This window comes from Panthera tigris, chromosome A2 (assembly GCF_018350195.1).
Source record: "Panthera tigris isolate Pti1 chromosome A2, P.tigris_Pti1_mat1.1, whole genome shotgun sequence".
Taxonomy (NCBI): domain Eukaryota; kingdom Metazoa; phylum Chordata; class Mammalia; order Carnivora; family Felidae; genus Panthera; species Panthera tigris.
The window spans coordinates 120,133,048-120,257,861 of record NC_056661.1 but is presented as its reverse complement, the minus strand read 5'-3'; the positions used below and the strand labels follow the sequence as shown (position 1 = coordinate 120,257,861).

General features: G+C 47.1%; 2 protein-coding genes across 4 annotated transcripts; one reads left to right on the top strand and one right to left on the bottom strand.

Moving 5' to 3' along the window:
* Positions 1-5,269: 5,269 nt before the first annotated feature.
* SCRN1 (secernin 1) lies at positions 5,270-66,672 on the top strand. 3 transcript variants are annotated; one of them, XM_042969116.1, is made up of 8 exons: positions 5,270-5,445; positions 27,929-28,088; positions 41,681-41,862; positions 46,045-46,247; positions 49,401-49,595; positions 52,090-52,255; positions 61,111-61,291; positions 63,649-66,672. In XM_042969116.1, the coding sequence occupies exons 2-8, from the start codon at positions 27,930-27,932 to the stop codon at positions 63,805-63,807; spliced, it is 1,245 nt and encodes a 414-aa protein (XP_042825050.1). In that variant the 5' UTR covers positions 5,270-5,445; position 27,929; the 3' UTR covers positions 63,808-66,672. The 3 variants fall into 3 exon arrangements, with proteins under 3 accessions (XP_042825050.1, XP_042825049.1, XP_042825055.1); XM_042969115.1 differs by lacking the exon at positions 5,270-5,445 and having other exon boundaries at positions 27,223-28,088; XM_042969121.1 differs by lacking the exons at positions 5,270-5,445; positions 27,929-28,088 and adding an exon at positions 29,747-29,764.
* Positions 66,673-71,259: 4,587 nt separating this feature from the next.
* WIPF3 (WAS/WASL interacting protein family member 3) lies at positions 71,260-96,167 on the bottom strand. Its single transcript, XM_042977216.1, is given in 9 exon segments — positions 71,260-73,528; positions 75,559-75,635; positions 84,435-84,536; positions 85,547-85,696; positions 87,158-87,587; positions 87,589-87,914; positions 92,944-93,075; positions 95,145-95,330; positions 96,041-96,167. Coding segments are annotated over 9 exon segments (1,554 nt in total). The 3' UTR covers positions 71,260-73,504.
* Positions 96,168-124,814: the final 28,647 nt, after the last annotated feature.

Sequence of the window (124,814 nt, the reverse complement as noted above, 5' to 3'; positions counted from 1 at the left end):
ATTATTTCCAATTATCTGAGAGCCAGGTAATTAGTCCAATAGGAAACAAAATGATACCAATCTTCTGCTCTTTCATGAAAGTTAGATGCGTGTCCAAAACAACATACTCTTCCTCTGGAGTCAGAAATTTTATACATTCTCTCAATAGGTAGGATGATTGCTTAATCACTGATAGCATGAAATAAATCTTCCTTTAACTGAACCCCAAATTCCTACAGCAATTTAGACAAGACTTTGTTTAGTTCTCGGGAAGATTGGAAAATAATAATAACTTTTTTTTTTTTAAGCTTATTTATTTATTTTGAGAAAGAGAGGGAGAGGGCGCACTAAAGCAGGGGAGGGGCAGAGGGAGACAGAATCCCAAGCAGGCTCTGTGCTGTCAGCGCGAGTCCAGTTTGGAGCTGGACCCCACAAACCGCAAGATCGTGACCTGAGCCGAAACCAAGAGTCGGTCGCTTAGCCAACTGAGCCACCCAGGCGCCCCACTAATAATAGCTTCTGTTGAAAGTCCTGTATTATCTCGAGGGAGCAGTGGTGTTAACATTGCAGATCTAAGAGGCTCAACGTCTACAATTCTGGATAAGCTTTCATCCATTAAAAGGTGGCCTCAGGTATCACCAGGATATTAAAAACAAGTTCTGTTTTAAAACTGTGGGTAGCATGGGGTGGACCTTTTCCACACACGTAAACTAGGAAAACATCAGGAGGACAGGATTAGGTTGAAGCTCCCAGTCTGGTCATAGAATCTTTTAGTCTGTTCTTTGATGATGACAAGACAAGGTCTTAGCGATTCTCCTTTAAATCATCTGTACAGTGGCTAAACCCATGAATGACTCCTAGAGGCACAGAGCGTGTGAAGCATGCATAATTTGTTTTTAAAACCAGATCCAGAACATTTAGGAGCTGTTATTTCAAATTAAATAGAAGACATTCATTGAAATGACACACTTGAGTAATTGAATTTATAAGCCCATCACCTAGTTACAATAAATACAATTGTATACCTTTTGCCAAAAGATAATTTATGGCCGTCCAAATTACATATTCAAAGGGCTCGATGGATCATTTAAATTCTAAAGATAATTTAAAAATAGATTTCAGTACTTAAAATCTCTCAGTGTTGCTTATACTCGATATGGGCAGTAATTCTGTAAATTGATTTAAGGGCATTCTAAAGGTTTGTTTCTATGGTAACCAAATTCAGAAAACTAACCTCCTAAACATGGTTGTCATAGAATTAAGACAGGTGGCTGACTAATCTTCACTAGCTTTCTTTCTCATTTTCTGATGGCTTTGCTCTCAGCACCTCTTTTGATTCTCATAAGATTACATACAAAGCAATTACACGGGCTTTCTTACCCTTATGTGAGTGTCTCGTTCACGTAATACTGTCTGTTGTTCATCCCCATGAGATCTGCCCAGTGACAGATCTTTTTCTTCCTGCTACAATTATACACCAGAAAAAGCACTAAGTGGAAAACACCTCTGTAAGTAATGTGTTAAAGGCATTTCTCAATTACACACGTACTTCAGCTCCTTGAAATCATTGTACGGGGGTTCTTCAGACAGTAACACTGCTTAGAAGAAAAGGCAACGTTGTCATCGATAATTTTTTTAGATGGTCTGTGTTCGGATAACCCTCATTTATGATCATCTTTCATACTTGTTTACATTTCCCAATATGCTAGATCCACATATTTATCTGTGCCTAATTCTTAGGTTACCCTGACGGGAACGTGGAATATATGCATATATTACCTTTCTACTTAATTTCTACTTAATTTCCTTGCCTGCCTCTGACTTCCTGGGAGGAGGGGCTACGATGCCTTTTACGCCTTAGTAGCAGAAGTACAATTCCTGCTACAAGCGTTCCATAAATGTTTCTTGTTAAACTAGACGTGTTGAAGAACTTCTAGAAGTATAAATAAACTATGCATTTATAGTTCATTAAATAATGGGCCTAGCTGATTCTGTATCAGTCCATTTGGTTCCTCAGAGGTATGAAGATTAGTGTTCCTGGCCTTCCACATCTTCCTAGGAAGGAAAATGTGCTATGGCACTTGCTATCCGGTTGTAAGCATCTAGAAAACTGGGCAAAATAGACGAGACAACGTGGGTCAGACATTGGTCAGCAGGCAGAGCGGGATTGTGATTCTCCAGAGAAAGGAAACAAATGAGAAGAGACCTACAATCGCCTTAGCCTTCTGTGTGGAGGCAATTCCTGAACCATACATGGCAAAGACAAGGGGAAACAAAAACAGAGCCCAGTTGTTTTGCGCGGGTGAGGAAAGAGTGATCAGAGTTCAGGAAGGCCAAAGCAGTTGGAATATGTGGGGCAGAGTTCTGCAGAAAACTAAATGGAAAGGAAATTTAGAAATTTGCATTTTAGTCATCGACTGAATACCAGTTTATGCATGCAAATGATGAATCTCCACAAGGCTGAGGAAGAAACAACTACTGGGAGCTGTGCACCAAAAACTTTGCAGAGCTCACACAAAACTGGGAATTGTTCACGTTTCTACCAGCCAGGATCACCTTATTGATTGCGTGGAACATTTATTAGAGACCCTATGTGAGTCATACCTTAGTAGAAGGGCTAAAGTAGCCATAGAGTTAGCCTGGGTGGTTCAGTCGGTTGAGCGTCCGACTTCGGCTCAGGTCATGATCTCACGGTTTGTGAGTTCGAGCCCCACTTCAGTCTCCGTGCTGACAGCTCAGAGCCTGCAGCCTGCTTCAGATTGTCTCTCTCTCTCTCTCCCTCTCTTTCTGCCCCTCCCTCTCCCCCACTCTCTCTCTCTCTCTCTCTCTCTCTCTCTTGCTCTCTCTCAAAAATAAACATTAAAAAAATTGAAAAAAAAAAAGTAAAACACACAGTATGATTAGGAAACCAATAATGGATTTAAAATGGAATACTAAAAAGAATCTCAGTTCTTCAAAAGAAGGCAAGTAAAAAGCAGCTGGCTGGCTCAGTTGAGTGACTGACTCCTGGTTTCAGCCCATGAGCTCATGGTTTCATGAGTTTGAGCCCTGCATCGGGCTCTGCGCTGGCAGCATGGAGCTTGCTTGGGATTCTCTCTCTCTCCCTCTCTCTCTGCCCCTCCCCTACTCACACTGTCTCTGTCTCTCTCAGATAAATAAATAAACTTAAACAAACAAACAAAAAACAGATGGGACAAATGGAAGTATCAAGATGTTACATTTATAACTCACCATACTGATAATTACATTAAATATCGATGGTCTGAATCAGTTTCTCAACCTCAGTACTATTGACATTTAGGGCCAGATAATTCTTAGTTTTGGGAGATCGCGCTCTGCATCCTAGGGTGTTTAATAGCATCCTTGACCTCCATGCACTAGATACCAGTAGAGACCTCCTCCACCTCTGCCATTTTGACAACCAAAAATATCTCCAGACATTGCCAAATGTTAACAGCCGCTGATGGAAACACTCCAATTCAAAGGCAAAGGGTGTCTGAATGAAAAACAAGATCCAACTATATTATGTCTTTGAAAAAAAACAAAACCAAAAACACCTACTCTAATCTAAAGACAGAAATAGGTTAACAGTAAAAGGACAGTTTCCTTGGTTGGCCTAAATGTGCAATAAGGTCCTTTTGTGCTCCAAGAGTATATGACCACTGGTCTATCCTGCAGTGCCTCCACGGATTCCCTCAGCCTTCTCCTACACTCCATTCACTCTTGGGGCAAACCACAAGCATAGGAATAACATTCAAAAGACATGAAAAAAAAATCTCCCTCCCTTCCCTGCATTCTGTCACTCAGTTCTCTTTCCTGATGGCATCTATTATTACAGTTTATGATTTCTTCCAAAGATATTCCATGCAAATTTCAAATATGAGTACAAGCATATTTCTTCCCCACAGATAATAACACATGATATTCTGCACATGGTCCTGACCCCCCACCTCCCTTGGTATAGGTTGCAAATCTTTCATATCAGTACATAGAGATAGACCTTCCCCACTAAAAAAAGAAAAAATTATTTGGGGGGGGGGTGATGAGCAAGCAGGGGAGAGGGGCAGAAGGAGAGAGAGTGAGAGAGACAGAATCTCAAGCAGGCTCCATGCTAGGCATGGAGCCCTATTCGGGGGCTGGATCTCATGACCCTGGGATCATAACCTGAGCCGAAATCAAGAGTCTGTTGCTCGACTGACTGAGTCACCCAGGCGTCCCAGATCCTCCCCATTTAAAAAATTTTTATAGCTGGTTTGCATTCCATTTACTGATGTGCTGTAATATATTTAACAGTCGTTTATTGATGGACATTTGCTTCCAGTCTTTGCTAGCACAAATAATGTAGCAATGGATAACCTTGTACTCCTATCATTTCACACCTGCATCAGTGTATCTATAGGATAAATTACAGAAGTGGAATCCTTCAAGACTATATATATTTTTTTTATTTGAGAAGATATTGCAAAATTGTCCCCCGTTGAGGTTATAAAACTCTATTTTTTTCGAATCTGATGGATGGAAAATTCTGCCTTGTGTATTTGATTTGCAGTTAAGTGAACTTGAATATCTTTTCATGTGCTGAGTGTGCGTTTGTTTTCTTCTCGTGAATTCTCTCTTCGTAGCCTTTGAGTTGGGCTTTTCTCGTCAATTTATAGAAGGTAGAGTCTCTATTCTGGTAACAGACGATGGTCAGGTCCTGACCATCAACACACCTGTCACCTGTCTGTGGATCTATTAACCCTGGGATGGAATCTGGGCTTTACTACTGCCTTGTGACCTTGGGCGAGTTCCTTAACCTCTTTGGGTTTCCATGTCCAAGGACCCAGGGTAGGGTCTCGTTTATCAACATGACGCGGGACGGCACCTTTAAAACCGGGGAGTTGGCTAGGACATGTTTGTCAACAAAGTACAGGGCACGTTTTTCCGCGGGGAAATTTTGCTTAGGCACCGAGGCCCGCACGTAGCAACCCAACCGCCGAGTCCGGGAGTGCGCTGCGAGGGGGGGTGGGGGGACTGGCTCCGTAAAGCCCGAGTTCCCCCTTTCGAGAGAGCCGCAACCCCGGACGTGACCGAGAAATAAAAATCGAGCAAAGAAGGAGCCACTTTCTGCGGCGACAGTCGCCCTCTCGGCCGCTCCCCTGCTCCCAGGCGCCCTCCCCTCTCGGGCCGAGCGCGGCGCTGCAGCCCCGGCGGCCCAGACGCAGCGGGTGCGGCGCGGCCCCGGGGCCCGGGTGGGGGAGGCGGGGGTGGGCCCCGCGGTCACGTGAGCCGGGCCAGCTGTTAGCGGGGGGCGGCGGGCCCAGGCGCCGGGAGTCTGGGGAGGGGGAAGCGCCCGACGGCCGCCTCCGCCACTGCAGCTGCAGCCCCCGATGTCTCCGCAGTAATCGCGGCCGCGGCAGCAGGCGTACCCTCGGCGGCCGCAGCATCCGCGCCGCAGAGCAGAGCCCGGAGCCCGCCGCCCCGCAGGTAAGCCGCGGCGGGCACGGCTGCGAGCGCAGGGCGTCCGCAGCCCCTTCTCCCGGAGCGTTTCGGCCGCGTCCGCCATCGCCGTCCCCTGTGCCTCGTCGCCAGCCCCGGCCCCTCCGGACCTGCGGGAAGCGCTACTCCGGGCGGCATTCCGGCGGGTGGTGGCAAGGGCCGGCTGGAGGCTCGGGGGTGGGGGACGGAATCAGGGGAGAGATGGCCTCTGCCCGGGTGGTGGATGGCTCGGGCTAGTAGGTTGAGGGGGCGCCGGAGAGGGACGCCCCACCCCGGGGCGCGGGCAGTGCCGCTTAGTTTGAGTCCGTCCCCCCGCTCTACACCCCAACCCCATCCTTTGCCCCGACCTCCGGGCGCTTTTCCTGTTTCCATTTCCTGAGAGCCAAGTTGCTGCCCCGCTGGGGTCTGTGCCCGCACCCCCCCCCCCCCCCACACACATACCCCTGTCACCCCTCGGGTTGCTCCCGGGGTTCGCAGCTCGCTCGGTGGTGGAATGGGCCTGGCACCTTCCCGGGAGGTAAGGCACCTGCTACCCGGGTAGCGCGAACATGGCTGCCTGGTGGGGCCCGCTGTCCTTGACCTGGCTCTGCGCCCACATCTACCCGGTTTGTGATCACGAATCAGGTCCCGGGCACTGCCCCCCCATTAAGGGCAAACGCGCAGGCTGTTGCTGTGTGTGCGGGCTGCAGGACTTGCCACAACTCCCCTCCCCCTCCCCAAGCCACCTCGGGGAGGTTCTTGGGGGTGGGGGGTGTCAGGGTAGGTACGCCGCGGCGCCGGGACACTTATTGGTAGAAGGCATCCTTGTATTTCTGCTACGGTTATACACTTCAGCCCTCGCTTCGCTTGTCCGTCCTGGAGCCGTTTACTTGGCGACATCGCTGGTGAGGTCTGAGACGAGGGTGGTTTGTAGAGCAGGAGGGACGCTTGAACTTTAGAGAATTGATGAGAACTCGGATTGAGGGGTTTAAAATGTCCATCAAACCCAAGTGCATCTAGGGAAGCTGTTATTTGCTGTGACTCAAAACCGACTTGGTAAGGGTTCTTTCTGGATTTGCTGTTTAATTCTGACTTGCAGTTGTCTTGAATTACACTTGTGTCCAGCCTCCCGGTGGCCTCCTGTGTTCCCAGCCTGACCAGAAGATGTCATGGGTTGCAGAAGAGACCTATGTTAATTTAAAATGGCAGCATGAAAAATCAGGCCAGGCAGAAGCAGTACAGACAGACCACAGCTAACATCAGCTACCCCTGACTTATGCCTTGGTGGGGAAATGTGCAGCAGGGAAGGCTCTCCGGGGTGTCGCTGTGGCTGGTCCTAAGGGATAGGGACTGATTCTTGCAGCAGGCTAAATTTTAGCGGGCGACGGGGTCCTGGGGAGGTGAAGTGGCAAGTTTAGGGAGCTGTAAGTATCTTCTCTAACATACCAAATGTGGTGCAAAGACCCAATTAAAACTCCGTGATTTTGATCTGATTTTCTCCAGGCTCCACTAAGGACGATTTATGTGGCTGCTTATGTCTGTGTGATGCATAACTTCTGTGTGTTTTGTACCTACAAGTGGCTCTAAAACGAGATAAGTGTCTAGTGTAAACATCACCCAAGAACAGTACATAACAAATGCCAGGTTCTTCAGAGCAAATTTCATTGGAAGTACTGATACAGCTCCATGAGCGAGCACCCAGGCACCAGAGAATGATACATTCTTGAAAGGTGACTCATTTTAAGATTTTTTTTTTTTTTTTTTTTTTTTAAACAGCGTTTCTTTCCGGTTTCACTGCTGTGCCGTCAGCCATCTTCTCATTTAGGAAGGAGGGGATGCCTGAGGAGGCAAGTGTTTTCAGGGGTAACGGAATAGACGAAGATTAGTGCTCAGGTCAGGAATGGCGAGCTGGAAGCAACCTAAGAGAGCACTCTCCTGTCACCCCCCCACCCCCTTTTTACAGCCTGGGAGGCTGATTCCAGCAGGGTGATTGGGCTGTGCCCAAGGTCAGATGGCTGGTTGGCAACTGGCAGTGAGGATCGAACTCCAGGTCTCATAACTGCCCAGGTGGTATTTAAGCACCAAAAAACATAAGTTAGGCATATTTTTTAAGGGGAGAAATGCGTTCTCGGATGAAAAAAAATGAGTGGCTTTGTTTGTGGAGAACGATTAGGTGAATTTCTTTTTAAAAGAAACCAAAGTGGGATATGTGATAGCTTTTGAATACATCTCATTTTAAGTAAAAGGGAAATAACGAGCCTGTTTTAAAAGAATGTTGAAACGGCACTGGGTACAGAGGGTTTTCTAGAATCTGAATTTGAATTCTCTTGGTCATATACCAGTAACCACATTGGGAAGTGTGCATGGGTAAGTATTTGCGCAGAGGTGGTGAGGATATGAAAAATACTTCTGGGCATTCCGTAACGTTAACCCAAAGATCTGCAGAAGGAGAGGGTGCGTGTGTTGGGAACAGGGAGAATAGTTTGGGATGGTGAAGTGGATAGGAGCTAGGTATGGATAGATATGTGGAAGTGAAGACTGATGACGATGCCATGCATGCTGTTTAAAAATGAATAACTTGCATTAGAGCATGGTTGTCAAGATTCATTCACTTAAATTCCCCTGGTGTGTCAAAGATATTTAAAGTCAAGCGTTTCAGAAATACGTAAACATGTGCAGTTTGTGTTTGTTGGAGAACAGTAAGCCAAAGTTATTTTATTTTATTTTTTTAAGTTTACGTATTTATTCTGAGGGGGGGAGGGGCAGGAGAGAGGCAGAGAGAGCATCTCAAGGAGGGTCTGCCCCAACAGCGGGGAGCCAGATGCAGGGCTCGAACCCATAAACTGTGAGATGGTGACCAGAGCCGAAACCAAGAGTCGGACGCTTAACCTACTAAGCCACACAGGCACCCCTGCCAAAGTTATTTTTTAAAAAGTCACTCATGATCTCTTTATCCAGCAATAATCAGTCCTTAGGAAAGTTTGGGGCCATTTTCACTGGAATGAGAGCCTAGGTCTGTGCTGTCCAATTCAATAACCACTAACCACTAGCTACTACCCACATGTGGCTGTTGAGCGCTTGAAATGTGGCTAGTCCAAACTGAGATGTGTGAACTATGCACCAGATTTCAAAATTTATATGAAAAAAAGAATTTAAAATACCTCATTAATAATTTGCATATTGATTATATATTAATTTTTTTTTAAGTTTATTCTTGAGAGGTAGAGATAGAGCGCAAGCAGGGGAGGGGGAGAGGGTGGGGGAGACGCAGAATCCGAACAGGCCCCAGGCTCGGAGCCGTCAGCACAGAGCTGGACACGGGGCTCGAACTCGTGAACTGAGAGATCATGACCTGAGCTGAAGCTGGACGCTTAACCAGCTGAGCCACCCAGGCGCTCCTTGATCGTACATTAAAATACTATTTTAGGTATATTCCAGAGGGACTCTGGAACCATTTTGCCCAATTTTTAAAAAGTTCAACTGAACTTGGGAAACAAATGGATGGAAGAGCCAAGAAATGTAAAGGAGTTATTGGGAATGAGATAGGATCTGTACTTGCTTTACCTCTGAGGTAGATTGGCCACAACCCTGTAGCACTTTGCACCTGCCCTGTGCCAAGGATAGACACGTCCTTTTCCATCATTCTGTGTGTCTCTTCTACCCTCACTGTCATCCTTACCCCCAGTTGGGGCCTTATATGGAACTCTCTTCTCTGCAACTCTTAGGGATGGTTACAAAGCTCTTGTCAGTGGAAGGATGGCTAAGATCAAGTGATCCCATTCCCTTTGTGACAGGGAAGCGACCTGGCATCCAAGACGGCAAGAGTGATGTAGCCATCAGTCACACCCTCCCACAGAAGCTCCCCACCCAGTGGGGAAGTGACCAGAAGTCACCAACCCAGTCTGGGATGGCGGTGCGCCATCCATTCCACTGGATGGAATGTCACATCACTCAGTCAGGGTGGCTGGAAGGGGAGGGAGGTTGAGAGCCTCCCGGCTCGAGCCTTACCTAGAGAGAGGGAGCTTGAGAAGGTCAATGTTCCCTTCTTCTGTTCTTAATAGTTATATGTTTAGCCTAAGTCTATCAGTGCTTGATATCCTCCGCTAAAGTGAACTACACCTGCTTGAAAACTCCCATAAGCATCTGCAGTCATTATTTTAATTTGGGTTGCTGCCCTTCTCTCTCGGTTGTGTTTATGAGCCCCTCTTCTAGGTGATAAAGATCTTGAAAACATCGTTTTAGTTCTGTTTTCCCTTGGGTTGAGCTTAGTGCTTGTAGGTTTGTGGGTGGTTAGGGGCTCAAGATGCCTATTGGTAATTCATCCGACTTCTTAAAAATTCTAATTAAAATAATGTAGCGACCGAGGCTCTTCTGAATATTTTTGTCCTCTCAAAGTAAAATCTTAGTGTATTTTTAAATTGCGCTCAGAAGCGCCCTAGTGACCTGAAAGAATTAAATGAAATGTCTTTGTTAAGCACTAAAGGAATCAGATTTTTTAAATAATGAAAAACCCAATAAAGTAATATGAGCTTGCTATGAATTGAAAATGACATAACTAGATACAGTAAAATTTAAAGCTTCTTACTCTGTATCCCATCTCTATTTTCACTGCCAATTCTTAGGTTAAAAAATTTTTTTTTTAGGGAGAGCAGGAGAGAGGCAGAGGGAGAGAGAGAGTCTTAAGCAGGCTGCATGCTGCGCATAGAGCCTGATGCGGGGCTTGATCCCACGACCCTGGGACCATGACCCGAGTTGAAATCAAGAGTCAGATGCTAAACTGACTGAGCCACCCAGGAGCCCTTGTTAGTGACATATTAATCCATTAACCCTGGTCCTTTCCTTCATTCTTTTTTCCCTCCCTCCCTTCCTTCCTCTCTCCCTCTTTTGTATATGCTTATATTTATATAAATGTATGTGTATACATATACATGTATATACACACCCATGCATATATTCACATATATGAATATAAGTTTCTTTTGGTAATAAAATGGGATACATTCCCTAATGGTAAAACAGAGCAAATGGCTCTAGCATTAATGGGTATTTACAAAGTAGTTTTAATTTTTTTTAATGTTTATTTTATTTTTGAGAGAGAGAGAGCATGAGCAGGGGAGAGGCAAAGAGAGAGGGAGACAGAAAATCCCAAGCAATCTCCGTGCTGTCAGCGCAGAGCCCGGTGTGGGGCTCGAACTCATGAACCATGAGATCATGACTTGAGCCGAAAGCAAGAGTTGGACTCTTAACCAACTGAGCCACCCAGGCGCCCCTACAGAGTAGTTTTTAAATCAAATTTTGCTAGACCTAAAAAAAATGTAATCTCTGGTTACTAGCAAGATTTAACTCTTGTTACTTTATGCCTTCTGTAGAAAAGGAATAGTTAGCTAATTTGTTTTACAGGGACAGAGTGTAAATCACCATTTTAAGAATGACTGAGAAGAGTTTTTAAATCCTAGTTTGCAGAGTTAACAAGTACATATCAAATTACATTAATGGGAAAAGATCAGAAGAGACAATGCATTATTTAGATGGGAGAAGAAAACAGATGGTGGGAATAGGAAGGTCATAATTCAAAGCAACCTTGCCAAATTAGTGGACACAATGGCAGCAATGTTAGAAATGAGAACAGAAGCAAATGAAAGGATCCTAGATGCGGCTTGCTTAGCAGCTTCTAGGTCTTTCCCACGGAGAGTGCTTTTGGCAGCTGACCGGATACCTGCCTATCTCGCACCCATTTTTCTTCCTTCATCTCCCTTATCATTATGTTTCAAGAACACTGTTCTTTAAGAACAAGTTAAAGGACCAAACCTTGAGTGTTTCTCTCTTCTAGATAGGCTGCGTATATTATCTCATTTAATCTCATACCAGCTCATCTACATTTTATAGATGAAGACTTTTATAGACAAGAACTCCACTTTTAAATGGAAGAACTGTACCTGGAATTGGGGGTCTGTCTGATTCTTTCTTAAAAAGCTATAATGTAACCTCTTAGAGAGTTTATCCTAACCGCACAGTCTCACCTGTATTGTTCATGCGATGCAAGCCATTTTCTTTCTTTATGTTACTATGAAAGATGGAAACCTTCTTCCAACCTATCATGTATTGGAAAACATCTTCTTTACCATGAACTCGATCTGACTATCTTTTTTCTAACTTGGCTAGCTTGAGCGGAAAATTAATCTCTCTTGTGCCGCTTATCTACTCTTTCTTGCAATTAAAAAAAAAATTGTTGTATCCATGAGAAATAGATGCCATTCAACTAATCTCTCCTCTTTCCTTCCCTCTAAAATCCCTAAACGGGTTCTTCTTTTTTCTAGCTCAGATTTTCACTTAGTATCCAAGGTAGAGGGGTCATGATAGCCGCCAATCTTGCAGCCTGAGTTTTCTTTTAAGTGGTACCATATTTTAAATGCACCAGAGTGATGGACAGACCACTGGGTGTGGTGCAGTTTTTGAGATGGTCCTTGAATTCACGTGTGTCCCAACCTTGAAGGTACACAGACTAAATAATGAGCCATATATATCTGCACCACTGTTTTTCAAACATGTAAGGATTCTGTTGCCATTTAGCACATACAAATCCATTGGAAGTGTTATTGAATTCATAACATATATTCATTATGTCTTTCCCAGCCAACTGCAATGACTGTTAGGTGAGAGTTTCCGTGAACATTTCTTGACATTGAAAAGTTGGAAAACATCATATTAGAATATTTTCTATTATAGAAAAATTCTGGAAGGATTTGAAGAAAAATTTTGTAAAGTGACCATTTTACCACCTAACTTACCTTATGGATAAATGCAGGTTTTGATGTACAACGTTCTAATTGACTATGGATAGAAAGCTCTACATTTCCTTCGTTATCAGTCTGTCACGTGAATCATTACGTTAGACATTTTGCTTTATTCATATTTCTCATTGTGACCATATATCGCAAATGAAGCAGAATCAGATGTGGCCCAAAGTTAAAATGAGTGTATTGGCCATGACTGAGCTATAGAGTTCTCCCTAATTCCCAAGCCTCAGCCCTATTGTAATATTGTATTTATTAGCTGCAATGAGTTGGATAATAGATTATTCTGATTGCCACTCTTCCTTTTCTTTTAAAAAAAAAGTATTTTCATTAAAAATTCTATACTTTTATAAGAGAAATTTGAAATTTGAAATTGAAAATGCCTGAATATATAGAGGTTAAGAAACTGTGATTCTTGGGGCACCTGGGCGGCTCAGTCAGTTAAGCATCTGACTTCAGCTCAGCTCATGATCTCACAGTTTGTGAGTTCGAGTCCCGCATCGGGCTCACTGCTGTCAGCAAGGGGCCTGTTTTGGATCATGTGTCCCCCTTTCTGTCTACCCCTCCCCAGCTTGCACTCTGTCTCTCCCATAAATAAACAAATAAGCATTAAAAGAAAACGAATTGTGATTCTACAACCCAGAGATACTGCTACTCTTAAAATTTTTGTTACATTTCCTTAACATCTGTCTAGATAATATACGTAACTTGAATGATACCATATGTAATTTGTGTGACCTCTTCTCTTTCACCAGCTTGATTGTGTGTACTTATATGTTTTCCAGCTTTCTGTGATATGTATAGATAGCCATTTACATGTCCTGAATCTGTTTTGTTTTGTTTTTTGATTCTTACGGTCATCTAAGTGGTTGTATTTTGGGGGAGGGGAATGCAGCAGGGGCGGTCCATTAAATTATTAGGGGTTAGGATGAAGTCGAAAATTCATTAATTACCTGAACATTTGGTTTTACAGGTTTTAAAAAATTTTTTTAATACATTTATTTATTTTTGAGAGACAGAGCACAAGTGGAGGAGGGGCAGAGAGAGAGAGGGAGACACAGAATCCGAAGCAGGCTCCAGGCTCCCAGCTGTCAGCACAGATCCCGACATGGGGCTCGAACTCACTAACCTCGAGATCATGACCTGAGCTGAAGTCAGACGCTTAACTGACTGAGCCACCCAGGCGCCCCAGGTTTTACAGTTTTTAAATAGACACTCTTCATTTTTTCTAGCTAGTCGCCTTTATTGCAGTATTTTTGGAACGGATAACAAGTAAGTGTGTTTGGAAAAAATCATCCAGAAGATATTTCTTAGCCATCTTACCGACTTAGAAATATTCCGTTACTTGAAATGACATTTAATTCTTCTTTTTTTTCTGGCTCAGATTCTCACTTTCTGTCCAAGGCAGAGGAGTCCTGATAGTCTCCAATCTTGCACCTATGTTAAATGAAGAACACTTTTTTTTTTTAAAGGCATTTTCATTTTTTAAATTAAAAAATTTTTTTAAGTATTTTATTTTGAGAGGGAAGGTGGAGAGGAGCAGAGAGAGAGGGAGAGAGAGAATCCTCAGCAGGTTCCCCACTGACAGGCTCCACTACCCCCGGGATCATGACCTGAGTGCAAATCAAGAGTCAAACGCCTAACCGGCTGAGCCACTCAGGCGCCCCTAACGGCCTTTTTAAAGAATTGGATGAAACTTTACTTCTTGAAAGTAGTAAAAATTGCAGGGGTGCCCGGGTGGCTCAGTTAGTTGAGTGTCCAACATGGGCTCAGGTCATGATCTCACAGTTGGTGAGTTCGAGCCCCACGTCCAGCTCTGTGCTGACAGCTCCGAGCCTGGAGCCTGCTTCAGATTCTGTGTCTCCCTCTCGCTCTCTGTCCCTTTCCCACTCGTGCTCTGTCTCTCTCAAAAATAAAAAAAATAAGAATGTTAAAAAAATTAAAGTGGTAAAAATTGCAAAACAGAACAGTTAACCATCCAGGTCTTCCTGATGATCATGTATTCTGATTTCTCCATTTTATTATTTATTTATTTACTTTTTATTTTTTAACGTTTTTTTTTATTATTTTTGAGAGACAGAGAGACAAAGCATGAGTGGGAGAGGGGCGGAGAGGGAGACACAGAATCTGAAAGCAGGCTCCAGGCTCTGAGCTGGCAGCACAGAGCCCGACGCGGGGCTCAAACCCATGAACCGAGAGATCATGACCCGAGGTGAAGTTGGACGCTTAACTGACCGAGCCACCCAGGTGCCCCTGATTTCTCCGTTTTAAAGCTAGAGACCAAGAAACATAGCCTCCCACACCTCTGTTTGTCATACTAGGGAAGAGGAAATCCTGCTCTCGCAAGTTAACCAGGGATCGGTTTCACCCGCCTTCTGCCCGAAGGCAGAGCGTATGGCCGCCATTGCTGTGGCTGCATTCAGCAACATGCGATTAAAATTAAGTGGTTTCCTTAAGACTAAAATTGAGAAGCAAGAAGGCAGCAGGCTGATGGCTTTTGAGGCTGGTGGATGCCTTCAGGGGCTTTGCTGCACTGTTCTGTGTGTGCTGAAACACATGGTCAAAGAACCAGGCACAAGAAATGAAGAATCCTTTTGAGGAGCACAGAGGTGAAATAACCTGTACCAGTGTATTGCACACCCGTTCTGGACTGGCTGCACCAGAATCACCGGGGCATTGGTTAGAAATACTCTTCCTGCGATCTCATACAGATGCACTGAACAGAATCTACAAGGAGGGGGGTGTCTAGGAATCTGCCATTTTAACAAACTCCCCAGACGATTTGGATGCGTGGTTAAATATGGATACCATGGATTGAACCACAGCATGGGAGCACCTTGGCCAAATTACGTTTTCCTGCCCTTTTTCTCTCACTGAAGATTAAAATACAGTTATGTCCCTTCCCCTTCGTTCATTCAACAGACATTTATTGAGGTCTTATTAGGTGCCAAAGTGCCAGGGAAATGAGGGCTTATGTAAGAGTCCTTGCCTCATGGGTCTTACAGTCTGGCAGGTATTTTGAAACTTGAGGGAGAGAAATAAAGCAAGGTAGTGGGATCCAGGGGCTCACTCCCCCCACTAATATACCTTGCACGAATTAATATACCATGGCAAACTAAGCTCCCTGCCCAACCCCCTGCTCCAGTAATCCTTCCTCAAAGAGGTATTTGAGCCTCAAACAAGTTACGAGTAATAACTCCAAGAAAATATTCCCTGTCTTTGATCAGTCCAGTGCTATTTCTAACCTTAACAGAATTTTAAACATCTTATCATGTGCTTTACTTTAAAAAGTTATTTATTATATGGGGCGCCTGAGTGGCTCAGTCAATTAAGCGTCTGACTCTTTTTAAAAATAAAAATTTTTTTTTTAACGTTTATTTATTTTTGAGACAGAGAGAGACAGAGAATGAACAGGGGAAGGTCAGAGAGAGGGAGACACAGAATCTGAAACAGGCTCCAGGCTCTGAGCTGTCAGCACAGAGCCCGACGTGGGGCTCGAACTCACGGACCGCGAAATCATGACCTGAGCCGAAGTCGGCCGCTTAACCGACTGAGCCACCCAGGCGCCCCTAAAAAAATTTTTTTAATGTTTATTCATTTTTGAAAGACAGAGAGAGACAGAGCACAAGCAGGGGTGGGGTGGAGAGAGAGGGGGACACAGAATCTGAAGCGGGCTCCAGGCTCTGAGCTGTCAGCACAGAGCTCAACACAGGGCTCAAACTCACGAACCGTGAGATCACGACCTGAGGTAAAGTTAGACGCTCAACTGACTGAGCCACCCAGGCACCCCGTGTCTGACTCTTGATTTCAGCTCAGGTCATGATCTCATGGTTCGTGAGTTTGAGCCCCAAGTTGGGCTCTGCGCTGACAGTGTGGAACCGGCTTGAAATTCTCTGTCTCCCTCCCTGTCAGCCCCTCCCCCACTCATACGTGTGTGTGTGTGTGTGTGTGTGTGTGTGTGTGTGTGTGTGTGTGCGCGCGCGCGCGCTCTCTCAAGATAAATAAACATTTAAAAAGTTACTTATTATACAAAGTTACAAACAGATACAAAAGTAAAGAGAACAGTATAGTAAATCACTGTGTACCCATCACCCCATTTCAGCCATTTTTGTTATATAGCCAAACTTGTGACATCTGAATGTTCACCCTTCCTTCCCACCTTGGATTACTTTCATCCTATCATTTCACAGGGAAATACCCCAGATTGTATCTCTAAAAGATATGGGCTCTTTTTTTCAGACATAACCAGTGTTATACTGTCTAAAACAAGAATTCCTTAATGACATCAAATATCCAGTCAGTATTCACATTTCCCCAATTGTCTTATAAAGTTTTTGTATCATTTATTTACATCAGGATCCAAATAAATTCCAGTCAGTGCAGTTGGCTGATACATCTCTTAAGTAACTTTGTCTCTTAATCTTTTTTTTTTCCCTTGCAGTTTTTGTTGTTGTTATAGAAGTCAGATTTGTCCTGTAATTTCTCATAGTCTAGACTTTCCTGATTGCATCCCTAAGATGTTATCTGCATTCTCTGTAAACTGATGGTTAGATCTGGAGGCTCTATCATCCTAATTTGATTTTTTTTTTATAAGCTTATTTACTTAGAGAAAGAGAGAGAGAATGAGCTGGGGAGGGGCAGAGAGAAAGAGAGAGAATCCCAAGCAGGTTCCACACTGCCAGCATTGAGCCTGATGCGGGGCTTGAACTCATGAACCGTGAGATAGTGATCTGAGCTGAAAGCTAGAGTCGGCTGCCTGTCCGACTGAGCCCCCCAGCCCCCCCGGCCTGATTTGTTAAGCACATTTTAGTCACACCATGGAACGTGTATCTGATGTGCCAGGGTGCAAACCACTGAGGGATTGGCGTAATGGTGGCAGACCATCACCAGTGAGTAAGAGCGAGGAAAGTAAACGTTTATTTGTAAATAAAAGTAAGCTCCGGTGCCTTCTGTATGCTTGCACATAAATTGGAGTGCTGTGTTGTATGTGGGGTATTAGTTCCATTTTCACATGTGGAAACTCTGTTTCAGAGAGCTCATGACCTGCTTGTCTCTTACAGGTAGTGGGTAGATTCAGGATATAAACAAGGGCCTATTTATCTTAAAGTGTATCATTCTCTTGCCTGTGTACACATGGGGCTGCAGGGCCAAGCAGGCATTGTAAAGGAGGACAACTGACCTGACAATGAAAAAAGAAAGAACAAAAAAAGCAATATCCCATGGGGTGATACTAAGTGGCATTTTCATTGGCCTCCGTGTCAGGGAGTAGAGGGGACAGTGGAGAGGACCCCCTCCTCAGCTCCAGTCTTGATGTCACACGGGAATGTGTGCCCAGTGTTGGCAGATCTTTTCTGAGATTTCAGAAGTCAAGTGTCTGAATTTCTATGAAAAATCTCTAGAATTGAAAATGTTCTATTTTTTAGTTGTTTTTTTTTTTTTTTTGAGAGAGAGAGGGCACGAGTGAGTGAGGAGAAGAGAGAGAGAGAGAGAGAGAGAGAGAGAGAGAGAGAGAGAGAGAGAGAGACTTCCACGCAGGCTCCTGACTGTGAGCATAGAGCCCGACGTGGGGCTCAAGCTCACAAACCGCGAGATCATGACCTAAGCCAAAGTCGGATGCTTAGCCGATTGAGCCACCCAGGCGCCCTTAGAATTAAAAATGTTAGCTGCTAATTCAGATTAAACAAACAAACAAAACAAAACACTATCTAGGACAACACCCTGGGCCAAACCAGACAAATGTGCCGCCTGCCGCCCCTGTCCCTCCTCATGCTGCCCTAAGTATGTCGGTTGAAGATTGGTTCTGCAGACCGCAGCAGGCAAGTGTCGCAGGGACGAGTTGCCCCTGAAATTAAAGAAAGGGGATATTAAGTAGCTCTTAAAAGGCATACACTGGCAACGAGGCAAATCTTCAAAAGTTGAAAGAGCATTTAATACTTCAAGGAAAAAGCCAGTTTCTGAAGTCTGAACAGATCAGACATTAACAAAGGAACAGCCCTCCTCATCCGTGTACCTTTTCTCATCCTCGTGAGGCTCGAGCCCTTACGATGACCCACATGGTGTTCTGGGCACTTGGTAAGTATTTGCAAGTCTCTGCTCATTTCAGCCCTCACCATAACCCTGTCGTTACCCCGTCAGAGAAAGGTGACACGGGCCTGAGATTCACACCAAGGTTGGCCCCGAAGCCTGCTTACTTAACACCCTATATGGTCTTTCTTCTCTCATTCAAAGCACAGAGTATTAGAAGCTGGGATTTCCTGGCTGTGGACTCCCAAAGCATATGCCCCACTATCTTGAGCTTTCAACAAAACACTTAGTAGGGTATTTCTTTCAGGCAGAGCTCGATGAGCCTTTCATCAGCTTCTGTTAGCATTTACATCCAATGTCTAGCTAGAGAATTCCTTTCCCGAACACCTTATCTATTCTTTACCATTCCCACAGTAGATACCCGACAGAAAAACCAATTTGTAAGCGATTATTAGCATTTGTCCTGTTTTCAGTTCAGCCAGAATGTCGATCATTTAAAAAATGAATTTATCAGGAAATAAAATAACATCATAAAATAAGGTCTTCTTGGCTTTTCTGGAAGCTGGTAATTCACAGACACCGGATTTAAGCCTACCTGGTCCGTTCAGGAAAGCTGGGAGCTTGGGGAGTAAGGAAGCCTGGCCGGACATTTGGGTTTTGTTTCTATGTGCAAGTAAAGGCACTTTGTTACAGTTACTTGTGAGACAGTTAATAAGCTCCTAGCTTGTAGAGGTAGTCATTTTCTTCCTCTCAGGCAGTTTAAGCCTCTCTTATTACTGGGTAAGGTGACTGATGAGGGACACTCAGGAGCTTCATTGGGACAAAAGGGCAGGGCAGTCTGGCAGTCAGGCGAAGAAAACCCCTACCCGGGCTCAGAGCATTCATGCCCTTCAGTAACAACTCCCTGAACTTGAGGACAAAGACCTCTTCTCGCTTGCGGCTTCCTCCCTCCTTGTCTAGACATTCTGCAAGTGGTCTCCTAGTTACAGGGGTGCGGTGCGCCAGCCCTGCACGCCTGTACCCAGCCTGTGGGCACCAGCCAGAGGGCGAAGGTGCAGATTCCGCCCCCGCCCCCACCCCCTTCCTGTGCAGTGAACTCCAAGGAAGCTCAAATATCTTGTTCCCACGAGGAAGTCAGGACTCCTAAGAAAAGTTTGATAAGGAGGACAATGGTGGTTAGAAATTGAGCTCTGGGGGACCTCACCACAGCTGACAGCAGCAATCTCTAAAGCTGTGCACCTGCAGTACTGTGGCCTCTAGCCACATACGACCGTTTAATTAAATTTTTTGAATTGTGGTAAGATACACAGAGCATGAAGTTATCATCTTAACCATGCTGTTTAAGCGCACAGTTCAGTCGTGTTAAGGATAGTCGCATTGTCGTGCAACCAATCTCCAGAATTTTTTGTCTTGCGGGGCTGAAACCCTGAAACCCTATACCCATTTCCCCTCCCCCCACCCCTGGTAACCACCTTCCTCTATGAATGTGACTACTCTAGGGCCTCATATAAGTGAGATTATATAGTGTGTGTGTGTGTGTGTGTGTGTGTGTGTGTGTGTGTGAGAGAGAGAGAGAGAGAGAGAGAGAGAGAGAGAGAGAGAGACGGGCTTATTTCACTTAGGGTAATATGGGCTATCTTAATTTTAAGTTAATTAAAAATTCAGCTCCTGACTTGCACTGGCCATATTTCAAGTACTCAGTAGCCCCATCTGGCTAGTGGCCACTAGCACACACTAGTGTATTGGACAGCACAAATACAGAACATTTCCATTATCGCAGAAATTTTTTACTGGACAGGGCTCGTCTGAGGGAAGACAAGTGGCTTATACAGAGAAGTGGCTGGAGGCGGGGGCTGGGAGAAGGAAAAGTACCAGCTATTTTTTTTTTTTACCATTCCAGCTGGTGAATAATCCGACTCCTTTTCTCCCCCACAGAAACAATAGCAGCTACCTTCTGTTTTAATAGTTGCAATTTGTATCCTTAGCCCGGCCTCCAGTCTTCCTGTAGCATAGGACATGAAGAATAATCCAGTTTGAGAAAATACACAATACAGACTACAGATAAATGTACTTTAAAACATTCTTAGCAAGTACGTTTTAGGAAGCACCTGTCAGTTTAACTATCCACGGGAGTTAAATTGCAGTGTTTCATTAATCGGAACTATTAGTTTATCGCTTACTTGGCAAGAATCCTAATTGGTATTTACCACAAAGAAGCCTTATTCAGTAGACCTACCCTTTAAGCCTGTTGCTTTTAAAGATTTTTGCTTGAGACCCGCAGTAAGAAAGAGAAATATTGTATCTCCTCCCAGTTTATGCACACACTTACATGTTTACATGTATATACCTGAACTTAAAAGTTTCTTGTAACAACACTTACCCTTATTAAGTGTGATGCATATATTGTTTTATTAAAAAATGTTTGTCTATTAAAAAAACAACAACAAAAAACCACTGATCCTATCCACTGAGTCGATTTCATAACCCTCAAAAGGGCCACAACATGCCGTTTGGAAAACACAGCTTTAGGTACAGCTAGGTTCCATTTCAGGCCTGGGGTGAATGCTGCTCCCCATCTCTCATGGGATGACTCAGAAAGTGGCTAAGAATTGCATCTCAAGGGGCGCCTGGGTGGCTCAGCCTGTTGGGTATCCGGCTTCAGCTCAGGTCATGATCCCACGGCTCGTGAGTTCGAGCCCCGCGTCGGGCTCACTGCAGTCAGCACAGAGCCCACTTAGGATCCTCTGTCCCCCACCCCCCCCCGCCCCTCCCCACTCCTCCCCGCTCATGCTCTCTCTCCCAAAAGTGAAAAAACATTTATAATAATAATAATAAAAAGAATTGCATCTCAAAACAAGCAAGATTTTTTTTTAAAGCCATCAATCAGGCTTTATTTCTGAGGAACCTTTGTCCACTCATTTTAATGCCGGTTTAAGTAGAGAGTAGTTATGATAAAAAAAAAAAAAAACAACCCATTTTCAAATGGTTATACTGTTTTCTAAAGCCAAACATAAACAAATGAACACTTTTTCATGCAGTAAATTTCTATATTAGCATGTGCGATTGGGAGTTCATTGAATTTTAGTTTACTTTTCTTTGTGGAGGGGAATATCACATCATAATACTATATAAGGTTATTGAGGGAAAAGGCAAAAAAAAAAACCTTTAGTTTCTGGTGTCATGCATGAAAAATTGAATAGTTTATAAAAAATCTTGTAAACACAGATGTCAAAACGCATGTTTTATACGGTATGTAGATGAGTTAACTTGTCCGATTTTTTTCTTTCGTCGTGTAACTCTCTGGTATGTTGACTAGTGTTTTTGACAGATAATAGGGACAAAATGGAGTTTCCTTGAATCACGTTCAGAAGCATTTCATCTCAAGGTCGGCAGAGAATTGGCTTCCTGAAGAGCCCGTTTTTCTTTTCGCCTCAACAGAGGGGCAACGCCGCGAGAGGCCTCCCCACTATTTATGTGAATAATAGTAATGAAAATTTGTGTGCTCCTTGAGGAATTCTGAATTAGGCAGGCTGTAGAAAAAAGTAAAAGAAAGTATCAGAGAATAATTATGATAATGCCGAATAAAAGGTATCATTCTTAGGGAATGAGGGATGGGCAAAATGGGTGAAGGGGGTCAAAAGCATGAACTTCCAGTTATAAAATAGATAACTCCTGGGAATATAAGATACGTCATAGCAACTATAGTTAACAATATATATTATACAGTATTGCATATTTGAAACTTGCTAAGAGAGTAGATCTTAAAAGTCCTCATCACAAGCAAAAAAAAATCTATGTATGGTGACAGATGTCACCGAGATTTATTGTGGTGATCGTTTTATAATGTGTCCACATACTGAATCATTGTCGTATACCTGAAGCTAATATAATGAACGTCAATTGCACCTCAATAAAAAAATGTCGTCCTGGGGTGCTTGGGTGGCTTAGTCGGTTGACCATTCGACTTTGGCTCAGGTCATGGTCTCATGGTTTGTGAGTTCGAGCCCCACACTGGACTGACTGCTGTCAGCCCAGAGCCTGCTTCAGATCCTCTGTCCTCCTCTCTCACTTCCCCTCCCCTGCTTGTGCTCTCTATCTCTCAAAAATAAATAATAAACATTTCTTAAAAATGTCATCCTGATAAGAATGTCATAACTGATAAGAATTTGCCGGTTTTGAAATTTTAGATGTGTCAGGACACAGAAGTAGAGACAAAGTGTTTTCTTTAAAATAAAATTCTAAAATCGGTACTGTCCCTTGGATTTATTTTTTAAAAACTCATTTTTGTGTGTGTGTATAAGTGTAAATACTTGTAGGAAAATTAGAAATTAAGGGAAAATATGAAAAAATTAGAAAGAATTCAGTGGTCAGGCTCCTACTATTAATATTTTGGGCACATTTCCTTTTAGTCTTTCCTATGCATAGTTTTACATAATTAAAATAATTTATTTTGGATCTCCCTCCCCAGCCATTTCTCCATGCAGTTAAAAATTCTTCGGGGCGCCTGGGTGGCTCAGTCGGTTAAGTGTCCTACTTTGGCTCAGGTCATGATCCCGCCGTCTGTGAGTTTAAGCCCCATGTCAAGCTCTGTGCTGACAGCTCGAAGCCTGGAGCCTGCTTTGGATTCTGTGTCTCCCTCGCTCTCTGCCCTGCTTGTGCTCTCTCTGTCTCTCTCTCTCTTAAAAATCAATGAACATTGAAAAACTTCACAAACATTTGTAATGGCATTGATGTAGCATGAGTTTTCAGCTACTGTGATGCTGGACACTTAAGTTTCAGTTTTACACCTGTATAAGTACTGCTGTGTTGAACATTTTTGTGCATAAACCTTGTCCGTGTTCCTGATCATTCCTTAGGGTGAATATATGGAAATAGAATTACTTGTCAACCCCTTCATTTACATCTAAGGAGCTCTTTCTGTCACAGCCAACTTCTTTGAAAAATTGCCAATGTGCACTGGCTCCACCTTCTACCTAAAACTCGGCTTAAAAGCCTCCAGTGGGAAAAGAGGTTAGAGTGGGAGAAAGCCAAAGCATAAGAGACTGTTAAAAACTGAGAACAAACTGAGGGTTGATGGGGGGTGGGAGGGAGGGGAGGGTGGGTGATGGGTACTGAGGAGGGTACCTTTTGGGATGAGCACTGGGTGTTGTATGGAAACCAATTTGACAATAAACTTCATATATTAAAAAAAAAAAAAAAAAAAAAAAGCCTCCAGTGGGTTAGACATCCGTGTCTATCATGGGATAGACACTGAAATCCTTGCCGTGGTCTTCACGGCTTAACATGGACTGGCCTGTCTCCCTGCTTCTCCAGCCTCTTCCCCATTCTCTCTGGCCTCAGCTCTGGCTTTTTGACTGATTAGCTCCTTGCCCTTTCTCCAGCCATAGGACCTTAAAAGCTGCTTATCCTATATCTGACACCGTCTTCCTCCCCCAGCCATCTCTTCTTTGTGGAGGAGGAGGTGAGATGTCTGCTCAGAGGAGGTAGTTGGAGGTTTGAAAAGAAGTGAAAGTCTCAAAAGTTCATTTAGGAGATAAAAAGTGGAATTGTTCATTTAGTTCATTTGGCGGATAAAAAATGGAATTGACCAGAGAAGTATCCATAAGATTGGGAACACACACATGGTGTTTTCAGGGTTAGGAATATGAGACTCACATCAAGGGAAATGAATTGGTACGCAGGGCTTTGATCACCCTCAGCTTCTTGAGAACAAGTTTGCTTAAACTCAGTCCGCCAGGTGAGTTTGGTAGCTACTTCCTAACGTTTGTTTTCTGGGGTCTTCTCGAAGCGTGCTATCTCCTCTTTGGTAATTCAGTTAATATGGATGAGAGCATATTTTGTCATTAGAATATGTGGAGCGCTTCCCAAGGAAGCACTTAAGGGATTATTGGAAGGCTTAATATGAAAATCTTCATTTCTGGGTTTATTGCGAGGTTATGGTGACGCTCTGTCCAATAGCATTCCTATTACTTGGTAATGAGATGTGTGGCTAATTACATTTAAACTAATTAAGGTTGTTAATAAAAATTCATTTCCTTAATCACACTAACTGTGAGGCTAATGGCCACCATATTGGACACTGGAGGTAGAACATTTCCATCAATGTAGAACGTTCTTCCGGACAGCATTGATCTAGAGAGTGGAAAAGGATCCAGCTAAGTCATCTCTGGGGCTAGTAAGTGTCTCGAATGGTGATCCAGGAAAAATAAATGGACAATTACCCTTGGCTGGTTTGCTACTGGGTGTGTTACACAGTTTGCTGGTTCATTTAGCATTAAAAAAAAAAAATAGGCATTGCAATTCTGCTCCCTTCTGGCATTCCCAGGCTTTCACAAGATTCAGTGGAAAAGCCAGCCTCTCTGGGCCCACATACCCCTGGGCTTGTGTTGCCTACATCCAGGTCATGGTCACGTGACCCATACATCTCGCTGACCAAGCAGATGTCCTGACAGAAGAATAGAATAGGTGCTTGTCAAAGCCCTGTTTTATTTATTTTCTACAGATACAGCTTCATAAATGCAAGACCAGTGCATTGCTACCATTTTTAAGGACCCCTGCTCATAGGGGAGACACCAGCACTTTTGAAATGACCCAATGATAGGGGAGGAAGGGGAGTCGTGTCACATAGGAGAGGCATTACAAACACAGGTAAATGCACCCCTTCTCCATCTTATCTTCCGGATTTGTTTCACTTTATCTGGCTCAGCCAGCAATTCTTCCCACCCTCAAATTCTAGCAACCCGCTATTAAAGCATTTTGTCTTCTAATTATTCTAGGTCTTTCTTACACATACGGAGTTTTGGTTAACTTCTCCCTGCTTCTCAAGTCTGAAGATAATGCAGTTCTTGTGAAAATAGAAAAGGATAATTGGAGAAGGAACTGGAATTTTTTTTTTTTTTTAATCTCCCTGCCGGTTCTTTCTCACAGTGTGAGTGGGGTAGTGTTCTGAGCTCGGAGGGGATTATTTTAGAGCTCTGGGCTCCTCCACTTGTCGGTGCCCTCAGGTGCCCAGTGCAGGGAAGGACTTTGGACAGCCCAGGGTGTGCACGTACAGACGAATCTGAAGCAGCCTGGATGCAGACATAGCAATACGGTCCCTCACAGAGATGTTGCCGACTCTGCGACTGGGTAACTGCCCCAGTTATGAGTGAGGTGGATTTGACTGGCTTGACTTGTAGAAATTTTGAGATGCCGCTCTGTTTGAACAGTCAAAACCCAAAGAAAATAGCTTATGCTCGCCTAGCTTTCACAGCTTGTGAAGTATGTTCTCAAGCATCACGTCATTTGATACTCACGATAACCTTATGGCCTGGGGCAAAACAGTTGCCTAAGGGAAAACCTAGGCCCAGAGAGGGAAAGTGACTTGCTCAAGCTCACACAGTAGTAGGTGGTGCGGTTGAGTTTTGAATCCCAGTGGCTTTGCTGGGATCATTGCTTAACTTCTCACTTGCATTTGGAATCATTAAATAAAACACATTGACGACACACATATGACAGTTGGCTTAATAGATAATGTTTGTCGAGGGCCTATAGTAGGGGTTTGGGAAAGGGGCTGCTGTGGTTGGGTGGCCTGCATCCTGCCCTCAGGCATCTTTATTTGAAACATTTGAAGCAGTACATTTACAGACAAATGCACATCATCTTAGAACAGACTGGAGGCCTTATGGATGCTGAGAAAATGAGAGTCCTTTGTGGAAGGCATCCTGAAAGGAAGGGATTTTGAATCAGATCCTGAAGGAAAGGCGCAGACCCGGGCAGGGAATTCCAGCCAGGTGCAGAGGCATGGTGGTGAGAAAGAGCTGTAGAGAGTTGGCTTCGGTTTTAAGAAAGATGAAAAGAGCACTTGTTTCTTATTTTTTGAAAACCTACCCTGCAGAAGACATTGCGCACAGCTGGGTTTACGGCGCTGCAAGAGAGACGTGGTTTCCCTGCCTTCATATTGCTTAGCCTTTGGGTGGAAAGACCAAGTGTTGATTGTTGGTAGTAAAATCATTACATAAAGATTTCAGGTGGAGATTTGCTATAAAGGAAAAGGAGGGGATTCTGGGAGAGCATACAATACAGCGATGTAAATTCGACTGATGTTTGGTGCGTGAAGGAGTAGGAGTTCACTAGGCAAATGGTTTTGGTATAAGGAACAGAGAGAGGAGTGCTCAGGAACAGGGGTGAAGCATGTGCAAAGGCCGTGGGAGGATCGGAGGGGCTGGAAAAAGGTCTGTGTGCTGGAGTTGAGAGAACAGAGTGGCGAGTGGCATGAGACGGGGCTGGGGAGGAGGCACGAGCTTGATCAGATTTTGGTTCTTTATTCTAAGAACCATGGGAAATCACTGAAGGATTTTAAGCAGGGTGACACAACTGACATGATCAAATCTTCCTTTTAAAAAACCACTTTGGGAGCGCCCGGGTGGCTCGGTCGGCTAAGCATCCGACTTCGGCTCAGGTCATGATCTCGCGGTCTGTGAGTTCGAGCCCCGTGTCGGGCTCTGTGCTGACAGCTCGGAGCCTGGAGCCTGTTTCAGATTCTGTGTCTCCCTCCGTCTCTGACCCTCCCCCACTCCCACTCTGTCTCTCTCTCTCTCTCTCTCAAAAATAAACATTAAAAAAAATAATAAAAAGATCACTTTGGCTGGCATGTGCCAGTGTTTTGGAGGGGGAATAATGGTGGCTATGCAATAATTTCTTACTACTGGTGGGGATCCAGGCTAGTATTGGAGGCTTGGCGCAGAGTGGTGGTAGTGGAGATGGGGAGAAGTGGATACTTTCCAAAGAGATTTACAAGATCGAATCTACAGGTGGAATTTAGTGGTATGTTAGATAACAGAGAAGCAGATGATAAGGATAGTTCTTGAGCTCCAGATGTTCCAGTGACATGGATAGTTCATTGGATGGCCAATGAAATAGAGATCTGTGGGAAGGGACCCAGTTTAGGGAAGAAGAGGATGAAGTCAGCTTTGGGTATCAGGGAGGCATTGGGCCTATGGGTCGGGAGCTCAAGGAGAGAACTTGGCTGGAATCAGATGTGCAGGTCATGGGCACCTAAGTGACCAATGGTCATGGGTGAGTTTTTCCAGGAAGAAAAGAGCATTAAATGAGGAAGGAAGAATCAAGCAGTGAGGACGCTCAGTGGCCAGGTAGAAGTGCACAAGCCAGCCCAGAAACACTGGAGAGGTTGGAGGAAAACCAAGAGATCCTGGAGTGTTATGTCATGGAGGTAGAGTAAAAATATATAAAATAGGGGGAATATCTTTCACTTTATCTCTAGACCCATTTCCCCATCACCACCCCAAAATCCGTTACATCCCGAGAAGCCACACATCTCGAGCTCCAAGACAGTTGGGGAGGACACTGTTACGAGTACATTTAATGATTTTTCTATTACTGGGACAGATTGCCATGTGTATTTTCTGCCGGGAACAATAGCCTCCTTTCCGTTCTCTTACATCATTGCCCTTTGGCTGCCACTGCAGATTGTTGCAAAACTGAGCTAGTTTAATCCCACGGAGTACCAACCACTATCTGGTCTCCGCAGTTCTGCTCCAGGCGCCCTACCTTCCTGTGCCAGCTGGGATCTCTTAATGAACTAGCCGCACACAGCTCGACACTAACACCGCTTTCACTGGTGAAACTGTTGGAATGTTCCACCTTAGGGCTGTTTCCATTCTCTCTCTTTGCAGGATGGCTGTCGCTCCTCCAAGTTACTGTTTTGTGGCCTTCCCACCACGTGCTAAGGACGGTCTGGTGGTATTTGGGAAAAATTCAGCTCGGCCCAGGGATGAAGTACAGGAGGTTGTGTATTTCTCGGCTGCTGATCATGAACCCGAGAGCAAGGTTGAGGTAAGTCCTGTGCTACAGTCTCTCGTTACCACTCACTCTTGCCTCTGGCTTTGCCCAGCACACTTTCCTTAAGCCTGCTCACCGGTCAGGACTGTCCTGTTAGTTCTGTTGATTCCTGTTCCCACGTGGCTTTGTTCATAGCCTTAGAAACAGGATCGCGTGGAGAATACCACGTTCATTGCTGTGACCCTTGTTCAGTAAAATATTTACATGGCTCCAAAGTCGAATGTACAAAATAAGGTATATTCGTAGAAGTCTAGTATCTATCTTTGTCTCATTTACTCTACTTCCTTTTTCTCCTATAGATGTTCCACGTTTTGAAAAATATTTTAGTTGTCTGCGCACCTAAAAAACTACATATGGGGGCACCTTGGTGGCTCAGTCAAGTCCCACTCTTTGATTTCTGCTCAGGTCATGATCTCCTGGTTTGTGGGGTGGAGCCCATGTCGGGCTCTGCGTTGACCGCACAGAGCCTGCTTGGGATTCTCTCCCTCTCCTTCCTCTCTCCCCCTCCCTCACTTGTGCATGCTCTCTCTCTTGAAATAAGTAAATAAATTTTTAAAAATTTAAAAGAAATTATCTATGTACACAATTGTGCACGCGTGCGTGCGCCTGCGCGCGCGCGCACACACACACACACACACACACACACACACACACAATTATCCCAGTTCCTCTCCTTTCTTGAATGGGTAGCATGCCCTGTACACTTTTCCCCACTTTGCTTTTTTTAACTTCAATCATATCTTGGAGATCACTCCATACGGTAACTAGGGGTAGTATTTATTACTCACTTAGAGCTGTGGAGTGTTGGAGTCTATGGATGTATCATAGTTTAATCAGTCCCATGTTGCCGGACACTTGGGTTGCTTTCCAGCCTTTTGTTATTGCAAATATTTTCTTGTATTTTGAAGTGAATAATAGCCCGGTGTATCTGTCACAGTATCTGGTCTTGGTTTGTGTATGTGTATCATGTTAAAAAAATGATCTATCCGTTCCTGTCTTGAGTGCTGAAAAATCAGTTTTTGTCAGTCCTTCTTTGGGATATGTGCCTAGAGATGGGACTGTTGGATCACATAGTAGATAAGTCTGTAGTTGTTTGGTTATTATGACGTTGCCTTGCCTAGGTGGAGTACTTGCATTTCTACTAGGAGGGTGACAGTGCCCTTCTCCATATGCTCAGGGTGCATCGTCAAACTTTCGTGATGGCTATTTTAGTCTGCTGTTTCACTACATTCTTTCACTGGTTGTCTCAGCTTTTTATCGTGCATTCTCTTGGGTGTTCCAGGTTGATTGTTATCAGCACCTGCGAATAGAGTCTGAGTGTTCTTACATCTCTGCTTTCTTGTCTGATGGATTGGCTGAGCTTGGATCCAACGTTAATATTTAGTGGAGATAGTGGGTATCTTTGTCTTTGTTCGTGACCTGAGTGAGGCAGCGTCTCTCCAGTCACTAAGGGGCTGGCTTTAGGACAGAGATTTACACAGTTTTATTTTAAGTATTTTAGAAAGTATACATCAGTTTCTGTTTTTAGTGGTTAGAAAGAACCCCTCAGGAGCAGGTGTTGAATTTTGTTAAAGGTTTTTTGTTTTTTTCCAGTAACATGGATTTTTTTCTTTCAACTTACATGACAAATGGAACCATCTTGTGTTCACGGAATAAACTTCTTGGTTATGGTATGTTTATTTGCGTGTGTGTGTGTGTGTTTTAATGCTAGGTTTTTTTAAATTTTTTTTTTGAGAGAGAGAGGGAGAGGAGAGAGGGAGAGAGAGAGAGAGAGAGAGAGAGAGAGAGAGAGAGAGAGAGAGAATCTTAATCAGGCTCCATGCTTAGCATGGAGCCCAGTGCAGGGCTGTATCTCACAACTCAAGAGATCATGACTTGAGCCGAAATCACGAGTCAGAGGCTTAACTGACTGAGCCACCCAGGTCCCCCAAGGATGAAGAATTTAGAGAAAAAACTTTGGGCGAGTAAATTAATAAGCTGTTTCCACTCACACAACTTCTGCTCTTTGATGTTCTGTGTCTTGGAAAATAAGCTGATTTTTCTGCTAACTGTGCTGGGTTTTAAACGGGCATCCGTCAATGCGTATTTTATTTTCTTACCTGAATTTTTGTCTGTTTCAGTCCTTTATTTTTTTTTTTAATTTTTTTTTTAACGTTTATTTATTTTTGAGACAGAGAGAGACAGAGCATGAACGGGGGAGGGGCAGAGAGAGAGGGAGACACAGAATCAGAAGCAGGCGCCAGGCTCTGAGCCATTAGCCCAGAGCCCGATGCGGGGCTTGAACTCACGGACCACGAGATCGTGACCTGAGCTGAAGTCGGACGCTTAACCGACTGCGCCACCCAGGCGCCCCTGTTTCAGTCCTTTAAAAACAGCTAAGCAGCACCGGAGAGCAACAGAACTTTACAAGGAGCTGCTTATGTTGGGTGAATGGAAGAGGGGCGAGGAAGCGGCCGGGCAGCATGGGGCATGACTTGGCATGGGTTGTGTGCCGTGGGGGAGGTGCAGACTGTGTTCCCAGGACATTCACCAGAACCACTCGCCTCTCCTCTCGCGCCACTAACTGGGTCCAAGCATCTAAGCTTCAGTAGGACATTTCTTTTATATAGGCGGAGAAAAACACTGGGTTCTCTGGCGACCATGCTAGGTTTCGATTCCTGAATGTTTGACTGTCCGTGTCATTTGGATTTGAATGTTTCTCTCTTCCTGGAACAGAGTGGACTCTGCGTGGATGAAGTTTGCAGGTTTGAGTTGTGACAGGTTTGACTTATCAGTGACCCTCCCTGCCTGTCCTCCCTAAATGTTTCTTTTTTTCCGAAGAGTCATACAGACTGAAACAATGCTTGGATTTTCACGTGGGCAGATTTAATTTCCCAGAGATAGCTGCACCAAATCCCATCCTACATGCACTTCTTACGGTGTCATGAACACTCCTCCGTGGAGAGGTGAGGCTGATGCCCCCCTCCCCTGCCATGAGTCTGGGTGAGGGCTTGTGTTTGCTCTGACCTGTGTGGCGTGCTGGAAGTGAGTCTTTGTGACCTCCAGGGCTGGGTCACGAAAGGATTTGGCGCCTACACGTGTCTCTGTCTCTTGGGATCTGGCCCTGAGAATCCAGGCACCAGACTGGAAGGAACCCAAAACCAGCCCACACACAGAGAGCACAGGGAGGGGCCCACATGGAGAGGAACCGGAGTCCTTCAGCCAGCGACCAGCGTCAGCTGCCAGATGTGCGAGTGAATGGCCCTTCAGACGGGTCCAGCCTCAGACAGTGTGGAGTGGAGAGTGTCGTCTCTGTCGTGCCCTGTCCGATCTCCTGACCCATCGAGTTCGTGAGCATAATAAATGCTTGTTTTACACCACTGCATTTGGGGATCACTTGTCAGTAGCCATAGTAACCACAGCATCACACAAAAGCCACTTATAAATATGTCTGAAATAGAGGTTTTAGAAAAATTTGTTTTCTTTTGGGAGGGATAGGCTAAATAACGCAATATTTTCCTTTCACGGGCACCATCAAGTTTAGAAAATAGACTAGATTTCTTTCCCTTGTTGACTCAGAGTATATTGTCACTCCCATGTGCTGGAGGTTACGTGATGTGGTTCGACACACATCAGAATCAGTTTCGAAGGCAGCCTGACCTCTTTTCTGTGCTGCCTACCTGTGTCTGGAGCTGCCTCTGTGCGTTTCCACATCCGTATCCTGTGAGAAATAAAATAACGTCACGGTCAAAAACCAAGCTCATCTTCCCCATCTCTTCTGTTCTTCTTCCTCTGTCAGCACCACCACTGTCTGCCCCATAGTTTAATGTAGAAACCAGAGGGAAACGTTGACCCTCATTTTCCCACACACGTCTGGATGCATGGGGACGGCTGTCGCCAAGTCCTGTGGCTTCCTCTGCTGTGTCCCCATCCCCTCCCCACGGCCCCTAGCTCATTCGGACCCACCCCCACCTCCCTGCTGCTATAATCTGCTTCTTCGTCCCTGGCTCTCTTTTTCCTAGATTCTTCAGCCTGCAGGGTCACCAGAATTTTCTTTTCAGAGCAAAACTCTGTCACTGCCTTGTTTCAAAAACGGTTGTGTTTACAGGATGAGAGTCCAGGCTGATTTGTATGCATTTCAGAACTCTCCCTGACTGGCACCCGGCTCACTTTCCCTTTGTGTTCTTTTCTTTTAAATTGGTAGACTTAATTTTTTTTTCTTTTTTTTACTGCAGTTCGCAGAAAAATGAACAGAAAGGACAGAGAGTTCCCATATAACCCTTCACCCTTTCACCTCCCAGTTTTCCTTATTATTAAATGTTGCATCAGTGTGGTCCAGTGTTATAATCCATGAGCCAAGACTGATACATTATTACTAACCAACGTCTATCATTTGCCTTAGGGTTGGCTTTTCGTGTTGTGTATTTCCATGGGTTTTGACAGATGTAGACAATGACATGTATCCACCATTATAGCCGGCGTAAGGTATAGAAAATATTGTCTACAGAATACTTTCTCAGCCCCAAACATCCTCTGCGCTCCCCCGATTCATTCCTCTCTTCCTGACCCCTGGCAACCACTGATGTATTCACTGTCTCCAGAGTCTTTGCCCTACCTGGAATGTCATATATTTGGAATCCTACAGTCTGTGGCCTTGCAGATTCTTTTGCTTAGTCGTACGCATTTAAGGTTCATCCATACCATTTCCAGGCTTGATAGTGCAAGTTTAGTTCTGAAAAGTATCCCCCTGTCTGGATGCACAAAAGCTTAGCCTTCCGCTCATCTGGTGAAGGACATTTTGGCTGCTTCCAAGACTGGGCAGTTATGAACAAAGGTGCTATAAACATTTATATGCACGTTGTGCTTTATTTTGCCTTTTAGCCCTGCTCCCCTCCTATGTGCGGGTTTTTATACGGACATAAGGCTTTTAACTCCTTTGGGATACTTTTAACAAGTAAAGATGCTTTTTAATGTAATTTTACATTTTGAATAGGTAATGTATCCGTGTGGTATTAAAAAGGTTTACCCTCCCGTATTGCTACTCAGTCTGATTCCCATCCCGCATCACCCTTTTTAGTAATTACTTGCACATCCTTCCACTGTTTCATGCAAATGCAAACAAGTGTGAATACTTAGCCTTATTTTCTTACTTTTTGCCACAAAAGTAGCGCATTATATATACTCTTCTGAAACTTGATTTAAAAAAAATTTTTGTAATGTTTATTTATTTTTGAGAGAGAGAGAGTGTGAGTGGGGGCAGAGCAGAGAGGCAGACACAGAATCCGAAGCAGGCTCCGGGCTCCGAGCTGTCGGCACAGAGCCCGATGCGGGGCTTGAACTCACAAACTGTGAGATCATGACCTGAACCGAAGTCGGATGCTTAACCGACTGAGCCACCCAGGCGCCCCTGAAACTTGATTTCTAAATAGAAAATTTCAAATGCACAAAAAAGGTCTACATTTTTTAAAATTTAGTAACATTTTCTAAAGATTCTTCTACATTTGTACACAGAGATCATCTTATTATTATTTGTTAAGGATGCATAGTGTCCATTGTGGAGATATTCCGTAATTTTTCAATCAGTCCTCTATTGGTGGACACTGGGCCTGTTTTCTAGTCCAGAAGTCAGTCATGAAGAACCTTGTATGTAAGTCATTCTGTACATGTGCGGGTATAGTCTCTAGATACACCTGGCAGATGTAGGATCGCTGGGTCGTGGGGTAAAGTTTTTGTACTAATTGCCCTCCAGAAGGGTTGTACAATTTCCTGCTTGCTTTTCTGCCCTCCTTCTTAGTCTTCCTCTCCCAGCTTGCACCATAGGCTCCAGCTACATTGAGCTGCTCGTCATTTCTTGAACAAGTAACACATTTGCATTTCTTTGTGCTTTTGTTAAGAATGCTCTTCCTGTCCTCTCCTCTCCTTGGTAGATGCATCCTTCAGGGCCCACATACCAATATCCTCACCTCCCTCTGGCCTGCCCTCCTTCTGTGAACATGTACTTTGTGCCTGTTCTGCCATTATAAATCAATGGAAATTTACAATTGCCTGAAACCGGTGGGATGAGTCTGGCCTCAGGTACAAGGGTCTTGGCTTCCAGGCTTGTCTTCCTCATTTCCTGCATCTTGGGTCTTTGAGTCTCTTTGAGACTCAGTTTACTCATTTGCCAGATGGAGATCATAACACCCACTGTGTCTGCCTTACAGATTTTTTGGTGAAACACATGGGAGCTGATATTTGAAAGTACTTTATAGACTCTAAGGAGAACATTGTAAAAAGAGATTTTTTTTTTTAAAGAATTGACTAGTGTTGAGAGCTTCTGTGACTCCAGGTCTCAGTTCCCAGACTATCTTTAGCATTTGGTTCTGAATCTGCTTTTCAATTTGACTCTTGCCTTCTCTCTGCCCCCTTTTTAAAGTAAGCTCTAAGCCCAACATGGAGCCCAACATGGGGCTTGAACTCAAGACCCTGAGATCGAGACCTAAGCTGAGATCAAGAGTCGATCGCCTAACCAACTGAGCCACTGAGGTGCCCCTACTCTTACCCCTTTAATTCCTTTTGTTACTTTCCCAAGTACAGAATGGTGGGCTCTCTTCCATAGGTGAGCCCACCAAATATCATGTAACTTTCATAAAGTTGTATGAGCCCAACAACTATCATGTAACTTTCATAAAAGCTCTCATTAGCATACAGAAATTATTTCTCTAAACTGTGAAGAGTGAGAACTTCCTATAAACTCCCATCTATTTCTTAGCCATTTCACAACATTTTCAACGTATATATTCTGCAGTTTCCCTAGAAACCTCATACTTGAGTTTTGAGGTTCCAGGAATTCATTTTCTGAGAATAACCGTGCACTAAAAGTCATCCTGATTACTCATCCACTGACCCACCTACCCTTCCAGCTGGCCTGTCCTTCCAGGCGGTCCTCCCGTCCAAGTTGTCCACTCACGCACCCGTCCTCCTTCCTTCTGTCTGTCCATCAGTGTACTCAGCCACCATCTACTCTCCGTCACATTCTCTTTGCTTGAGACAACGGATAAAAGAATACAGAACAGGATCCTTTAACAGAGTTCCTCCATTTCTAAAATTACACTGCATGTTTTGTTTAGCTCCACAGTTGGAAGATTGGAGCATTTTTTAAATGTTCTTTAGTTTCTCTCTCTCTCTCTTTTTTTTTTTTTTAACAATTTCACTTTGGATGCAGAGTGGCATGGATCCGTTTATATCCATTTGTGCTCTCTGAGGATGCTATACCACTACACATCACAGAGCACATCTCGACTTTTCCTCAAGCCCTGCTCCTTTCTGTAGATAGGAGTGTTGAGGAAGCAGATGAGTAATTTCCTGGATCATGATGTTCTCTGTGTGTGTGTGTGTGTGTGTGTGTGTGTGTGTGTGTGCGCGTGCCTGTAGGTGGGTATGTATGCCTATTTTCATATGGTTGGATTTTCTATTTAGGAAAAAATGGATCCAACATTAGAATACTGCTCCCAAAACCAATGCATTTCTTTGTTTTAAAAAATGTTTATTTTATTTTTCAGAGAGAGAGAGAGAGAGAGAGAGCGCCAGCGTAAGTGGGGGAGAGGCAGAGAGAGAGGTGGACAGAAGCTCTGAAGCAGTCTCTGTGCTGACAGCAGAGAGCCTGATGCAGGGCTCCAGTTTGCGAACCGCGAGATCATGACCTGAGCCTAAGTTGGACGCTTCAGTGACTGAGCCACCTAGGTGCCCCATACAAAAACCAGTGAATTTCAATTAAAGTTGACCTGATTTATATTTGGTGCCCAGAGAATAATTATGTCACCATTTGTGGAGACAGAATTCTTGATAGCCAAGTCAGATTTAACACATCATGCTTTTTAAAAGAGTCTCTTATTATTATTATTATTATAATATAATAACCCTCTTCTCCATTTTCCCCCTTCCTTTAAAGTTTAAAGTCTTCATTGTTTCTTTCTCTCTTTTTTTAAGTTAGGTTTAATTTATTTATGTTTTCCTCTATATAAAGTTCTGTTTGGGTTCAGGACCCCCAGTGAGATTATACAACTTCCACAGTTTGGGGCAGGTTTTTGGTAGATCACTTCCTTTTTTTCTTGCCCAATGAAAATACTTTCAAGAAGAATAGAAAATTACCCATTAATGATAGCTGGTGACAATGTTAGTAACATTGTCCAGATGGCAGCTATATTTGTGGTTCGTGGGATGTGTGTGTGTTTTGCGGGGGAGAGTGTCTGAATTTCATTTCCGAAGATTCCCTCTTACGGTGGGAAAGCACGAGTTATTCTGGAATCAAAGAGAGCTGAACAAAGCTCCATGTGGCCACCGGGGGGACTGGGTGCCGGTCTTCCTATCTGCTCTTTGTCCCCAGAGCAGGAGCCTCCAGCCTCGGGTAGAGCAGGCACGTCCCCCTCACCTCAGGGGAGCGTGGCTTAGCAGGGAACTTCCTTCCACCAGTCCCCTGTCCCAAGCCTGTTTCCGACCCCAGGCCTTTGCATTTGCCCATTCTCAAAGATCTTACGTCCTCAAGGGAGTATAAGGCCCTGCTTCTAAAATGTGGCTGACGCTCTTTTTTTGGTCATTATTTAGAGTCATCTGAACCTTAAGGGCACATTTTCAAAAACCGGTCAAGTAGCCGGCAAGACACTGGGCTAAAGAAGATAAAAACAAACCCCAAGAACCTCAGTGATCATGAGCAGTGCTGCTTTAGAGTTGCACATTTTTTAAACCTAAAAATATTCCTCCAAAGCATCCCATTTTCCCTGCTTCCCGCCCCCCCCCCCGCCCCCCCAACCCTGGGAAGTCTGGCTGAGTCATCAGCTCATTTCAGAGTGCTTTTTCACTGGTGGTGCCAGGGCTGTGTTCACCATCTGAGTACAGTAGGAAAGCACAATGGTTGCATTTCATTAATTGAAACGTCTATTGTGTGAGTGTCTCCGTTCCCCTTTCACTGGGTGATATCCAGGAAGGGTGTGCACCGGAATGTGCAAGGGGTAGGCACCAGCGTGAAGCTGATTTTGCTTTTTCGTTTTTGACACAATCACAGAAAATAATAAAGGGCTTGCCCTGCAGGGGAATTGTCTTTTGTCGCCGTCCCCAGGGCTTTGTCAGGCAAGGCTCATCTTTTCTATCCTCCAACCTGGCACGTGTCCCCTGGAGCCACCTGAAAGAGTGACAGGCTCAGTGCAGGCAGTACCTTTAAAACCTCAGTGATCAGCAGCAGACAGTGCCGACATTTACAAGCCTGCCTCACCGTGCTCCCCACTCCAGGCAGCCTTATACTGTTATGTGGCCTTGGCACCCAGAAGTCACACAGCTGACAGATTTGTTTTATGAGAGGCTGGTTGGGAGTGGCCGTGGGCAGCAAGACAATTTGCTCATCTCTGTCTCTCTCTCTGCAAACCTCTTGAGCGGCTTAATCACCGAAGCTGAGACCAGAACCATCCCTGTAAAGATTGAGCTTTTGCGTGGTGAACGTGTTCTTTCCCCTTTTTGTTTTGGGTAGGAATTCTGGCCAGGAATTTTGACTTGAGGAGCGAAACTGCTTTTGTCACGCTGAAAGAACATGTCAGGTGCATTTTGGATTTGCTTTTTTTTTTTTTTGGTGAGACCTTCCCTGCTGCCTGAGATCCCACTCCCACTTACCGTCTGCCTCCTCAATAGTGATGTGGCTGTTGTGAAGATGAGTGAATTTTATTAAAAAAAAAAGAAAAACGGTGACGGGGGCACCTGGGTGGCTCAGTCGGTTAAGCGTCTGAGTCTTGGTTTTGGCTCAGACCATGAACTTGCAGTTTGTGAGTTCAAGCCCTGCGTCAGGCTCTGTGCGGACAGTGCAGAGCCTGCTTGGAATTCTCTCTCTCCCTCTCTTTCTGCCCCTCCCTGCTCTCTCTCTCTCTCTCTCTCAAAATAAATAAACTTAAAAATAAAAAAGAAATGACTGCCTGCAGAGTTCATGTTCTAGATGGCTGACTTTACACAGTTTAGCTAATTACATCTTGTGTTAACGTTCCCTATTTACGAGGTTTGCTCCCAGACGAGGATTTTGGATAAGCAGTCGTGACCATCCTCTTTAATCTGGGTGTGATTCGTCAGATTTCAAACACAATGGAGTGTGTGTGAATTGTAGCCACAGAAGGGTCCTTATTAGGCCCAGGCTGCTGCAGTCCGTGACAGAGATGCCCTAAGGGTGTGTGTGTTACAGGCTCCGAAGGGCTTGGGTGCACCGCCCCCCCCCCCCATCTCCATAACCCCTTTGCTCTGTAGCATATGAGGGGGATCTGTCTGGTGCATTGGCTTTCCGCCTGGTGTTTAGGAGGGGCCGATGTGGCCCATCTGGCTACTTGGGCATCTCTTTTCTTCCTCCTCCTTCCGAGTTTGGCTAAAAAGTGTCAAGTTGGCTGCAAATATTTTGAACTCCCACGAAGACCATATGGTCTTTTGGATTCAGTTTTCAACATTTTTATCAGTCAATGCTTACTGAGCTCTTGCAGTGCTGTTACTCAATGCCTTCGCAATAGCTTCTGTGAGTGGCACAGAGGGGGGAATGTTCCTGGCCCCGTCTCTGTCTCTCTCTTCTCTGGCTCTTACCTCTCTGTCAGGAGCGCCTCGATGTCTGGCCCGTTTTTTCAAGATCAACTCAAATGACACTCATTTGATAAATCCTCTGGCCACTTAGATAATTTCCCTCTTTCTGTTGAACCTGTATTATGTCCCTCTGTTCTTTGTTATTCACTTATTCCTTCCTTCCTTCCTTCCTTCCTTCCTTCCTTCCTTCCTTCCTTCCCTCCCTTGAAAAAAGATCTGTTGATGCCTAGTGTGTACCAGATTTGGGATATATCACTGAACTAAACCACAAATATATCTCCTTGCCCCTATGGAGCTTACCTTGTGGCTGGGGGAGATAACATATATAAACGGTATATGCAGTACATAAGCCAATTATACAGTATTTGGAAGGGGATAAATGGAATGGAATGTGGAAGAAAAAAGCAGGAATGGATTGCTCAGATGTACAAGATTGAGGAGGGGGAAAGATGGATTACACATTAACTTGACAGGCCTCAGTGATACCTGCTGAGGTTGGCCTGGTGGTCATGGTAATTTGCATGTGTGCTTTCCCTTGTTTCCCAACTGAAAGAACAGGGATTAGGCATCCTTCCTGATTTATCTGCAAACAGTGCTTAGCACAAAATGCCTTCTGTGTGGTTGGTGCTCTGTAAATAATTGGCAAAATGGAAACGAATGTGTAAAAATGAATTTGAGAACAGATAAATAAACCCATTCTTCTTTTTGCTTCCTTCTTGCCCATAAAAATAACTTTATGATACATCTGCGCTTAAGAATCTTAAATTCCTGGGGCGCCTGGGTGGCTCAGTCGGTTAAGCAACTGACTTCGGCTCAGGTCATGATCTCGCGGTCCATGGGTTCAAGCCCCACGTCGGGTTCTGTGCTGACAGCTCAGAGCCTGGAGCCTGCTTCGGATTCTGCATCTTCCTCTCTCTGTTCCTCCCCTGCCCGTTCTCTGTCTCTCAAAAATAAACGTTAAAAAAAAATTTTTTTTTTTAAAGAATCTTAAATTCCTTCCATATTTACTCATTCTTTTCAAGACAGAATTTATCACTGGAACTGACTCAGTGTACACAGAGGGGTTTGGAAAACGTTGGTCGATGCCTGAACTGCTTTTTACATGAAGAATACAATTTTAAGATATAAACTGCTATCACATTTAGAAGAGCACAGAGGACCGTAGTTTGTTCATGGCTCTGGCTAGGTTTTTGCTGTAAAAGAAGCGTTTTTCAAAGTAAACAACGTTCAGGAACTAGGGAAGACATTTCAAGAGTGCATTTCATTATCAATTTGCCGTGAAAAACTCAAGAGCCTCTTGACAGCCTCTGGATTTAATTAGCTTTCAGTCTTACCAGTATTTATCCAGTGAAATAACATCATCCCAGTGCAGAGCAGCACCTTCCATGGATTATGAAGATACATATGTCACCTGACCAATGAGTGTGCATGCCGCCCGCGTTTTAGCTCTTACCCGAGGCTTAGACGTTATGGAAAATCAATGCAGAATAACGTCCCGGATTGTGTTCAGTCGATACAACTGGGTCGCGAGTCAGAAAAAGATCCGAGGCCACAGTTGAGCCGATGCTTTCAGTGCCCAATTTAAAATGTAAATGGTTGCTGCAGGTGACGAATTTCTCCCTTGAGAGCCAAATAGCGCTGTGCAGCTTGAGCCCTGGATTCCATGCCAGAGTCAGCAGGCGCCTTATGGGCCACCCAGGTTAACGTTTTTTCTCATTTCTCCAAGGGAGCTGTCTGTGCCGTGGGCCCATCGTGGGGAGGGAAAGGGTAGAACCAGCAGGCCGGGCTTTGAGTTAGCTCGTCCCCCCACCCAACTTCCATTTGCCTCAACGCACCGTGACCGCTTTTACTGTCTTCATGCTTCTACGTAAGAGTTCGTGCGAAGGCAGGGTTCTAAGGCTAAAAATATTTCGAAAAACAAAATCGCTTGTTCTCGATTAGCTCACTCATTTTCCAGGTAAAGACACAGCAGCCTGGAGAAGGTAAGATATACAACACCACATGGTGTGGGTCTTGCTGTCCTGATCGTAGTTAGAAACATGCCCTTCTGGGACTCTCTTCCCCTGTGTCCGCTGCATAGGCTTAGTGTGAGAATCAGATGGGACAGACGGGGAAGCACAGTGTATAAGAGAGCATTTAATGCATTAGTTAAATGTAAAGCTTTATCATCACGTTCCCTTTTCTACCACTAGAGCAAACGTGAAGGTTATGAAACTAGGTTCCAGGGAGCCCTAGGGATCATTGCCAGGAGCATAGGGACCCCCCCGGCCCCACCCCCATCTTCGTCAGACAACACATTTTCCTTTCATCTGCTTTCTATGTTAGGCCTCCGAGTAAAGTTTCTTCTGTAGTAAGGTTCAATAACTTTAAAGAAGTTTGAAAGCCACTGATCTGGAAGGAATTTTAGAGATGGGAATAAATGGTTATGTTTGTTTAAAATGCTTGTGCCCTGAAGCATCTGTGCCTGCTGAAATGACCAGACAGCGTATTCAGGGCACAGATGGGCTGCATACCTGGTTCAAGAAGCTGATTGCTGGGGCACCTGGGTGGCTCGGTCAGTTAAGCGTCCGACTTCGGCTCAGGTCATGATCTCACGGTCCGTGAGTTCGAGCTCCTCGTCGGGCTCTGTGCTGACAGCTCAGAGCCTGGAGCCTGTTTCAGATTCTGTGTCTCCCTCTCTCTCTGCTCCTCCCCTGTTCATGCTCTGTCTCTCTCTGTCTCAAAAATAAATAAACGTTAAAAAAAAATTAAAAAAAAAAAAAGAAGCTGATTGCTATAAATGCGAGAGCACTGTGGATAAACTGGGCTTGAACCGGAGACTGAAACCTGATTGGCACAACTGCACCTCACTCTAGAGACCTCTGAGCTTGCGTTGAGACCTGGGGTATCTTTTAAGTCTTGTGTTCCCAAGGCCTTTCATTTTCCGGCTCTGTTTGCAACTGATGTAGTGGTTCCGGTTAAGTACCAAGATGGAAACTGAGTGGTTCCTGACGGGTGATGGTCCTTTCTTTCCTGTCTTTGTTTTCTAGTGCACGTACATTTCAATCGACCAAGTTCCCAGGACCCATGCTATTGTGCTAAGCAGACCTGCCTGGCTTTGGGGGGCAGAAATGGGAGCCAATGAGCATGGAGTGTGCATAGCCAATGAAGCCATCAATGCCAGAGAACCAGCAGCTGAGACCGAAGCCTTATTGGGGATGGATCTGGTCAGGTACCACACAGTCATTCTTTGAAACAACTGCTCAGAACAGGTGGGGGAATGGGAACGGGATTTATTTCCCTCCAAACCTCATTTTTGTAACACGGTCCTCCCAAAGGAGACATCTGTCTTTTGATAAGTTTGAGGTGATAGGAAAAAACAAAAAAGGTGGATTACAGTGGAATATTATTGAGCAATAAAAAATAATTGAGTGCTTACACATGCTTCAACATGGTGGGTTTTGAAAACATCGTGCTAGGGGCGCCTGGGTGGCTCAGTCGGTTGAGCGACCGACTTCGGCTCAGGTCATGATCTCTCGGTTTGTGAGTTCGAGCCCCGCGTCGGGCTCGGTGCTGACAGCTCAGAGCCTGGAGCCTGCTTCGGATTCTGTGTCTCCTTCTCTCTCTGCCCCTCCCCCACTCATGCTCTATCTCTCTCTGTCTCAGAAATAAATAAATATTAAAAAAAAAAAAAAAAAAGAAAGAAAGAAAGAAAGAAAAAGAAAACATCGTGCTAAGTAACAAAGCCAGACACCGGAGGTCGCATGTTGTATGATTGCATTTACATGAAATGTCCAGAACAGGCAAATCCATAGTAGCAGAAAATAGATTAGTGATTGCCTGTGGCGGGGGTGGGAAAATGGGGAGTGATTCCTTATGGATATGGGGCTTCTTTTTGGGGTGTTGAAAATGTCCCAGTTAGGTTGTGGTGGTAGATGTGTGAATGTACTAAAAATCACTGAACGGTGTATTTTAAGTGGGTGGTTCATGGTTTGAAATGTAGCTAAAATATACAAAAGAGGGAAGGCTGCATATAAAATACATAACATATCAAGGAAGAAAGAAGAGATATATGCCCCTCCTGTCCTTCTTCATCTCACTTGTCCTTTTCCCTTTTCCTTCTCTACCGGCCACTACATAACAGGAGGCAGCAGACGCGTCGTGGGCTCGGTGGGATGGGGGCCTCTCCTTGGTCACCACCGTGCCGTGAGCACCGGGACTTGTGTGCCTGGCCTGCGGTGGCTGATCAATGACCGAGTTTGGAGTGAACCACCAAAGGCGAGGGTGGGTGGGACCGAAACGACACTCTGAACTGGCTTTCTTTTTTTCGGAGATGGTGAAATGCAACAGACTCATGGCCTCGTTGAAAGAATATTGGGCTGGGAGCCAGGGGCCTTGGTTTTCCGTGTGAGTACACCCAAGTTACAGCACCCCTCGGGACCACAGTCTCCGCATTTATTCGAGGGGAGGCCTTAGATCGGATGACCTCTAAAGAACCTCCCAGAGCCAACATCTTACACCAAGCATTCGCGGTTTTGACACTTTGTAGGACTTCCAGGGAGAAAGTGTGCATTTACACAGAGACCTCTGTGGTCCATAGCTTCCGCCAACCGATGGATAGGTCTATTGACCTTCCAGGAATGGGCACACTGGGCTTGACATACCTGTGTGAGAGTCATGGACTGCAAGTAGGGATCCTTACAAGTAGTTTTCATAAAACAAGAATTTGAACTTGGGTGCATCTAACTCCAAGATCCAGAAAAACGTGGACTGAGCTCATATGTTCAAAGGATCTGAACTGCACTGAAGGTAGATGTCAGAGTGAGACTCTAACCTTGGCCCAGCGAATTCCATCCCTTTTCCTGCCCCGGTCATGCCCATAGTGAGGTGACATAGCCAAAAGGAAAGTAGGCATGGGACCAGAAAGATGGTGTTCTCATTTTGAGTCACGTGAATTTGCCCCATCTATGGGGCCAGAGCACTGTGAAAGGCTTTGGAACGGGTCTCTTGATATCGGGTAACTTGTGGCCCTAGACTACTGTAGCCCGGGTGCACCTGTCCCCTCAGCCTTGCTGTTGTTTTCGTCCTGATACAGTGGAGCAGGCTGTCCTGTCCTTGGCCCATGGCACAGAGGCTAAGTGGGAGTGGCCAGGTGTATCGTTTTCCTTGGTCCTGGCACAGAGGGTAGGAGGGTCTGATCAGAGTGGTGTCTGTGGATGAGTGCTGAGGTCCCGCTGCCGACGCCATACGCAGAGGGCACTAAGGAACCTCCCGGAGCCAAGGTTCTTGGCTTGTGGGAGGGCAAGTGCGCGTACTGGCGCCTCAGTGTGGAATGCAGCGGGCAGAACGACAGGAGAATGAGCTAGAAGCTGCAAAAGAGAAGTCACGGCTTCCAAAGGTGGTGTGGCCCTGGCTAGGTATTCCCATGCTCCTAGCACATGTTTGCCTGGGCAGATTGGAGCCCTGTGAAGGCCTCGGGACAAGGCTTCTGCCTGGAATGCATGCATGAGGCAATGTGACCAGAGGCTGCTAGGCATCTGTGAAAGGAAGAAGGGGGCCCTCCTCGGGGCACAGCTCGGGCAGATCAGAGAGGTGCTCATATAGCATGCTTGTTTCCTCTGGATCCTCAAGAACAGATGAGTGCTTGCTTCTGTCGGTCCTCTTTGGAGAAGATGACACCCACCAACAGAAAAGTCTGCTTAAGCCAACCGTCTCCTAAGTTTATTTTGTATCACTCTGCTAAGGTCTTAGGGTTCAGCTTTGCAAATCAGTGCCTTTTCACCAAGTCTTCCTAAATAAGCTAAAATTGAGAAATGCCCAATAAATGGATATATAATTATCTGACTACGAAGATAAGCCTGTCGCGAGAGCAAGTCTGTCGGGGCGCCTGGGTGGCTCAGTCAGTGAAGCGACCGACTCTTGATTTTGGCTCAGGTCAGGATGTCAGGGTTTCGCGAGTTCAAGCCCCACGTCGGGCTCTGCGCTGACGGCCTGGATTCTCCCTCTCTCTCTGCCCCTCCCCTGTTTGCATTCTCCCTGCCTCTCCCAAAATAAATACATAAACTTAAAAAAAAAGATAGAGAGAAAGAGAAATAAGTCTGTAGCATTATCTTTTCCTCTCCCTGGCAGGACAGTGGAGGTTCCTTCAGCAAGAATCAGGCTGGGTGAGTTTTAGAGACCATTGCTCGCATGATGAAAATTCCTACAGAGCTGGCTTATGCTGCCATTTTAGCAGGCACCGTCGTCTCTGTTCTGAGGCGCTTGTGTTCCTGCCACCAGAATTATGATTGGAAGCAAGAGATGAGTCAGTGGACATTTACTGAGTACATTTCAAGTGCCATCCTCTTTCACATCAGCCCGAGAGGGGCGTAGTCCCGTTTTGACATTACAAATGAGAAAATCACGTTCCCGAAAGGTTATGTTACTTAAGGTCACACTGCCAGTGGGTGGCACACGTAGAATTGGGAGCCAGGTCCCCGTATCTCTGAGCCATTGTTTTTCGGCCACAGCGTGCTGCCTCTCAGACCTACTGACCCCCTTGGTCCTGGGCAGTTGTGTTTGTATTTTCACAGTCAGTATCTCATACACCTGTCTTCATAGAGCCCAGGGATTAGGTACCTGTTTTATAGGTGACATAACGCGGAGTTCAGACATATTATGGGACTTGCCCGAGGTCACGCAGAGGGCCGTATCTGTGCCCTCTGTAGGGGGCCGATTACTTGGAAGGGCTGGGAGCAGACTGCTGTTTCATTTCAGAAGAAATAGGTACTTTTTGATAAGTGACGCTCTAAGCCACACCAGGAGAAGCAGGCTGATAGGTAGGAGGAGAGATACGCGGAAAAGGATGGATCACGTCCCACCAGGCACCCATTCCCTGTGAGATGACGGAGTAAAACATATGTACTGAGGACAAGGGCTGGCAATGGAACCCTTTGTTACCAACCAAAATGCCTGGTGTAGAGTAACAGAGATCAAGGCTGCCCTGCGCACAGGTGTCCTTTTGCCCGGAGGCAGGAGGGAGAATAAGCCACAGAAAGGGGGTCTTGACACGGCTAGAGCTGAGCTGGCCGGCATCATGGGAGTCAGAGTCAGAAAAGAAACAGCGTTGGCTGAGCTGCCTTTCACGAGGGAGAAGCCACTGGGTTCCTGAGTCTTCTGTTTGTGTGTGTGTGTGTGGGGGGGGGGGGACGGGGGGTGCCCAAAGACAGAAAACACCCCCACGATTTGGAACCGAATGCGTGAGAGACGCATCCTGAGCTCAAGTGCCGTGAATCTGTGTATCGGCCTGCATACTTCATACATTTACACGTGACGGCGTGCTTCATAACTCAGCTGCACCCCAGGCTTTGGTTACTGTGGTGAGAACCATAGCGTACGAAGGGACTGAGGGAGACTTCCGGTCTTCTTACTTCAGGCTTGGTTTGGAAAGAGGGACAACAGCCAAAGAAGCCTTGGATGTCATCGTCGCCTTGCTGGAGGAACACGGACAGGGTGGCAATTATTACGAAGATGCACACGCCTGCCACAGCTTCCAAAGCGCGTATCTGATTGTGGATCGCGAGGAAGCCTGGGTGCTGGAGACCGTGGGGAAGTACTGGGCTGCTGAGCAGATCACAGGTGAGCGGTGTGGACGGGCGGGGGTGGGGGGGAGCTTCGAGGGCAAGAGAGGCTCGGGCGGATGCTGCCTGGACGCGTAGGAGTCACCCTGGTGCGGCAGACCCCCTCTGTGCCGTATCCTCACTTCTGGGCTCTGCTTCTAGAAAGAACCTGGGCTGCAGAGGTGTCAACACTTGGGAGACACGCTCGTGACATTTCTTATTTTCCGCTTGCTTTCTGGGCAGGACCCGGCTGTGGCTACCGGCCGTTTCGTGACCCAAATGGTTACTCTGTGACTTGGCCAAAGGAATGGTGATTATCCCATTCCATTCAGTGAGTGAACCCCTACAACAGGGAGCTGCCCCTCATCACCCGTAGCCCTGTGGCTCCTCGCACTTGGAATGTTCCTCTAAAAGAGGCGTTTGGATCTGTGTGAGGACCGTGGACTGCCTCTGGGACAAGCTCATTTCTCTGTGAGACAGTGTTTCTAGAAGCGCAGAGGCCTAGGGGATCCATTCGGAAGGATTTTGTGCCCACACAGTTGTGGCTCTGTGCTCCCTGCAGCACTTTGTTCTGAGACAGTTCTGAGGAAGGAGATGTTAGAGGGGGGTGTGGTTGTCCTGTCTCATCACTTAGCAGCCTCATATTGGAGACAGGATGAGGTCCCAGCGTGGGTTAAAGGGTTTCCGAGAGGACGAAGGAATTCTAGGAGAGAATCGGCCAGTGAAGCCCCCCTGACGCTCCTCAGGACTGGATGACAAGTACCTAGACGGTGTGCCGCCATTTCTCCCCTCCTGTGCTCACGGCACACGCGGCTAGTGGCTCGCCACCCTCTTCTCGTGTTGAACCTAAACTTGGGCTTCAGTTTCTCAACTGAATTTGTCAGGAAGTCTCTTCCAGTTCCTCAGAATTGATGATAGGGATGAAACCTGTTTTCCAGACCTACCCAAGGGGTGATTGGAACCAAAGCTGACCTGAGTTAGAAGCAGAAGATCTACTGCGATAGTTGAGAGTCAAGGTTTTCTGTGGCCTGAGTCAGTGCAGTGATGAGGGTTTCTGTGGACGAGGGGTGTGTTGGATGCTCTACGTGCTTGCGGCGCTTGCCTGGAGGAGGGTGGCTTCTTCGCATTCTCACAAGGGCACCGAATGGGCTGGTGGCACCCTTGCAACAGTCCCAGAGAGTTTCTTCACCCCCACGTGCCCAGCATATACCTCCTGGTGCCTGTGCCCCATCCCTATGGCACTTACAGGACTGAGACAGCTGGTGTGGCTGCTGGATCACTGAGCCTGCTGCAGTGCAGGAACTTTAAACTGTTTTATCAAAAAAGTTCTAAGCTGAAGCCTTACTCTCCAACGTTTCCGGCAGGAGGGCTAGTGGTCCATGCTGAAAAAGCAGTCATATATTGCTTTTAAATAGAACTTAAAACTTTTTGATCTATACCTGCATTTCAGAAGCTTAGTTTCTCTTCAAGATGCAGCTTAAAAAACCCATCTCCTCAAAATGCATGCTTTCACGAAACATTGAAGTAAAAGCTCAGCCATTCATTCCTTGGACTCATTGATCTCATGTCCTCTGATCCCAGCAGCAGTGTGAGTGCAACAGGACTTGATGAAACTAGGCCCTGAATGCTAACGTTCTTGGGAGCAAACATATATTATTTTTAATGTTTTTTCCGTACTTTTGAGAGAGAGACAGCGAGTTGCGGGGCGGGGGGGGGGGGTGGGGAGTGGAGAGAGGGAGAGAGAGAATCCCAAGCGGGGTCTGCACAGTCAGCACAGAGCCTGACTCAGAGCTTGATCATGAAGCGTGAGATCATGACCTGGGCCGAAATCAAGAGTCAGACGCTTAACCTACTGAGCCACCTGGGCGCCCCGAAAGCAAACATACATTATAAATCAGCCCTTTAGGAAAATAATATCTGTGGCGTTGCTCACAGGATTTTTTTGGATAGCTTAGCATGAAGAATGCCAAAAGCCCCTTTTTAGGCCAAAGCTCCTTTTTATTTTTAATTTTTTTAAGTAGTTTTATTCTTGTGTTGTCCTCTGAAAAGATGAGCGGCAGAAGGCCAATGCCCATCAGCTAGGAATACTTATTTTGGAAGAACAAATCAGTGGAGCAGAACATACTGGAAGAACCCTGTCCAGCACTGACCTTGTCTCTAGAAACTGGTTTTTAGGCAGTAACGGCTTGCGGCTTGTGGTTTGATCTCTCTCTCTACTTGATTCTCCCAAGAATTTAAAAGATCAGCACGCTCTCTGGAAGCAGCAAGTACGGATGGCCTCTTTTGAGCTACAACTCATAACTTCTTAGTGTTCTAGACAGCATCTTGAAGAATGAAGTCATCCTCAGTGGATTTGCAGCTGAGGCTTTGGAAGAAGCCACAGGAAGCCTGCCAGCCGATAGGGGAGTTTCATCAAGCTGGAGTGCACTCAGCATTCATGCGCTCCCGACTCTAGACTCTTTTAGCTGCACTTATATTTTTATGAGAAAAAAATTCCCATAGAATTTCTGCACTCATATACACGTACACACGTGGACACACACACACACACACACACACACACACGCTCATACTGATATCCTCAGAGACGTATATTTGCAGGTACATTCTGTTCTTTTAAAACAATTCAGTATCAGTGCCACTGTGTTTTTCTAAATGTTGCGACCTGAAAAAAAAAAAGTTGAATGAAGAGGTGCCATCTTTGTGTTTTCCAAAAGTGATGTTACTTGGGCAGAGGGTGGAGGTGTAAAGTGTTCCTTCAAGTGGAGGAAGCCTAAATTGGGGAAGAAGCATGGCTATAATTGTGATGTTCATAAGTCTTGTAAGTCGCGTCATGTCTCTTTCAAGAAACCTTTCATTTTTCCTATCGTTAATAGATGCCTGGGGTTTATTTAGCCCTAATGAGAGCTGCACAGGTTTCCTTCCGAGTGTGAATTTTAGATCCAGCGACCATTGCTCCTTTAAAATGTGGTAGTGCCCGATCAGGACTGGTCAAACCTTCTGGGAGGTCTTCTTACAAGAGGACCAAGGATTGTGTTTCTCTCTTCAAAAATAGAGTCATTTCCTCTCTCTAAAGTCGAATCGCAGAGAAGGGATTCGCTGTAAATTTCCATTTCTTGATTAAGTCCTTCTAAGTATCTTTCCAGCTAACCGGACTTTGCACTCTCTACAGAGGGAGTGAAGTGTATTTGCAATCAGCTTTCGCTCACCACTAAGATAGACGCGCAGCATCCTGAGCTCAGGAGTTATGCTCAGAGTCAAGGCTGGTGGACGGGAGAGGACGAGTTCAATTTTTCCGAAGTTTTTTCTCCGGCTGATGACCACCTAGACTGCTGTGCAGGCAAAGACAGCTTAGAAAAGAAAGAAGGTGAGTTAGTATATCCCTTACGATTCTCCCTCTCATGCCTGTTGTCTTGCAGCTGTGTTTCAGAGAACTTGTCTGAACTTCGGGGGGTGAGCAAGGAGGTGGAAATGAGAACGGACCTTGTACATAGAGACGAACTTGTGTTGATGTCCCTGATGTGCAGGCAGGATGACGTATATCTATTGTTACAGGATGCTTCCTCATCCACGAGGGTTTTTCCTCCTTCTGATTCAAGTCATTGTGCTTGTCTTCGTGATAACTTACTGTAGCCTTCCTTCTACCTCAGCATTTGTGTATTTCACTCATTGCCTTGTCTTCCTGTATTTTCCTTTCTCAGTGGCCTGCTGAGCCTGGAGGGCAGGGCGCTGTCTTTCACTCATACTGGGATCCCCTCGTGGTGTCCATTATAGTCTTTTGCTCCGTGAACATTTGTTGAGTTGGAACTGTTGTTCTGAATTCTCTTCCCGAACCCTCTATCTCACACCTAGCTGTTGACTTAATCAGAATCCATGTTGAGGCAAACATGGTGACTGGATAGCTTATTACTTCTGTGCCTGAGCGGAAACCCTTCCAAGTAAACCACTGAGGCCACATTTTATAGTTGCCAGTGATACATGCGTTTTGTAAGTTAGACCTGTGATCATTTAGAACAGGGGTCAACAGACTGGGACCTGTTGGCAATCCCCTATTTTGCAAATAAAATTTTACTGGAACACAGCTGTGCGCATTTATCTAGGTGCTGGTTATGACTGCTTCCATGCCATATTGGCACGGTTGCAGAGTTGCAACAGGTAAGTTACAGCAAGGTGGTGGGGCCCATAAGCCTGAAATATTTACTGTCTGGTTCTTTAAGAAAAAGCTTGCCGATGCTTAACGTAGAAGAACACGTCACGACTTTGGCTGTAGAACTTAATGTATTAAGGGTAGGAAGGTAGGACAGTGATCCATTTTAAAATGGGAACTTCATGGGGCGCCTGGGTGGCTCAGTCGGTTAAGCGTCCGACTTCAGCTCAGGTCACGATCTCGTGGTCCGTGAGTTCGATCCCCGCGTTGGGCTCTGGGCTGATGGCTCAGAGCCTGGAGCCTGCTTCTGATTCTGTGTCTCCCTCTCTCTTTGCCCCTCCCCCATTCATGCTCTGTCTCTCTCTGTCTCAAAAATAAATAAACGTTAAAAAAAATTTTTTTTTAAAAATAAAAAATAAAATGGGAACTTCAAAAAAAACTCCAAAAGTTAAAAAAAAAAAACAAAAAAACCCAGCTTGATAAAAGTATACAATACCACGTATGAAGCAGTCTTGCCAGAACATCAAATCTAAATCTGATGAAGCCTCTGGACCTAGCTACGGGTTTACAGGAAATGCAGAGGATGGAAGGACATACTAAGTAACACCAGGGGCTGCTGTCTGCAAAGTGCAGACTGTGGGAAACTCTATAGGAGAAATGGCCCCACAAATAAAATGCAAGGGGATAAAGTGAGAGGCAGAGGTCAAAAGAGATTTCAGCTGTTATCAACCGACTGGGTCCTGATTTAAATCAATAAACTCATTCGTAAGACAATGAAAAATGTTTAACACCGGGTAGTTGAAGAAATCAAGGCTTTATTAATTCTTTTAGGTATGGCATATTACAATTGGAAATGTACAAAGAGGACGTGAGTTGTGTTAGTGAAGTTTAAGGCACCTCTTCTTTATGTGACGCTTTGATTCCATCTATGTGAACATAGACGGAAAGAATAGTGTTTTAACGAATCATGATCAGAGGGAGAAAATGTAAAACCGGGGTCCTTTGTAGCCAAGGAGTTGTTTACGCATTTATCTGAAGTCAGAGCCAGTAGTCAAAATGGCTGTGAATGTTCTGAATATTTCTCTGTGTGTCTCTTTCCCACTGCAGAGAGGTCATTCTCCAAATACAGTGCTGGCTGTAACCAGCAAGTGTGTATGAGAGAACTTGCTTAGTGGATTGTGCATAGACTGCAAATACTTTCCTATGGATATCGTTCTATTGCATACTGTACTGGTTGAGAAATTGCTAAGTGCTACTTAGCGCAAGGAGACTCCAAAATAATATGGCTTCGAGAAAACGGAAGCTTATTTTTCTCCCGTGTTATGGTCTAGATGTATACGGCCAGTCCAGGGCTGGTGGGTTACCCGGCACCAGAGGACAGCCATACGTGACGTTTGACTTCCGCCTGTGGTCCGACTTGCGGGCATGTCCTGGGCAGCAGAAAGAGGGGCAAACAAAGTGAAGGGCGAACCATCCTTTGTATGGAGGTGACGAGGAAGTTGCACGTAGCATTTCTTCTCCCACTGGTCGGGATTTATCATGTGACCCCGCCCGAGCCACAAGGGAAGCTGGGAAACATAGTCTGTAGCTGGCCAGTTATAGTCCAGGGTTCTGTAACTAAGAAGAAAAGGAACAAATGGGTTTTGGTTAACAACTTGCCGCTATTAAAGCTTCTCTCTCTCTCTCTTTCTCTTTTTTTTTTTTTTCTTTACAGAAAGCATTACTGTGCAGACTATGATTGACATCTTACGGGACAAAGCCAGTGGAGTCTGTATAGATTCTGAGTCCTTCCTTACCACAGCCAGTGTAGTGTCTGTTCTGCCTCAGAATAGAAGCTCGCCGTGCATTCACTACTTCACTGGGACCCCAGATCCTTCCAGGTTTGTTTGAGACACAGTCGTGCTGGCAGGAAGTATGTGCTCCTCGAAAGCTCATCCAATGCGCACGCGCTGCGTCCCTGTACCTCTCTTTCTATAGCCGAGTCACATTTTTCAGTCGGCCCCAACGTGGCCAATGCAGCACAAAGAGCTTTGACAAAGGGGAGTTCTTGGCTGGAGTCATATCATTTTTATGACATCCGTGGAATCAAATTGGTTTAAATTCAACCGATATTTATTGAGTTGATATCATGGGCCAGGCGTTGTGCAAACATGCATGAGGGATGCAAACATACATAACACACAGTGAGACAGATGCAGGAATGCCCAAGATTGATCAAAACAATCAGTTCCTGTAAGTTAGAGGACCAAATAGCCCGGAGGCAATGCAGATTGAGGCAACGTCAAGGGCACTGACCACTTTTTTTTTTTTTTAATTTTTTTTAATGTTTTATTTATTTTTGAGACAGAGAGAGACAGAGCGTGAGCAGGGGAGGGGCAGAGAGAGAGGGAGACACAGAATCCGAAGCAGGCTCCAGGCTCCAAGCTGTCAGCACAGAGCCCAACGCGGGGCTCGAACTCATGAACCGCGAGGTCATGGCCTGAGCCAAAGTCGGACGCTTAACCGACTGAGCCACCAGGCGCCTCCGGGCACTGACCACTTTGTAAGACATTGTGTTTTAGGGAGTTGCTTTCTGCCTACGTTCAGCAAAGGCATTGTACTGCCCAGTGTTTAAGAACACAGCCTCTAGAATCACCTGTCAGGATTTTGAGTTCCATCTCTCTCACTGAGTGGCTGGTAAGTTACTTAACCTCTGTAAGCTTCAGTGTGCTGTACAGACCGGGGGTCCTGGGGATAATGTCAGCTCCTACTTCGTATGCTTGTGGGGAGGATTAAATGAGATAATCCAAGTAAATAGACAGTAGGCTTAACTTTTCTTTTATTAAGACTATCTCTGATTTGCCAGGCAGACAGCAGCCCCACTCCCTGGTAACGTTCGGTCACATACACTGCAAGTCATGGCATCAGTGGCTTAGACACAGCTTTCCAGCGGTTTCTAATTCAGTTCATTATCAGAAGCACTTGGGGGAGTTTTTGAAAAATACAGGTGCCTTGACCCAAACCTGTTGTATCAGAATCTTTAAGGTGGGCTTACGAATGTGTCAGGTTAAGACTGACCCTCAGCCTGGAAAACCATGAAGATGTCCTATTCTGATAGTTTCAGTGGTATTTTTTAGGGGTTCTCTTGGCTGAAAACACTCATCATTGTTTGTATATCCGGTGTCAGATCTTTGACTGCTATCAGGAAATCTGCAGCTGTTCAATTTCATTCCCTTTTCAGCTAAACATATTTATTCTCCTCTTACTGTTTCAGGAATAGAAGACAATGATGGTGTCTAGCTAGGGATGGTTTCTTAGATGACTCAGGGGAAAAGCCGAGTACCTCTCTTGACCTGTCGGACTTACTTGTAAATTACTGCCAATATCAGTAGATCCTTCTAGCAGGGCCTGACTATTAAATTCAGTATAAGCTATTCCTAGTTTTTCGTCCACTCATTTATTCATTCAACAAGCATGTATGAAGCACCTACTGTGTACCAGATATCATGCTGATTGGGTATTAGGGATGAAGTGTATGCAAGGTAACAGGTGGCTTGGAGGAGATGATGAAGGAGCACGCTTCACTGAGGAAGGATCTCTTGCGCGCCGGGCATTGTGGGAAGAGGAAGAGTTTGTTAGGAATGAAAAGCAGGAATGACTTTTTGGGTAGAGAGACAGCATGGACGCATGCAGAGAGCCATGAAACGGTACTCTGTTGTAGATTATGTTTCCATCTCTCCTCTCCCCGCCAGCCCCCACCCCCCACTCTTCCAGTAAACAAGCCTGGCCACCCTCTCATGGCCTCCCACGGTGAACCTCCTCTCCATGGTATTCCAGTCGGCCTCCCAGGGTGCACTCCTGGTTGACCCCGGCTGCTTCCTTTTGACCTTATCTCGAAGCTCTGGATGCTTGCTCTCATGGATGGCCCTGCTCCCGCCCTCTTGTCCGTCCACCAGCTCTGGGGCGCGTCCTTCCTCTCCCTGTTGTCTGGACCTCCCTTCATGGACTCCGACTTAGCTTGCCCCGAACGCTGGTGGCTCAGCTGCCTCTTGGGAGCACTCTGTGCCGCACCACAGGGGTACACGTGGGCACTTAGAGCCCTTCTGTAGAGTGACTAGAATGCCCTGCCGTGTTCTTTAGTGGGCAGGAGCCTTTGAAGGAGTGGGTTGAGCTGAGGAAGGCCTGAAGTACCCGCCTTGCTCCTGATGTCTCAGGCACCGGCCCCAGCTGTGCTTAGAAGATGGGGCTGTGTGAGGCCAGGACACTAACGGAAAGGAATGCCATTTCCTAGACTGAAGTATAGGGCCCAGTACGGTTCTAAAAATGGGCTGGGAAATAGCCTGCTTATATTTAATCTGGAAGATTTCAAGTAATTTTAAAAGAAAGTTATTCATGGTTAAATTAATTGAAAAGAACTTAAAGAAGATTAAGGCATTCATTTTTTATCTTTCAGGGCTAAGGGAGCTGCGTTTCCTACTGTGACTGTTAGAACTGTCACAGAGTCTTTTCTCCTATTCACCATTTCAGTGTTTCTCTGTAATTGGGCATGTTTAACATTTTCTATTTTGTCAGCAGGAAGCATAATTACCTCCTCTTGGGTTTGTAGGTAGTAAATGGGGGAAATTTTAGCTGGCTTCTGCTGACGCTGGAAACAGTAGAGAGATGTTTTCAGGAAATCATTTCAAAGCAGGGGGCTCGCGAAAGATTATGATTTAAGAGCGGGACTGTGTTCTTTATCCCTCCCAATTAATGTTCGGAACCAAAGGACACCATCTGACTGTTGCTCTGTCTGCTTCGACACATTTCTGCCCTTTGCTCGGTGGACTCATTACAGATCCTTCTCTGGAAATAACTTGTTCTCGCGCTCTTTTCCTCTTTCTCCGCCCCTTCCAGGATGGACCAGGTTCTGTGCAAGTTTGAGGGCTGGATGGAGGTGCAAAAGTCAGAGTTTGAGAGCTAAAGAGGGAGATGCAAAAGACCTTTAATTAATTTTATTGAGGAGGCAGATTCTGTCCTATTAATATTCCGTTGAGTCAGCTGGTGCCTCAGTTATCCACTTGGTGACAGCGACTGACTTCAGTGCTCTGGTTCTGACCTTTGGAAGCCGTTTCCTTCGTGGAAGCTGGCACTTGCCAAAGCCTCACTGATGTGAAGAATTGGAGAGGGAAAGGGGAGAGAGGTACCTTAGCACATTGAGACTGTGAAATTCGGGGTCCTGGAGCCCGTGAGAGCCGAGCAGGTGCGTCTCTTCCCAACCCTGTGTTCAGTGACGTCACACTGGTAACGTGACACGGGTCACAGTGGGCATGTTCACACCACAGAAGCCGGCAGACGCCATGGATCGGGGCTTATTTTTTTCAGATACGGTTGCCAAGCCGGCACATCGCCAAGAGGCCTCCACATCTGAGAAAGCCCACAGAAAGTCCACTCGGGGTACAGGATGGAGAAACCAAGAGGGGGAGAAAATTAAAAAATTTTTCCATTTTAAATATCAGAAGGCTGTGTCCCAACCCATTTCTCTCATTGTATGAGGCTGTGGACTTCGGCTCAGGAAACAGAAAATAGGGAAGAAATTCTAGGAAAATGGGATGTTGGGCCTAATTTAACTAGCGGCAAATAGCTGGGGAGTTGCAGGGGACCTGGTGTGTGTGTGTGTGTGTCCTTCTCTTCTCCCAGTGTGCTAAGTTTGAGAGGCTAAGCTGAGTCAACTGAGACTGTTTCATCTGGTTAATTCAAATGTAGTGACGAGCGGCCTGTCTGTTGGTGGAGATAACACTTAACAAACCTTAGACGCGGCCGCGTAGGTAAATACGATCCCTGGTACTGTTCAGGGAACAGCCAGCAGAGACGTACCCAGAGGTGAGGGCCCCGTGTGAAATAGCACCCCCGTCAATTTCACTCTGAATGCGTACAGCACCAGATTCCTCCTCTCTTCTGCCCTTTGACCTCACAACCTTCCAGAGCATCTGGATCCAGCCCGAAGCTCATCCCATGCCCCAAATGTACGAGTTCTCTTTCCCTTTAAAATAGAAAGGCCCTTCACTGATAGGTCCTGCCCTCAGCCAGATGCAGCTGAGATCGTGTGATTAAAGTGACCGACAGTGAAGCTGGAGCGACCCATTCAAGAGACACCTGCAATTGAGAGAAAACTGGTTATTTTGGGTTATTTTGAGCTTGGTTGAACGTTTAGAAGATTCACCCACGCAGGAGCCTTGTGCTGCCCCGCTCTGTGCCAGACTCCCCTCAGTGGATCTGGGGGACTCCAGGGCACGGGATAAGCCTGGCTGAGTGGCTTGGGGAGTTTCTGCACCTTCCTAAGGATAGAGCCATATTTGAGGTCAGAAGTGCCGGCTGGCCACTGATGATAAAATCCCAAAGCACCAAAAGGGTTTTATTTTTCTGCACAGTGTGTATGAAGAACCAACAGAAGGTTAATATAATGGTGTGAGGTCGTGGGCGGAAAACTGACCTCAGTTTAGAAGACCTGAATTTAGTTCTCCATCTGCCACTTACTAAGAATATGCCTTTGGACCCAACACTTAGCTGCTGTGAGCCTCAGTCTTCTCATCTGTAAAATGGGATGGAAATGTTTTCCCTGCCTTGTTCATTGCTGTGTCCCTAGTACCTAGAATGGTGACGGGTACTCAATCATTACTCAACACGTATTTGCGTGTTGAATGGATACAATAGAAAAGTGAACGAATAGAAAATGGGGGTACTAGGAGAACTGAATGCAAGCGCTTTGAAAGTTATGACATGCTATAAAACGTCAGGGGTTTCCACGGTAATTATGCTCTCTTGCCAAATGAGAAAACAAATGACAGGGAAACATTTTTTACACTGGGTCGGCCCGTGGGTCACAAGATTCTGGAAGACAAAAGGGACAGATGAGGCCAGGATGCCTCCCAGGGAGCAGGTCTCTGGGCTCGAAGGCTAAGATTCTGCAGGCTTCTGAGACAGAGCGTGGGAGAGCACGCTCTGGTCCCTGTCATCAGACTGTGCCTTAGATTTGTCTCAGGGAGAGCTGAGGGTCGTGGTCATACGGTTTCCTTTATGTCGCTCATGGCTTCCTTTAATTGTCCCTCCTGACGGTGGATTGTCCCTGTAGAGTCGCTCAGCCGGCCTTAAACCTCCTCACTAACCAGCTGATGGGAGACTCTTTGCCGCTGGAAGCACTTTCCCCTTTTGGGCCTATTAGCCTGTGTTCGTGTCACGGCACACAATGCAGGGACCGGGTGACCCGGGGTGAATTACGGGTTAGGTGGCTTCTTTGAACCAGCTTTCTGGAGCCCTCTCAGCTGTGCCTCACGTCAGGGCCCTCCCTGGGACACTCTGGGAGGGTTCCACAAGTGTGACAAAGTGTGCCCTGCCCTGTCCCGGTGGCCTGGGAGGGGTGTGCCTTGTGACTCAGATGACAGTTTCAGCTTTGCCGCTGGCTGGATATGTGACCTTGGTCAAGTCATTTAATGTCCGGGTCGTTACTTAGCATACATTTGATGAAGTGGCATTTAAGAAGCTACCATCTGGGCTTTAAAAAAAAAAGTTTATTTTTGAGAGAGAGAGAGAGAGTAAGTGGAGAAGGGGAAGAGAGAGAGAGACGGAGAGAGAGAGAATCTCAAGCAAGCGCCGAACCACCAGTACAGAGCCCGATGCAGGGCTCAAACTCACGAACTGTAAAACATGACCTGAAACGAAGTTGGACGCTTAACCGCCTGAGCCACCCAGGCACCCCCCTTGATCTGAACTTCAAGTGTGGGAAAATGTCAGAAATTCTCCTCACCTATTTGTATCGTTCGTGTGATTTTTTTATAAGGCTTGGCAAGAAATCAGAAGGTTTGGGAACCACTGAGTTATGCACATTCTGCTTTTTTTGGATACATAGGCACAAATAAACCCCGAATTATAATTCCCACATTCAGGTTTAAATAATTATTAGTGTTATTGCAATTTGTTATCAGCAGTAGTTTTTTATTTATTCAGTCTCAAAAACTCTCCCTTTAACCACTCGACAAATCTGTGCTTCATGTTTATAGCAGTTGAGGGTGCTGACTTCCTTACAGACTTTGGGGGAAAAATCCTTGGAGGGCTTTGGCTGCATTAGAGTATTATGGGAATCCCATTGTATTTGTTATTTATTTTGAGAAAGAAAACTGATAGATGGGATAACTAGTAAACATACGGTACTTTCTTGCTTTAGAAAAGCCACTGGGCACCTTTATTGAGGTGGAATGGGTTGGCAGTTCCATCAACTGGAATGTTCTGATTTTTACTACACTGTTATCCTATGTATTGGATGCAAAAGACCATGACTGTGCTTAGCATGAACTTCTTGTTTTTAATGTTTATTTTTGAGAGAGAGAGAGAGCGTGCAGGGGAGGGCCAGAGAGGGAGAGGTGGACAGAGGATCCGAGAGAGAGAGAGAGAGAGACCGAGAGAGAGCGCAGGGGAGGGGCAGAGAGAGAGAGAAGTGGACAAGGGATCTGAAGCAGGCTCTGTGTTGACAGCAACGAGCCCAATGCGGGGCTCGAACTCACGAACCGTAAGATCGTGACCTGAGCCAAGGTCAGATGCTCAACCGACTGAGCCACCCAAGTGCCCCAGCATGAACGTCTTGAAGTCAGAGTCACAAGTTCATGAACTGCATGACATACAAATAGAAATTTATAGGTTTGGAAGCTGGAAGGGAACTTCGAGATCATTTTAGTCCCAATCAGAGACAGGGAGCACGAGTGCCCCCACAGCTGGTCAGAGTAGAGAGGAGTCACGTACCCTTATTCTGAGGCCCAGCCCAGTGCCCCGCCGCTGCTGTCATGAGTCAGGCAGATCTGGGATCCGTGCTCAGCCCGACGAGTGATACCAGACTGTGTCCCTCCTGGCCCCCCAGAACCGTGGCTCTCGCCCACGGGGCCACCGTGTCAGAATGGTCCTGAGATGTAAAGTAACGCCCTCCCAGTGACTGAGCCTGGCCACCTCATTGCCCAGCGTAAGCCTGTGGAGGTCACGACTCTGACCCTTTCTGGCCACGGCACAGACCCTGCGGCCCAGAAGACGTGAACTGTGTGGGCTTGGGGCTGCACAGCAGGAGCCTCAGAGCCAGGGTCCCACAGAAGGGTCTCTGCGCCGGGCCAGGAGGCTGCAGATTAACGTCTGCTGGCAGGCGGCACGATGGGCGCCGACTTTTCAGGAACCCCTTGTGCTATCGGGTCCTGAAGGATGGGATGCTTGCCTCCTGTGAGGCCGCTGTGTTGTAAGAGACCAGAAGGCCCCAGAAGCCATGTCTGTGCCGGACTCTTTGCTCCCCCCCGTTTTCCTCCCGCTTCCCCACCCTTCCCCGTCTGTTACCCTTTTCCTGGGACCCCTCACCCTGCAGCCCTTTTGCAGAATCAACTGAATGACTAATTGGATAATGCAGCATTGTATTGAGCATTCAGTAGAAGGGCCAACGACCCGTGGATGTTCAGGAGGCTGTAGGAGGTGGCACTTCGTGGTCCCTCTATGAAAGGCAGTCCCCCCATGTCCTGGGGAGGGAGGGTCCATGAACAGGGTACCTGGTGCCCATCCTTAACCAGGCCCACCCCACTTCCCCAGCTTGGAGTATGAAGGTCTCGCTGCTTGTAATAATCAAATCAACTTAGCCTGAGCCCGGTCTTGCAGAGTGAGTTCTGTGTCTTGACTCTCTTGAGCCCTCTTTCCCGTGACCTCCTCAGGGAACTAACCTAAGAGGTTACTTCTCATGACAGATCTCCCCCGCTATCCGCAAGTTCTTTTTCTGCCACGTCCCTTTTACGAAAGACGTGCGTTAGTACAGTACCTGTTTTCACTAACCGAAAGAAATCCCAAGAGGCTTCTCGCTCTTATGAAATGGTAACTGCTTCTTTGCTCTGTACCATTTTGGCTTACGAGAAGTTTCACAGAACATTCTACCTCCAGATAGCGGGCGTGGGGCGGTTGGGGGGGGGGCGCTTCAGATGGGGGAAGAGCCCGTCCTGTTGTCCCTGTAGCCCTGCTCCTCAGACTTGGTCTATCGCCAATCCCCTGGGGACCTTGTTGACGCGCACCACCTGATTCAGCAGGATGGGGGCGGGGCCTGAGGGTGATGCCGAAGCCCCGGGTCCAAGGACACAATTCGGGGAGCCAGGGTCCCCGGTTCCCAGTTCTTTTCAGACTGTGGCACACCTGAACGTGTTTGTGTGGCACACTGGCAGGGCTTCCCTGGCCGCCTCGAGCCCCGCCACCTCAGGGCTGAAGGAGTCAATATCCCAGCTCACTGCTGACCCACTTGAAGCATGGTGGCCAGGGCACCGGCGTAGAGGAGAGAAAATAACCCGGATCCGACCCGTACACCTGGGGGCGTGTTTGTAGCCCTCTCTCTCCTATTGTTATTGCAGGTGCTGCCCCAGGGTAGAGAAAGGCAGACGCCTTTCAGCCTAGATGGATGGCCCGTTGCACCCTTTTCTCCAAACGCCACGCGTCTGTTCGCCTTACTTTGTACAGCCGAAAGGGGCCTCCCAAACGTTCTTCCAGGAACAAAGCAAGTCTGTTTTGATGTCTCCTTGCTGCTCATAGAAGAACTTGCAGCTGTCAAATGACAGCTTTACTAAAATATTTACTAAAATACGCAGTTGTGTCTGTCTCGGCCCCCACCCGCCAGCCGCCAGGAGCTGGCTCAGGAAGCGATGGCCTAATGAAAGGACAGCCTCTGATGTCCTCACGCCTCAAGCTCAGTTGGGCTGAAGCACCTCTCCTTTCCCTCCAGGTCCATATTCAAGCCCTTCATCTTTGTGGATGATGTGAAACTTGTCCCCAAAGCACAATCTCCCTGTTTTGGGGACGACGACCCTGCCAAAAAGGAGCCTCGGTTCCAGGAGAAGCCAGATCGCCGGCACGAGCTCTACAAGGCCCACCAGTGGGCACGCGCTGTCATCGAAAGTGACCAGGTGAGCCTAGGGGTGGGCTGGCGGAGGGGGGTGCGGTCTGCGCTCGAGGAGGCAGGAAGGCGTTAATCCCGCACATCGTTTCCCTCCTCGCCAGTACGCCTCCGTCCAGAAACCCGGGGACCTGAGGCCTTCCGAGAAGGCTGCTGTTCACTTTTCCGGCCAGTCCCCTGAAACCTAACGAAATGAAGCCTCCACGTCTAATGTTGTCCTAGAACTCAGTGGGCTGGGAATATCCCTCTTTCATTTACTGTTTCCCTGGGGATGGTCCCTGGGAATAATAGATGTGTGCAGTTCTGGTGGGGGTAACTGCTTTCCTGCTGTCTAAAATTCTTTGTGTACTTTTGGGGGTAAAACGTTGGTACGAGATGGCAATACCTTAAAGACGCAATCATGTGTTGTTTAAAAAAAAAAGTAATCCTTCAAAAAAGTTCTGTAGACAGACGGGGGGGGGGGGGGCGTGCACAGTAGTGCAAATGTGCTTATGCCACTGACCTTGTACACCTAAAAATGGCTGCAATGGCAAACGTTGTGTTATGCATATGTTACTATAATTTTAAAAGAGTTTTTCAAAAAAGATTCTCAAAGTCCTAGTTTTTTAAATTGAATTCAATTTTTATCTGAGAGAGTGTGTACACGAGCAGGGGAGAGGGAGAAAGGGAGAGAGAACCTCAAGCAGACTCCACACTCAGCTTGGAGCCCTCCACAGGACTTGATCCCACGACCCTGGGATCATGAGCCAAAATCAAGAGTCGGACGCTCAACCGACTGAGCCACCCAGACGCCCCAGGTTCCTAGCTTTTAAAAAAAGTTATTCTCCAAGGTGCAGCTCACCCGCCCCTCCCCGCAAAGCTTTGGCAAATAAAGTTACAAGACATCAATTCAAACGAGACCTACACCCAGTATATGCCCACAGCAGCCACTAGTGATGGGTTGCGTATAAAATCCAAGACTCCGTTTTGCTAAAGGGAAGGGGAAGGAACGTGGCAGTTAGACGCCCATCTGCTTCCCAAGCATGTATTTGCCAACTTGCAACGAGTCTAGTTTGTCCTGAAGAAAGGGACACCTTGTAGGGAAATTGGCGTTTGCATTTGCGTGGACCGGGTGAGCTTTTTTTCTTGTGCTTGGCATGGTGGACTATATAAAAAGCATAGAAAGAAGGGCGCCATCAGCAGTAAACCCAAGGGATTTCAGAAAGCATCTCAGAGAAGGGCAGTCTCACCATCCAAAGGCTTTGCACTTCCGTGCCACAGAAATGTCCATTTTGACATGTCAGAGTCACCTGGTGTTTTCACCTCCGTCTTCCCTGCCGGATGTTTCCGTGGAACCGTGAGTGCTTCCGCTCCACCGCACTGACTTTTGTCCGGGGCTGTCTATTGCGGTTCCCAGCAGTGCCTGTCTTCCAGGTGGATGACAGTAAGCCCGGAGTGAAAATGCCACTCGGTGCGTCGTTTCGGGCTCTCTGGCAACTAGAAGGCGGAGGGAGAGAGGGGCGTGTGTTTGAGCCCTTCTGCACAAAATGCCACGGAGATGAGATGGACGAGGGTGGGTGGGCTCTGACATTGAGACATGACCGTTGCTTTGCGTCAAGGCTGTGTTAGGAAGTGGGGGACGGCTGCTGACGGCGGCTTCTCCATTCTGGGACTAACTGGGCAAATGGAAGCTTTTCACTGTCACACACTCTAAGCGAGTGGAAGAAGCAATCTCAGCAGCTCAGAAGAAAGTACGTCGGGCGACGGACACGGCACGTGTTTATTCACTGATCGTTTGTCCATTCAGCAAACATTTACTGGGGGTGCCTCCTGTGTCCCATGCCTCTTGTGTCCCAGGCGTTGAAGCCTGGTGATGAGCCCAGTTCTCACTCCCGGGAGATCATGGTCTAATGGGGGACACGGGCAAATAGACAGACCCTTACAGGACAGGAAGAGAACAACCACGGCAGAAGTAAAGGCACGGACAGGGAGCCCAGAGGAAAGGTTCAAAGAGGCCCGGAGATGGGTGCCTGTTGACCAAGTGCCGAGGAAGGGCAAGGTGGAGTATCATGGGTTGGAAGAATGCAATTAATTCAGTTTGGCTAAAGAGAAAGGGAGACTCTGGGGGGCCTGGCGGGAGGTGAGGCAAGCAAGAGCCTCGTACTCAGGTTACAAAAGGCCTTTCCTGAATATCACTCAAGAGTCTAGATTTTATCCTAAAGGCAGTGAGGAGGTAGGTATGCCAAGCAGAGCAGTACCATAACCGCACTGGCATTCTAGAATGATCCCTGCGGCAGCCCTGGGGAAACAGATCGAATGGGGTGGGTAGGCCCCTGAGAGGCTTTCTTGTCCATCGTAGTGACTCTCGCTGTTCCCGCCCTTCCTCAGGAGCAAGGTCGCAAGCTGAGGAAGACCATGCTGGAACTAGAGAAGCAAGGCCTGGAAGCCATGGAAGAAATTCTGACCAGCTCTGACCCTCTGGACCCCACTGAAGTGGGGGATCTTTTCTATGACTGTGTTGACACTGAGATTAAGTTCTTTAAGTGAAGTAAGCATTCCCTCTCCCCTTCTTATTTAAACGTTTCCACCTTACTAAATTACCAGCAAAACAAACCACTCTCCTGTTTGAGTAAAACGAGAAAGTTCAGACGTGTGAAAGTCACACTCTTGTGTTCTGCCCTCAATCCCAGCAACGTCCCCTTCTTCTACAACGTAGCTCCCCCTTTGCAGTGTAACGTGTATCCATTTGCCTGTCTTTCGATTGTGTGACTACTTGTGGATGTTCAGCTGCTATCGTTGTATTTCAGTGACCGTGGACACACTAGCCTTCTCACGGAGGACGAGCATTTGTCAGGCCTTCACGGGGGCTCCACAGTGCTGGGTGTGCAAGAAAAGCAAAATCTATTGAAGTCTTAGTCTTTCTTTCAGTAATGGTTCCTTTCAGGTTACCAAAAGGCCCGGGGCTTTTGTGTGTGAACTTGAGGGGGAAGCTTCCCGGCCTCCCCTTCACACGAGTGCAAGCCCGTCGTGCAGAACGTCTGCAGATGTGTCTGCTGAAGGACACAACCAATGGGAAGGAACAAAGGGGGCTCCTCTCTAGTCGCAGCTCATCCTGATTCTCGTGGTTCTAAGGGGCCTGTCCTCTGCTGCGCTTGTGCGCAGTGGACCCACAGACGGCTCCTGAGCACGGGAGAGCTGGTTAGCGGAGTTAGCTAGAACTGCCCGTGTTGGAGATTCCAAGGCAGCCATGCGCGTGGCCTCCCCACATCCCCACGTGGCTCTCCCCAAAGGCCCGAGGCTCTCGCTGTACAGCAGCACGCCCACCCCTTGGCCTTGCGTAGAAACGATTTCGGGCCTGGTTATGGCCATCTACTCCGGGATTAATTAAATGGCCCTGTGGCATGGTTCTCCCCCCCCCCCCCCCCCACAAAGCTGCGTATCTCTCCAGCTAATGAGGGAGAGAAAAGGAGAGACCGTTGGCTGTTCAGATGCTAGCTAAAGTAGCTGGAATCCGAGCAGCGACTACATTATCTCAGCGGAGACTTTAAACTGATTTGTTTCCAGTGTCGCGTTCACACGAAGTATTTGACTTACCACAAGAGCACAGAAGAGCATGTGAGGAAGACCAGATGGGCCGGGCATCGGGGAGACAGAGGGCAAGGAGGTGGCAGATGGAGGCAGAAGCAGGTCGCCGCAGGGTAGCGATCCAACCCCCAGCCTTCCTGCCCGGCTTGTTATATCCCACAAGGCTGTGTACGATGCACCTGGCTCTCCCTGGCCCTCCCTTTGTTCCTCGTGCCCCGTGACCTGGTAGCTGCCCTCACGGCGAAGGCAGCCGCGGGGGCAAAGGTAGGGGGTACTCCCCTCCAGCTAGCGAAACTCTCACCCACTCCGGAGAAGGACAGGGGGCAGAGATGACGAAGGGACATATATGCGGGTCAGCAGCTCCTGGAAGAACGGCAGCCCCACTATTCCAGCCTCACCCCCGCTGCTGGGGCCCCGTCGTGCTCCATCACTGGTAGGAATTTGCAAGTGGAAATACTGGGAGTGTCAGTAATCTTCGAAGTGACCTTGGGTTCGCGGTGCACGACAGGCAATAAGGGCCGGAGGGGACGTGGGTCTCACACACAGATGCGGACACGGAGGGTCACGGGTTTTATCGGGACACAGCTGGTTTCTCTACCAGCTCCCCTCCAAGGGTGTAGGTATAAAGGCACCACGAGCTTTTGGTCCGGCAGTTTTGTGAGTTCTGTACGTAAAATCACAGACGACAAGCGGTGGGAGATGGGAGGGACGTTTGAGAGCTGACAGGGTCAACACGGCCATTCGTGGCGGCTCGTAGCTGCCGTGACCCAATCAGGGCTTTCACGGGTGACGAACTCAGGGTCTTCTGGTAGATGGAACAGCCATTCTCAGAGCATCTGTCTACAGGTGCTAAGTTGGGGGAGGGGGAGGTTTGGAGGTGACGTTTTCGGTGCCTCACCCCGCCCAAGTCCACCTGCTAGGTGGTTACTTAAAACAAGGGGATGTGTTAAGCCACCCCAAGATTTCACCAGGTGGTTTCACCTCTACCTATTATAGAAACATCTCATCGGACCTGACGTGCCTGAGATACCCAAGGTGATTTGGGGTTTACCAAAAGAAGTCTGGTGAGAATAAATTACACGGGGGTCTGCTTTCATTATTATGGGCCAAACATTATTGTGGGCCAGCCAGTCTATGTGATTTCCTAACCACCATGAAGTGGGAAATACAATGGCTACTTCTCTTAGGGGACACTGACCTTTGTCCAGCGTCTCAAAGAAGGGCCAACCCTAAATGAGAATTGTCTGGGCTAATGGTGTGCATCACAATTGTGGTGCCCCAGTCTTGGGCCACCATGGGCCATGGCAGCCCTCCATGGCTAGGCCGGGCAAGAAGTTCAACGGAGGCTGGGACACTTCTGTCAGGCACAGAGGGGGGTCTATGTACAGTCAAACCCCCAATAATAGCGTGGGTGAATTCTTTGCGCATTTGGGCGGTGTGGAGAAAGACGAGAAGAGAGTAGAGAATCTGTTGATGTGGCTGGACCCCCTTCTAGTGACTTCTTTCTACTTACGTCCACCGCTTGAAATTCGTTCTTGGATTTTGAACAGGCTGTTGGGGGAAGGTATGTGTCTTTTTAAATTCTCTAAACAGACCCCGCTTTTGAAAAATGCTTATCATTACATGGATGAATTCTTGACCAGGGATTGCTTTTCTAAAGGCAATATGGAGAAAATGAATATTCAAGAGGAACTAAGAAAACAATGGTTAAAGGTCAGTGTGTAAATAGCTTCCTGAAAGAACCATTTGTGTGTCCCTTAAGACTTGGACGGGGGAGGTGTGCGTGCTTTGTGCAGCAAGAAGACATGGCTGTAAAGGATGGAATTTCTCCCCCAATCCCATGCCCCGTAACCAACCATAAGCCGCTTAGTCTTGTCTAGTAGATGGCATTGCCGTAGATGAAGACAGCCCTCATCCTCTAAGGGAGCAGAGGCTCCAGTAAAAGTAAATTAGTGAAGCAGAGGTAGTACTCTTCCTTCTTGGAGGTGGTTTGGAACTTTCAGTAGAATAAGCATATACTTGAAATTCTGGTGATTCTTTAGTGCCCAATAACATAAGACACAGTGTTCTTATTAGACGGTCTTCCTTACAAGCTAACAGAGCAGGTGTGTGCCTAGTAGATACTAGCAGTGAAGTTCCTTCACTATTGGGTGAATTGCTAGGTATAAAAAAAAGAATTGCCAACCAGGCAAACTACTTTGCTCCCTAACTTATGTCATCCCGCACTGGTACAGGTGTCACACAGCTCTGGCCGGCCCCAGCAGGGAAGCCGGGTGGGACCAATGTGTCTGCGATGAAACCACTCACTGCATCCTTGACTAAAGAACAGTCAAGTCATTTGTCGGGGAGGTCTTCAGCTGAGCTCGCAGGTTTAGGAAGGAAGCACACGGAGGAAGGAGGGAGGGAGGGAGCCCCCCTGGCTGGCCGTTCCCGTACGGAGGGGGTGGGGTGGCAGGTCACATGCATCTGCTGTCCCAGGACCACCCTGTGCCTCCCTGTGGCTGTGGCGTTTCATTCTGCACGGTCCCAAGCCCCAGCTCTCCTCCTACGGTTTGTGCCAAACGTGCCGTATCTGACCGACTCCCAACATTCCGAGATGTCACCTGCAGATTTCTCATGGGAATGCATTACATATGTGTTTGCAATCGTGCTGTGAGAAGTTCCATGTGTGAGCTGGAAAATGCTATTGGCAGGGAATACTAACAAAGAAAATCTTTCTGTTTCCTGCAGTGGGAACCGACCGTGTAGTCTTAACAGCCTTTTGTACAAATATCAACAAACCAGATAACTTCCCTATCCAGTGCTTGCCCTTGGAATTGTCTCTAAATACATCAAGCATACAATAAAAAAAAAATACTGAAATTAATGTCCTTGTGTTTCATGAATAAACGTGGGCATCGGTCACAAAAGAGAAAAATGTATGAAGGGGGATGTGTTTTTCTGACCGGACTCGTCATCAAACCCAGTCAGCTCAGTGTTTCCAACATGGTATACCGTTTGGTGAGTAACTTCACTCTTTGCAAATAAACACAAAAGCACAACCAATTGGGTTGGCTACCATCAAAAAGCAGAAAATAAGTGTCGGTGAGGATGCTCAGACATCGGAACCCTGTATGGTACTGGTGGCCGTAAAAAATGGTGCAACCGCTGTGGAAAGCAGTATGGCAGTTCCTCAAAGAATCGGAAAAATGGGATTAACATATAACCAAGCAATTCTGCTTCTGGGCATATGCCCCAAAGAACTGAAATCCAGGTCTGAGGTACTCTTACTCCCGTGTTCACAGCAGCAACATTACGCCCAGTAGCCACGGTGTGGAAGCAATGTGAGTATCCACTGAGATTATTCTGAGTAAAACAAGCCAGTGTCAAAAAGGCAAACATTGGGGCGCCTGGGTGGCTCAGTCAGTTGAGCGGCCGACTTCGGCTCAGGTCGTGATCTCGCGGTCCGTGAGTTCGAGCCCCGCGTCAGGCTCTGTGCTGACAGCTCGGAGCCTGGAGCCTGTTTCGGATTCTGTGTCTCCCTCTCTCTGCCCCTCCCCCGTTCATGCTCTGTCTCTCTCTGTCTCAAAAATAAATAAACGTTAAAAAAAAAAAAAAAAAAGAAGGCAAATATCGTATGATTCCACTTACGTGAGGTCCCAAGAGCAGTTAACTCACAGAGCCAGGAAGTAGAAGGGCGGCTGCCAGGGGCTGGGGGGGCTGGGGAATGAGGATTGTTGTCTGAGAGATAGAGTGTTTTAGTGTAATTTAGTTTAGTTTTTTTTTTTAAGGTTATTTATTTATTTTGAGAGACAATATGAACAGGGGAGGGGCAGAGAGAGAGGGAGAGAGAGAATCCCAAGCTCTCTCAGTGCCGAGCCCGCTGCAGGGCACGGTCTCACGAACCGTGAGATCATGACCTGAGCTGAGATCAAAAGCTGGACGCTTAACTGACTGAGCACCCCCCCCCCCCAAGGCGTCCCTGAGCTGTGCACTTAAACATGGTTATGGCGGTAAGTTTCCCGGACAGATATTTTACCACAATTCAACAAAACCACACTAGAAACAGGAGTCGAGCTCGTTAGAACGGCTGCCGCCTTCTGTGCCGAGCATCTTCAAGGCTAAAGCCAGAGCAGCCCCGAAAGAGGAAACGATGCCACGTAAGAGGAAGGCCAGCTCTCTCCACTCTTGCGACCTAGAAATGCCAGGTTGCTTCCATGATTTGGTCTCCGCCGTGACAGGCAAAAAGCAACTGAGTGTCTTGTTTGCGAAAATAGGACTTAGTCACGGTCACAAGGTGACCTGTGTCAAGGTCAGAGTAGATGACTGCCTCGTTGATACAAGGGACTGCTGGCTCTTTAACCTGTATCTCCAACTCTCGTCTTCCCCACAAACGCGACATTGTCCTGCGAAGCTCCAAGGTGACAGAGCACGTATTAGTTTGCTACGGCTGCTGTAACAAAGCCACCATGAACCGGGTGGCTTAAACAACGGAAGTTTATTGTCCCACAGTTCTGGAGGTGAGACACCCAAAACCCGGGTGTCGGTGAGGGTGGGGTTCCCTCGGAGGGCTGTGAGGGGGAATCTGTCCTGTGCCTCCGCCCTGGCTTCTGGGGGTTTGCTGGGGGTCATTTGGCATTTCTTGGCCTGCAGCATCGCCCCAGTCTCCGTCTTCGTCTTCACACAGCGTTCTCCCAGTGTATGTGTCTGTGTCCACGTTGCTGTTATTACAAGGACACCGGTCATACTGGATTAGGGCCCGCCCTGCTTCGGTACCCCCTTATCTTCAGTAGCTACATCTGCTACCTGATTCCCCCATCAATACCAGAGATGAGGGAGCGAGGACTCCTCCATATGGATTTCTGGAAGACATCATTCAACCTATAACAGAACAGGTTGATGAAGGACGCCCAAAACTCTGGGACGCGGTGTTAAGAATTCAGATCTTGCTTCTGGAGTCCACAGCCCTTCCTATGAAGCTGCTTCCCTCACCCTTCTAGGTACCACCTTTCCCACCCTTAAGTCTATCAGAGGTGCCTAAAACGACAGCTTCTTCACCTCTGCAGCCCATGGCTTTGAAGTTCATCATCCCCTTTGTCAAGTCTCTTCGGCCACTGCTTTCCTTCTCTACTCACCCTGGCCCTTTGGGTCATTAAAGGGCTTATCTCTACCTCTGCTAATAAGAGGGCAGATAAAACAAGTCAGGTCCTTAACTAATTCGGATGCAAAGTGTGTGTAGCCGCTAGCTTTGAAATTCGCTTCCAGATGAGATTTATTCCGGGAACGTCTATGACTTCTAACGACTGCGCTCTCCTTGTTATCCAACGGCAGAGCCAGTGGAGTGTGGTCTTTGAGCTTCTTTGCTACCATCTAAGCCGAAGGGCTGGGGTGTGGGTAGCCAGTGACGGCTCTGTTTGTGACTCGGCATGTAATGAGCCCACTGCTTGTACCCTAGAGCTGGGCTGTGCCGGTACCTGGGTCTCTTGGGACCCAGGGGTTAAGGGCTTGTCTAGGTCTAACTTCACCACTGTATGCTTAGGTACCTATTTGTGCCCCCATTTTACAGGTGAGGAAACTAAGGGGCAGACGGGGTCACATAACTTACATCCTCCAACTCGTAACAGGCAAAATAGAGACTCAGATCTCTGGCCCCAGGCCAGCTTACCTAGCAGGTGAACCGCATCTCCTCTGTGCCACAGGCCTCCCGAAAACACCACAGGGCACATCAAGGTGACACTGCCTCGTAAAGATTCTGCGAGGGGTTTGTGAAGTTGGGGGCAGGCACGAAGTGCACTTAAGAGCAAAAGTGGTTTCGTTTTGACACGAATCAGAGGAATTCCATAAGCAACGGTCTCTGCCCATTTTACATTAATAAAACAATACAGCGTTACCGATTTTTTAGGGCAATGTATTTGAAGGGCACCTCGTGGCTCAATTAAGCGTCCGACTCTTGATTTCGGCTCAGGTCACCATCTCACGGTTCGTGAGACCAGTCGAGCCCTGTGTTGGGCTCTGTGCTGTCAGCTCAGAGCCTGCTTGTTATTCTCTCTCTCTCTGCCGCTCCCCTTGCTCATGCTTGCTCTCTCTACTTCAAAATAAATAAATAAATAAGCAGTGTTTTTTTTTTTTTTTTTTTAAAGGGAAAATACATTTGCGAAAGATTTTCCCTTGGTTGCTTTTCCCAAATACCCATCCGTTCCATTGAGCCACAAAAGCTAGGAAAACACCATGTCGCAGGTTAGTGAAAAGCATCAGCTCAGAACAGAAACGCCCCATTTCGGACACAACATGTTGCAGCAGGTGTTGGTTCCCGTGTGAGTATCTCCCGTTCCCTGCCATTCTTAGAATAGAAGCCCTTCTAACCCTTAAAAATGGTTGGCCTAGATTGGTACTGGTGTCCCTCAACGGGTTTTAACTAGGACACGAGCAGAAGCATTTCCACTTATTAAAGTTTATTAGGTACAAAGAAAGGAGTCTGCGGAGGGCACATCAATAAATACAAAATACATATGAAACACGGGGTGGGGGTGGGGCACAGGCGACAGTGTTAGCGAGACGCTTGAGAGCAGTGAGGGTGCTGTGATTCGTCGTCGCCTCTGCAAAAGTTTACGGTCAAGGGGCTTAACCTGTCCTGCCAGAGGCAGGCACCACGTGAGTTCGAAGGGTGTGAAATTCAGTGATAGGTCTCGAGGAGAGGTGTGATGCCAGATTCCTGAGATTTCTCCCTAATTGCAATTTTTGGTTTCTGCTCATCCCTTCCCTCTGTCCTTGATGGCTTTATTTTCCATTTCTGTCCCAGTGGCGTGGAACATGAGTGTATAAACACCTCATCAGGGCAGTCAGTCTACTCTGAAGGTGGAATTGTCTTTGTCTTTGGCCTTCTTAATCGTGATCATTAAAACCCTTGTAATTATTTTACGCAACCGGGAGGGAGACGGAGGGGATGCCGTTATAATAAAGAAATTCTGACCTTTTGGAAAGCTTCCGGAGCCAGTAAAACAAATCGGCTATGCCCAGAGCCAATGACCTGCAAAAGCTGCTTTTCCATTGATTTAGCAGTTACAGTTTGGCATGATTGATTCCCCAGAGAAGGGCACTTGACCTTGCTCACTTGTAGGACGCCATCTTACTCTTTACTCTGGACAACAGCTGAGCGTATGCACTCACGTCTGCCAAAACCCTCCTCACCGGAAACCTCTTTTGGATGGCTTGGTCTGGGCACGCTGTCCTTCAGGTGTGAGCACCTGAGAGGGTTGTTCTAAAGGACATTAATTTTTCCACTGCTCTGCCCGCCTCTCCCTCTCGATTTCCTTTCATCTCCACCTGTTTTGAGCACGGACCCCGGGGTCAGTCTGTTTCCTTCTATGTTCTGTTCTTCTTCTGGTATAGCTTCCCCTCCAAGGACAGGGGGCATTTGGGGGTCAGGTGCAAGCAAAAACACACTTCTGTTCTCTTCCCAGCTCAAGAAAAAGGGTGCGAGAACAGCAGTCAGAGCCCGTCCAGACCAGTTCCATATTCGGGGGCCGCTGTACTTCCACCCTTCTCCCCCACAGAGAAGTGCCTGCGGCAGGGAAGGGGGGATTTGCTCTCAGACCAGTCAGGTCCTCTTTAGCTCAGAAGGGAGCTGAAGAAGGGAAGGGAAGCCTGGCGGGTGCTTCCAGGGTCCCTAAGGGTGGGGGTGAGGCACCAGGTATGTGAGGCAGATATTTGCTAATATGCTTCGGTCTATACTTTCTCGTGTCATATTTTCCGTGGAAATCCTGCTCCCGGGGCGAAAGATAAAAAAACAAAAACATCTCTGAGATAGACTTTGTAACTGACTATAATAAGGAGTCACGTTTGTTTCCAACTTGCAGAAAAAAATACCAAAATCTCATAAATCTCGCCTTACCCTGGCTGCCAGGACTGGGGCTAGGGGCTTCGTGGGACAGGAGGAATGGGAACGTGGGTGGGGAGGGGCACTGTAAACGGTAAAGAGCACTGGCTACTTGTAGGGTCATTCAGTTACAAAAGGGCCCTGTGGTTGGCATTGGAGGGGCCACGCCCACTCTTGCCTTAATTTTGCGTTATATTTACATTAGGCAGAAAAAAAAAAAATCCCTGTACTGCAAAACGAAGCGAGACATGGCATCTCGTTCACTGGAGGCCGTGTGGCATTGTCTGGGTGAGGGGATACACTACTCTCTCTGAGCTGCATCATTTATAAGGCATTATTTGGTTTGATTTTGCGGTTTGTACGATGAGAATAAAGAATCATGCCAATAAGAAGCTGTCATGGATACTGCGACTTCGGGACTACTTGCAAACTAAGGAATCTTCTAGAAACGGTTCAGAATCTAGGAAGGGCCAGCCTGCACGCATATGTACAGTCATGGAATGGACACCACGGGGTGGGGACAGGGCTCTGTCTGTACCGACAGATGGAGGACAAGATGCGTCTTAAAAAGACTGGAGAAACATAATGTGTGTGTGTGTTTAAATTACTCAAAAGTCGACTACCATACTGACTTAAAGCCTGTGCAAACTACGTATTTACAATAAATAAATGCTCCACTCTGAGCTTGTGTGTCAACTGAATTACAACTCGAGTGTGGTGAGGACAGACACGTTCTCCTGGGGATGCCCATCTGGCAGTATGGAACCCCAGGTGGCTCACAGGACATGGGCTTCATCTGCCTTCTCACCGGAGGGTCTTTAGAGATAACTGCGGAAAGACAAGAACATTACCAGGTGGACCGAAAAGACGCCTCACACACAAACAGCCCACCCTGGGACTGGGCACCAAAGCCTTTCTGCATCCACGTAAGGCTGCCAGGGCCTGATACATCATATGCAAGGGGCTGATTTTTACCAAGGGGGTTGTGGGTGGACGCGGGATGAAATGGGACATGTAATTGATGGCAAATGAAGGCTTAATGCCATCTTACAGACATTTATGGGACCAAACACCAGTACCTGGCAGAAACTCAAGAAAAGCAAAGAACTTCTGGGAGATCCCAACACAAGGCAATGGGAAAGAGAGAGGGCCCCAGGCCTTCAGGTTTCCAGCCCAGGTCTCCCACCCTTGCATGGATCACTCAGGCCTCCTAGCTGGAAAAGAAGAGTGCCCACTGGGACAGTTTGCTTTGTCTACAACCCTGTGATCCCTCCGTGTGATAGCTTTTTGTCTCACTGAAGTGAAAAGGAATTCACACGGTGTCCAGCTAGACGTAAAAGAAGATCATCTTGACTATGGGATGCCCAAGAGAGACTTCACAATCCATCCTGGACTAGACTTTCATGGGCTCTGGTGAGTTAAGTGTGTGCCTGCCATGAGGCCAGAGACGGGACGCTGCACCATGGTTAATCATTCTGGCTGTGCCTGAGGGTGAGGATAACTCCTATCCTGGTGATTTGAACACACCAGGAAAAGCAGAGAGGTATTGTGGGAGGAGCACCGCACAAGGAGTCAGAAGTCTGGGCATGTGACCTCAGGAAAGTTCCTTAGCCCCTTGGGGCTCAGTTTCCTTGCCTGAAAAAAAAATGTCATTAAAGGCATCTCTCCAGCTTACATCAGAAGGTACCTAAAAGGATCAAAGGAGATCACATATGCAAGTGATCTGAAAAAATGTAAAGAACTGTATAATGTGGGGGCTTTTATTTTGATTATTACTATATTTTTTCTGACCACAAGAGTAATGTATTCTCTGCAGAAACTTCAGAAATTCCAGAAATGCACTAGGAAGAAAGTAAAAAATCAACTCTCATCTCCCAGAGTGCCTGCCTGTTAATTCTGTGTCTATTCCCTCTGTCTTTTGTCCTATGCATATACGCTTCTCCCTTAACTGCAACCATACACCCAGTTTTGAGCCTGTGATCATTTGAGTGGTTATCACAATTCTTAGACGAGCCGTGGTTGGTTAGAAAAGGGGGTGTTCGTCCTCCTGCAAGGAAATCATCCTGGCATCCAGGACCTTGTTCCCCTTCTCACGTCCCTTGCCATGCTGTCCCATGTGGCTGCAGAAGGGGCCAGTTTAACAGGAGGCCACCCCCTTTGCCACACAGAACTGTGAAACAGGAGGAGGCCAACGCAGGACTAAATGCTTGTTTGCAAAGTGATAAAGGGCCTTTAATGATGAGACCCTGTTGTGGGCAGTGAGAGATGTCACTTCCGCCCAGGAGCAGGAGATAGTCTGTCCAAGCTGCCTTGCGTGAGAAGGAGGACATTTTGTCAAAGACTCTTATCCCACAAGAACCTGTCTGGTTCTCTTCCCAGCTTTCCTCTAGCCACCAGGACTTGAACTGTAACTAAATTTGGCCAAAAGAAGCTATTTTGTCAATGGGAGAAAAACCCCGATGGGTGCGCTAAGATACCCTGCGTTCTGTGGACAATACAGAATCTGAATTCAATTGGATACATGTCACAGGGTTTTGTCTCCAGGCTTCTCAAGCCATTGGAACCAGGGAAGAATGAACTGGGGGGGGGGGGGGGGTGAATGGGGGCACTGTTGCAGAATGACTCGCAGGGGGTTCTGAGTTGTCAACCTTGCTTCTGGATGTGATGGGGATTCCCCCTTTCGCTCTTCAGAGCTTGAAACTGTAAGCGTTTCATTCTAGCTGCAAAGGTGCACCAAATGGTCTTCCCTGAGGAAAAAAGAGTCTGTGCAAAGATGTCAAGTTTCAAGGAGAAAGCACACGCTCAGCATTTCTGGGGGCTCCCGGTTTTTACATTCAGAGACCCGAGGGACGCGTTACCTGAGAATTTCTGCCTTTGATGTCATCCGAGCTCTGCCCTGCCGCCTCGGCATGGAGCCAGGGACCAGGTGTCCGGCCTGAAAGAAGAACGATCTCACCGTCTCTTGGCCCGGGGACCGCCGTGCGCTACACGGAGGAAACGCAGACTACACGGGCGCTTAGAGCAACAGCAAAGGAATCAAGGGTAACATGAGCCCGTCAACCTGAAACCTTCGGGCTCCTGGCCCTAGACTGCGTTTCCACCCACTGCTTCCATGTCACAGACCGGATGCCCAGGCATCTCGACCAGTCTGCTGGAAGGAGAAGCGGTTATTAAGGCCTGTCGTCTAAATGCACGTGAGCGCTTCTTAGCTCCAAACGAGCCACCCCCTCCAGACTCGCTCATTTGTCTGGTAGCCCAAATGTGCCAAGCACCGTGCTGGGGTTGGTTAAAAAAAAAAAAAAAGGAGTAAAAGGTAAGTATATGCTGAATAAATCAGGCTCCATTCCGTGAGGATCCAACTTGTTCTCTAAAATACACTTTGTTTAAATAGTACACGAGTTACACATAAATATATTCTCATTAAAGTTTCAAAGAATATAGGGAAATAGGAAATAAAAACGCAAAACAACCTCAAGTGCGTCTTTGCCTGCCCTCCTTCTCATCCCATTTTCTATCCTGAAGTCACCACTATTTAACGCTTGGTGTTTATCCCGCTAGCTTTTTTTTTTTTTTGGCATTGACTTACATATATGTGTGTATGTGCATATATATGGGTTGGTTTTAAATCCACATTCCCAGGCCTTCCGGGACTTTTCCTGTGAGTCACGTGTTCCAAATGGTGTCCCTGATGCCTCTTTGCTGCATGAAGTACGAGGCTTTTCTGTCCTGCCTCTGTCACAGACTCCGAATTAAACAGGCATTGTCCCTCCAAACAATCCAGGCTGCTGTGCTACTTACAAAGCAACTGAAAAGCAGAACTACTCATCACAGATCATTTATGGTAGTGAAATACTGATAACACCCTGTGTTCAACGAAACTATTTAGGAAATCCAGGGTTCACAATTTCGGACAGGGTATGAAGGAGCCATTTGAATGTTTACAAAGGCCCAAGTAATTTGGGGTGATGTTTGAAACTTGGGAGAAAAAAAGCAGGCTAGAAATTGTTTAAATAGGATGACCGGAACTATTTTAAAAATGGAAATGATATATTGATTCCTCCTGGATGTACTATTTTTTTTGAATCTCTTGAAAATACTTTAAAGTTTTTTACAATGAACATGTAAGTCATTTTAAGAATCTGTTAAGACACAGGTTTTTTGGGGGGCGCCTGGGTGGTTCAGTCGGTTAAGTGTCCAACTCTTGGTTTCGGCTCAGGTCATGATCTCACGGTTTGTAAGTTTGAGCCCCACGTCGGGCTCCTGCGCTGACAGTACAGGGCCTGCTTGGGGTTCTCTCTCCCTCTCTCTCTGCCCCACCCCCGCTCATGCTCTGTCTGTCTCAAAAATAAACAAACATTAAAAAGATTTTTTAAAAAATAAAATAAAAAAAAAGAACTAGTTTATATCCCTACCCGATCCCATGCGTCTAGGGCCCGAGAGCAGCCTGAGTGACCACTGCTGAGGCCTCCTAGCAAAGAGATGGCCCCCAAGTTACTGACAAAGCGTTGTTTATTTCATAAACCAAGCCAGCCTGTGCCTTTTTGCAGGCATAGAGATACTTTCTTTGTTTTTTTTTGGGGGGGGGATGGTGGTTCCTGGTTTATTGTATACTAAAGGATAAAGATGAACAGTGAAATGAAGAGGTATGTATATAGGATGAAGTCAGGAAGGGCCCAGGGAGCAAGAGTTTCTGTCTTCATGAAGTTGGGTGCACCATGGATGCACCATTTTCCAAACACATGGATGTGTTCACCAACCTAGAGGCTCTCCGAACCCCCTACGTTTGGGATTTTTATTGGTGGCTTCACCTTGTAGGTAGACGTGATCGTTCATTAACACAACCTCCAGTCCCTCTCCCCTTCCAGGAAGAAGGGGGTTGGGGCTCAAAGTTCCAAGCTTCTAATGATGGCTTCATCTTTCTGACGACCCACCCCCACCCAGGATCCCACCAGGCATTGCCTCATTAGAACAAAACATGTTCCTATCACCCAGGATATTCCAAGGGATTCAGAAGCTCTGTGTCAGGAACCGGGGTCAAAGACCAAATATTTGAACAAAAGGTGCTGGTAGTATTCTTATCCCTTAGGAAATGACAAGGGTTCTAGGAGCTTTGTGCTGGAAACTGAGGGCACAGGTGAAATATACATTTTCTATTATTTCACAAAATACAATTCAATCCATCACATTCTCCTTTCGAGAGCGGGCTCCCGGAGCTGTATTTACCCCAGTATAGCTCGGGAGGCCCAGGAAAGTCACATTTTTCAGGAAGGATGCCTTCGGCACAGAAATACTTTCACGCCAGAGGGGGGAAAAAAGTCATTCTGTAGCTAACGGGAGGCTGGACTCTGCAAGACCTGGAGAAGGGCCAGGGAGGATTTACAGACGGAGCTGGCCGTTCAAGCTGGGTCTCTCTGAGAGCCTTCCAGAACTCCGGCCAGCCTTGCAGCGACTCAGCATGCTGAGGGGGGTGGGTTAGCACAAGGGTGGACTCCTAGGAGAAGCACAACTAACTGGCAGCCTGGGGCCAGGATGGGCTCTCCAAGCTGAGGTCCACGTGGCACCAGGGGGAGAGGTAGGAAGGTGTGCAGAACACTGGACACGGAGCAGAGACCTTGGTGCGAGCCCCAGCTGTGACCAGGGGCAGGGCACTCGATTTCTGCCCGGGTTTCTTCAGCTGTACGTGAAGGAGTTGGTCTGAATGACCTCAAAGGGCCCTTTCGTTCCGATGCTGGAGGCCTCTCACAGTCTCCAACCAAAGCAAATGACAGGTTTCGCTGGAAATGACAATTCTAGTATTTGCCAGATTTAAACCTTAGAAAGTGCATATCTGGCCTTTCCTCTCCTTCCCCGCCATGACGTCATGGTTGAGGTTGGTGTGAACCCCGCCACTCCTTCCTGGACCACATCCGCTTGTACAGAACTTAGTGGGGTCACCCTGTGTACCGTGGGGCCACACTTCCCCTCCACAGGTGCTCAGGCCAGGGACCGGCCAATCAGATTCTCTCCCCCAGTAACCTGGAGTTCTTTTTTAAGTTTATTTATTTATTTATTTATTAAAAATTTTTTTTAATGTTTTTATTTCTTTTTCAGACAGAGACAAAGCGTGAGCAGGGGAGGAGCAGAGAGGGGGGAGACACAGAATCGGAAGCGGGCTCCAGGCTCCGAGCCGTCAGCACAGAGCCCGACGCGGGGCTCGAACCCACGGACCGTGAGATCGTGACCTGAGCTGAAGTCGGACGCCCAACCGACTGAGCCACCCAGGAGCCCCTATTTATTTTGAAAGAAAGAGAGAGTGCACGAGTGCAGGAGGGGCAGAGAGAGAGAGAGAGGGAGAGAGAGAATCCCAAGCAGGCTCTGCGTTGACAGCGCAGATCCCGTGGGGCTCCAACTCAAGAACTGTGAGATCAGGACCAGAGCGAAACTAAGAGTCAGACACTCAACCGACTGAGCCACCCAAGCGTCCCTCCCAATAAACTGGAATTTTAAAATTAGCGTTAATGATCAAAAAGTAATAAGTATTTGTTACAGGAAACTTGGACAAAACAGTGAGGCAAAAGGACAATAAACACCACCCAGCATTCTACCTCTGAGTGCTAACCACTCTCAACACTTAGTGTATATGCTTCTGGCCCCTTCTCTCTTCTGTTGATTTGGTCAACAACTTATTCTCCCTCTCCATATAGATTCACAAAATGATTTCTATTTAAAAAAATTTTTTTTAATGTTTATTCATTTTTTTTTTTTTTGAGAGACAGAGAGAGTGAGCAGGGGAGGGCAGAGAGAGAGACACACACACACACAGAATCTGAAGCAGGCTCCAGGCTCTGAGCTGTCAGCACAGAGCCCAATGTGGGGCTGGAACCCACGAACGTGAGATCATGACCTGAGCCAAAGTTGGACGCTTAACCGACTAAGCCACCCAGGCGCCCCCACAAAATCATTTCTTAATTGAAGAAGATGATAAGGCAGAAGGAACAAAAGTGACGGGGCAGGGAGGGCTATCAAATAAAGAGTGGTCAGGGAAGAAGCGTCTGATAAAGCACCATTAGATCAAAGACCCAAAGGAGGCAGGGAGGAAGTCTCATGGATATCAGGGGACAGCGTCCCGCAGAAAGAACAGCAAGTACAAAGAACCCAGAGCCCAGAGGTGGGAGTGCGCTTGGAGTTTTCTACAAGCTCCAAGTTGTCTGTGCTGTTGGAGCGAAAGGAGGTTCTGTGGGGAGTGCGGCTGGTTGTGTGGGCACTTCACGTAGGTCTGATGAGCCAGGTGGGAATTTCTAATGGATACAGAACGAGACAGGAATTCAGTGGAGGATTTGAAGCAGACGGTGGCCTGACTAGACTTGGGCTCTAGACAAATCATGGGGCCTGCAGTACAGGGCAGGGAAGCCTGTTGGTAGGTCGCCTGCAGTCTCCAGATGAGAAATGACAGTGGTTTCAGCCGGGCTGAGGCCGAAGACGAGGCCACAGAGATCAGATCGAAGATATACTTCAGAGGAGGAGCCCCAAGATTTTTCTGGTAAGTTGGATGTGGAGCAGGAGAGAAAGAAAGAAGCCAGAGAGGACTCCAAAGTATTTGGTGTGCCAAAAAATGGGGAGGCAGCAAGCACAAAGTGGAAGGAGGGAAGAAAGCAAGGGATGCCAGAAAATCTAAGTGAAGATGTGCTTCAGAAGGAGGGTGTGACGGACTGCGGCTAATACATCTGACCACTGGCTTTGGTGACATGGAGGTCCCCTGGAGGCCTTGCTAAGGTCTCTTTCCATGGGGTAGGGGTGGGGGAAAATGCCTGAAAGGGCAGAAGGGGAGGAAGAAGGCATGGCACTGTCTGTGAGCGGAGACATAGCCCAACGACCAGAGTAGGCCAAGGGAGACACTTTATAGGCACGGTAACACCTTTGCCGGTTCAGAGGAATAAAGGAATAATCTAGAAGGACAGGAGTAGTGGTAACAGAGTGGGATGTTGGAAGATAGCTTATGAACGAGTGAGGTCAACAGTGATGATCAGGCACGGCTAAGATTAAGCCCAGGGCAGACTCCTCACCACCCTGCAGCCCTCCGCAAAGGCAGTAATAGATGCTCAGCTTCTGGCAGAGTCTACGGATTCTCTCAGTCTTGGGACATCTAATCCTTTGATTTCATGACATGAACCACCCAGTACTGTTAGGGTAGCACTTGGTGGAGAAGTTCCTTTGCTAATGGAAATCGTGGTGGCTAGTTTTGCCATAAATGTAAAGTAACTCTTTTATGTATTATTCTTTAAAATTTTTTAATGTTTATTTTTAAGAGAGAGAGAGAGACATCGTGAGCAGGGGAGGGGTAGAGAGAGAGGGAGACACAGAATCCAAAGCGGGTTCCAGTCTCTGAGCTGTCAGCACAGAGCCCAACGTGGGTTCAAACTCACGAACTGTGTAATCATGACCCGAGCCAAAGTTGGACACTCAACCGACTGAGCCACCCGGGGACCCCAGTAACTCTTTTAAAATAGGAACTGGATCATAACAAGGTACCACTTCACGATTGTTAGGATGGCTACTATCAAAAAAAAAAAAAGAATAAATAAGTAGAACAAAACAAAACCCAGAAACTAACAAGCGTTAGCGAGGATGTGCTGGAGCCCTTGTGTGCTGTTGATGGGGATGTAAGATGGAAATCAATATGGTGGTTCCTCAGAAAATTAAAAAATAGAGTTACCATATGATCCAGCAATTCTGGGCATACACACAAAAGAATTGAAAGCAGGGACACAAAGAGGTATTTGTACATCCATGTTGACAGCAGCGTTATTCACAATAGCCAAAGGTGGAATCCACCCAAGTGTCCGTGGACGGATGAATGGGTGAACACATGCCATACGTACATACAATGGGATATTATTCAACCTTAGAAAGGCAGGGAATTCCGACAGATGGTACAAAGTGACTAACCTTGAGGACATGGTGCTAAATGAAAGAAGCCAGTCTCAAAAAGTCAAATATTAGAGGATGCCACTTATATGAGGAACCGAGTAGTAGTCCAACTCTTGGAGCCGGAAAGCAGAACGGAGGTTGCGATTTTAATGGGTTTACTGGGTACGAAGCTTCAGTTTTGTAGGATGAAAGGGGAGGATGAAAGGGGAGGGGCAGAGAGAGAGAGAGAGAGAGAGAGAGACAGAGTCCCAAGCAGGCTCCACCCTAACAGCGTGGAGCCCAGTGTGGGGCTCGAACTCACAAACCACGAGATCATGACCTGAGCCGCAACCAAGAGTCAGACGCTTAACTGACTGAACCACCCAGGGGCCCACTAATGCATTTTGAGAATATTAAAAAATTAGGTAAAATCACCCTGTCAAAGGAAGAAAACAGCTAACACCTGCAGGGTGGAGACAGTGAAGAGAACAGGTAGAAAAGCTAAGCATTAGGGGATCTGTGGGCTGTGTGTGTGTGTCAGGAGCAGAGAGAGAAAGCGAGCAAGCGGGAGGAGACAAAGCCAGAATTGCTACAAAAGAGTGTGAAACAGAACCAACACCGTCCCCCAGACATGAAGAACGCGAATCTCGGGGAACCAGGTCAATGGGGAGAAGGAAGAAAGCTGTAAGGAGAGATGTAACCAGACAGGCATGAACTGTATCAGACTCACACTGATAGAATTAACAAGGTTCTACCCTAACCGCTCACAGGGATGGCAGGAACATGCTAATTTAATTGTGCCAGGAAGCCACGGGAGTATTTTATGCCCGTCAATGCCTCATCAACCTAAAACCATATTTTATTTTTGAAATTGCAAATACCCTTTCCGGTCTGTGGGATGTCAGTTCGCTTTCTTTCTCGTTTCCTCTTTTTTTTTTTTCTTTTTTAACTGCATCTTCCTGAGCCTCAGATTATCTTTTTTGTGCGTGGGCACTGATTTGACCCTCTCTCTGAGATGAGAGGAACACAGTGCAGACTGCTAGCTGTGTCCTCCTGTGGTGGCTTCTCTTCCGTTCTCAGGGAGGAGACTGGGCACCCAGGGCTCAAAGTACGGCTAACTTTAGAACTTGCTGAGTCTGAAGGTCGAAGGACTGCACAGCACGCTACTGAGAAAGGCCGCATAAAAGAAGGAGATTGCGAAGAATCCGCTTTTCTGGAACAATTTAGTGCAGCGATCAGCAAAGTATGGCCGGCAGACCAAATCCAGCCAGCACCTGTTTTTGTTAATAAAGTTTTATTGGGAGACGGCCGTGCCCATCCATTTATGTGTGGTCCGTGGCTCTTTTCAGGTCAAAATAGCAGAATCGAGTCGTTGTGACCAAGAACGTGTGGCCTGCAGAGCCTCAAATATGTCGTTTCTGGCCCTTTAGAGAAAATGTTTGCTGACCTCTGGTCTAGGGTAGGGGCCACGTGTCACATTCACGTGTTATAGTCCGCGTATAACAAAGAACGGTGGGATTTGGGGCATGAAGGTGGCCGGTGAGCAAACCCTTGCTTAGGGAAAGGAAATGAGCCTTGTACTGACTTTGTCTTTGGCCCTCCATTCTGTCTTGCTCTTCTCTTCCTCCTCTTTCTCTTTAAGTTCACAGCAGTAGTCTTTACATATTATTTAAAAAGCACACAAGGCCACTTCTGTCTAAATGTGCAATCCCACAGGCCAGCAGAAAAAGACCTGCCCAGGCTGATTCCAAGGGCACCTGTGACCTGAGCAGGGCACAGGCTCGAGCTCCCTGGTCTGCCTGCAGGAAGATGAACGCTGGAGAAGAGCCCTTGCCAAAAGTTCCTCTGAAGGAAGAGGTCAAAGAGCCCAGTTCATGGTCTTGGGCTAACCCAGGACACTGACGGTTTTCCGTGCTAGTCTACAGATGTCTGGGATTGGGGGCCTCACCCATGCTGTGGGGTGGGAAACATATGACCCTTACCCCATGTTGCCGTCTCTGTCCCCTCTTACCAGCTCCTGCCCAATCGGATTGGCTCAGCACTGGACCAGGACCGGCTCATATTAACTGACAGGCAGCATCACTGTGTGGTTCACAACCCATCTTGCTTTTCTTGGCTTCCTGTTTTCCTAAAGTACTTGCCTCCCTGCCTTTTTGGCCCTGAGGGGCAGGCCAGACTCTTTCTCTTCCACCCTTCGGGCTAAACAGGTAAGCAGAGTGCAGGCTTCTCCTTGGAGGCTGTCCACACGATGAAATTGGGAGAAGGCAGTTTCTCCCCAGGCTGAGATTTTTCAGCCTTGGCTGGACATTGGAATCACCTGGCAACTTTCAAAAATATGGACACCTGGATCCCACCCTGCATATTTTGATTTAGTTGGTGTGGGTGCAGTCTGGCCGTTGGGATTTTTAAAAGCTCTCTGGGTTGTTCTAATGTGTATTCAAGGTTGAGAATCATTGACCTAAGGACATTCCCCATTTCACAGTCTGCTAGAGTTCTGAATTGGGGTTTTTAAGAATCTTCTCTAGTTATTAATACAAAGCTCCTGTGTCCCATTTTGCTGTCGTCTCGGGGTGTTCAGCTCCCTTGTCAAAAGCCCTAAGGCAGGGAGGGACAAATGGTGAATCTAGGCACTCAAATCCGAAGCCAAACAATCAATGCTGGAAAAAAAACTTCTAAATGAATCCTTGGGGGGGCAAGAAATGTTCTGACACTTCCAGAAGCACGGATAGCACTGTACCCTTGAGTAGTGAAATCATGACGTCATCCTTTAGGCAGCCTGTAGCCCATCAGTCACACTAAGCACTTAATTCTGGGTGTAAACCAAGAGGCCTCCCAAGGTGGTACTTACTTCTGGGGATCTTGCTGGGGTAAATCTTCTGGCATGGTTTATACTCATCTGGAGGAGGAAAGTCTTCCACAGTATGAAACGTGAATTTCGACTCAAAGTCATCTGCCCACGTGGAAAACAGCAAAATTACTCTAGTTATTGTGATGACCCAAGTTTTGAAAATTTCCAGGAGCACACAGGTGTGCCTGCCCAGTGCAAGGGTTTTAATGGCTGGGCGATTGCCCCCTAAGACACCCATCTACCTCTCCGTGTTTGCTCTTTAGCTCGGACAAGGGGAATCAGGAAAAGCGAGGTCAACAGACTCTCCCTGATCACCCACTCCGGTTTGCTTTGACCAACATCTTAAGGAAGCTTCTAAAGGCAGAAGTGCCACAGGGCTATCGAGGGTCCAGAGTCAGAGGTGGGGAACGTGACAGCAACACGGCACCAGCAGAGTCCCTGTGGCCTGAAGCTACCCCTGAGCCCCTGGGGAGGCCTTTGTTTGGGAGGGGTGAGCAGAGCAGGAGTCCGCAGCCCGGCTGGTGGGAAGGAGCACGGCCTGTGTCTAGTCGGGGACGCGGGCTCCCCAGGCGGGGACGCGGGCTCCCCAAAGCGAATAGGATTTTCCCTGAGCTCCTGACTGCAAGAGGACAGGTGGCGTTCAGCCCTTTCATGAGCTGAGTCCCTGCTTTGTGATCTAGGCTTTGTATCTGAGCCCAGAGAACCTTCCTTCCTATGTCCAAATTTTTGCCCTACCTCTCCCTCTGTCTAGTGGGCCTTCTATTCGTTCTTTCACCGTTTCCAGATCACTCTATTCTTTTTTAATCCAATATGCCTGGATTTCTCTGTGGAGACAGACACATACACGCAGACATGCGCAGTTTAAATGTCGGTATTCTTCCCTCTTTCTCATCTCAGATAGATGGTTAGAGGAATGGGTTCTGGAACCTCCCAGAAAGCCTTGTGAGAAACCCTATTTCACCCAACTTGTGGGCTGTTTTGTGCTAGAGTGAGCTCCTGCTTGCACCCTGAAGCATGCACCCTGAAATGGTGGGCTGGCAAACTCCCTCCAGGGGCCAGGGAAGCCCCTTCCTTGCTGGCAGCCAGCACGGGCCGAGGGCGGGCCCACTTACCGATGATATGCAGGCTTCCGTTCCGCAGCTGACCTCCCGGCTGCTGTGTCGGGGTCCAGGCTGGGGCCTGCTGGCTTCTGCTGGAAAGCTCCGTGGTGGGTGACCTCGCAGGCGGTGCTGGGGGTGGATTTAGCTTTCCCCCACTGGTCCCTTATAGAAAAGATGCCAGAGTATTCAGAGACAGGAATGGCAGAGGCTATAACTTTCGGTGAGAGGTGCCAAACTGCTCGGGACCGAATTCCAGTTCTCTTGCAGGGATAATGACACAGCATCCTTGCGCCTCAGTTTCCTCAACCGTGAAATGGGGATAACAGTACACCCACCTTATAGGGTTGATGTGAGGGTTGAATGAGTGAAGTCAACTGGCGTGTAGTAAGGGCTCAATAAATGTTAGCTGCTGTGGCAATGTTAATGGTGACAACAACCTTCAGTATCAGACGGCACCGTTCAAAGAAGGGGAAACCATTGCCCAGTCCAAAGAAAGGGAGGGACTGTCTGTGGGTGAGGTGCAGAGGGAGGTGGGACGAACAAGCTGTCGGGGCTTGCTCCTATCCCCGGGGTTCTGCTCACGGGGGTTCCCCTGCACGGCAGACACTCTTTCTCCTTCTAGTCAATACCTAAATCCACCCCACCCACCAGGGCCCGACTCAAGTCCCACCTCCGTCACCAGGCCCTGATGATGCCTGTGGGAGGCTCGCTCTCCCTTGTCAGTACTCTGTTGAATGACTCATTGGCAATTAAGGAGCACGTCAGTGTGGGTGTTCTACTCTTCACCTATTGAAATGATGACCACCACACCGCTATTACCTGTGACAAAATGCCCATGATTACAACCTCCTTCTCTGCCCCCCAGTTGGCCTGAGGCAGAAATTGCCCTCATGTTGTTCGTGGAAAACTAAGTTCCACATCCAAAGACACAAGGAGACGGGCCAGAACAGCATCTGCTCCTGGCCTTGAGCTTACCACCCCAGTCTTCCCTTTCTCAGAATCAGGACCCACTAGGATTTACTGGCTCCCGTAAGCAGACTAAAGGGGTGAAGGGGTTACGGTGGCTGCTGACTCCTCTTCTGGAGGAAAAACTGTCCCTTCCTATGGTAAGGAGGTGACACAGTGAGCCCCTGCTCTACACAATGCACTTCAGGCACATTCTCTCACTGAATATGCATAACGATCCTCCATGAAAGGTGTTATCTCCATTTGCCGCCTCCCCCCCACACCCCCCCACATAAAAGCAAGGTTCCAAACATTTAAAAACTGGCAAGAGGTTACACAGGAGTGGATGGGGAGGCCAGGTTGAATTCAGATGTCTCTGAATCTAAGGCATTATTGTTTTCACCATCCCATGAGTGAATCATGGGTGGCTGTCTCACTACTAGGAATGCTGGCCTTATGGTGACCACTCAGTTGAAAACAGAATGCCTCAAACCTTCTCTCTCATGACCAAGAGCCTTACACATACACTTGCCCTGGGGCGAGTTAAGACATCTCAGGGTGTCCCCAAGTGGCTCCTAGAAGCAGGCCTCTGGCTGTGTCCCTAGCACCTCCATAATTACTGGCAGGGCTGGGTGATCCTCTGATATGGCCACCCTGGACCGGGACAGTGGTGCTCACCTGGGCCTCGTCCGGGCCTCTTCTTCTGCACGAACGTCTGGGATCCCGGAGGGGCTGGAGGTGTAGGCAAGGCTTGAACGCTGGACTTGGGTGGCTGGGCCTGGAAGCTGGGAGACTTGGGGGGCAGCGGGGGTGGGGCTTCACTGCTGTTGTTAGCTCCTGGCAAAGGAGGCGCAGGCACAGAGGACCTCGGGGTACAGGAGGCATAAAGAGGGGGTGGGGGTGGTGGGGGCGGTGGGGCGGGAGGCTCCCGCGCATCTTGGGCGGGGCTGGTAGCATCTGCACTGAGCCCTGGATACCCACAAGGTGGGAGGAGAGGGAGTGGGGGTGGGATGGGTGGTAGGTGCAAGGGGGTTAGTTGAGGCTTCACTGCCTTGTCACTGAGAACGGAGGCCAGGGGAAGGGGGGGTGGAGTTGGGGGAGGGGGGGGGAGGGGGAGGGGGAGGTACGGAGGGGAGAGGGGGTACAGCCACTGGGGGGTTCCCTTTGGTGGGTGGGCCAGGTGGGGACACCAGCGGAGTTTTGGTGGGGGAGGAAGGGGGCAGGGGTGGGGGCAGGGGCGGAGGAGGTGGGGGTGGGGTAGGAGGCGGTGGGGCGGGCATGCTGGGGCGAGGAGGGACTGTCCTGGCAGCGCCGTGCACCTCAGAGGCATTGCCTAGCCTGGGAGATGCAGGGGGGTTAAGCGGGCCACTGATAGTTTTGATAGGAAGCCGGGGAGAAGGCGCCCGGGAGCCAGGGGCCTGCCCTGTCTTGCCACCTGGAAGTAAACAAGCTCTGAGTTAGGTCAGCCACAGAGGACGGAGGAACCCGAGTATGTGGGCGGCTGTGACAGATGCCATCCAGCGTGATGTCAGCCAAATGCATGGTGGACGCTCTCTTCCTGCACGCTCACGGGGAGACCTCAGGTGCGGCAGCTGTCCCACGAGAGGGCTGGCTGGACCGACCCCAAGGTCCTTGCAAGTGCCAGCCTTCCTGTTCCAGCCCATCTCTGCCCGCACCTGCCAAGGGCCCACGAGTCTCCCAGCCCAGGGCACAGGGCTGCTCTGACCCTCTCTGCCTTTCCTTACCTCAAGGCCACCCTCACACTCATTCACCGTTACCGACTGGGTCAATCCAGCCGGGTACCCAGCCTTTACATCCTAGTTTGGATCCTCAGCCATACCAACCAGAAGCTCCTTGCTAGGGAGGTTTTCCTCATTTCCAGCATTTTGTGAACAAGGACTTCGGTTTTGCATCAAGACCAGAAGATCCATCATCCCTCGAATATATAAGTAACTCAGAAGTCAGTGGGAAGACACACAGCCTTGGGGATCCAGGTCCGACGACCTTGAACCTCCCAGTCCCACGGCTCTGGAATTTCAAAGCCTCTTTTTCCGAAGACATGTCCATTTCCAGTGGGCTCTCGGTCTCCTGATCTCCTGGCTTCCTCACCGCACAGATCCACGAACCCCAACTTGAAACCCAATGCCTCTTTGGAAGTCAACAAATCTGGAGTAGCATGCTGCTCCCAGTGACGTGTCTTTGGCATACTTCATGCAAGACTGGGGTGGAGGCGCTCCCTAGGAGGGGCCTTGTCGCTCTCTGTGCGCCCTTTTGCTGTGCTTCTTACCCTTTTGTCCCTCCCCGAGGACAAAAATGTTCCTCTCCTTGTTTAGTGCATGGAAATTCTGCAGCCACTGCTCTAATGTGTCTTTGGAGCATCACTGTCCCCTCAGGAGGCTTGTTAAAATACTCCTTCTAAGTAAATATAGTGGTCTCCCTAATGGAATTCCAGGGAAGCCATATTTTCCTATTCTTGCACCCCTGTAATTTACAACCCCCTTGAAAACACGTGGCGAACACCTGAAAAGATGGTTGCTTCTCAGACAGCTTCCTGGGTGTTGCAGAATAGGAAACACAGCTGCCGACTCAGATTATAAACCCCAGCATCTGGCAGCGGTTCGGAGCTTTCCTGCTGGTGCGTCCCCGGGTGTGTTCACCCAACCAGGTGCAAGATGGTACCCCAACGCACTTGACCCCAAAAGCCAGGCCATTCAAAGCAAGGTGTGGTGGCGGCGACGCTGGGGCTGAAACTCGGTGGGCAGGATGACAGTATCGGGCTTTCCAAAAGGATGGTGACCCTCCTCTGGCTATGATGTGACAGTTACCTGGGCAGCACTGCTTTTTACAAGTCTCAGCTACAGGATGGCTGCTCTGAAGGCAGGGTGGTGGTGACATTATTCCTCTGCTGAGGATTTCCTTTGGGGGTGGTTCTGGAAGAGACAATGTCTTCGCACGGAGGCATCCACCCTGGCTGACTGGATCCCCTCGGGGCCTGAGGCAGGCACCGCCATGACACCCGGCTGACCGTGGCCAGGAGTGAAGGCCTCCACCTGGCCTTTCCAAGGACGGGACCTACCGCCCCCTGCGATTCTAACATTAGACATTTCATGTGAGGTCTAGGGCAGGTGTCAGGCTCAGGGATTCCTGCCTTCAAGGTCTTAAGCCTGTTCCCATAGCACACAGAGATGAAGACAGAGGACCAAGGCAGGTCCCTAACCAGGCCGAGGCCTCCCTATAGGTCTGCTTGCTCCCTGAACTTTAAAGGAATAACAAGTTTGAGGAGGAGCAGATTCAGCCACTGGGTAACTAATCCTGACTTTCTAAGTGACTAAGGACACCATGTCTCCGAGATTCAAAAACGCTCAGAATGAGTCATTTAAAAGCACAGGAACCTCTGCTGATTAAGCGGCCAGGCGAATGAGACGTGGGCAAACCTATTTTTATTGTGACATGAACAGCAGAGGCAAGGAAGGCACAAATCCTCATTCGGCTTATGCTCATGCCCACTCCAGGATGAAGCAGACAGCTGGCAGCACATGTGTAAGGTGAGGCCCCCAGGAGAGAGGAATTAGCCTGCGTGCAGGCCAGGAAGCCAGGTAGCAGGAGGCCCGTGGAGAGAGCCAAGGGGAGTAAGTGCCAAGGGAAGGAAGAAGGAGGTTTTCCTTCATAACACAGACGTTAACCCTGGAAATCCAAACAGAAACACAAAAGGAGGCCACAAAGCAGGTGGGGAAAGGCCAGCTTGAGTGCATCTAGAGCCTGGGGGGGTTATCAAAAGATGAAATATGTTTTGGGGCACCCGGGCGGCTCAGTCGGTTGAGCTTCCGACTTCGGCTCAGGTCATGATCTCACGGTCTGTGAGTTCGAGCCCCGCGTCGGGCTCCGTGCTGACCGCTCGGAGCCTGGAACCTGCTTCAGATTCTGTGTCTCCCTCTCTCTCTGTCCCTTGCCTGCTCATCCTCTGTCTCTCTCTGTCTCAAAAATAAATAAACATTAAAAAGCATAAATTTTAAACAGATGAAATACGTTTTCCTTCTTCAATCTGTGGGTGTTTCCAGAAGATCTCGGACTGCGTGGAAGTCTCATTACACATTCCATAGTACCCAGTTTACTCATCCTATCTTATTTTAACGGCCACTCCTTCAGAGCGCTAAGCCAAGGCCACATTATGACTTCGGAAGACATTTTAGGGACGTGTTGCTATAAAGACAAATAGAATCTTTGACCCTGAAAGTGATTTTAAAAGAAATCCAAACATTTTCACGGACTCCCAAAAGTACTGTGAGCTCTAGACTCTGTGCTTTCTGGGCCTCATGGCTCTCTGCAACCATGCTACCTACTTATACGTTCCACTCAACAAATATTTACTGAACACCTACCATACATCAGGCATTTTTAAGGCAGTGAAAAGAAACACAGTTCCTGCCTTCACAGAGTTTATATTTAGAGGGAGACGACAGAAATAAACTAACGAGTAAATATATATCAGATGGTGAAAACTAATACAAGAAAATTAAATCAGTGTAGAGGGGATATGGAGTCAGGGGGTGGGACTGATATTTTTTGTGGGCTGGATGCATAAAGCCTCACTGATAGGTTGATCAGGTGCCACATGAGCAGAGACCTGAAGGATGGGAGAAAATGAGCCATGTGGACACCTGAGGAAGAGTGTTTCCGGTCAAGAGAGCAGTCAGTGCAAGGGCCCTGTGGCAACAGCATGCCTGGTGTGTGCAAGAAAGCAAGGAGGACAATGTGGCTGAAATGGAGGGCGTGTGCTAGCAAGAGCAGGAGGCAAGAACATGGAGAGGTAGCAAAGACTAGAGCCCTTCTCTCTGAATGGCCAGGAAGCTGATGGAAGTGTTTTGAGAGAGGAGAGCCATGGTCGGTCTTACTCTGACATGGCACCCAGCCCATGCATCTGTTTATTGTCTCTGTCTTTGAGATTCCATCCTGTAGCATGCATCATCGGTCACTTCATTATGGATTTCCATCTCCTCTACAGAAATCAATGCTTGTCTTCACAGAGTGGCTCAAACCCCACTCACTTGTGTCCTACAGGAGACAGGTAGGAATGGAGACGACCTGGCTTCCTTTGGCCGGTCCCTGTTAAACCTGACTGGGTATTTCTCCTATCTTTTCTTCTGTGAAGAGAAACTAATGGACATTTTTTACCCTACAGGATGTTTATTTGCTACCACTCAGGAATTTGGGAAAAGAAAGCGGCCTTGAGAAATGTCAACTCTCTTTGCCAAGCCCTTAGCAGAAAAGAGGAAATGAAATGGCTTCTGAGAGGGTTTCAACTGGACCTCAAAGCACCCTAGTGCCCTTATCTTTGCTGGACTTTATCAGTAGGTGACAGCAGCAAATGCACCTCCTTATGTCAAACAGCCACGGAGCCCCCCCCTCCCCGCCCCCCACCACCAGCCAAAGGTTATTAGCAAAGCCACATGGTAGAAGATTCTATACCAGCAATGCTTGGGGCTTGATATTCCCTGATTAATGAAATTCTTGGAGTTTATTTCAGCTTGCTGGCTAAAGAGAACAATAATAGGAAAAATATTCCCATTACCCACAATAAGTATATATTTGCCCAATTTTAATGCAATGCTTTCAAAACATCTGATATCCACTAACACACAAATGGCTGCAGTAGACTGGTTGCAGAAATGGCCTTGCTTGTCCACTCCCTCCTGATTCTGTATCTTTGAAATGTGATTTTACAGATCCTGTCATCAAGAGGCGAAGTGTCTTTCTACACCCTCGTTTCCGGGCTGGCCCTGTGGCTTGCTTTGGGTAAGAGGATGTGGTAGGAAGAGACAGTGTGCCAATTCTCAGACTAAGTCTTAAGAGACTTTATATACTTCCGTCCTCTTTATTGGAACCCTGCCACCGACACGCACAAAATCCCAAATAGTCTGCTAGATACTGAGAGACTGTATGGATCAGTCAGTTCTGTCATTTCAGCTGAGGCACCAAAGATACAAGAACTGTAAGATTAGCCAAAGCCAATTACCCAAGCTGAGATGACCCTAAATGGCCAACCACAGAATTAACTATAAGCGAAATAAGTGGCTATTTAAAGCCCATAAGTGTTAGGCTATTTTGTTATACAGCAATGCCTAACTGATACAATGACTCACATTACAGTGATGTCACTGTGATTTTCCAACGCGATTTATACCCTTCATCAGTACTTTGCCGTCTGAGCCCCAATCACAGCTTTGCGAAACACTACACACAATGGCAAATCATTCTTCAGTAATTACAAAGGGATGACTTCCAAGACCCCTTGAGCATGATGCTTTGGATACTTTCAGTACGTGCTCCCCAATCCATGATCTACTGCTAGACAACTTTTCACTAAAAACACATCACCACCCTCCTGGCACGTGAGGATCGCCCCGTTGGTTCCACACGTTAAGGAGGGAAAGACCACGAGGCAGCCAGTCTGAATTGTCCCTTACCTGCTGCATCCCTCTGGCCTGCTGGACGCAACACTGGAAAGCCACCGGCAAACAGATCTCCCAGGGCTGGGGGTGTGCTTCCGCCTCGAGAGTTTGCAGAACCTCCTCCTTCTTTGTTGCCTCCCTTAGAACCTTGGCAGAGAAGAGGCAGGTGGGTGAGGACTTGTGAGCAGAGCTGAGCCGCCAGTTCTCATCCCAGGACCGTGATCCAGCACCGCCTGGGGCAGCCTTCCCGTTCGTTCCCCCACCTCCAGCCTTCCCCTTCTAGTGGGCATCATTCCCAAACGCCCTCTGCCCGGATGCCCCACAGACTCCTGCAGCTCGTGCTGTCTGCTGTTCCCTCTGGACCTAACCACGCAACTGACCATCAGCAGCCGAGTACCCTGAAGAGTGGCCGAAACGAAGGGGCCTAAACGCTGCCATTCCGTAGGTGCCGGCAGGGGAACCGGCAGCACCTTTCGAATGAGAACGCTCACACACTGCAGGTGTGGCGCCGGCCCTATTTTCAACTCGACGGTTGTTGTGGGAGGACCAGACAGAGAAAACCCAGAGATTCAGTTCAGCCGGTAATTTTAACTTCTTGTCCACAGAGTCTGGCCCAGAATGGCAAGCAGGAAGTGAAAGTCTGCAATGATTTGTGCTTTGGCATTTTCCTCTTCTGTCTCCCTGGCTCTCACTCCCTGATCCCCCTACCCTTCCCTGAATCTTTTCTTCTACAGGAGAGAAAGCTCGTGAAACCCTGGGGGACGAGAGTCACTAATTCCAGCCTCCCAGACGTGTGTGATGACCAACTGTGTACGATGAGAAGACGTTCGGCTTAGGGAAGAGCTCCTAGCAAGAAATGTTCAGAGCCTGCAGCTAACTTGCACAGAGAAATCAGGGCACAGTGCCCACTGGTGGATGAACGGGTTTAGATTATTCTGAGTATTAATATACATTTACCTATTCACTGGCATGATTAGGAAACGAGTGTTCCGATCAAATGGGTTTGTCTGGTAACTGGGCTTAACCAATTAGATAGCGGGTCCAACTGGAAACTAATTTTTATTGCAACTGCTGAAAATACTCTAAAATAATTTGTCTATCCTTGTGTATTAACATATATAGTTACAGATACTAGATACAATTATACTTTTAGGACTATCCTTGGGAATTACCATCACGTGCATCATTGAAAACTACATGAAGACATAATAAGAGACGACATTGGTGAATAGTTCCGCAAGTATTATTTCTACCTTCAGCAATCTTGATGAAAAAAAGCAAAAAAGCAGGTATGATCATCTTCCCCCATCTTGTAGATAAGCAGACTGAACCTCAGAGAAACCCCCAGATTTGCCGGGTAGCAGAATCAGGCCTCAGCCTGGATCATCTCTACTCTATACATAGAAAGCTGCAGTCATCTGACCCTATGAGAGAATTCTGAGCACATCTTTTTCCTCGTGAAAACAAAAACGTGGCATATTTTAATGATGACACTTTAATTTTTCTCTCACTGAGTTTGAGGGCTATGAGGATGCAGGGTAGGTGATCTTTAGAGGTTATCTCACGGTCAATAAACGCAAAGTGAAATCGCCAGACAGTGGAATATTAGTCAACAGTAAAGCATTGGCACGTGCTATATATGGATGAACTTTGAAGACAGTGTGCTAAGTGAAGGAGACAGTCACAAAAGGCCACAGGGTGTATGATTCCATTTATATGAATAGCCCAAAGAGGCAAATCCATAGAGACCGAAAGTGGATTTAGTAGCTGCCAGGGATGGGGGGAGAGGCAGAATGGAAAGTGACTGCTAACGGGTGTGGGGTTTCCTTGTGGAGTGATGAAAACGTTCCGAAAGGAGACAGGGGTGATGGCTGCAACCACATTGTGAATGGGTAAATGCCACGGAATTGGACGCTTTGGTGCTTAAAACGGTGAATTTTATATTATGTGGATTTTGTCACGGTTCAAAAGAAGCTATCCCACCACGTTTTTGTTTGTTTAGCGTTTGAACAGGGGTAGAAGATACACCGTGGATCATCTGCCGACCTGAAAAGGAAGCTCCGATTCTCTCACCCACGTGGCCTGTGCATTGAGCAAGTCTGCTATGGCCCAAAGTTGGCGCTGGGTAACTTCCCTGAGCAGGCCAGCGGTGCCTGGCTGAGCCTCCCGTGGCCTGCCCTTGCCTCACAGCAGGCCTAGCCCCGCCGCTCACTTACTCTCAATTTGTGGGGCACTGCGGTCATTGATCTGTGTGACTTTCCGTAGGCGAGTTCCCTGCTGGATATCAGCCAACAGAGCGCTCCGACCTTTGGGGTCTGCCTTTCTCAAGCTGGAAGCGTCTGTACCCACCTGTAAGGGAATAAGAGGGATCTGATTAGAACCACATGTAATAACACAATCCGCTGTTTGCTAGTATAACTTCCTGAGTCGGCTCCTTTCTGCCTGTAAACATCTTTCGATTTGCACAGCTTCTTGGGGCTCTCTTCTCTCTGCTGGATGGGATGCAGCCCAATTCATGGATTGCTGGATAAAATAAGATCTTTAACATTTACTCTGTTGAATCTCGTTGTTTTGTTTTTTGTTTTTTTTTTAAACACTTCCATTTTCGCGTGAGCTGACATGGTAGGGGTCTCCATGGACTTGTAGAACCAGGGAGCACCAGAAAGAACATATGTAGGCTGGTGGCAAATAAGAGGAGGGGTTGGGTTGTGCTGGAAGATAGAGTCCGGAGGAAACACAGTTAGAAGGTTTATACCATGTGAACCGAGACCTAGTTAAACATTTCTCAAAGCCAGAAATACTTCTTAGCTCTTGCTATTTGGGGGAGACCATGTGTCTTCGGTGTTTGGCTTAAATAGCACCACTTCAGAGGCCTTTTCTGACCCCCCCCCCCCAATCAAGGCAAGGCCACCCGGTGTTCTCTCTAAGGGTACCCTATTCCTTTTTCCTCTGCTAACTTCTATTGCCTGACGTAAACTTGTATCTGTCTCTCCTTGCGGAAAATTTCCATCTGTGGTTACGAGTTGAGGGTTCACCACCCCCAGAGGACTCTGTCAGGAAAAAGACCTTGTTCGTTTTGTTCACAAATTATTTCCAGAGGGTATAACAGGACCTGGCCACAGGTAGGCGCAGCGACTACCAGACAAATGAATGAGCGCGTGAACTAGACCCAGGACGTAGAGTACATTGACCTTGCTTTCAAGGGCATTGTGGGCGTGCCAGGGAGACAGGGCACACATGCATGGAATTAAGCCATGACATCGTAAACATATGATGCAAGTCCCACAGAGAGGAAGGTCACCGAGAGTTCAGAAGTGGCCATATTTGCCAGGCTGCAAAGGAAGATAAGAGACCTTGAGATGGTCCTCGAAGTAGAGACAGGATTTACAAATCCTTGCAGTAGCCATTTTCCGTTCAGAAAAGGACAATCCAGCTTTGTTGGCTATTTAGTCAGAGACTCTCCAGTGTCACAGACTAGAAACAAAGGCAATTGTGGTTTTAGCTAAAATGTGCTGAGGGTGTGTTTTCACTGGCTGCCTCTACTGCCCTGGTGATGTATCTTCCATGGGCTTTGAAGGACATAAGCTTCAAAGCTGGGTTCTTGCTGCCCGGAAACAAGCTTTTTGAACCCTTGAAGGGCGGGGGCCCATGGACAATAGTCAGTAACAGAGCTGAGCAAGGGGCCCCAGCCCTGATGATACACGTTTTTAGAAAGCATTATTAATGCACACGTACAGCAGGGCATTTCTCACACAACATGCTTTTAAAGTCTATCAATAGAAACCATTAATATCCATAAATCCTTTTAAAATGCCAAGTTTTGAAATCTTTTAAAGTTTCCTCTCATTTTATTTACAAGTAGTTCATGGCAGGAATAAAAGGCCAAGGGAAATATCATGACCCAGTCAAGAGGGTATGAAAACTTTTGCAAAAATCTAGCATCACAATCTCAGACATGTATTATTTTCAGAGGTTAGGGAGAGAAAGTGCTTTGGAGCTTTCTTCCTAGTTACAAGATAAATAACACAGTGCATTATAATGATAATCATGGCTCAACTCAGGTGACAGCCTTGGGGACGGCAAGGGTTAGAACGGTGTGTTCTTCTGTTCAAAGAAGTAGCTGGACCCAGGAACAAACCTTGTCGCTAATAATCCCACCGCGGGCAAGTGGGTCATCTTATATAATTTTTTTTCAAATATTTATCTTTGGGAGAGCTCAAGCTGGGGAGGGGCAGAGCGAGGGGGACAGAGGATCTGAAGTGGGCTCTGCCCTGACAAGCTGACAGCAGCTAGCCCGATGTGGGGCTCGAACTCATGAACCACGAGATCGTGACCTGAGCCGAAGTGGGATGCTCAACCAACTGAGCCACCCAGGTGCCCCCGATCATCTCATCTAATTTAAACTTGATTTTTTAATGTATCACCAAAATGTATCCCCTACCCCCTGATCTTGCCCATCCCAAACTTTTTAGGTGAGGGCTATGAAGAACATTAAGAGCCCTTGGGATAATGACTTTGAGTACCTACTTAGCACAGGCCTCAATATATTCTTGATGATTCCACATGCCAAGATTTTTTGATAAACATTTTCCAAGTCAGCAGGAGGACATGGCGAGTCACATCATGTTTACATGCTGCAGTTCAACTTGCGGGACTAAATGGAACATTCCTTCTTTGACTTCTTGGCTTTCTTTCCTGCTGTACTGTCTATCCTGATGATTTTCCACTAGAGGGCTCTCCCTCCCCTGATATGGATATGGCATCAGTCTGTCCTCTCTGGTGAGGTCCAGAATGAATAACTTCAGGGCTAAGGGGACCACGTAGATTTAGTCTTAATGGGTTTTGCACAAAAGGACATCTAAGGACATATTCATTTGCACACTGAAAACTGTGTTACTCAGTGGCAGTCGTTTCTACGCCATCTGCAATATTTATTAGCAATTCAATCATAATTTGCTTCTTAAAAAACCCTATGAAGTCTTGTTACTGTGGTTACAGGGCACAGAAACAGAAGAGGGAAGATTTCCAAATATTCACTGGTTCTTTTATTCTATGCAAATCCTGGTTATTAGCAACTCACTAAAAATATAATCAACAGAGAGAAAGCCACTCCTGGACACTTGTCCTGTGACAAATATAGCCACCAAACATGTCCCCCTCGCCCCACGTGCATGTGCAAGGGTGCATGTGTGTGTACACACACACACACACACACACATACACACACACCCGAAACCAAAACATTCCTTTGATGTTTGCTCTTGTTCTTTCTTAACCTTGTTATTGAGTGTGGCAATTTGTTGAGTTCCACATAAACCTTTTGTGGACTCAGTTCCCCAGTAGTGAGCTCCAAATGCAATAGCGTGAACCCCAAAAAGATGCCACGTAGCAGAACAGCAATGCAAATTAGCCCATCCCGAGCCGTGCAAAGGCTGAAGGACCCAAGTGAGCCAGTAAGATCACAAAGACAAAAACAAAGACAGTTCTGACCAGGCCAAGGTGGTGAAGTGTCTGTCCTCCCATCCTGATAAATTAGAAAAGCTTTTGCATGTCCCTTTGTCATCTCAGCAAATGAGTCCATCAGGTTCCAGTGGGTTTTGGACGGGGGTGGAGGGATGGGGTGGGGGATGGCAGTCCAGCCCAGATCAAAACCTTGAGCTGCATGTCCTGCTGTCTGTCGCTTTGCTGCCATATGCCATTACTGCATCTGTCTGATTCATGCCGATTTCTGTGAGAAACACCAATTAAAAAAACCCCAGCCAGTTAATCCAAATCTGGCAGGCTGTCTATCTCAAGGATGCTCTAAACCCTATCGTATTCGCACAATGTCAGCCTCGCAGTTTCCTAAAGGTACATTCTCCAATGTGGCTGCTAAACCTAAAATTAGTTCTCAGGTGTCCAGGCACACAGCCTGCCCATTACCTCGGCCCTCAGCCCACTCCCGCCTTCTCCAAACTTGGGGGCAGCCAGCGTCCTGGGATCCCGTTACCAAACCTGAATCCCCAGGACAGCCCGCACTGCCTCCCGCCTGCCATTACTGTCTTTATGTGGGAGAACACAGAGAGCCTGGGATCCCAAAGAGAGACACAAAATATTTTCACAGAAAATTAACTGACACAATGTTCCTGACACCCCAAATGTGCATAAGTCAGGCTGTTCCAGAAGGAGGTGTACTGGGATCCAACAGCGGTAGGTCTCGTTTTCAGAAATCCAAATAGGCAATTAAAATCCACAAGCAAGAAGAATGGACCCTCTAACCTCCTTTGCTAAAGCCTGGTTTCCTGAACCACTGCATGCAGACCGTGACTGGTCCCTAGAGGACAGAGCTACCTCGCGCAGGGCTACCTCCTTTAAAGGGAGGGCTAAAACAGCACAACAGGTCCCAAACGGAGCCACTTGTCCCCAAGAGAGCAGACCAAGACAAAACTGCAGTCTCAGCCCTTCCCGGGAATGTGAACTTTCCCCAGTCGATCTGGAATTATCCTACCAGCACCCATAAGGTAATTTGTGTGATTGATCCCTGCCCTTCCCTTCGCCCTTTGCTTGCTTGAAACATTCCTTTCCTTTGTTTATGACTTCCCTGTCCCACCCTCTTTCTGCCTTTACCACTTGGTATAGCTCTGCCGATCTCCTTTCTATTTGCTCTAAGGGATGCTCCTTGATTCCTGAACCACTGAATAAAGCGTATTAGATCTTTATGTTTACTCAGTTGAGTTTTGTGTTTTAACAGGCGGGAAAGCAGAATTAAAGGCCCTTTTGTTGGGGCTCTAGGCGTATCTGTTCCTATTCTCAACGCCCTCAGTGAAGGACATCCCCTACAGTCATCTCCTCCCCAGGATGACTGGCTGCTGTAGGCTGGCCCAGGGGCCTGGGCCCAGGGGCCTGGAGGCCATCTCAGACCCTTCCCTTTTCCTCATTCCCAACAGCTACTCAAGTCCCAAGCTCCTACGGATTCTTCCTGAGTGATCTCTCTGGAACCTGGTTCCTTTTCTGCATCCCTGCAATGCTGACTTAATGCAGGTGATGGCATTCCTCCCAGGCTGCTCCAAAATATACCACTTTGGCATATTGATTATTTTGAATTAAAGGGATATAGGAAATCGCCAATGCAAGGACACTGACCGTCCTTTGTTCCCCTGTTAGCAGGAGATAAATTTCCCATGTGAATAGTATCCTCCTTGTACCAGGAGGAAAGGAGGCATCCTTATCGTCATCGATAGGGAATTCAAGACTGAGAGGGCTGTGTAAACAAACCTTGTTACTTCTTTTCCAATTAACTACCCCAAGCCTAAACTTCCTTGTCTTGTTGATTCTTTACAAACGTACTGTTTCTTCGTCTAAAAGGCTACAAGCTGCCTACCTACCCTATGACCCAGCAATAGCACTGCTAGGAATTTACCCAAGGGATACAGGAGTACTGATGCATAGGGGCACTTGTACCCCAATGTTTACAGCAGCACTCTCAACAATAGCCAAATTATGGAAAGAGCCTAAATGTCCATCAACTGATGAATGGATAAAGAAGTGGTGGTTTATATACACAATGGAGTACTACGTGGCAATGAGAAAGAATGAAATATGGCCCTTTGTAGCAATGTGGATGGAACTGGAGAGTGTGATGCTAAGTGAAATAAGCCATACAGAGAAAGACAGATACCATATGTTTTCACTCTTATGTGGATTCTGAGAAACTAACAGAAACCCATGGGGGAGGGGAAGGAAAAAAAAAAAAAAGAGGTTAGAGTGGGAGAGAGCCAAAGCATAAGAGACTCTTAAAAACTGAGAACAAACTGAGGGTTGATGGGGGGTGGGAGGGAGGGGAGGGTGGGTGAGGGGTATTGAGGAGGGCACCTTTTGGGATGAGCACTGGGTGTTGTATGGAAACCAGTTTGACAATAAATTTCATACGTTGAAAAAAAATAAAATAAAAGGTCTACAAGCTGCCTGCTTTGGCCACTTTCTTGAATTTCCTATTTCTATGAGCTTCTGTACGTTCAAAATAAGCTTGTTTCTCTCCCGTTAGTCTGTCTCACGTCAACTTAATTAGTACACCAGCCAAAGAACCTAGAGGGGGGAAAAAAGGAAAACTTTCCCACCCCTACACAGGCCACCATCACCTTGGGATTCCATCATCTGGTCTTCATGTCTCCTGTTTTCTTGCTTTCCTCCACTTAGCTCTCCGAATGAACTGTATAAGGGACATGTCACTTGTCATGGCCTTCCCCACCACAAAACTTTCTGCTGGCTCCCCACGGCCCTCAGGATCAAGTTCAAATACCTTCACACTGTGCGAGGCCCTCCACTTCTCCAGCATTCCCTGCTGGAGCTCACCCCTGGGCCTTTGCTTGAGCTAATCTCTCTGCTCTTTTTACACTTGTCTCTTGGCTATATTCCAGGAGGACTTCTGATCCTGGAAGGCCAGGTGAAGAGTCCTTTTTTTGTTCCTAGAGCAACATGCTCACCCTTAGAGCACCTGCCACCCGGATTATGTCACTCTGCTCAAAACTTGCAGTGTTTTTCCATCTCACTTGGGACAAAAAATTCAAAGCCTCCATTAATATGCTCTGCTGGGCTTAACTGCATTTCTGTAAGCTGAGTTTACCTATAAATGCCAGCATTTTCCTACCCACACCAGCTAAGCAGTTCCACTATATGGCAGTCCCTCCCTAATTATAAGCTTTACCTCTGGTGCTTGTTTTGGCAACACTGATAAGTTTGATTGTAATATGAATTCCAAGTTCCTTCAGTAGGGAATAATCGGAAGAAAACAGAAGAATACAGGTTGGGAAAGGAAAGAGTAGCAATAAAGAAATATGGAGAAAGAGGGATCTGAGGCGTGTATCAGCAGGGCCCGTGGGATGGGTTTCAGAGGCAGGGAGTAGATATTGAACTACACGGGAGCCATACATTTAAAAAGGCAGCCGACAGACGGATTGTGGATTGGACGTTGGGCAAAAACACAGCTTTAAATTATAAAATAAAATAAAAAGCTATTTTATCCACATCACAGCAAAATGAATCTGTGAGTAGTTTACAGAAGTTGCTGGAGAGAGGGACCCTGAAAAGAGGGCAAACAGAAATAATAGAGCAAACCTGTTGGTTATTAATGTGACTCAATAATATTTAAGATCTGAGTGCCGACTCTGTGCCATTAGATTAGGAGTTGGGGACGCAGTATGGGTGAGACCGCCAGGATCCTGTTGTCAGGGAGTGTGTCTATGTGTGTGTGTTTACGTGTGTGTGTATATATATGGTTGTATACGTATGTACACACGTATTGCATACACACATGTACACATACACATACAGGTATCTCCACTGTTTGAAAGTCCCCACTACATCACTTTTACAAAAGACCTACATTAGCGCCTACTTTGACTAAATGAAAGAAATCGGAAAAGGATTTTTGCTTCCACGAAGCAAGGTGAAAAGCGAAAACAGCGTGCAGTGTTGGTTTTGCAACAAGCCTTACAGAGGCGGCGCGCACCCCGAGCGGCGAGAACCGCCCCGCCAAGCTCCGTCCTGAGAAGCACACTCAGCATCTCAGCAGCCAGCCGCCACAGCTTTGAACTGTGCCTGTGAGCACCTGTGCTTTGTCTTGATTTATTTTGTGTGCCCGTTAGTCAGACGTGTCCTAAGGTATCAGAAAAGCCTAAGAGAGGTTGTATTTGGGGTCTGGGAATGCTCAAAAGTGGCCCTATTTACGTGAATGGTAATTGGTGCCTCAGTTTACAACATTTTGGCTTACAAAATGTTTCGAAGGAACTCCACCTTCGGATAGCGGGGTAAAACTGCATTCCTTGTTATTTATTTTCTGGATGTGATCCTCTGGTCTCCACAACTCAGATCCCAGTCTATTCAAGGCTGCCCTCAGATAATTGCATTTAAGGCACCCGTTGTCTGACTCTCCTCAAAATGCTTCAGTGACTCTCCATTCTGCCCCAAATCAAGGAATCCAGCCACATTCCTCCAAGGAATCTTTCAACCTTCTTTTGTATTTCTCGAGGAATTAAAACGGCTCCGGATTTCTCCCGCGTTCCTTTTCTACTTCCAAGGCTCTGCTCACGTTTCTGCCTCTTCTGGGCATGCACCCCTGGCCCCAGCCCTGCCCTACCTCCCAACCTTGTGTTTCTCTTTTAAACTCTATATCAAAACCACATTTACTTTACAAAATCTTTTTTCTTGTAAGCTTCTCCAAATCAATCTTTTCCTTATATGATCCACACATCCTCTCCAAAGCACACTGTAATTCTCTATGGCACTATTCAGGTCTTTCACATATTAAAGGTTTAAACAATTTTTTTTTTTAAGTTTTATCTTTTTATTTTGAGAGAGAGAGAGAGAGAGAGAGAGAACATGAACAGGGGAAGGGCAGAGAGAGGGAGAGAGAGAACACCAAGTGGCCTCCATGTTGTCAGCATGCGGCCTGATGTGGGGCTCAAACCCACGAACTGGGAGATCATGACCTGAGCCCAAATCAAGAGTTAGACGCTTAACCTGAGTTACCCAGGTGCCCCTCAAATATTAAAGTTTTTGTGTACTGTTCTTTCCCCTCATTTATTTATTTACCTTTACTCTGGGATTCCATTCATATGACGTTCTAGAAAAGGCAAAACTAGAGACAAGGTCAAGGTAAACATATCAGGCATTCTTGGGAGCAGGGAGGCCCAATCGGTGACACATTTCCCAGATACTTTGATGACAGACAACTGCCTTTACGCATCTGTCAAAACCCACAAACTCTTATGGCGTAAACAGTAAACCATACGGACACAAATAAAAATAGTCATTTAAGAAGTTGGGATATCCCAGGAAAGAATGCAGAATGTGACAAAATTATCCAAGAGTATTACAAATGAATGAAATAATCTCACCGTGCATCATACGAAAAAAAAAAAAAAGACAGTGATACAAGTAAATGTGTAAATGAATCAAAACTTTTAAGAATTAAGGTCAATGAATTGTATAGAAATCCCGGACTCTATATGATAGTGTTATTTCCCACAGAGGGAGTGGCTAGCCATTTTGAAACTGCTATCCATGCATACTGGTGTCCTGGAATTGGACAGTTTGTCGGTGACAAATGGTGGCTGTAGGCCAACTGGTCGTTGGAGTAGGAGGTTAAGGATAAGCGAGAAGAAAATGTCTGAAGGTCCAGATGAACACCCAGCAATGAGGAGGTGCAGGACGTAGTTCACTTTGGACAGAGCATTGCCAGAATTTGCACGGAGGGTCTGGCAGAAGCTTGGGTCTCCGAATTCCCAGGAACAGTGCTGATGGCGGTGCTTGCCAGCTGTTGTTTCTTTTCTCCAACAAGGTCAGCGGTACCCAAATTAAAACAATAAAAATATCCGGCGCCAGAGTTCCCGTCACATCCTACTAAACTCTTCAGGTCCCAGGTACAGTTCTTGGAAATCTGTGTATCTGGAAACCCATGTCGTGGCTACACTGATAAGATATCTGTCCCAGCTGCTGTAGAACATGGTCATAAAACTCATCCAACCTCCTAATCTGGACATCTCACGTTTTGTCATAGAACTTTGCGTTTTGAGTTCCAGGTGCTCGGCTCCCCACCCTTTCCCCTGAGGAAAGCATCTTACCACCACAGTCTTAAGGTTTGTTTAAGGTGCATCTGGATTTAATTACAGAAGAGCTAAAAGACCAACCGTCACTTCTCTGGAAATGAGATCATTTGTTTCTGCATTTCCCCTTATTTTTGAGTGGAAACTGTTTGTGTGCAAAAACCAAGCCGTTCCCCTTTTAGTACGGGCACATCCAGCTTTTTTTTTTTTTTTTTAATTTAAATTTTATTTTTTAAAGTTTACTCATTTATTATTTCTGAGAAAGAGAGAGAGAGAGAGAAAGAGAGGAGTGTGAGTGAGCGCACCGTGGGGGAGAGGCAAAGGGAGAGGGGGAGACACAGAATCCGAAGCAGGCTCCAGGCTCTGAACTGTCAGCACAAAGCCTGATGCAGGGCTCGAACTCACAAACTGCGAGATCATGACCAGAGCCGAAGTGGAATGCTCAACCGACTGAGCCACCCGGGCGCCCCACCAGCTCTTTTATTTTTTTTTAAACCGTGTGAGTAATCTATCAGTACTTTATTCAAATGAACTTCGTATAAACCTTAGCCCCTTGCTCTCTGACATCTGTCTGCTCATGCAGGGGCAGGAAGGGAAGTTGCTGCCTTTATGCTGAAGCCCCTATTCCTCAAGCTGTCTTCACCCCTTTTAACCTTTGGTTACTCTGTCCTGAGAGATGGGAATTGAATTCAGCACCCATCTCCCTTTTTCAATGATGCCCATATTCCCAGGCTTTTAAGACTAAAATTTAAATGATGAGAAAACCTGATTTTAAAACCATGGCCGGACCCGGAAACAACAACCGTGAAACTAAAAAAAAAAAAAAAAAAAAAAGAAAAAGAAAAAGAAAAAAACAAAGAGGCCAGCATTAGGAGTCCAGGGCTTGGCACCAGGAATTGCTAATAAATAAATCATAGTTTGAACAGTGTCTCAAAAACAGGTTGAGGTTTCATACCTTCCTTTTTTTTTTTTTCCAGACAAAAAGAACCACCAAAAAGAAACATGCTCTCGTCCCACCAGATTATCTGCAAACTAATAAATTAACACCACTGTCAAAGGGAGCACATCACTCCGGCATCCCTGTTTCCGTTAAAGGCTTTCTCTCATTCACCCCAGCTGAAACCTAGGATTCCTTCCTCTCTTCCTTTTGAAACAGACAACTTTCGCTGAGACCTGGTTCCTTCTTTTTACTCTGCTATGCACACGGGTCACTCTGGAGTCTGGGTACAGAGGCCGCAGCATGCATAGGGTGACAACAATGACAACGGCAATGAGGAAAAGAAACGGGAAGGCATTTGCACGCGCCAGGCATCGTTCCGAGGGCTTGACATGTATTAACTCATGTAAAAGGCACTGACCCGCCCACCCCATGATGTAAGTACTTGTTAAGGGTATTATGTCCACTTTACAGATGAGGTGCACTGTTTACTGCTAGTGAGGGCAGAGTGGAAAGGTGAGGCCAGGCCAAGTCAGGGTCCCTTGGCCACCAGGCCCTACAGTCTCTTAGTAATGACACCACCCGGGCAAATAGCGAAGGTGAAAACCCAGGAACGCATGGTAAGCCCGCAGCTGGGTGGGGGAGTGGTCCGATTATCCTCTGGCCTGTGACCGCGGTAGATGTTGCTTCACAAGGAGTGTGACAGCCAGCGCAGGAAGAAGGGGGCAGGGAGGGGGTATCGGAAGGAAAAGGAAGGGCAGGTGTTGCTGCGTAGAAGGCTGGGGCCCGAAGAGCTAAGTGCTAGGCCTTTGCCAGGGCTGAGTGATGGACTCAGAGCAGTCTGATTGGTGCCTCAAACGTGAGCCAGCGGCAGTCTTGGCAGGAGTACGACGGAGGGCACTTAAAATGGAAACTGCACAGGGTAACCCTAGCTCCGAGGCTGATACCCGCAACCGTAAACAGCCTGTACCTGAAACTCCCTCGTCAGGTAACATGGAACCTCCTGTGGGTGGACCATACTGGCCCACCTCTTTCTTTCTAAGAGTCAGCCCCCTACTCTCCTTTTCCATGCCCCTGCTGGCTACAGGGCAAAAGGCAGGGGTTTTCAGCTTCTGGCCTCCCTCTGCTGACTCTGAAACGGATAAAGATTTTGAACACTGCTCAAATATGAAAGGGCACGAATAACAACCAAGGGGTGGGGGGAATTCTGAAATTTCTGGAAAGCTCAAGATGTTCTCAAAGCTTTGTACCTGTCATAGATGATAATGTAAATGGATCTAGACCAACACCGAGAGGGTCTTACGTCAGGATCTGGTGATATTCTCATCCATTCCAGAACCTGCTTCCCCGCCTCTCTGGTTGGCCCCTAGGACACCAGACCGGAGCTGCTCTGGGTATGTGCTTCTATAGCTCTGTCATCACCCTAGGACCGCACTCTACTTCTGGGCCCTGTCGATGAAGAGGGGCAACCAAGGAATCCTTCTTTGTCCAATAGGTGATTCTCTACACCCTGCCTGATAGCTCTGTGGTCCATGCTGCTCACATCCTTTGTTTCCCTTGGGCCACTTCTTTTAACGCTGTTGGGCCGCTAAGAGCATCGTCACCGGCATGTTGGCAAGAAGGTAGTATGGCATAGTGGAAAAGGCTGGGCTCGATGGCAGGTTCTACAAGCTACTGTTCTCTTCTGGCCAAGTTAACACTTCAGGAAGCATCTGAGTTCAGTTTGCCAGTGGCTAAGTGATCTTGGTAGAGTGAGTCATCCAAGGAGGAAGCCATCAGACTTGCATGAGCGGGAGCCAGCCTTTCCTTACAGTTAAAAATAAGGATTCCAGAGGATTCCCTCCATTCAACTCAACACATCCCAACAGATTTATCATCTCTCCTACTTCCCCCACCAAAAAGTGAGCACTAAACTCGGGACTCATGCTGCCGCTCTTCTGTTATCATTGCCTTTCTGCACTGGTTCCTTTCTAAACCACAGGCATGTATTAATTTGATGTGCCCACTGGGCTCCTCACCAAGTTCTGATTTCTGTTCATCTGCAGAACAGAGATAACATATCCTGAGGGCAACAAGTGACCAGGTCCTTCTCAGCCCTAGTGGCCACGCTTGTCTACCCCCCGAGGGACTCTCTGACCCTTCATCACTTCATGGCCCTAGAGCGACTCTTTTACAATACGAGTAAATTTGAACACCCAGAAACAACCATGTCTCATGTTCCTCCTAAGAAGAAAGGCTGACATCCCCCCCCGCCACCCTTGCCGCCTCATCTTGAACTTAAGTTTAGTTCTGAACCGTCTAGCTTGGATGTGTGTGACACCTTCATGGAATCAGGTGAGTCGGCCAGGAGGTACTGCGTGCAAAGCAGCCAACAGGAACACGTCCTGGGAAGAATAAAGCACTCCGAATGACAACCCCCAGGGGGCCTGTGGAAACCACGGAGTGCCAGAATAACATCCCCTCCCATTTGGGCAACCATGCCGGGCTCTCCCCACTACTGCATGGCTGAATCAATCCCTACAAAACACTCTGGGTATTCCCTGTCCCATCCCACCACCCCCTACCCTACAGCCAGAAAATCTTTCCCAGACGCCATTTTTACCAGTCCCTCCTCTGGGTGAGAATGTTCAGTGGCTCCGCTGGTTTCAATACACCTTCTCCATGAAGTACTTTCTGAAAACCCCAGTGGGTCTTTCTCTCACCTGCCTGCTCTGTGCCTAATGTAGTCCTATAATTACGAATATTTACAGTGTACTGGTCTGTCTATACCTATTCTGACATGTGTGCCTTCCCAGCAACCCTGAGGGGTAAGTGTGAATGCCTTCATTTTTCACCACTTCAACCCAGTGGCTGCTGCATGCCAGGAATTCAATTTGTATTTGTTTGACTTTTGGTCTAAAATTTTCGACAAACACAGCCTCAGGGGGCGCCTGGGTGGCTCAGTTGGTTGAGCGTCTGATTCTTGGTTTTGGCTCAGATTATGATCTCACGGTCATGGGGATGAAGCCCTGTGTCGGACTCTGCACTGAGCGTGGAGCCTGCTTGGGATTCTCTCTTTCTCCCTTTCCCTCTCCCCCACTTGTGCTCTCTCTCTCTCTCTCTAAAAAAAGAAAATAAAAAAAAAAAAAGAAAAAACAGACAGTTTCAGGTTGCTGCTCTTTAGGGGGACAATATCCAGAATGAATAAATGATAAACAAACAATATCTAAAATAAATGACAATCAGAAAGTGGCATAAAATATTATGCTAACAGGTCAAAACAAAGGAAAAAAGGAAATAAGCAGGATGGCAGAATTAAGACTCTATATATTTCGTATATAGTTAAAAATTTTTTTAACGTTTTATTTTTTAAGAGACAGAGAGGGACAGAGCATGAGCAGGGGAGGCGCAGAGAGAGAGGGAGATCCAGAATCCGAAGCAGGTCCAGGCTCTGAGCTGTCAGCACAGAGCCTTATCTGGGGCTCGAACCCACAAACCATGAGATCATGACCTGAGCCAAAGGTGGATGCTCAACTGACTGAGCTATCCAGGTGCCCCTATATTTTTTAAACCTCTTTTGTAAAGTTATATTTCTTTCATCAGGAAAACATTTGACACATTTATATGTATACGGACAAAGAGCCAAATAGAAGTAAATACAGGAAGTTATCTCCGTGCCATAATCCACAAGAAAAATATAAACTCTTGTTCTCACTCTTCTAGCTTTGTCAACATGAGGCTTAGTACTCTCACTCATTCAACAACACACAGTCCCTGAGCATCTCTTATGGGCAGGAACAGAGCAGCAGCAGCAGGAAAGCCAGATACTTCCACATATTACTGGCTGGATAAGACTCAGAAAGGTGCCAGCAGAGCAGAAACACCTGGAATCTACTCGAGCCACCTTGCTGGCATTTATGCAACATAGACAGGTCACTTCAGAATGTGCTGAGTGTGTAGCTCCAGGCATATGCTTCCAGCTGGCTGCTGAACATCTCCACGCAAGGGCTCCATTGACATCTTAAATCAACACATCCCCCCAAAACTCATTCTGTCCCATCCACCCCCCAAAGACGTGTGTGCACGTGTAGACACACACACACACACACACACACACACACACACACACACACCTGCCCTCCTTACACCTCTTGTGATACGGATCTCAGCACTCTCCTTGGAGTCCCATAGGCTCAAAGCCAAGACTCCCTATTTCACACTCTTGACATTCTATAGCTGGTCAGTTTCACTTTCTGTCAACTTCTCTTGCAAAACATATCTAATTCCTACCGCCCTTTCTAGTTCCACCACCACATTTTGAGCTTACTCTTCACTTCTCACCCACACCACTTAAACCACGGCGATGGGAGGACGTCATTCTTAGCGATGGGAGGACGTCAACCTTCAGGTGTGTAGGAGGAGGTGGGAAGTCTGAGAGTCATGAATTTATTTATTGTTTATTTCAGTGATATGCATTTTTAAAGTTTATTTATTTATTTTGAAAGAGAGAGAGACAGAGACAGAGAATGAACAGGGGAGGGTAAAGAAAAAGAGAGAGAGAGAGAGAGAGAGAGAATCCCAAGCAGGCCCCAAGCTTGACGTGGGGCTCTAACTCACAAACTGTTGAGATCATGACCTGAGCTGAAACCAAGAGTTGGACGCTTAACCAACTGAGCCACCCGGGTGCCCCGAGAGTCATGAATTTAAATGGTCTCCTAATGGGCCTCTTGCTTTCAGAATCTTCATTCTTTAGTTAAACTTTCACATTGATTGTCCAATTTTCTTTCGATCTAGATGAGACACCCACAGGATGAGGATAAAACTCATTAGGCCTGGTGTTCAAGGCTGTCCAGAATCTGACCACATTCCATGTTTTCACCTCCCCCACCCCCAACACTTTATATGCTGCCCACTGCCTGTGCCTGCCTTGTTCCCCATTCCCTATACGGGTCTTGCACTTGGTATCTCATTGTTAATACTCATGCATTCTCTTTGCAGGACATACTCTTCTCCTCCTATTCTGCCAACTAAAATCAGACTATCTTCCAAGGGCTAGCTATGAAGCCTCTCACAGAGAAGCCTAAGTTACTCCAAGAGTCAGAGTTGACTGTATTTCAACTCTCATCCACTTACCGTATAATAGCCACGCATTTTAGAAGTTTAACCTAGATAAGCAGATATCAACTGGGGGTTCCTGAGCCCTGGAGATCTACAGGAGACTGGCTCAGAGCCCTTCTTGATGCCCTTGGGAAGCCCAAAGCCTCCCAAAGATTTCTGCAGTTTCAGGGGAATTTATGTCTTGTGGGCACATTTGCTTCCAGGTTCCTTCTTTCACACATCATGTCTCTGCTCTACTCCTTATGGTCTCAGAAACACAGGTCAAAGCCTTCTATGAGCCTTTCCCTTCTTCTTCCACCCCACCCCCCCCGCACCCCCTCAGGGAAACCCCTAAACACGCACATCATTCAAGAACCTAGCAGACTTACTTGAAATGTGGGTGGAGAACAGGAGGGTTTTTCAATCCAAGAATCAACAACCCCACATCGAGCCCTGGGCATCCCTGGCCCTCAAATGGCCTTTGCTCATCACAACACAGAAGGGTTTCATCTGGCCCAGCATCTCCGTAGCCACCTACCTCAAGTCAGTGTTCTGGCCTCTTCCCCCCATCCCGCTTCTTAACTATCTTTTCCTTCTGCCCAACTACTTATGAATGAAGCACATTCTTCCTCTGGCTTTGTGTGGTGCGGTATAGCCATTCTTATTAATTTATTTTTTGCCTCATTCCTGCTTTCAAGTTCCACCCGCCCCCACAACCCGTCCAGGGTTTATCAAGATGTGTTCCCAACACAGGTCCTTCCTTAAGAAGAATTCTGACTCCAGTTGCTGAGATCACATATTTCACATCTTGACATACCTCTGTCTTCCCCAAGTTCCCCAAGTTCCTTGAGGCAGAAGTTGTGTCTTCATCAACGCTTCCAGTGCTCAGCACAATGTCTTCCATACAATAAACACTCCGAATATTCACTAAAATAAAATTAGGTTCTTTAACATGAAAATACAGCGTCCACTTTTTTTTGCAAAAAGTATTTTTGTCATGAGAATCACAGAAGGGGCCCACCTGAGCCTCACACAACGTACTCTTATTAATGACGCTCCCTGCGTATTTTTAATAAAATGGGGCCACCTCAAATGCTCCCTTAAAAATACAGTAGCATCTGTTGAACAGAATGCCAGCAATTCCAGAGGACGGCAGAAATAAATTGAAGGTCATGACAGCTGCAGTGAATCAAAACGAGATGGAGGTTTGCGTTGTGCTTAATAACTGTCAAAAGTCTTCATGCAATTATGACAGGGGGAAGAATTTTGCATAAACTGAACAGACTTATCAGCTGAGGGAGTGAATTGTAGCAGAATAAAGGGGGGGCTATTTTTAGTTCACTCCTCTCAACTGTATTTTCGTCTTACACCTCCTAAAATTAGGCCTACTGATGAGGCTCTATGTAACCAGAGTGAGGTAGGCTGTTGCAACAATTCCTTCTGCAAATTTAGATACATCCCAGCCACCGTCCTTCCTTTGCACTGATGGAGCTCTGCCCCCCTTGGCAACTCGGTGAAGTCACCTTTGCACCCTAAGGAAGGGGCTGCACCCCAGCTCCAGGAAAACCCATTTAAAGACCACCAACCTACTGGCTCCCAGGCCAAAGACTGTTCAGATGGCGAAGCATCTGGAAGTCACAAGCTTCGTCAAGGAATAGAATGTCAATACAGTCAACAAACGTCAACCGCCTTCGATGTGCCAGCTACCACTTGATCTCCGGTACATTTAATCCCATTTTAGGAACCAATAATTCTTCTACAGGCAGAAAGTATGTAAGACACTGTAAAACATTAATACACAAACATTTTTTTAAACGAGCACTTAAAAACTTCTACTAATCTTTGGTTATTCTCTTCGTTTTGGGTAACCATGCCCTCAAAGAGATAGTTTCAAAGATGCTGAATCTTTAACAAAACACGGAATGGAAGTCTTGATGAAAAATCTGATGTTGATAGCGGGGGGGCGGAGGGGGGCTGTACATGTGCAGGGGCAGGAGGTATAAGGAAATTCTCCATTCTTTCCACTCAATTTTGTTACGAACCTAAAATTGCTTTGAATAATACGGTCAGTTAAAAATAAACCACATACACGCACAAAAACATTTCAGATTCTCATATTTAAATGGAAACACTTTAAAGAAAATCATAATATCAAAGCACTCTAGTCATCAAAGTCATGGGGTAGGGGTGAGGTCAAGGAAGGGTTGGAAGCCCCAGATACCATCGGTGGCCAACAGCTGGTCCGCAAGAGTTGGAAATCTAGAAAGTGTGTTTTATGATACCATTGGAGGAAGCCCGCACAGAGTTTTTTGAATTTTTTTTGTTACCAAACAAGTGATTTAGACAACTGATAAGCCAGAAAAGGAAAACAAACAAACAGACCACAGAAGCCAACCACTGTGAAAGGGGCTGAGGAAAAGTTTGTGGAATTTTAAACAACGGCTGTGTCAACTTTTTGTGGAATGAAGTGGAGCATGATGAAACAAAAATCAAGAAAAAGAAAGTCACTTATTTATGTTTTGCTCAAATTGGAAAAAATGGTGCCATGATTGCTTCTGAAAGAGAAACAGTTTGGTTTCCCTTCTGAAATGCTGGGTTATGAGGGAGCAAAGTTGAATTGCACTAGGTCGCAGAGCCAGGACAAGGGTGAGATAAGGGAGGTGCTGAGGGTGCAAACTGAGAGAAGGTGAAAGTGCCCAGGGTGAGTGCCCTCATCACCCCTGCTCTGTCTTCCACGTTGGTGAGCCCGGCAGCCATTTTAACCTAATCCCTTAATGATGAAGGTCTGCGGCCACTCAGTTCTGGCTCTCCGTACACTCTTTATTCTTTGCTGCAATGAATACATATTACTTTGGATTCTGATCTTTCCATGTGTCTTATCCAAGGGGGAAGACCAAAGGACTTCACTGATTTAGCGATCCCACAGCCTAGCATAATGATTTGTAAGAAAACAGACATTAGAGGGATTTATGCCTATTGACTGATAGGTTTTAAGATTTACTAATGAAAGGTAACAAAAGTAAAAAAAAAAAAAATCCCTCACACTTCTTATGCCACCCATGAGGTTCTTACATGACTGTATCCTATGCCATCACCCTTCCGTACAAGGGTATGATCCCATTTTCATGTTTAGGTCCAGTGATCCAGCAAGGCAAAACAAATATAAATAAATCAGAAGAAAAAAAAAGCAAATTAGAATATCAAGGCTGATAATGACCTTATTTTACCAATATTTAAAGAGAGAGCTATCAAGGATTCTACTTCTCAATATTTAAAAAAACTTTTTTTTAATGTTTATTTATCTTTGAGACAGAGAGAGACAGAGCACAAACGGGGTTGGGTCAGAGACAGAGGGAGACACAGAATCTGAAGCAGGTTCCAGGCTCTGAGCTGTCAGCACAGAGCCCGATGCGGGGCTCGAACCCACGGACTGCTAGATCATGACCTGAGCCGAAGTCGTACGCCCAACTGACTGAGCCACCCAGGCGCCCCATCTACTTCTCAATATTTTAAAGTTGGAAGGAAACAAAGTTATTTATTAAGTGTGACCAAGATTTAGGGAAAGGAAAACTATAGTTTTTAAGGATAGATAAGGGAGATATATAACAGGGGAAAGGATGTGGAAGAATGAAGAAAGGTGGAAGGAGAAATATGGATATAACCACTGCTGTGCATATGAATGAAGGTGGGGGGTATGCCTGTAGGGTTTTCAGGGGAAAAACACAGAAAAGGAAAGCCTGTGAGGGAGATATCTCTCTCCAGCTACATCTCTATGTACATACATACCTATATATAAGAGAAACACACAAAAGAACACATATTCCGAGACAAAGACAGAGTTGCCAGATAAAAACGGGGTACTCAGTTAAGCCTGAACTTCAGATAAACAAGAAAAATGTCAAGTTTAAGTATGTCCGTATCTGTTCCCTACTTACACTAAAACAATGATTTGTTTTAGTTGTAGTACAGCTGTTTAACTGAAATTCACGTTTAACTAAGCGTCTTGTATTTTTATCTGCTAACTCTGGCAACAGAGAGAAAGTAATAGAGGGAAGGTGGCCTGAAAAAAAGTGAAGGAGACCAAGAAAAGAGAGAGTGAGATGATTGGAAAAAAAAGAAAAAAAGAGGACTGACGTTCACTTTTTGTGGTTTCTCTGGTGCCATTAAAGACCCGAACCCACTCTGTACTTTCGCCAGGCTAGGTCTACACCAGGACCTGCGAAGGCTCACCCTGGGTCCACCCATGCACTCCAGCCATAACTGAACCCCACCGCTGCAGCAGGAAATCAGCTAGTAACAGCAAGGTCCTGGGATGGGAGCCAGCAAAGGCTATGCAGTGAGCAAGCAGAGTGCTTTTCTTCGTGATGGCTGGAAGACCGTCCCATAATGGATGCTAAAATGATTTAAGGTTGCACGGAATCGACACAACTCTTGATCCGAGCTTCCAGAAATAGAAATTATCTGTCCATTGATTCTGAAATGCATGACTCCTGCAGCAACCTCAGCAGTTTATGTCATTCGTAGCAAAGGCTTTGGAGGCCTTTAAACGAGGTCTTAGGGGCAGAAGGCCCCTTCGAATCAGAGATTCTGCGTGTTTCTAAACAGTAGACAAAAGAAGACAAAACAGAGAAAGCAAGAACAGAGCGATCGATAAAAGCACAAGAAGTTGGGGGGAAGGACGTGCATACGCAGCAGGGGAGTGAAGAAACAAGCTGCAGATTCTGTCTGGGGGTGGCTGGCTCTGGGACCAGATTTGCTCCAAGTGACCTGTCCTCAAGGTGCGGTGGGGTAGCTGAGGGGGGCGTCACCGAGATGGTGGAGGTGCTGAGGTTTCTGCACTGGCTGATGAATGAAGGCATCGTGTATGCGTTTGCCAGGGCGGCCATAACCAAGTCCCGCAGCCTGGGAATTTATTAAACAACAGAAACTTACTTCCCCACAGTACTGAGCCTAGAAGTCTGAGATCCAGGTGTCTGCAGGGTTGGTTTCCTGTGAGGCCTCTCTCCTTGGCTCGCAGGCGGCCGTCTCCTGCCTGTCTGCATCCCTATCTCCTCTCTTACAAAGACACTGGGTCTATTGGATTAGGGCCCAGCATAATGACCTCATTTAACCTTACTTTTCTCTGCATTCACCCTAGCAGTCACATTCTGAGGTCCTGGCGGTTAGGACTTCAACAAACGAACTGGAAGGGGACAGCCCATACCGTGCTGAATCTGTGACTCGGTGTGTAGGTCGTGTAGCTATAACCCACCTCCCACCACTGGGCACCTCCAACCTTTACCAGCAAGAACTTGGTAATTGTGAACAAACACCCTGGCTTAGGTCAGTTCTGCCTTAGGGCCCTCTGCGTGCCGCGGTGGGTCTGAGGTCCTCATATGTAAAACAGGACACCCAATTTGACCCTGACCCATTTGAACAGTGTGTCAAGGTCAAGCGGATGTTAAAATTAGTCCACCTGTTGCCACACAGTGTTATCTGTAATGAAACAACAATACCCATAATTGCTGGTGGATGTTAATACTGCACACCAGAACGCCCCACTCCGTATCTTCGCTTCCAATTTAATCTCACGGGGGATTAAAGAACAGAGCCACAGCTGAAAATTCTTTTGAGGGCCTCAGAATAGTGTTCTATAAATATAGAGAAAATTCTGGGAGGAGTACATCTCTGGTTCAACCTTTCAAATTCTTTTTATGCTGATGTCACCACCAGCAGGTGGCTTGCCTGTGTAACATGAGCTTTGTGTCACCAGCGAACTCCTGGGAGGGTGCGCTCTCATTCACAGAACACCAATTTCCGGAGAAGCTCCCAAGGCCAGGACCCACCCTTGGCGCTGCTCATGCTGTGAAGGGTAAGGCCGCATGACCTCCCTCCTTAGGGAGTTGATCAAAGTAGGGTGAAGACAGGCGATACACAAATTGTCTGAAGTGCAATGGCGTTTAAACTTGGCAAGACGCTACCAAGATGTGAATGCGGGATGAATTGTGAGCTTTCGTTTCATAATGAGTTCGCATGAATTCTAAAGCCAGTGAAAGGAAAAAGACCGTCTGTATGCACCATAACAACACCATCTAACACTTTTATGGCTGTTATTCCCTGCTAAGCACTTTACATGTATTAATTCATTCAGTCTTTGCATCAGCCATTATGAAGCAGGTAGTACTTAAATAGAGAACAAAACTAAGGCACAGAAAGTTTAAATAGTTTGCCCAAGGCCACTCAATTTCCAGGATAGAAACACAGGAAGGCTGGCTCGGAAATCTCCATCACTTTGCTGTGTTACCTCTAAAGAAGGAGCTACACTAGTCGGGCAAAGATCCCTGTGGAAATGCAAATGGGGGAAGCACATCAGAGAAAATATTCTGCTAGTCCTGCTCTCCGGCCTCCTAACACTGGCTGTCTTGGGCTTGGAGGGCATGTCCCAGCCATCTCTGCCATAACTGCAGCCCTGGAGGCCAGCCGGTACAAGGGACAGCATGCAGGTGACGAAGTGCAAAGACTCCACCCTTTGTGCGACTCTGAGCAAGTACTTAATCTCTCTGGACCGCCGTTCGTCCGCCATGAATTGGTGATGATTCCAGTAGATGCTGCTGGGTCTCATCACCTGCCTGCTCTGCCTCGCCCGGAAGCTGACACCAGACAGCGCCCCGACATGCTAACTGCTTGTGGGTCTCTGTCAGAGGGATTCCCCGGAGGGGCGTGCACTCCACGGTGACAAGGGTGACGAGGGTCGGTGGATAAAGCCCTAGCCCCTCGCCCGTCAGTAGCACAATCCAGGCAGATTCTAGAGTCTCTCAGGGGTCCCCTGCAGGATGACACCCCACTTTCCCACACACCATTCACCTGCTTTCCTCTCTCCTCTATTTTGCTTCCTCGTTCCCTTGCCAGGGCTTCTAGGCATCACCTCTCAAATACACTACCTAGAGACCCTTTCCTCCAAGTCTACTTTGAGGGGAACCCACATTAGATAAAGCTCTTTTCTTTCTCACAGAGGATAAGGAAAGATCCAATGAGGCTCTATGGGAAGTTGTGAAATTGTCAAGCTGTTTACAGTAATATATTAGAGGATTGCTATTTTCAATAATAATCCAAAGGTACTATTATAATTGCCATGGAAAAATGTCCATGGCAGATGATTTTGGATGCACACCCGTTTTTTCCCAAACTTGTCCTCAAAATCTGTAACTCAGCCATCACCGTGGGTCTGTGGCAAAAGCTCCAAGTTCGGGGCAGGAGGCAACAATATCTGGTAGCAAACAGACACAGAGGTTTGGCAAAATACACTGATTCCTCCAATGAAGAGGGCAAGGGGGTCTGCCACCAGGGAGGGGACGACATACAAGAAGTTACAGCAGGTCAGAGGGGTCCTGCAGGTTAGTAGTGCTCTGGATGTCAACGCAGAAGAATTAAGGAACTGGGTGCTTGGGTGATTCTTGCTGGTCTTGGTTCTCCTGGGGTCAAGGCCTTAAAGTAACATTCCAGGGGTGCCTGGGTGGCTCAGTCGGTTAAGCATCTGACTTCAGCTCAGGTCATGATTTCACAGTTTGTGAGTTTGAGCCCTGCGTCGGGCTCTGTGCTGACCACTCAGAGCCTGGAGCCTGCTTCGGATTCTGTGTCTTCCTCTCTCTGCCCCTCCCCTACCCCACGTTCTCTCTCTCTCTCTCTCTCTCTCTCTCTCTCAAAAATAAACATTAAAAAAAAATTTAGAGTAACATTCCAGAATAGTGTATCCTAATACAGCTGTTCATTTCACCTAAAAGCTAAACCAAGGGAGAGTGTGCTTTTTGTGTGAGTTTAGAGTTTTCAAATAAAATCTCATTGGTTCCTCAAATCCTCCCTAGGATACTTTTCTCTCCTTGCTCACCCTCTTCCCATTTTGCACTTGAGAATCCAGTCTTTGAAGACAAGTTTAAACATCTATCTATCTATCTATCTATCTATCTATCTATCTATCTATCGTACAAGCTGGGGAGGAGTAGAGTGAGAGACAAAAACCCAAGCAGACCCTGCACTGTCAGCACAGAGCCCTATGTGGGACTCGAACTCACTAACCACAAGATCATGACCTGAGCGGAAATCAAGAGTCGGCTGCTTACCCCACTGAGCCACCCAGGCGCCCCTACAAATGTTTCAAGATTTAGAATAGCTTTACTCTTTAGGCATTACCTAGCAACAATTAAAACAAAATGAAGCAAGTCCTTGACAAAGCCAAATGACATAAAATCAACAGCCACCCCCTGCCTCTCCCCTAGAGGACGGTCCCCATTGTGCGGCCTGAGAGGGTGAAGGGCAGGGACTCCCCAGGTCACACAGAGGACACGGGTGAGGCAGATGAGCGGGAAGCTGGGCTCCTGAAACTCCTGCTCGGGGCCAGCCCAACCGGCACGGACACGTGGCTGGTCTCACCAACCCACTTCTCTGTGCCAAAGCGCAGCAGGAAGGAACACCATTGAATTTCAGAAAGTTCGCCAAGCCTTCCACGTCAGTCACTTGACCACTACTCTTATCCAAGCCAAACAGGCCAAGTCTGGCGCTGTTACTAATGGAATATTTATGCGCCTCGAACACAAAATCATATTGTTCACGTTCACGTAAAATCAATGCAGGGAGGAGGTGGTTTTGTATGGCCCTGGTGAGGAGAAGCAGTCATGGTTTTGCCCAGGTGAGGGTCAGGATTCCATGAAGTATTTGGTCAAAATAAGGAAGGGGAGGTTGAGCTAAAGTGACATCTCCAAAGAGGGAAAGAGGAACTGATGTGTGAGTTTGCATGCTGCTTAGAAATTACTGGAATGGAAACGGGAAAACCAGTGTGCCAAAGAGAAAATCTTGGACACAAGGAAATGACCCTCACATCTTGCTCTGTCGGGCCCCGGGGGGAAAGGAAGATTATCAATCTCTGTCTCCTGACCCCCACTCTCAGGATCCTCCTGAGGGCAGCCTTTCCTGGCACAGAGACAGAAGGCCCCTGGACCCAAAGCCCCTAAAGTGAGTGCAACTGACAACAGGGCCTGGCAATAGCCGAACCGATGCAGGAGGGTTTACTGTACTCACGGAGAGACAAGTGTGCAAGCCGGTGAGGCCGTGCTCTAAGCCAGGCTGTCGGGAGTGGTGGTAACCTGTGTGCAGCGGGCACAGTGCTCTCTGCCCCCTGGGAACAACCATTACCATTGGTGGTGAGCCTCTGCTTGTACCCATACTGACCCTAGCTTTCTGCAGTTGCTCGAAACGGGGGAAGGAAGGGCGCATGCTCCCCTCGGTGGGTGCAAATCTCCATGGTGGCCTTTGAGGAAGTGAGCAAGGACACGTCACATTTCCAGTGAGGCTTTTTCCCTTAGCTTTCCCTTAGGTTTTAAAAATCCTTCCTTTGGATACGATAAGGGCTTTTAGTGCATATTTTTAAGCAATAGTTATGGATTAATGGCCAAAAAAAAAAAAAAAAAAAAGTAACTCACCTACCAGTCCTGGTCTGTGTTTGCACGAGGGCCCCCTGAGCCAAAGGAATGGGTTTTACTGGGCCATTTTTGTCCTGTGTGACAAAGCCTCGAGGGGCAGCTGTGCTCTCTATTCCTGTCGCAGATCTGACCCCCAGCATGACTGTACTTTTTCTTCCTCCAGTGGAACCAATGGTAGTTTCTAAAAAATTTGAGTCTGCACGGCCAAAAGGGCAGACGTCTATATTTCACAGTTGTGGGTTTTACTTTTTTATTTTTATTTTTTAAAGTTTATTTATTTACCTTGAGAGACAGAGAGAGAGAGTACGTGAGCACAGGTAGGGGAGGGGCAGAGAGGGAAGGAGAGAGAGGATCCACAGCAGGCTCTGTGCTGTCAGTGCAGCATGGGCTCCAACCCAATAAACGGTGAGATCACTACCTGAGCCAAATCAAGAGTCAAAATCAAGAGCCGAAATCACAACCAGTGACTGGGGCACAACCAGGCGTCCCAGTTGTGAGATTTAAAGAAGTCCCTGGATGCCTGCGATCTGACTTCTTGAGATGCGCTGTTCACCTGCTCTCGAACCCACAAGGTTTTGTTTTGTTTTGTTTATGCTATAACATATTTCCTAAGCTACCTCGAGGGCCAAAGCTTTTGCCTCAGAGTTGGTTTTAAAGTTCCTCTTCCCTCACCCGCCTCCGGAATCCTTCCGCAACACAATCACAAGAGGCATGCAGTCAGAGAGGAGACAATGTCGAAGGTGAAAATTCTTCCATATCTGGGTGGGGTGACCTTGGTGCTGAGAAGCGTTGCCGGCTGGGAAAGTTCTGCCTTAGTAATTCCCACAATGTCCTCCGTGCTCGGAGCAGAAAACACCAGCTAGTGCTAGGCGTCCTTGTCCCTGGGCACAGGACGGTAAAGGCAACAGTTTTACAAACCACTGTTTGTTATCTGGTGTCCGCACTAGGCCTCAAGGCTTATTTAAATAAAAAGTAGCAAGGGATATCGTGATGGCCAGCCTCACAGCTTCTCCGACATTCCCCTTCAGAGTCACTGGAATCAGGGATCAGCCTTAGGAGGGAAAAAACAAGCCATTCTGTGACCCAATGATTAGAGACAGCAGATCTGCTGTAGGGAGGTGGCACTAAAACTGTGACATTAACCCCAGAAAAACAGGAGCCAGATTACATGGTGGGGAGGAGGCAACACAGAGAATTTTAAGCAGACGTTCTATGCTTCCATGGCATAGAATTTCTTTATATCAACCAGTATCCCATCAGTGTTCAAATTCCCCCTGGCCGGTAGAGTTTTAAATGAAAGTCTGGGCCAGGCAGAGAGAGACCACACCATAACGTCTGAATCACAGCCTCCCGGAGCTGTCACAAGGCCCAGAGAACATCTTTCTTTAGATAGGGGTCCAGAGCCAGCCAGCGGTGCTGGAATTCTTTTTTTTTTTTTTATTTTTTTATTTAAAAAAAAATTTTTTTTTTTTTAACGTTTATTTATTTTTGAGACAGAGAGAGACAGAGCATGAACGGGGGAGGGGCAGAGAGAGAGGGAGACACAGAACCGGAAGCAGGCTCCAGGCTCTGAGCCATCAGCCCAGAGCCTGACGCGGGGCTCGAACTCACGGACCCCGAGATCGTGACCTGAGCCGAAGTCGGACGCTTAACCGACTGAGCTACCCAGGCGCCCCAGCTGCGCTGGAATTCTTGCACGAGCATCACCGTGAAACCTTCCAGGGAAATGTGTGCCTTCCCCCAGGCAGCCTCTTGGTCTGCTACTGCCCAGCTGCTTGTAAACCGACAAACCAAACAGCAGCTGAGAAAACAAAGCCTCCTCTACACGTTGGAAATATCTGGACCCGGCTTCCATTCCACGGGATCGTCCTAAAGGACGAGCCACATCTCCACTTATTCCTCCTCCCCGGTTGCATGGCTGAGGGCTCTGTTGCCGATTTCAGGTATTTCCTGCTACACCCCTGGTCGCAGGCCACTCAGCTCCGTGGGAGGCACGAGAGAGGAGAGGAGGCCAACCATTCACCTCCTTGGAATCGTGCTACACGAGCAGATACCGGCACACGGGAGTTGGAGCCCCTGAGAACCCGGACGTGGTGAACTCTGCCCTGTGTTTTTGGACTATTTTCCGACCACTGGCCTAACTCCCCACTTTAAAGAAAAACTCAGGCTTCCAACCTTGATCTTGACTTCTGGGGTGTGACCGCCTGCTCCACACTGGCCACAGGGACCCTTGCCCTCAACTTCCCAGTCCCAGATCTGGTTACGTGCCCAGCTGTTTCCTGGTCCCTGAAATAATAGCAGCTACCATTGACTAAGCAGGCACTGGATAAGCAACAGCTTCTATCAGTATTTTACTTGGATCCTCATAATAGCCCCACGATTTGTGCATTCTACACATATTTACCACTCTACGGGCAGTGTGCCTTACGAAGTCGTATTATTATTCCCATTTACAGAGAGAAAGGTGAGGCTCGGAGTTACTAAGGAATTTGCTCGACATCATATAGCTAGCAAGTGGCACAGCAGGGGTTCAGTTTCCAATCTGCACAATTCTAAAGCCCGCATGTTTTCATTTTATTTATTGAATTAATTCATTTATTTTTAACACACCACACGGCATCACTGCATGATCCCTGCTGACCCTGATGGCTTGGCCCAGCGAGGGCTGAACGGACGATGGAGAGCACAAACATGTTTTTACACCTTTATGTTTTAAGTACTGTACACGGAGCAGGTGCAATCCTGCCTTCGCCAGCCTGAAAACGCATTCCAACTCCTCTATTGTGAACAGACCTTATTAAAATGGAAATCTACGGCTCCCATGTCCAAAACTGGTACATCGTGTTGCCTTCCTGGAGTTTTGAAATGTGTTTATGTAAAGGAAAGGAGCAAGGTCTATTCTCTTTGAAAAGAGTAACAAACTGGAACGGGTAGAGCTTTTATGGCTTTTAAAATAATAACTGGGTGTTAACTTTTGCTATCCCTAAATGTGTTACTTCTGCTAGAACTGCATTCGCCTTATAAAACATTCTTACTGAAATTTGAATGTGTTGAGGCTGTTCTGACACAACAGAGAACGTGTTCTGGCTTTCGAGACTTATGCAGGTATAAGACGTAAAGTGCTGGCTGGTTAGCTCCCAGCGGGTTTGCCTTGCAAGTTGTATTTTCGCAAAACTCACTAGTTCAGGAAGTAAGGCTAGGTATTAAGTGCCTACTATGTGCCTAGGTCCGTACTAGGCACGGTCTCAGGGCCACTCACTAACTGCTCACCGGCCCCGTGATCCTTTCAGTTCTGAACTTGTCTGTTCTAGAGAGATCTCAAAACACTAGCAGGACACGTTCAGTGCCTGATGCTCAGAGAAGCAAGCTTAGGATGAAAGGTGACTAATTTAGAGGACACGGGGCTCTTTAAAGATGAGATCTCAGGGGCGCCTGGGTGGCTCAGTCGGTTAAGCGTCCGACTTCGGCTCAGGTCACGATCTCGCGGTCTGTGAGTTCGAGCCCCGCGTCGGGCTCTGTGCTGACAGCTCAGAGCCTGGAGCCTGCTTCAGATTCTGTGTCTCCCTCTCTCTCTGCCCCTCCCCCATTCATGCTCTGTCTCTCTCTGTCTCAAAAATAAATAAACGTTAAAAAAAAATTTTAAAAAGATGAGATCTCAAGGATCCCATATGCAGGAAGCACATAATGAGGCAGCAAATCAAGGCACAAAGTTTCTGCTCTGGGAACAACCAATTGCACACTCAGTCCTACCATGACGGAGCAGTGATCAATGACAAGACCGGACTTCTCCGGATTCAGGCTCTAGGCTCCTCAGAGGCAGAGAGTGGGTAAGTCTGTGCAGCGAAAGCTCCACCAATTGGCATAATGGCTTGGTCAAGGTTAAGGGCACAGTCTGCAGTCACAGAGCTCAGTCCCCACTGTGTGCCCAGTGTTGCGAGCAGCAGAGACCTCGAGCCATGAGACCATGAGTGAGCATCTACCTACACAGTTTTGTCTTGTTTTGTATAGTTGGGACCACACTACCTATAGGTAGCCTGCTTTTTTCACGCCATGCTACCTGTCTTTTCATTAAACGTTCCAGAAAATGTGACTTTTACCGGTCGTCAACACCCGACTGCAGAGATGTGCTGGCGGGTCCCAGCACCGTCTCCCCTCCTACAGTTTTCTCTAGTGCGTCTGGGCTGGATCTCTAACTGCCAGCGATAACCTGACACTGGTAGTGTTCTCCTTTTACGGCAAGAAAGGAAGGAGCAGTTTGGGGGAAGGGGGTCCACCCCCCACCCCCAAAGATCCCAGGCTCCAAACCACAGTGGCGCTCCTAAGTACGACAGGGTACATATGATGGGTCACTTGCAGCTTTTTAGGAATTGTTAGTTACGCTGTAGTTTAAAAAGCTTTCAAAGGCAAAGGGCCAGCAGATTGGGGTATCAGATGGATCTCTGGTTAGGGATGGCTACAGAGACGGCTGAGGCTTTCACCAGTGGCCCTTTGGCCTCACACTCCCGTGGCACCTTCCTGCCTTAGCCCTCAGCTCAGGTGCTGCAGGAGAGTGACTTACGCTCCTGGGCTCCTATGAAATTTGATAAAAGCCTTTCACGAGAGCTTGCAGGCTCTCTGGCCAAGTCCCAGGCATTATTAGTGCATAATCCTGGCCTCCAGCACACCCCTGCAAGCCTTTTCCTTTTTGTTCCTGCCACCCCTCCCACCTCACAGCTGCAGAAACAAGAAACACATTTAAATACCGCCCAGAATGGCCCTTTGGAAGGATAACTGGCAGGTCCTGCCACACCTCTCTCGCTCACACACCAAGTAGATCTGTTGCAAAGACAGGCTCTCCGC

Excerpts from the sequence above, each read along its gene's own strand:
- SCRN1 (XM_042969115.1), top strand. The coding sequence starts at position 27,888 with ATGTTCCACCTTAGGGCTGTTTCCATTCTCTCTCTTTGCAGGATGGCT. Across the intron at positions 28,089-41,680 it reads AACCCGAGAGCAAGGTTGAG|TGCACGTACATTTCAATCGA; the intron begins GTAAGTCCTGTG and ends TTTGTTTTCTAG. Across the intron at positions 52,256-61,110 it reads GGGACCCCAGATCCTTCCAG|GTCCATATTCAAGCCCTTCA; the intron begins GTTTGTTTGAGA and ends CTTTCCCTCCAG.